Genomic DNA, 121,896 nt, shown 5'->3' on the forward strand with positions numbered 1-121,896 from the left:
TTGGAGTCGAATGGCATCACAGCTGAGGGAATGGAAACATTCTGATTTGTATCACTTATCTCAGTGGAGGCTGCTCCCTTCACACGTTCTGACTTCTGCAGAGTCTCTGCAATAAGGCAGCTACATTCACATAGGATGAGACATGAGGTATTTAATAACCCCCCCTTCCTCCCCCAAAAGCCTAATAAGCCTTTGCCCATTGATCTTTACAGGCACTCACCCCTCTGTTTTTTCCAGACTACTGTGCTTCCTTTCTACTTCAGCTCTTTTCTTCATTTCCATTTGCATATATTCAAGCCCCTAAAGAAAAACAGCTCTGCATTAAAAGGCTATTACAGAAAATATATGCTATTTAAGTAACAATAGACCATGTTTTCTGTTGGGAGGAAAAAAAAAACCCAACAGAATATTTTAGTTCCAAACAAGATTTAAAAGGGTACCACATGATTTTCAGCATACTTTGGCTCACAGAATTTGTCCTGCAGTTTGTTGAAGCTTCTGCTTTAGTCTGTTCATCATTTTTGCAGAAATAGGGCTGCAACAAGAGTGTGTGTGTGTGTGTGTGTGTGTGTGTGTGTGTGTGTTCAGACATGTCACCTCTCTCTTTACCTGAGGTTTTTGCAGGCACAGAACGCCTGATGCTTCACAGCACTGCATCCTCCACTGTAGTTTGCTGAGGGGCTGGAAAGCAGTGTCCCTTGCACTGGGCAGCATTTCACACTGCCTTCAGCTTGCTACAGGGAGCCCAGCTCAGCAGGACTCAGCCAGATGTGATTCCAAAAGCTTTTCATCCCTAGAAGTCCCAGCCATATCGGGTGGGATGTTTCTCCACTGCCTTTACAAGATAAAATCCCAAAGCGTATGCATTTCAAAAAGATACAGTAAAAAAACTTTCCATGACACAAGCAACCCCTCCCACCTTGTGGGTGTTTATGTGTTCCTGTCTTATCCCCCCTCAGATGGGTTTAATGGCCAGGACTGAGGCAGTCCTTGTCCCATCTTTGGCTGGCAGTCACCATCACTCAGAACTCAATGAGAGGTCTGGCTGTCCTCTTCAAAGCTTTCTCAACACACAGCCCTGCCAACTGGATGAAACCAAACTAAACCCACATTCCTTCCCAAAGGGATGGCCCTGTCTTCCTCCAGTCTAGCTGTGATTTCCCAGTGCCTCTCCACCTTTGCTGCAGTCCCTGCAACCCACAGAGAAGGGGAGCTGGAGGCAAAAGCAGAAAAAGATCTTTCACCAGGTCAGCAAGGCAGCCTGTCCCACCCTGTGGGTGTCAGGAGCTCGTGGCTGGGAGAAGGGAGCACTCTCATTAGTCCATCAGTCATTGGCCCAGCTGAGCTAAGAGCAAAGTCATATCTGAGTTTACAGCTCCAGCACTAATTTAAACTGCTGTTAATTTTTGGGTTGCCTTAGCACCCTGGGGCTGCCAGTGCCTGTGCTAAGGGAACAAGATGCTCCACCAGAGAGACAGAAGGGCTGAGGATGGCAGCAGTATCTGCACCTGCTCAAAACCATCACCTTGTTTTGTTTTTATGTGGGGGGCTATTTTTAATGGGATTGGCTCAGTGACACAAGATGTCAAAATGCAGTTTCACAAACAGTTGCATCAGTGCAAACAGTGTGGAAGAAAGCTATGAGGACCTGGGGACACTGGAGCCCCTTGGGGCAGCCTCAGAGAGGAGCCACAGCACCATGAGGGCCACCACCAACAACACAGGGGCTCTGAAGTTCAGGAGGGCAGAGGATTCCCTCTCTCATCTGTGTGTGCAAAAGTGATGTTACCCATTCCCTTCAAGATTTAATCTGGTTTTCAGGCAGGAGCCTTTCCTGTGCTTAGGCTCTGTGAAGAACTGAGCAGGATACCTGAAAAATCCTCACACTTTCCCCAGCATACACTTTTTTTGACAGTGAGTTAAGAGGTGTCTGTTTTATGGGTGTGAAAATGAGAGACCAAGGACAATATACTATTGCTTCCATCCCTGTATTTCAGAAGGAGTAGAGACAAATCAAACCATTTTCGAATGCAGGACAAAAGCTCCTCCTAAAGGAAGTGTGCAGGGTTGTGACTCTCTGGTGTTACTCTCATGAGGGAACAGAGAGGATCAAAAGAAGAAACTCTAAAACCCCAGTGACATATTTACTAGTTTCATGTATGAAATAGTAGAAACACCTAATTTCTTCTCCTTTATCCAAGGATTTCCATAGCCTATTTTTACTGTGTATCCAGGGCAGGCTCATGGATAACCACACTTCCTCATCCCACCAGAAAGCTCATTCAGCTGAAACTTGGACTATTGGTTTTTAATTTTAATGCAGTTTTTCATTTTGATAGCTCTTCCACCTGACATGGAATTGCCACGCTGCAAATTGAATACAATAAAATTGCTAATCAGCCCATTAGAATATGGTGATGGTATAACATCTATTAGTTGTTGAATAATGTCTTCCTCTAATGTATTTTGAATTAAGTCTGCATAATAGCAAAATTAATTTAGATAAGTGTGCCTACCCATAAACACAGCATGCATATGCACACACAGCCTCCTTTTGGAAATCTGTACAACTTTTTAACACAGTGACAATCCCATACAAATACCATGGAAAGAAAGTGTCTTCAAGGATTGAAACAAGGAACTAAATACAAAGAAATTATCCATGAAGTAAGACAGGCTACAGCAGTCTGCTCTGATCAGGTATCTTTCATGGCAACACAAAAACTATTACAGGCTCCAAACTCACATCATAGTGAATTTCTCTGACTTCAATTGCTTCTTATCCCAGAAATACCTCCCACATTTTACTTCCTCAACAGTTAAACCAAATTATTCTCCTACATTGTAATTTTCTTATCCTATTTTCTCCTGCTTTTTCCAAGCTCTTGCCTGACAGTTTCTTAGGTTCTTAATTCTGATGTGCATAGGCTACAGATTTTTTCAGCACCCAAAGAAGAGCCTTTAGCCTGTTTCTTTTAAGGACTTATAAAATTTCTTTACCCTAGTGCAAGTCTTCCCTTGCTCTACTTGCAAAGACCCAAAATGTAAACTTTTTTCCCTTGGCTTCCCCTCCCTGGGGACAGATAATTTCCTACACTGGCAATTTCTCTTGTCAGCATCCTCTAGTGCTACATCCTGAGTGGTTGAAAGCTGCCAAGCCTTTGTCTGAAGCTTAAAATAGAAAGTAGCAGTGAATCCAAAATGTCTCTTATTTGTCTAATAAAAGCTCCTAGTCATTATAAAATAAGAATTGTTGAAGTAATTTTGGGGATATTTCTCCCTACCCATAAACACATGTTTTTATATTCAACAGAATCAATCTTTATGGTAATCTAAAAGAAATATAGTGGTCATGCTGTAAAGTCCTGTAATTTGGATGAGTTGGTTTTCTTACAGGAATCTTAGGATTTAAGTAGGTCAAAGTCCAGACTTATCCAATAATATGCAATGAGAACATAATATTATAAAACTTCCTTTTAAAGTGGTACAGCCTGCTATGAGTGAAACTGTGGTGTGGCAATTTGATATTCTTACATGGGAAAGGATAGTCCAGGAGGATTTGTAACCTTAAGCATCTGAGAAAATTGTCTCTGGGCATATCTATGTCCTTCTGCATATAAATATTTCCAGGGATCAGGTTCTCAGTGCACCTACATCTCCTGCAAACCTGCATTGGTGTCACTTAGGGGATGGGTTTCAGAGTAAGCTACTTGCAAGAACCATTAGGACTCCACAATACACAGATAAGAAAAGGAACAATACAGTTGAAATGGGCAAAGATGATTCAGTTCAATCTGAGGAGAGTTGCTTTATATTCCCAGTCAGTTTAACAATCCTTTCATCTTTCAAGGAAATTATAACTATGATACATTGGGACAAAGTTAGCAACTTCTCTTTTTATCTAAGTTCTATTATTGGTGCTTGTCACAGCCATTCAAGGACCTCCTGGGAACCAAAATGGACAATTGCATCCTCCTCTCTCTGCCAGTGAGAGGCTGGGTATCATTAACAATGCCTAAATTAATAGAGAATTTTGGAGGGAGTAAATGTTCCCCTGCAGGAAACCACGGATGAAGAGACAGGATATACATTTCAGTTCAAAGCCCTGCCTATGAGAGCAGGACTGTGACATTTTCCTGTTCAAAATTAGACATTCATAAGTTCACTGCAGCAAGGTGCACATTATTGTTTTGGTCTATGGAATCAATAGCTACGAGGGAGGGGGTGGAAGGTGGCTCTTTGAAAAAGGGAGTGTTTTTCACAATGGAAAGAAATCGATAACGTGTAATAAGTGGCTGTAGGTGGTTCCCTGCCCTTGCTCCCTTTTTGTGCAATATAGGTCTCAGGGCTCTGAAAGGAACTGGAACACAGGGTGAGGTCTTTATCAAACTTTGTATTACTGTGGATAACAGCATCCAAATTTTGCCATATTATGTGAGCAGAGGAGATGTAGAAGCAAAATAGCTTGAGCTTAGTCTAGGTGAAGTCAAAGTGGGGCTGGTAAGCAGAGGGGAAGCCTGGCTTGTGGCCAGATGCAGCCCTCCAAACCTTTGTGTGCTGGCAGACAGAGGGATTTCATATCCATGGCTGAGAGCCAGCAGATCTTGGAGGCTGCAGGGATTCTGCTGGCAGTAGCAGACAAGGGGCTGGCACTCCAGGTATGTGTCCTGGCACTCCAGGTATGGAGCAATGCTCTGACTCCAGCTGAATGCAGCCTGGACCCCTGGAGCTACCAGAGCCCAGGGCATCCTGTAGCAGTGCATTCCTGCTCCTCACTGCTCCTCCCTGTTGTCCAGGGTACATTTAACCTGGCAGTAGAAATCACCTCATGGGTGCCACTCCACTGAGGCTTAAAGGACTCAGAGCAGGGGATGGAAAGAATGGGAGTCAAACAGCCTGCCACTCTTTTCTCTGGGAGCTGGGGGGTTCAATCATGCAGGGCTGGCTATCTTGTGGTCAGAGCTTTTCCTGCAAGATACAGCAGAGTTCAGACCAAGGCAGTGCTTACCCCAGGCTGAACTCTGATCTGGAGGAAACACAGAGAATTTTTGAATTTATTCTGTAGTCAGAAAGCCAGATAGACACAGAGGTACTTATTGCAAATTACTTTTGTCACTGCCAGGGTCCATCTACTAAAGAAACAAAAGTCTTTGTTTCCACTGGGACTACTAGTGTTGGGGCAAATGCCAGGGTTATCCCTGCACCTCTCAGAGAGGTTATATGACCAGTCTGGGGTAGCATGGTGGCCTGGGAAACAACCCACCACTCCTCTGAGACTGAAGGAAGCAGCAGCAGCATTTCATGTGTTATCTCTCTTAAAGCTGGTCAAAGCTGCTGTATTGTTCCATTCTAAACTGGGCCACACTGGTTTAGTGCACAGCTTTGTGATTTGGAGACTATGCAGCTCAGCCTGCCTGCTCTCCAGATCATCCCCTGGGATGAAGAAAGAATGAGAGAATCTACTCCACTGTCTGTCCACTGCAGCTTCCTTCCTTCTTATGTCACAGAATCACAGAATGGTTTGGTTTGGAAGGGGGCTTAAAGACCATCCAGTTCCAACCCCCTGCCAGGGGAAGGGACACCTTCCACTAGACCAGGCTGCTCAGAATCCCATCCAGCCTGGCCCTGAACACTTCCAAGGGCATCCATGACTTCTCTGGTAAACTTGTGCCAGTGCCTCATCGCCCTTACAGTCAAAAATTTCTTCCTAATGCCTCCTCTAAGCCTACCCTCCTTCAGTGCTACCAGTGCTACTGGTGAAACCCCGGCAAATTTTGTTTAAGTAACTCCCAATGAACATTTTGAGCATGTACCTGGATAAAAGTGCTTGTCAGAACATGGGATGGCAATGATCCATCCAGTCTGTGACCACCTGAGCAGCAACAAAACCCTCCCTACCCAGGCCCACTCATGTGCCCCCTGAGTGCTGCCAGCAGGAAGCAACTTCAGTAAACCAGTGCTTTTCTAGTTCCTCTTTGTCAACCTTCACCAACATCTTGTCCCACTCAAGATTCACCTCTTCCCAGTGGTATTTACATACTTTAAAATCATGCTATAGGTTATTTTGTCTCCCTCCTTGCTTTGTTGAAATTTACATTTTTCTCTTGTGTTCTAAGTCAGTTCCTCCACTTCCAGCTGAGCTGAGCTGAATTTGAGTGACCTTCAGCAGATACCATTGTAATTATAGCCTCCTTCTCCTGACCCTCTTTGCACACATTTTATCACAGATCAACAACTTTTACCATTCTTTAGCAGCTGGACAAGCTGATGAGCTCAGAGTATAAACATAGTGTGAAAGGTGGTCTTGGAAGGAATAAGAAGGATGAAGTATATGGGTTTGGCCCCTCTCTGAGGAAAAAGCTAATTGAAAACCAGTGATTTTCATGCTGTCAAAGAAACTCAATCAGTCACAGGCAAGAAATAATCCTCTTATATAACAGGTCAAATAATAATATGTCATCAGGGTGCTTTTAACTTCATTAGAATTTGTCCCTTGATAAGTGACATTTTAATTATGTGATCAGGTAATAAAATAATACATGCCTGAAAACTTATGGCCAACTCACGCATAATTAAAGGTCCTAAATTAACCCTGGATGATAGGATAGAACCTAGTCTTTGATAAAAATACTCTATTGGACATTTTTTACATGCCTGTTTTGGAGTCCTGAACTGATGGTCCAATTTGCCAAAATCACTGACAGGGTGACATCAATTTAACCTATAAGATAAACAATAGAGGGAACAAATGCTGGAGTAAGTTTTTCAAGCATTGCTATGAAATGGAGATGTAGTTTATGCAGGACTAGGCATGAGGAGCCTGATGGAAAGACAGTACTTGATTACTTTAACTTGTGAATTAAATATTTGAATATGCCTGTCTGACACTAAATTGACTCTAGATTATCTGAATTTTTACTTAGTGACCTATAGAAACAAATAAAAGGATTTAAGAAATGAGACAAATTTTTAACTAATTAACTCCTAAGACTACTTTCTTTTAGAACAATTTGTTGGAGAAAAATTCTGGCCTGACAAGAAAGAAGGGAAGGGAAGGGAAGGGAAGGGAAGGGAAGGGAAGGGAAGGGAAGGGAAGGGAAGGGAAGGGAAGGGAAGGGAAGGGAAGGGAAGGGAAGGGAAGGGAAGGGAAGGGAAGGGAAGGGAAGGGAAGGGAAGGGAAGGGAAGGGAAGGGAAGGGAAGGGAAGGAAGGGAAGGGAAGGGAAGGGAAGGGAAGGGAAGGGAAGGGAAGGGAAGGGAAGGGAAGGGAAGGGAAGGGAAGGGAAGGGGAGAGAGCTCTAGAATTCAACAACTCAACAACACAAGTCTCATCTAACTTATAAACATCTCCAAAGTATTTATTACTGCAGCATCTGGACCTGCACATAGATTCTGGGATATAGTGGGATGTATCCAGAAGAGTTGATCAATTTCCTGTTCATCTGCTGTGCTGCCCTTTGGCTTCACCATTACATCTAAAATAATGAAGTTACTCTGTGATCACAAGCATATAGGTCACAAATGTGGTTCCTAATGTGATTTTAATGCCATCATTCAGATAAGAGTTACTGAGGCTTAGATTTACTTTTTTTTTGCATCTCCTCAAACATTTCCCAGGAGAAAAACTTCTGGCTACACTGATCCCTTCACATCCTGCTGCTCCTAAATATCAAATTTGGGTACCAGCAACCCCAAGAGTAAACAAGAATTATGAAGAAAAAATGTTCTGTTTCAAGGATGTCCTTGTGAATATGTCACTGTTTTTATCCTGCAGAATGGGAAGCTATTGGGGATGTTCAATGGGGAGACACAGACCAGAGAAAGGTGGGACTGGTTTAGCCTGGCATGTATTTTTTTTCTATTTTTTGCCTGAAGGGAGTATAAATATCCCCAATCCACCCAGGAACCAGCAGATTCTGCACATTTCAGCTACCCCAAACCCTAGTATATCTTCCAGCAGCCTGTCTCTGACTGTAAGCAAATGCAGTGTCCAAATGTTGAAAGATATGGAAATTATCCCCAAAATGAACTGGTATCCTGCAGATACAAGGGTAAATTTGTGTAATAGCACTCTAGTGGTGGTGTATCTTCAAAAATGAAGCAAGCAGTGAGAATCAGAATGGTTCTGAAGTGAAAAGTATATAATAAAAATTGCAATTTATTAATAGCACTTGTGGGAACTCCCTGGGAACCATATCTGCCAGCAGCGATATCTGCATGTCAAACTAACTCTCCCTTTTAATTCTGTGGCAAAAAAAAAAAAAAAAAAAGGTGCATTATTGTTCTTGCTGCTATGATCCCCTCCCAGGCTTCTGTGATCCATCCCTCCTTTTGGGATAAATCCCTTCCCAGGCCATCTGCCCTTACACTCCTGCTCCTCCCCGGCCCCTCCCTTACCCAGAGGCTCCTTAGCACCCTTCCCAAGTCTGCTGTGATAAACTCTGTATGGAGGGAGATTTTGGAGGTCACTGACTCTTCTGGTGGCTCAGAGTACCCAAGTGATGTGGCTGAGGTTCTGAGAGACACTGATGGAGTGTCTCAGCATCATCTTGCTGGTGCCAGGCCAGCTTGGTGTCCAGCATCCCTTGTGCTTGAGGGTTTTGGCTGGACTGCTTCTTCCAGATTTTTTTTACTAGACAGCTCTGATCCAGATGCTGATTCTGGAGGTATTTTCCTGTTGAATCCCAGAAATCTGGGTTTTTGAGCTTTCTGTGCTTGCTGGCACTGATCCCCTGGAGAACACTGCTTTTGACCTGAGGCCTTGGAAAGGGCTTCCAAATTTGACTGATGGAGGTAAAGTCACAAGTGTGTAGTTAAACAGATGTGTGTGATTTCACATGGTGAAGGGTTTTTGATTTGAGTATGGGACAAGATGGAGGACTTTGGTGTTGTCTCCTTTTGGTGTTCTTCCTCTTCTTTGTGATTTTCAGGTAGTAGTTTCTGGTTAGACAGTGCTGCACTGTAGGTCACAGGTTATTGGGTCAGAAGTATAAATAATATAGGTGTTAATTCTCTATTGGACTGTTTAGTTTTAAGAAACCTTGTACCAGCTGGATTCTCCTCCATTTTGCTCAGTTTTATCTGGTAGCAAGGAGTGTTGCTGAACTTCATGTGCTTTAGATAAAATTTAATAAACAACCAAGCTCAAACACGGGAAAATTCATCCCCTTGTTTTTTAATCATGGCTTTGAGTGAAGACAGAAGAAACTTCAGACAAGCCACTAATTAAGTGGTGCAAAACACCACCCCATTGCATTTTCCCAAATAAAGTTTCACACTTGTCTCTCTGCAGATGTTAAGTGGCAATCTAGTGTGACACAGCCCACGGGCAGTGCAGGGGGAAAGGAGCTTCCATCAGAGCTGGGCAATGTGGAAAAGGAGTGGGATTCCTGGAAAGCAGGTTGAGGGCACCTCCAGGGCTGGCAGCTCCCAGCACAATGGATGCAAGTAAGGGATGGAAAGGAGTAGGAATCCTGAGTCTGGGCCAGTGGGACATGACACTGGAAAACAGAGGTAACAGCAAATACTGCCCAAAGTGGGGTAGCAGGATCCTGTGGGTGAAGGGCATAACACAAATGAAAATGTTCTGGTTTCCTGTCAGAGTACAGATTGTTGTAAATACAAAACGTATGCAAAGTTGCAGTCCCCACTGAAGGAAAGGCTGCAATAGGAAGTCACATCTCCTCCAAGCAGAATGAATCCACATGGGAGAGCACCCTCAAAGCAAAACTGTCCTGAGTGGTCAAATCAGCACAGCTTAAGAAGAATTTGATCCCTAAAAGAGAGGGGTTTTGCACCTCCACTGCTGTGATACAAACCTGTGGTGCATTCTCTCCTGGTACACTGCAAATCACATTTGCTTGAGATGTTTTTATGCTTTACATTGCATTTGCAATGGTCTAGAAGTATATGCACCACCATTTACCACCTATCTTATGGGAAAAAACTGCTCCAATGTGATTTCCAAGAGACCAAGTGAGTACAACAGCAGATGGGAAAAAACAGAACTGCCATTGGATTTCTTTAACCTTTGTCTGTCTATATCCTTCATTTGACCTCCCACTCTTCATTCTGTACCCCCTTGTGCTCTCCATTTTTTAATCCTAACAAGGTCACACTTCTGCTTGGTGGCTTCAGATCCAGCACTCTCCCTGCCAACCTCCAGCCAACTAATTGTTCCACTCCTTAATGTTCCCAAGGTCTCAGGATGTGTCACCTCCCCCCTGACCTCCAGGGCACTTTCAATCTCTTACAAGTTGAAGCTGGCAGCCATCTCTGTCTAAAACCTCCTCCTCAGCTGTACTGCAGTAGCATCAGAAGGACTCAGGGAGGATCAAGGCCCATTGTGCTCAGATCTGCATAAACACCCAGTGAGAGACAGCTCCTGCCCTCCTGAGGTTATGGGCTGAAAGGGAAAGCAGGAGAGGGAAACGAGTGGGGGACATGGAAGTGGAGTATTCACAGTGATGCAAGTCACATCACTTGTTAGTCTCTCTCTTTGCTGTTTTTTAATTTTTATTCCCCCTCCAAATGAAAATAAAATAAGCTGTTGGCTTGTTTTTGGGAGTGTTGGAGATTACTATTTGCAGAAGTGATCATCTGTTATTCGCCTTGGTGCGGTGCCAGCGCCGCTCTGGCTGCGCTTCCTGAGGAGGTCCTGAGCCTCTGCAGGAGCAACACAGCACCAGGATGGAGTGAAAACCCTTGGTTACCCTCTTTCCCCATCAGAGCTGGCTGCAGGCTGGCAGTCAGCCCACCCACAGCAAGCTGGATGCACTGGAGCACAATGTGCCCTGTCAGGCACCAGCCCAGGGCTGCAGAGCAGGAAGGGACCACAGCCCTCCCTTTGCTACAACCCAAAAGGGAGGGAGCATCCCTGACAGATCACAGCACACACACCTGCCAGGGGAGAAAGTTCTGAGAACTGGAAAAATTGCCCTGAAGTAGGGTATGACAATATTTCAGTCTAACTGTAAGGAGAATAATTTATTCTGCATTTTCTCAGGCAGTAGAAGTGTACAAGCATTACAGAACTGCAAGGACGAAGGACAGCCTGTCCTGTCCTGATGCAGAAAAGTCCTACCTTTAAAGTGAGGCTTCAGAATGGTGTGTGAGAGCTTGATTTGCATCCAGAGTGGGGACATGCTTGCCAGCCATCAGGCTGATGTGATTTGAAGCAGCTGAGATATTAAATGCACTAAACCAGAATGTATAATAGCCATGCTGGCAGACCTTTAATTATTGTCATGCTTGTGGGCACTGATATCATTCAAATTAAAAGCTTTCCCCACTACTTGCATTTTTTTAATATGTTGATGTACTCTGCACTGATGGATTGTCCTCTATTGTCCTTCTCTCACAAAATGCTTGGAACAATTTACTTCAGTGCAGAAATAAAATTATTGGCACTCACTCGCCATATTTTTGGAGCTGTTTTTGTTTTGTTTTAAAGCATAGAACCGCTAGCTATGAAAACATTTTTGGGAGTTTGGAGGGGTACTGTCGATTCCTCAGTCACCAATTCTCTGCCTCAGAAAGAGCAGGAATGCTCCATATTAATAACAAGAGTGAAGCACTGGTACAATCTTCCCTACAGCAGTACCTTTGACAATGCTGGCTGATGACACAGCAAAGTTTCCTTCCTGCACATATGTTCTAATTTTCCTCTCTCAGCTGGTCCAGAGACAGATCTTTTTTTGCCAGCCCCATGGTCAGAGACAGCACCAGAAAACTTGAGTAGCTCTGAAGTTGAATCAACTTCTCTGTTCACACCATTGTCACTGATTCCAGAGCTTGTCTAGTGCTAAGGCTGCTTCCTCACCCAGTGTAACACTGGAACAAGAGGAACTGTTTTAAGCAGAATGAGCACAGCCCCAGCTCAAAATGCTTATCAGGAAAGTTGCTCAAAGCCTTTCCTGAGATGGAATACCCATAAAAGATAGGCAGATGAATATTCTTGTTTATTCCCCCTGATGACAGGCATAGCAAATCATATCTCCATCACATGGAGGCTCGTTTGCTGGAGATGCAGCACTCATATCTTCCACACTGCATCCAAATTACACTGATTGCCACAGCTGACCTAAAACTCCTTTGAACTTTTGCAGCATTCTGCAGCTCCATTTGCTGTACGTGTTGTGCAGCTTGTTTTATCTTTGGGACAACGGTGGGGCACAGCTAGAAAAGAGTAGAGCTCAAACCACTCTTTCCCTCACCTCTCCCTAGTTGTAAGTTTCAGCCTCTGCAGACCCCAGAGAAACATCATTTCTTCAAGGGGAAGGTCATGCCTTGTAGCCCATTTTACCCACTGGAGACTTGGTCTAATTGTCTGCATGCAGGACCAGGAGCCAGAAACCCCCTGTGTTTATAAAACTGACTGCAGCACTAAATCTTTCACCAGCCTTGAGCAATTCACTTCACCTTTCTGCCTTAGTTTCCCAGTGTGTAAAAGTGAGATAATGTTTGCTTTCCTTCCAGGGATATTGTAAGGATTAATTAGTTAACTGAGTTTATTAGGAAGGTGAAAACCATTTTACACATGGTAAGTATTGTTTATTTGGGACCTAAAAAAACCCCTTCTTCTACTTTGCACAAGTTATTTTAGAAACTTAAAACCAAAGACAAAACCAAAGCTGAGGATATTGGCTAACTCAAAAGCAGCAGGATATGTGAATGCTGAGGAAGGGAGATCACCATAAGAGGGAAAGGTTTGCAAACACAAAATCTTTCAGCCCTTTGGCAGCCAGATGAGGTGAAAATGAGCAGTATGTGGTGGTCAGATAGGATCTCCTTCTTGGCTGCTGCTCAAGCTCTGTTGTCCTGACTGGTGGCCACTGAATCCACTCAACCTGGCAACATGTAAAACATGGACCTTAATGGTCCCAGTGGAAAATACACTATATCCCAGTTGGGCTTACAGAAGAATGAACAATTTCAGTGCTGCTTCAGGTGCTTGTGGGAGAGACCAACAAAAGCTATGGAAATTTGCTCTTTCCCTGCTCAGGCTACATCCAGTCTTTTGCACTAAAGGCAGGATCACACAGCTATTACCCCTGCTCTCCACCAGCATTGTTTTAAATTAAAATAATTCAAAAGTAAATACTGAGGACACAAAATTAGTTCCGGCTACAGAGAAGATGAGAATCTGCTCAGGAGATCAGGATGAGCAGCAGCACTAACTCCTGTCAGAAGAAAAAAGGAGAGGAGGAAGTAAATGAGAAGCAGCTGCTCTCCTAAATTGTCATTTAGAGAGGTAAACTTAGCAGGACAAAGCCAATCACACCAGTTACCCTTGGAAGTGCCATTCTGGAACTTCTCAAGATGCTGTAGCTGATTTGGTATAAAGGCAGCATTAACAGAGCATCTACATCAACAACCAGCCAGTCTATGTGTAGTAAATAAAGTCTGGGAGGCATCACTACCCTCAGGCATCACCCAGCTCCCCACTGCAGCAAGGTCTTTCCAGCTGTGCTGAAGGAGAAGCTCTTGTGTTCACTTTCTAACCCACAGCAGGAAAAGTCAGGCACACCTCAGTTGAGTTTCTTTGCCCAAAGTAAAAGAGGGAAAGTTTATGAAAGCTGTTTTCCTGTCAAGAAGGGGTTTAAAGTCTACCAGCAAGGTGCTAAAGAGAACTTGCTCACTGCCACTACTGGATCCAAAAGGTGGTGTCTGCTTATAGCTGAATGATGCAAGCACAAGCAAAGGTGAGACTGAATCATCAATAGCTGGAAATAAAGGTGATGCTTCTACTGTGCTCTAAGTGACTCAGCCCCTTGCACAGCTCCCACTCAGTTTGCAAACATCTGCCCCACTCCCCTTCTCTCCTCTCCTGTACTTGTACCCCCTATGCTGCAATGTACCTGCACCTAGACTGGCACACACATTTTGGCTCTAAATGCCAGGACTGCTTAGTGGTCCTGTATCTTCTTGTTCTTGTATCAGCATAAGTCAGGAGTAATCCTAAAGGAGACACACAATGGCAAAAACAGTGAAAAATGAGTGGAATCCAAAGGAGGTCCAGTTTATAGCAGCTGAAAGCTGATTTTCTTTTGAATGAAGACTACTCCAATCAAAAGTAAGAAGCTTTCAGATTTCAGGACTGCTAAGAAAGATTTTTTTTTTGTTTAGATATGAAGAACTGATTATTCCTGGCTGTCACAGAGAATGCAGATGATGAAAGCAATGGGTTTGTTGGCTCCAGCTGAGGGTCTGACCAAGTGGAATTAACATTGTTCTAAAGAACCCCACACTGAGTTTACAGGCTGAGAAAAATCCACATTACAGGTCTTGGTGTAATCTTCCAAGGGAAAGTGTGGGCCTGAGATATGGTCCATTTTCACAGCTTGGAAGGGCAGACTGGAACTGGCTGTGCAGCATGTGTAAGATGTTCTCTCCATTTCAGAGTAGCCTAACAACCATAAGTCTTTGTGGTCCCCTGATATTAGTAAACAGTTCTTATTATTGCTTGATATGACAGAAGAGGTAGAAGTTATGAAAAAAAAAAAGAATATATATAGTGTTAAGACACTGCTGGAGCCTGAAGTCAATATTGCTGTTTACTGAGTTGCTGCTTCTGTTTGAAGGACCCCGCACTTCTCCTTCTTTATCACATTTGCAATTAGTTTTCCATACACATGTGCTCCCGACCTTAAAATCATTTCCTCTTCACCCTCAAAGGAAAATGATTTTGAAAAGAAATTGCTTCCAGAATCACAGTTCTTCTCTCATCCTTCAGTGTCTTTTCCAGCAGCCTCATACATCTCAGCTTACTCCAGAAGAATTCATGCATTGCAGAACATCACATTTTGTGGCCAGGATTTTGGAGACAGCAAATGTGACCAAAACTTTAAGCACCAAGCCCTTATTTAGGCCTTTTCTCAGCACTCTTAGCATAGTAAGTCATAGCTCCAGCTGACTTCCATCCTGCTTCTATTTCCACACCAAATCCCAATGTAGCCACGGTGTTTTGATACAATGACAAGTTTATATGATGGCTATACACTGCCTGTACTGCTAGACTCAGTTCTGTATTTCTGCTGTGCTTCTCTGCAAAGGCTGAAGGGCAGAAAGTGAATATCCCCGGATCTCACGGACATTTAACACAAACAGAAAGCCAGAGCTTATTCCAAATATTTTCCTGGCATTGAATAATTTGCTTTGCTCCCTCCAGAGACATTTTCTCCAGTCTGTGTGCTAATTACATTCCACTGAAATTCTCAAAAATGGGCTGTAAAGGGACTCATGTCGTGCATAGGGCTCTTGCTGGTGCAGAGAATCATTTTGCCAAGGAACAGCCAGGTCCTGGTTAGTCCCAGTGTGGGTAGTTGACTTTCACTTGTGTTTACTGGACTTTTTTTAGCTGGTTTGTTCAGCACCTGCCCTGGTGTCTGGGTGCCCTCAGAGGCTGCAGGAAAACTCCTCCAGCCCCACCAGTGCCCCACTGAGCACACCAGAATTGCTGGAGGCAGCCAAGAGGAGCCCATCAGCACAGGCATGAAAAGAGAGGACTCAGGAAAAAAAGGGTGGGAAGATGGAAATTAGGGATTTCAGTGATCTAAAAGCACTGACAGCAGAAGACACGCTGGGCTACAGAAATTCATCCCTGGTGTAACTTTCATTCCAGTCAGTCACCCAAGAGCTGTATTTGGCCCTCCTGGCAGAAATTGTTTGGTTTAGCCAGTAACATTAATTTGAAAAAGTGAGCAGTATTGCTTTAATTGCACAAAAGAGAGGAAGGACAGATCCCATTTCAAATTCCAGAGTAAGGCTTCTTTTTTAAGGAGGGGGGGATAAATATTAATACCAAGGCTGTGTTGATGAGCTTTAGGGGGGTTGCTAAGCAACACAGCCCTTTGTCTATAGCCCAGACGATGCTCGGGAGGGGACTGTAGGAATAAAATTCATATGGCTTCTATAGAACCATCTTTTTGTAGCTTTTAAAAAATAAACAGAAACCAAAATCTGTATCCTTGCCTTTTTTTATTTTTTCATTTTTTTTCCTTTCACAATGAAAGACTTTCTGCTGAAAAAATGAGGATCTCAGAGCATATGTTTGGAGGGTGTTTTCAGCCTGACAGCAAAGTTGGGGCAATGAGCACACATTTCTAACCCAACAGCAATATCTCCTCAATGTGTCCCTAAATAGCAAGGAGGTTTTAAAACTCTCAAATTCTGTGTACTAATTTGCTGTTTATGGCACACAACCATAGCATTTTAGTCCATTGCATTTTCTTTTTTCGGTTCACCTTAAGGAATTTCATAAATGTATCCCAGTCTAGCACAGAAATAAAATAGCTAATAGCACACCATTATGTAACTGATAAAAGAAAACCACACATTTCCAGATATTAAAATCATGTATACGTTAGTCTAAGCCTTGTAGTAAAATTCAGCTCCACAATTCTTCAAATTCAATATGTTCATTTTTATTTTAAACTTCGAGCTCAGGAATACAGGGGGAAGGAACAGCTTTTGATTTGAGACTTGCAGAGGAAAAAATGATATTTTATTAAGGTATTCAAAATGCTGACTGCAGAGAAATCTTAAATAATTTATTTTTTTGAGTTTATCAGAACTCTTACATTCTGATATGAAAGCAAATCTAAAGCTTTGTGTTTATACAAGGAAGCAGAGGTGAAAAGCAGTAAACTCTGAGATCTGCTAACAGTCAGGGCCTTTCTTCTTTGATTTGTCCTGGAATTGCCTCCTCGAAACACATACATCACACATTTTTAACTACTGAAGCCATATTATTGCAGAAAAATTGCATGGAAGGTGGACTGGAAGAGACTGCTGTGCCTACAGAAATGCTGTGGAATTCATAGCTATTCCACAGAGCAAATGCCAGCAGAAGACCTTCATGGACAGGGGGTCTGGAGCAGGAAGATGCTCCTAGCCAGAACAACAGCCCTGGAAAAAGAACACAGCTCCACTTTCACCTGCACCTCAAGAAGAAATGATGGGATTGAAAGAAAGGGAGAATGCACCAGCACTTGCAATTGCCTGTCCAGGGAGCCAGGGAGGGAACCTTGCCAAATGCCCATTGGGACCCAGCTGCAGATCCCAGCTTCAGATCCTGCAGATCCTCCTGGATCCCCCAAATCACACACTTCTGTGCAGCCTTGCAAGAGACGGGGACAAGGAAAACTTTGTTTGCTGGCCCTTGAGTGTTCCAGCTCCTTCCCTATTAGAAGGTCAAGCCCTGGCCTGTATCACAGCTCTAAGGATTTGACCCCAAGGATTGTGTTAAATGCAGCACAAGCAGCTCATGTAGCTTTATTAGGGTGGCACACACAGAATGTTCTTCCTTTCCCAAACAACTGAGGTTTGTAGACTCTGGTGCATTTGTATGTGAGAAATGACAGCGAAAGAGTGAGAGTGAGAGGTTTAAACCTTGAAAGAAAAAGGTAAAGAGAAGTTGTTATTTCTTATACAATCACTAAAAATCGTAGTGAAATGTGGAAGAAGAAACCATTTCTCTCTTGATGTGGGTTTTGCTGTTTAATCTACATGAGATCCAAAGGCAAACATAAAGTTCTTCAGGTGATCACTGTTCATAATGCCAGCACAACAAGTTTCACAAAACACAAGGTGAAGCTAACATTGAGCATGAGGAAACTGCTGAGGATATTGGTGCTGGCTTTGTTTTTAAAATGACATTTTCCTTCATAACAACATAATTTCCTCTGTGTATGGGTTGACTGAGAAAAAGTGAAAAAAAGTGCTGCTGGACTCTCAGCAGTGTGATGAATAACATATCCTTGTGCTTGCAGAAAATTTTGACCACAGACCAGTACAGAATTTCCAGGTTTCTCAGACTCCACCAGACATTTCTTTGTATGAACACTGTGTAAAAACATGGTGACAGGGATGTGTCATGCATGGCCTCTTAAACAACAGTGTGTCTACCTCAGTTCAGGGGATAATGGACTTCTATCAAAGCTGCTGGTATTTGATAAAAAATCCTCTGAAGATAAGTCCAATATCTCTTTCGTGAGAACTCAACTTCCTTCCCACATATGTAACTTCTCTGGCTTCACCCTTCTTCCCCAGCTCCCTGATCTGCTGTAGGCTGTGGAAGTATCAGAGAAGTCATACGAAGTTTTTGAAACCCACAAGAGTGCTTAGGGTTGCTAGAGAAGGGAGATTGAGTCACAGTGCTGGTAATAATGTGCAGGCAGCTCCTGAAAAACAGCATTGCCACATTCCCTGATGGCCTGCAGCCCCTCTGCAGAAGCAGCACGTGGCACTGGACAGGGAACACTTTGGTTTAGGATCTGTCTGCAACACACAGCACCCAACAGTGAGCCAGACTCAGGTTGTCAGAGCCTGGCTTGGAACCTCTGCCAAAAAAGACAGAGAGCCATGCTGTTCTCCTAGATCAGCCCACAAACTGACTGAAAAAAAATAAAAAAATTGATCTGAGGCTTGTCTGTTCAGACAGGGGAGCAATTGGCCAAGAAAGAACAACACCAGGAAACCATTCCCAGTGTGCTGGAAACAAGAAAGAAGAAATATTTCAAATCCTTTTCAAAAGGAGGCAGACATGGTGTCTATGTTTTGCTCTTACTTTGTATCACTCAGTCTTCTACCCCAGCATGGGACTTTGGAGGTGGTTCAGAGCAGGTCTGTAAGCACTTTTTCCAGCACCCATCTGTGCATATCCAGCCTCCCCCAAACTCTTTGACATGCATTCAGACCAAACCAGTCAGTCTCTGGTCTGGGAGCAAGTCAGCTCTGCTGTTCTGCCCTTTTGTGGGGCTTGGCTCAGGGGTGAGGGGGATGCCTGCAGACACCATGCCTGAAACAAAATACTCAGTCCCTGAGAAAACTCACAGAATTTATTTGGATTCATCCATACAAAGATGGATACAGTTCCACCTAGAATATATCTCCTTATAAATATAAAGTATGGGGGAAAGAATTGATTTTTGCAATGTGCATGGCTAGTAGATAGAAATCAGAGTTCTTCCATAGCAACATTATGGAATTTCATGCTATGGTAAACTACATGTGGAATCTGTGCATGCCAAAATTAAAGTACTCACATATAAAGTTTTGAATTCAGCTTACCTCAGGCAAGGGGGACTGTGTTTTACAATGGAGCTCAAGGCATGTTGGTCTAACATCTGCAATGCACAGCTCAAATTTGTGTTAAATAAATAACAGGTGAGGAGCCAAAATACAGAGTGCTACCCCAAACCAAGCGATATTGTGTCCTTTTATCTATGTATGAGTTGCTCTACAAACAATTCAGAATCTTGATTATATATTCAGATTACATATATTCCTGCAGCAAAGAGTCTTGTTCAGAGGGGCTCATCACTCCTCATCTTCATTTTGTGTCAGAGGAGTTTTCTGCTCTCACTTTAAGACTCCTGTGCCTGTCCAACAGCAAAGCAGATGTTGAGAGTGGAACTCCTGCTCAGCAACCCCTGTCTAGAACACAACACTCAGCTACCTGCTAAATGACTTCCTTTTAGTTAAGGTGAAGCACTGACCATATTCCAAAATCCACTCAGGTGTAAAACAATCTGCAAATAGGCTGGTGGGGGTGGAAAAATTAAAGTGAAAAGAGTGAAGGGATGAGACATTTTGTCTGTACCCTCTGGCATCACTTTATGGATGAGGAATTCTTTTTCAGCACGTTTTATCAGTGTTAAGAGGGAGAACAAAAGGTTTCTGGATGAAAATACGGCAGATTTCCATAATGAAGTGAAATTTACTACCTTCCATTCTTGTCTTCACTACGTAGAGCAGATGTAGAATATTGTTGATTCACACTGCCTGAATGAGAACTGAGTCACAGGGCATTTCCTGGGGATTAACAAGGAGCTGGGAAGAGTTGATGGCCCAAAGCAAACTGGGAGACCATTAACCCAAGCCTGCCATTAATTCCCTGGGAAATGCCCTGTGCCTCAACTGTGATTTGCTGCTGTGACCTCTACCCCCTTCCTTCCATGTCACACAGAGGAAAAACCAGATCTTGAGCATGGATGATGCTCCTGGCAGAGATGGACATTTCTCAGCATGGGGAATTCCTGGCCAGGCCAGGAGATCAAAATCCCTCCTCCATCTGGAGAATGAGGTTTCCAGGTCATTTTCATGCAGTTTTCTGGTTTTTAGAGCACACAATTTGTGCCAATTCGCAACCTGCACAACTTGAATTAATGGGGCTATGCAGAACACAAGCCACTGGCTTTTCCACATTCCTTGGTAGTTGAAAAAATGAACAAAAAAATCCCAACAAAAACTAAATAACTTTACATTAAATAAAAACTTAAAACTTATTTAAATGAAATATGAAATAAAAATAATTCACATCAAAGTCTAAAATGATATAATTTCTTAACATATTGTTCTAGTCAGGTGTACTAGGTGGGTTTTAGTCAGGTGAACTAGGCAGGTTCCCTGGGACAAGAATTTGCTGAAGTAGAAAATTTGGAAGCTGATTTGGAAGCAGTAGCCTCCTTGCACATACAAAATATTTACTAATTTAATTTTACTCTATCAGTTCTATTTAACAAGTTCATTTCATGTTGTGATTCCATAGCGAATTAAAAAAAAAAAAAAAAAAAAAGACTTTTTTTTCCTTCTCCAATCTATGAATAAAAATGAGTACAATAAGTTCTGGAATTTCTTTGCTCTGACTTATTTCAGTGACTGATAACCTAATTATTCATAGTAACAAACCAGTTAGTTGCTTTTAAGCTAAGAAAAGAATGTGGGTTTTTATTTTCTTATATCACTTAATATATTTTATTTAGGTAACAAAGGGAATATTAAGCTATTTGGGGCATTTTCATCGAATTCTAGTTTTCATTCAATTATATATTCATATAAACAAGGAGAAAAATCTAGAAATAAATGAACCATGCTTCATTTTCCAATTAAAAATATGACAAAATTAAGAATATGATAAAGTGATCATTAATTTATCAACATAATAAATATTCATAGAGAAATACTTTTGGTTAACAAGAAAAAAGGCCTCACTGTGTATTATCTTTTGCTATAAATCATAGAATCTCAGGATGGTTTGGGTTGGAAGGGACAGAGCATCCAGTTCCAACATCCCCACCATGGACAGGAACAACTTCCACTAGAACAGGTCACTCCTTTGATCCAACATGACCTTGAACACTTTCAGGGATGGGGCATCCTCAACTTCATCCTGTTCCAGTGTCTCCCCACTCTCACAGTGAAAAATTTCTTCCAATTATCTGATCTAAATCTACCCTTTTTCAGTTTAAAGCCATTTCTCCTTGTCCTATCCCTACATGTCCTTGTAAAAAGGCACTCTCCAGCTTTCTTGAAGGCCCCCTTTAGGTGTTCTAATGGTTACCAACCCATGAAAGCTAACTTTTATTTCTAAAAATTATCTAGCATAACTTACTATTGCAGAAAGATATCAAATGTATTATTTAAACCAAGATTTCCTACTTGGTGATTTAAATCTTGATTTAAATTAGTTCTCTGTGGGTGTTGGAGTTGGCTTACAGCCTTCAAATAATTGTAGGGAAGAAAGGAAACTCTGCTGAGACAGATGCTATAAATATGTGCTGGTATTTGAGACTCCAGTGACGTCTTTACATTCAGAACCTCTGGGTTATCAGCATTAAAAGATTGGGTGTACCTCTGAACTGCACTAAAATAAGTGACTGAGGCTAAGCAAAGGCACAGCAATTGGTGCTGGACTATTTTAACATTGACCTAAAATGGTGTGTATAGCTTTTGAACACCATTTTACAACCAATCTGTTGGCCAGTTACCTTCCAAATTCATCTTTCAGTATAGTAGAGATCCTGTGATCCCAAAATTGCACGGGCAGCAGATGTAACGTCCAAGTCATGGGACAGCACATATTAGAATTGCTGCAGGACAGCAAAAAAAAAACAACATAAGAGAGGTAGAAAAATAGATCATAAAAGAAAAGTATGGCCATGGGCACAGGCAGCTAGAGAAATGTGCAAAGTGACAGTTCATAAAGCATTTCTATAATGACAGAAAACTGTCACTGGTGAAGTAAGGTGGTGTAATCTGTGCCTTTCCATTTTCTTTGGTTCGTAGTGAGCTGACACCAAAGAACAGTATTTTGTTCTGTCCCGGCTTTGTTACCAGCCTCCAAATCCAGCAGGCAGACAGCAGCACACCTACAGCTGGTGTAATGCTCAGAAATAACTTCTCATTTACCCAGGTGCTTTGGATGCTCAGCCTGAATGCTCTGAGTGGCTGGGGCTACATCCCACACCTGTATCTGCCTGGTTTTTTAAAGCACTGTGTCTTATGGTGGTTCCCAAACAAATCTTCATCAGTGGTCTAAGAAAGCCAATGTTGGCTTTTCTGTCCAGTACAGTCACTTTCAAATTCAATTCAAGAATGGCTGATATCCATTTAACTTAAGCCAGCAATTATTTAGATTGAAAAATGTATTACCACAAAGTCAAAAACTTTAAGGGTTGATCTGCACTTGCTTTCAGCTGGTATGAGACCAGTTGTAATTTCTCAGTGGCATGGATTTAAAAGGGATACAACACCAATACTACCCAGTGTAGTGTTTAATCCCAGTCTAGTGATGGTGAAAGTCTTCAGCACTGCACAATTTTTCTCCTTGCTTTCTAGTTCCTCCTGGTAATGTAAGAGACCTGCTTTTACACTGAAGCTTTGAGAACTATGGTAGAGAAGAGATAAGGGTTTTTTCATTTTCCATTTTCCCCCCAGTGCATAAAGAACTGGAATAATAGATAAACAGCTTAAAAAAAAAAAATTAAAAGAGCCATCTTTCATTTTAAAGATTTTGCAGACATTTTATCAGTCCTGCAAAACCATTACCCATTTTACAAATGGGCCTGCTGTAATAGAGGAAGAGACTCTGTCTCACAGTTGCTGGTGATAGATATCCTATAATACACTTCAGTTTTCACACATAGGTACTACTGTAACTGTTAGGCAAGGCTACTGTCTTAGGAATGCAGAGGTACATTCACAGAGGGTTTTGAAATTACAACACTCATCTGACATCACAACTGAAGTCAAAGGGATTTCTTTAAGGTCAATAAACCCCAGAGCAACTCAAAGGCTGCAACCCATATTTATTGCTCTGGAACTCCTCAGAAAGGCAGATGGACTGTGCATGAGGAATGGATCTTCTCACATTTCAGGTTTGCAGGAGGACTCAGTGGAACAGCCAAACATGTTCCTATTTGATTGGATCCATTTAGCTGGAAAAGATTTCTTTTTCCCAAAGGTTTCTCTCAATAGCAATCTGCCTTGGCTGCGAGGGTCTGGAGGAGGCTCCCCAGGGAGCTTATCTATGCTGCTTCTTGACTGCTGCACAGTGATGTAGGCTTTGCAAACCTCAGAGAAGCCTGCTGGGTGAAAGTCCTTTACAGACACTTGGAGCCCAGCTGGCTGTGCTAACCCTCTGGGCCAGCTCTACAGCTTATCCCTTATTAAATTCCTATCCTTCATCACTTGTGATAAAATAGAAGCCAGAGGGTGGATGCACAATGAGTGTTTTTGAGAGCCCTGCTTGTGTGATAGTTTACTTTGTGGTGGCTTAACCAGAATGAATGTTTAAATCAAAGCACCAACTCCTTTGGCCTCAGGGTAAGAAAAACATTTTCATATTTTAAACATCACTGGCCTATGGTACAAAAGCAAATATTTACTAAACTTCCAGACTTCAGAGTTGGTTTTTCTAAGGCAATTCCTTGTTGCTGCTTTCTCTTTCTATGCTTCCCACCCTTTGGGAAGAAAACAGCAAGGATTAGGAGCACAGCCTTTTTCTCCAGATCCCTCTGCTCCAATGATCATCTCATCTCCTTAGCTGTTGGCCAACACTGAGAAGCCAAAGGAAAGCAAGATGAGAGAAATTCCTCTCTGCCAATGGTTTCTGCTGTTCTCATGCATTTCGTTCACTACACTGACTTCAAGAAAACACTGATCTCTACTGTGGGATTGAGAAGCCCACTCACACTCTTCCTTGGTGACAGGGAATGTGTCCTGCAAAGTGTCAAGAATGTAAAAATGAGATCAAAGACCACCATCACATCCTCTCTCAGCTCTACAGTCCATTCAAGATAAGAGATGGGATTAAGTATGTGTCTTGGTTTGAAAGACAAGTGTCTGCTAAGAAAGGCAGAAGCCTCTCTTGAAATGGAAAATGTAAACCTCCTCCCTTCAAATTATTGAAATTTTGAAATAAAGGGGCTCTCAGGGAAATATATGGGAATAGGAATAACAGTTTTTTACTAGGAAAAAAATAAAATAGAAATACAGTATTACAAAAAAAAAAAAAAAAAAAGCCAAACCAAAAAACCAAACCCAAAACACTGACAGAGTCAGAATACAACCCTGTCAGTCAGTCAGGGTGTTGGTAGCAGTCCCATTAAATGGTGGCTGCACCCTCCTGCAGTGGCAGATGTAGTTCTGTTGATGCAGTGGTCCTGCAGAAGGGACATCCAAAGGTCCAGGAATAATGTAGAAAGGTCTGGTTATCCTCTGGAACAGGAAAAAGTCTGTTTTGATGTTCCAAATCTCAGATTTTATCTGCGTAGGAAATGTTCGGCTCCTCCCGCTGGGTGGAGCATCTCCCAGTGGGATGATGTAATTTTATCAGTCACACAGTGGGACTCAATGGCCCATTAACAGGAGATATCTTCCTGGAGAAAGGATGGGTTGTGGAAGAGATAAAAAATATTGCCCCATCTGGTTTTAACAGATGGCCCATTAGCAGGGGATATCTCCCACTAAGATGAGGATCACTGCCCCACCTGGTTTTAACAGATGGTGATAGAATACACACTTTTGGTCACATCCCGTGCTGCAACCCAAGACAACAGGGGACAGAAGTTGTCATTTACTTCTTTATTGTCAACTTTTAGCACTCCAGCCTTTGTTCAAATTCAAGTTCAAGTTACCCCCCTTTATCCCCCTACCCATTCTGGAAACAACCTGCTGGAAGAAAAGGAAACCACTGCCATAGTCTGATGACCATTTCCTCCAGCCTGGTGCCAGCACAGGCAACTCCCTCACTGTGCTGCTTTCTCTCCCGCAATAGATTGTGTCCTGACTGTGCCAGAACAGCTGCTCATGGGGTTATGCTGTGAACCAGACTGAGGAGCTGTTTTGGGTTAAAAATAACAAATGCAACAAAACAAAACAAAAATAGTAATTTTTAACCAAGAATGCTTCCGTGACGCAGTCAGGCCACCACACATCACACTGTCACAGGCTGGCCAGGCTACACCTTCCCCATGGTAATGTGAGATGTGATGCTGGTTTTTCACTGCATCAGAATCCAAGGCACTGCAAGGAGGTCCAGGCTGTCCTGCCCAGAGAGAAGGGGTGAACAGAGAATTTCAGCTTCTGATACTCAGCACATGTTCCATGGGGTCCCATAGCTTGCCACACAGACTGAGAGTAATGTCACAGAGAATTCCACAAGGTATTGCCCTTCCACAAGGGCAAACTAAACATTTCAGGCCAGGAATAGCCACTTTTTGAGAGGACTTTTTGAAATTAGAGTTTTCAAGTTGGAATTTTTTAGGGCATTCTGTCCCACTGAAAAATTAATTTTTGTTCAGTTTTAACCCTGAGTCCAAGTGGAAATAGATTTTAAACATGTGAATAAAATGGACCAAAAATTCTTATTTTCAGTGGAGTAAGGATCATAGTTATACCAAGCATAAGTGATGACAGGAACAAGATTCAAGGATCAATAGGTATTATCACCATTACACAAATTTTCTGTAAATATAATAAAACAACATAGCAAAATATAGTACATTTAATAATTGCTATACAATGTATCATTATGCTATATTGTCATTCAGTACCGTGCTACTCTGTACACATAACAATTTTTAAACTGCATATATGCATATAAAATAGTCACTGCTTGCTTCTTTGATATTTCAGTATAAATCTAGTATTATTTTAATCATAAATATTCTGAAGTAGTTATAGGTGAAGCTCTCAGAATACAAGAAATGTTGAAGCAATAAATTTCAAGGAAAATGTATGTAAAGGGTTCTGTCAGTAGAAGTTAAAAAGGGATCTTGCTAATTTGGTCTTTCTAACATGCTTTTTTTAAACAGACAAGTAGATTAGAATTTTATTGCTAGTGATGGAAAGTCTCAAATATTTTATAAAAAATCTAGAAATATCTCCACCAAATGACAGATTTTCTTCTTTCTGTAACATATCTCACTATTTTCTTGATCAATCAAAGATCTGCTACTCACAGATATAAAAGCCTTGTATTGCAAGTGTTAGTCTCATGCAAGGATTTATAATAAAAAGTCCTTATGACTATATAGATACAATCAATGCCACAAAAGATACACTGAACAGGCCACAAAGTATTGGGGGAAAATGCAATAAAAGAATTCACAGTGGGTGAGAAGAAGTTGAAAAGGATTTCTGGATGAATTACGGATTTACAGAAAACAGGGGTGAAGAGAAGACCATAAGAGATCTATGGACCAGGACTCAAAATTACAAACATTTCTGTCTTTCTTTTTCTTAATTATTATTCTTTTTTTTATAGACCTACCTCCCTAAGTAATCTACTCTAATTCTTTTTGTCCTGACCTCTTAGCATGAGACTGGGAGGAAGTTTTTGCTGCTAGTTTTAAACACTTCCATCCTGCCCACCACAACCCAGATTTGGTGAACAAAGTACTCCCTTTCCTCTCTGCAACAGACCTTTCCACAGGATTCAGGGAGCAATTTAAAGCATAAAAGAGGGAAGTTATAATGGAGAAAGAAAAGGTTAAATGCAACAGAGCTCTGTGAGCAGAATAACTGGATGTTATTTATCCAAAATAAGCAACATGGATAGGATGAAAAGCACTGGGAGTTACTGGGGGAAGGAGTGAGGGTAATAGTGAAGAATCAGAAAGAAATAAGATCCAGGATTTCATGAAACAACTTAGAAATGGGTTATGTGAGGGCAGGTGAAGCAAGTACTTCTGGGCAAGAGCAGAGACATGATGGCATGCAGAAGCCTTTGCTAGAGGTGATCTGTCCTTTTGAACAGTAATGATTTGCTTCTCTTTGGTGTACCTGGGATAAAAAGGCCTCAGATACATGCACAGCATCTGCTTCCCTCTATTGTGCTCACATGCCAGAGGAAAGTAAACATTAACCAATCTCAATGCAAACAAGAGGCAAATACCTACTTTAACAAAAATTTTCCAAGCCTGGGTTTGGAAATCACTGCACATACTGGATATGTTGGAGTGACTCATTTCTATCATAACTTCCCAATGATGTTCACTAGACAATTTCTTATCTAAAACCTATGGGCTCAGAAACATGGTTTTTAATCACAAAACTGGCTGTAGCAGAGTCTGAAATAGGGACTGCAATATATATTAATAGTGTATAGTCCCCCTAATAAATAAGGACTTATGAAGAAGATGCTCCCTCCTCATTTTATCTCTCAAGCTCTCTGAATCATGGATTTCTTCATAATGTCCAGCAAATTCCTAGAAACCCATCCTTGTATGGGAAGGACAATGTGAGGAACCCACACAGGCACAGCTTTGTCACTTACAGGCTTTTGCACTGTGAGAACAATCTTTAAAAATCATGAAGCTCAGAGCCTGCAATCAATGCCTTGCCACTGTTATTGGCGCCTTTTGTGATCTGCTCTGAGAAAAAAGTGGTTCCTGCAGCACAACTCCAGTGGTGCCCAAGCTGAACTCTATGTAGGATCAGTGCAGAGCCTGAGCCCTGTCCAGTGCACAGAACAGATATTTTGGGTTGTCCTACTCACAGCAGTGTTTGATTCTCACAGAAGCTACATAAACTCAACTTGAGGAAACTACACCTCCACATTTGCCTGGATTTCCTTCTTTCTTCCTCCTCGTGGGTGTCATGAAAAGCTCAAAATAGCCTGAGATTTGCAGCACTTTTCCTGAGCTATCTATTGCAGATAATTGCAAAGGGTAGGAGGAGGAAGATTAGTATCTGAGACAGTATTTTTAAGTCTACAGAAATCATTATAATGGTGCTAACCTAGCTCAGGACCAGCTGAACATCTTGGACCCAGAGGTTGGAGTTTTAATTCCACAGTCTCTCTGATTTTGCTGGTTCAGAAACGTACATCATGTTAAGAAATTAGGAAGCTGTGTCTCTTTTTATCTCAAAGGATTTAACTTTGCTCACCATTCTGCCAGTCCTCTGAGTCTTTTGAAGAAAGAAACACAACCCTTTACTACTTGCCGCTATTTTTTTGTGTATTTTTGAAGGAAGAACTCTGTCTACCTTGAACAGATCCCTCAAGACAATCACCAGTGCAGACACATAATGACATATGAAAATGAATAGAATGCTCTGAACATTGTGCCTTTGCTTCACAGGCCAATTCTGCCAATCTACCACAATTTGTATTTCATGAAAGTAGACCTTGTCCTTAGACAGAGAACTTTAATTCCCCTCTTTCCTCTGTCAACCTAACAAAACATTTATTCTTAAGGAACATAATATTGTGTATTTGCTGATGTAAAAGGCTCCTGGTATGAAAAAAGCAGCTTTTCCCCTACCACCCTGTGGTGAGAGGCAGACTTTGCACAGCAAGGTGATGTATTATTAGAAATAGCAAAATCCACACAATTCCTTCATAAGATTGAAACAAATTCTGTTTCATTTGTAATTGTGTTTGTTATTTTTGTTAAACTTCCCCCTCTCAAGTCCTATCCCAACAAGAAATCCTGTCAAGAAGGATTATTTTTGGCCAACTCTCTTTCAAAGAATCACAATCAATAATCTCTCTTACAGAAGTAAACCTTTGGGAACAGAGTAAAGAATGTTAATCGTAGTTCCTATGGACATCTCACTTTCTCTAAAGGCAGTAAATGAAATATTAAAAACTAAGTAGCATTTAAACAAGTCACTCACCATGAAGTCCATCTCAAAGCTCACACACTAATCAAAACCAGAGCAACACAAGGCACCCTGGCTTTATAAAAATAATCTTTTCTCCTATATCATCAATTTCATAAAAAGCCTTCAAAATCCACAAGAGTAAAACTGTTTCTCACTTAGAGAGCAAAGAAAAAAAAGTGTGTGATCATTTCAGGTTTTATAAAGGAAGTAATGTAGCAAATTGTAGGCTTCTGTAATTCCATTTAAGTAAGCCAAGTTAAATACATATGGCCTACAAGGTTGTGGGGTTGGAATTTGGTAGGCTCTAGAAATTCAGAAGTATTATAATCTCCTTACTATCACTTGTAAGTGGGATATCACTCCATATTTTTTCAGCACTAAATGTCTTATCAATATAGACTCTCAAAGAAGAGCTTCAGATTTTGTTGCCTACCCTGAAAACCTTTACTTGGAAACACGTGCTGTTTATCAGTCTGCAGCAGAACTACATCCACAAATACATGCTTTTTGTCATGATAGCATAAATTGAGACATTCCATAGTACTTTTCCTGCCAATATCTTCCTATAAAATTATTACAGACCCTGTGCATATTTGGGTAGGTCTGTGATCTGTCAGGTATTAGCAGTCACAGAAGGAGATGCTGCTGATGCTGCTACTCAGGCCATATGAGGCCACTCAGGCCACTGCAGCTGCTTTCTGTTCTCCTCATTCCCAGAGAGAAAATACTGAATTTCAGGGAATCAGGAGCAGTTTTCTTCATTGCAAGAGCAGAGGAAAGATCCTTCCTGTTACAGTTGGTGCAGCATTGGCAGCCACACAACCACCAACCAGAGCCAAATCTCATCTCTTGCTAGGCAGTGAGGTACCACAGATCCTCCCCTCTTTTACCTCAAACAGATGGTGGTGACTTTTCTTTCTCTCCTCTCCCCTTTGCTCCTGGCTGCCCTTTGCAGGTTTCTCTGCACATGACCTCTGTATTGTCCATATCATGCCAAATTCACTAAAACTGCAGGCAGAAAAGCAAAGAACTACTCAAACAACCAAAATGGATGGCAGGATCCAGAAAGAGCCCTTCCTGTACAGGAGATGCACATCAAACAAATCAAGGGCTGGGGTGCCAGCATTGCACTGCATTTGTCAGCCAGAACAGGACTTTAAATACTCCAGAAAGCTTAACTGATACAATTTCTGATACAAAGCCAGCTTCAATTTCACTAGAATGAGTGTTATATATATACATTCTGCAGTCCCATAGCTGTGAAAATCGTTCCTATGCAACTGTGTTCTGGCATCTCCATTTTGCTTTTAATTGTGCTTCTATCCTTTTCACTGGGAGGATAACCTAAAACCTGTAACAATGTCTGCAAACTGCAACAGCATCACTGCCAGGACCTGCAGAAAACCACCAGTCTGCAAAGGCCTGGTGTGTTCCACTCTCCTCCCTGGGAGGAGTCACCCTCCAAGGTGCCCTCAAGCTCAGCCAGGAGCATGGCAGGCTTTCCCATCTTTCCTGGCTTTGTAAAAAGCCTAATCCATTTTGCAATTTCTAATTTAAGTGAATTTGGACTAATTAAGTTGAATGTCCTAAGTCAATGAGCCTGAGGCCCTAATTCAGTATTGTGCCCCAGCATAGGTATAGAATTATTCCTATTTGGAATGTCATATCTTGAATATGCTTTGCCACAAAGATTAGGAGCAGCCAAAAGCACTGCATGGCAAACTCTCTTGCCTTGAGGTTAATTCAGCAGCTCTGCCACCTGAACAGCAGGGAAAATTAATTCCTGAAGATTACTGTGAGCTTCCCACTTTCCCAGCATATGTGAGGAACATGGGGACAACACTGGCAAGCCCAAACCTGAAAGTCAGGGAGATGCTCTTCTGAGAACAGGCACACATTCTTCCCTTCCAAGGCAAGGGGGTCTTCAGATGGGTGCAGAGGATGAGTCCTCATGCTCCCTACTGTTCCTTCAGGAGAAAAAGGGAAGAGAAGCTTCCCTCTGTTCTAGAAAAATATCAATTTACTGGACTCCTCTGTCACCTGCTGGAAAGAATTTTTTGCCCAGCACACCTGACCATAGAACTTATACCCTTTTTAAGCCTAAACATGAAAACCTGATGTTAATGTTCAAAGCAAAACTAACTAGCAACAAATTCTTTGGCATCAGCTCCTTGCTGATGAACTCTGGACCAAAAAATTATTCATGGGAATCCTTCTGTTGCGACATTTTTAACAGAAACATTTCGGATTTGACTTGAATGGAAGCAGACATCATCCTTTCCATCCAACACAGCAAACAGGCCAAGAATACATCAATCACATCAAGAACATGGTCAAAAGGTTGGCTGATTCTTTCTAAAATTACTTGAAGTCATCGCTAGTAAGGATGTGGAAATGCAATGTTCTGTTATCACAAACATCAGAGCATCAGAAGGCAACACAGAATTAACATGCAGCAAATACTCCAGTATAACTTTCCAGGTCCATTTACAGTGAGATTGGAGGTGATACCAAACAGGCTGTGAGCCAAGTATTTGTACATGTGTTTGAGCAGTTAAGAAACAAGTAATCTGACTGTATATTCTTTCCTGATTCCAGACAGGCCCTTTAGGCTTGTGTTGACCTTGCTGCATACCTAACATTATGCACATTCTTAACTTCTACTATTGCAATAATTCCTATAATATGAGATATTTCTGTGAGTATTTGCAGGACTGGATCCTAATTCTGAGCTGATATTCACAAAGACATTCAGGAAAATTAATCCAAATTAACTAAGGGCTTAATTTAAAGCAGATTAGTTAAAGTGCATTTAACCCTGTAAAGACTTTTCAAAATTAAAATAGTCTTAATTCTGCTTTGTATAGAGCTTAATCCATTTTTCAATTTCTAATTTAAGTGAATTTGCACTAATTAAGTTGAATGCCCTATGTAAATGAGCCTGGGGCCCTAATTCAGTACTGTGCCCATGCACAGGTATAAAACCATTCCTTGAAATCATATCCAGCACCTTTTCAGGTGCATACAGGTACTTAAATATATTCCTGAATCATACTCCTAACTGCTTTATATTCTTAAATCATTTGAGAATTATAATTTGGTGGTAAGGAAAAATCATAGCCTAAAGGGCCAAAAGGCAGATAGATATTTTTCATTTACTGTCCTCCAGATGATACCAATTTCTTCAGTGTGTGTAGAAGCAATCTTCAATCATTGTTTTCTGTGGGAAATCTCTGATTGACAGAGAATTAACGATGGGTTCTTCAGGCTGGAATAATTTTTTTTTTTTCCTTAAAAGGGGAAAGGAAGATTAATCCTTCATTTTCTGGAAAGATTTCATAATAGGTGTTGTTTTCTCAACCCAGACTGGTAAAATACCATCTCCATTCCCAATGGAAAAGATGAATTTAAGTAATTGTATTTATCTAGGATTTTACACCTCAGATTTTGCAACCCTTTTTTCAAAACTCTCTTCATTTGGAAGTGTTTGAATCGAAATGATTTTCTTGATGGATATACAGCAAGAAAGTGAAAAAAAAAACCAAAAACCCAATGCAACAATCTTAATAACAAGGTCTGAATAGGCACCAAAGTTAAATTTAAATATTCAATGTCAGATATATTTGTGCTTAACTACTTCGCAGAAGAGCAGTAAGATTGTGCAATAGTATTCCTGCTAGCAATGCAGCAACAAAAACATGCTAAGAAGCAACATGTCTCTTAAATAAAATTTGCCAACTAAATTGGGCACTGAGCCAGGAAGGCTATTCAAGGAGTCATGGAGCCTAGGCAGACATCCCACGTCTGCTTACTCAGAGTGGGCTGGAGAAATCAGATCACACATGATGCAGCTCAGCTCTTGATCCTTCCAACTTCCAAACATAAATTCCTTCAGCTTCCCCTGGCACTTGAAGAATCCAATTCAACAGAGCACAGAACAGCAAACTCCAGGGTGCTACAGAGGAATTATGATGTATGGATAACATGATGTAACAGAGACAACCAATGTGCTTGTATTTCCATGCAGCTGAGTCCCAGTAAATACTCTTCCCCTCTCAGCAAGGCAGTAACCATTTCTCAACACAAGCTGGCACAGATATTTACTCAGTTACCCAGACACCTTCATATCCCCTTACCTGAATAGATATGGGTGGTAGCAGGATGAATATGTGACCACAGCTCACTGAATGCCATGATGTTGTTATGAGTGATGCCCACAACAAAACTGAGATTTGACAGCTCTGTACATCACTTTCACCAAGTGTCTGTATTTTGGTTAGGCTTCCCCCAAGACAAGGAGTTCTTCCCCAGAGAGAGTTCATATTTTTTAAACTCATGCAGTGAAAGGGGGAGAATTTCACCTGTGTAGGTCCTTCAAGCATGTTTGCCAACATCTTAGGTGAGCACTGTAAAGAAAGAGGAAGAGGAGATATTGAAAAGACATTAAAGGGCAATTACTATCATCCTGCTCAATGACTATCTAATTCCTGCTGCCAGGAACAGTAACTTGTTTGTCCCTCCTTTCCATTAGTGCCTTTCCCTACATTATTTTTCTTCTACTATCACCTCTCCCACTTTAATAAAAAAGTGAAGAGAAAAGATATTCACAAGAATACACACATTGTGGCTGCCTTCCACAGTGCTTTGCAGGTTGGCCATGTTGAGAAAAGGGACGGCAGCAGCATAATGTGCAGGGGACACTGCTTGTAAATGGGGCTGCTTTGTAATTCCACTATCATCGTTTCCCGAATTTCCATGGCTCACTTTTAGTTGAAGAGACGTTTCTTCCACACTGAGACAAAAGGGCTTTTTAGATGTGTTTGAAGGCTGTTAGCCACCACCACATGCCAGCCTTTCTCTCCTTGTGCTCTGTAGCTGCTTCACATCAAGCACCCAGTGGTCTCTGCACTTCCTGCTGCCTTCTCTTGAACCAAAAGCTTTACTATTCAGTTTGCAGATGTGGTGCAGATGAGGAGCAGTGCCTAGGTGTGTTCAGTGACAGAATTGCTCCAGACACAGAAAAGCAGCTTCTCCCGTGCACATATTAAGCTGGCAGCATTTAACTGGCATCTAGATAACAAGGACATCCACTTGCCTGCAAAATATGCTCAGGACTCGCAGCCACGAAATAGACTTGATAGCCTTTAAATTTTGTTTTACTGTGCTGGCTTCCAGAGATGGCTTGGAGCCGATGTGGCAGCTCATTAACACCCAGTTAACACTTCTCTACATAGCACAGTGCTGACTTTTACATTCTCTTGTTTTCAGGAGAGCAATGCGTGGGCAACTAAAGGAGGGGTATTAGTTTAAGAGATACAAAATATTATGAACAAATCAGTTTCAAAAACATTGAAAACAGAAAGCCACAATGCAGTGAAAACACCATTCGTGATTATGGAATCAGGAGAAGCATTACCTCTCCAAGTTTCCAATGCATGTGATTTTTGAGAGTCCCAGCTTCAGGTACCAGAGACAGACATCTGCAAAGGAGCAGTTCATTATCTGAGGAATCAATTTTCTAAATCAGCTTCTGTTTTCAATGTTTCAGCAGCATCTGTTGCATTTAAAGAGCCTATAGCTCACTTCTAACTTCTAGGCTACAAAAACTGGGAGAGTGCAACTCAAACTTCCTCTAATGCTGTATCCTTCAGCTGTGAAAGCCAGAATGATCTCTTCTTGCTAATAAACCAGAAAAAGAGGAAGTGAAAATGTCAGACTGCATTCGATTGCCAGAAAAGAGAGCCTTTCCCACAGTAAAAGAGAGTAAACTCCATGTGGAATGGAGATCTTGTCTACTTGTTTTCTCAGATGTCAGACAGCACAAAGTGACAGCGTGCAGGACATTAATCCCATCCCACTGCAATACCTGTCTGTGCTAGCGAGTGGCCTTGTGCTGAAATCCCACTTGGGCTGCTCTCCATCCATGTGAAACCCAGTCTGGCAGCCTTCCAGACCCAGTAAGGGATTGGCAAACACCCACTTGCCAGCCAGGGAGGAGGAGGATGTGTTGAAGGTGGCCAGGAGATGGACTGACAACCTACATGGCTCCCCATGGACACCCAACTCTCCCTGCCTCAATGACTTCTATCCTATGGGCTCTCCTGGAATGATCAGCAGGAACAGAAAGTGCCCCTCTCTGCACAGGATTTTGGCAGGCAGCAATTTCACTCTCCCCCAGTAGGCCAAACCTGCCAGGAGAGAACCACATTTTTTGACAGGAAGAGGTACCCTCCACACTCCCCAGCTCTGAAGGATCTCATGAGTCTTTTAAAGCTCATTTTCTTGCTAATCCAGGCACCAGTGTCCTGGGGCAGAAGGGGCAAAGCTCCACCTGGCCCAACCAGCCCCACTGGAAACCACTGTGGGTGTCTCTCTGTGTCCCTGTGTTGTGCCAAGTAAACAAACCCATACAGCACATTTGCAAAGACAGTTTTTCAGCTCTGCCAGAAATGTCCAGGCACAGATTGAGTCATTAGGCAGATTTCAGCTGGATGGCCATCCATGAACTCTGGAGTGTTGTACATGGAAGATGCTGCAGCTGAAGAAGCAGCTCCTGGCCTCTGACAGGAGCTTCTCTCATGGTGAAGAAACAGTCCTACCTGTGGCAGCTAAAGACACTGGGCTTTATTTTGGAAATGTGATTGCCAACACATAGAAAGCAGTAGAAGAAGCAGTGAAAGAGCATATATTCAGAAATTAATCTCTTTTTGGCTACAGTGCCCAAGAGGAGTGCCACAAAATCCTCTTTAGTGTGGGGACAGATGGGACAAAGGCAAGCCTGATGAAACCTGGGGTTTTATTCATATTTGAAAATAAATCAACTAAAGTGTGAAGACTTTTAATGACCTCTGTTCTTCCCTTTTCCTTTCTCTCCAGTTAGCCCTTAAAACTCTCAGCTGCAGTCATCTTTCTAGTTGATCAGTCAGTGCTGGGTCTCCTGAACATTTTCTTCCCAGGTATTTGATAAACTGGAATTAATCATAATACTATCTTTGGGATTATTTTTTTGGATCTACCACTAATTTGGTTGGGTATATATTGAAACACCCATTTCAAGTATTGATCTTTATATAAGATAAAAATTTGGCAACTCCATATTCTAAATTCTCCTGTCATTCTTACCTTTTTTATCTTCTGGACACTGGAGGCCCAAGTTTCCAGAAAACTGTAAAAGCATTTTATTTACCCCAGTCATAAAAAAACAAAGCAATCTCACTGAATATTTTACATTAAAAATTCAACTTTGCATGTCCTTTTACACCCCAGAACACCTCAGATCCAAAATACAGAACATTTATATGCTCTTAAGTTGGCCAAAAGTGACTCTTTGTTACAGCAAAATAAAAAAGTCCAACTTGCCACAGGAAGCACCTTCTAATTTAATATCATGTTCCTGCTGAAGTTCTTATTTGACATAGAACAAAACAGGTTTTTTCCTCAAAAGCAGCCAGCCTGATTTTGCAAAATGGCTATCTTATCTGAAACTTCATCATCTCTATCTCTCTCTCTCTCAAAAAAAAAAAAAACAAACCCAGAAAACCCCCAAAAAACAAAACAAAACAAAACCCCAAAAAACATTAGAATCAAGTTATGTGGAATGGAAAATTACAACTCCAACAATTAAAGTTTTGTAAAAGGTCTAAAAAAAATAATTATAATGGGAAGTGTCAGGTGAGTTTAAGTGAAAAAATTACTACCTGCTTTGCCTATAATGTCTTCATTATTAGGACCTCAGATATTACGTTGATAGTTGCTCAGACTAATATTCCCACATTAATCTCTTTTGGTGATATTGGAAAAATGCCTGTGAGCTAATAAGAACTCAGCACATGGGAGGATCAGATTTGATATAAATGAAGTATTTTTTCTGGGTCTTTGGCACGTAGCTGCATGCAAAAGAAGCAGAAAATAGGACAAAACCGTCAAAGTAATATGAAAACACGTGATGGTGGTTTATTAAAAGACTTACAGCTGAAGAATGTGAATGCCCCCTTTCTTGCCTCTACATGTGATGTACCATCCTATGTCCCATAGCTCTTTGAAGGCAGAGGATCCAGAAGAAACAGCTGAATTCTCAAACCAAAAAGCCAATGAACTGGAATATTCCCCTCAAAAGATATGATATGGTTTTATTGAAACCACTCTCCAAGTGGCTGGCTCCCACACCACGCTCTGGGAGCCAGCCATCTCTTGGAACAGATTTGCCATAAAGGAGGAATAATCCAATGGATGCTTGGCAGCATCCAGCATCCATGCCAAGCCTCTCCATGGCACTGCTGGGATGTTTGGTCTCCAGACCCCGACTCCAGGAGCACAGGTTTCCCCTTGGCCAGCACCTTCACTCCAGCTCATTGAAAATAAGGAATCAAGAGTAGCACAACTGGGATTTTCAAGAAGGTGCCTGGTGGGGTGTAATGAAAGGGAGCCTGAGCTGCAGGGAGGAGATTACAAGGCAGCATTGCCAACTAATGCTGCTGGGAACAACACTTGTGATAGCATCTCCTCTGCTGGGAATGAGCAGGAATGCCAGCCAAGCTTGCATTCCAGTAGTCTGCAGGGTTATTTGAGCAAAAAAGACATCAGATACCCTGAATGGAAGATCTTGCTCTTGCCAGTCTGCCTGTTGTAGGTGAGCTGCTATATTTACAGATGCACAGTTTACAGAAACACAAAATAGCCAGAAGTAGCTGCAAAAGCACCAACACATTTACCCACTGTAAATAAACACATTGTGCTCACAAACTGTGTTCCTTTAGCATGCAGTACTGTGCCTCAAGATCTTACAGAATGAAAGAAAACAGAGTACATAAAGAACTGTGATATTTGTTTCACTACACAGTATATATAACATTAACTTTCCATCCAGATTTACAAATAAGTCTTTATTGCTTTCCCTGTGCAAATTGCCAAGCTGAACATCAACAATTGGTTTAGTTTCAGAGAAAGTCGCGCAGAAGAGACGGAATTATTTGCAAAATAAAATGAAGTGTTGATGATCCTGTGCTCATCATTTGATAAAAGGATATTTCACTGAGCTTCAGCATACAGAGTAACAGCATGGTCCCTCCTGTGATCTCGCTCAGAGAAAGGTCAGCTAGCTAGAGAAATCATATTTACTTTTGGAGCATTCAGCTACACAAGCTGCCAGCTGGGAAAAAACGTGTCAAGTGACTCAGAGGGAAATGCTTCTACACCCCCAACATGAATGGAAGCTATGAAGGGTTAACAATGGGAAATGGTGGAATATGGCTCAATCAATGGATCTGTGCCCACTGTTCCAAAAAGAAAGCCCTGACGTTCCCAAAGTAGGGAGGATTCTCCAAAGCATTTAAAGCCATTCTCTCTTTCACAGATGAAAAGTGCGTACACATCCACGTTACCATGGAGAAAACGACATCTTTCCTCTCCCCTACTTGTGGATTTCAGGCTTTTAACTTTAGATTAATACAGGTCATTTTTTACCTTTAGCTACCCTTCACCACAACACAGATGATCCTGAAACTGTAAAGATAAGCCATTTACTAATGGACCCATAGGGTTAGATTCAAACCCCAAACATTACACAAAAACTTTCAATCCTTTGGTACGTTTAAACCTTGCATTGCATTTTGCACAGAACCTATTTTGGATCAAATTTTGAAGTCTGACCACTTGGGTCAGACTGATAGCTTTCACAATAAGCAGTATTTTTTTTTTTTCCTCCAAGACCCACAAATTAATAGATTTTGTATGAAGTCAGGAATGGGACACTTTCTAGCATTTAAAATCTGGATTCAAATCCATATTCTACAGGTTGGATCTAGCCCACAGTCCAACTCATTTGGCAACACGCTCTCTTCTAATTGATGTCTAGTTCAACATGAATGAAATACTTCCACAGTTAAAGATGACACTAAAAATTTTTTTCCAACATTTACTTGAAATTAATTTTAAAGCAGTAGAAGTCTGATCACAGAATGATGTCACTTGCATGGACCAACTTCATTCTAACATTAGGCTAAGTCAAATGAACAAAGCTAATGAAGGTGAGAAGAGTAGCAGCATTTTAAGCTGAAATTAATACTTTCTGCACTTACGTTATAACAGGTAATAATCTCCTAATCTTTATTTTGATATGTGGTTTATTTCTATGTACACATTAGCAAAAGGACATCAATTAATTAACAAAACAAAAAGGGGGATCTCAAAGGCAAGAATTATTTTTAAAAATTCAAACATCATTGGTTCTTACACAGTTCTCTTTAATGTTAAGTTTTGCTTTTGGACACTGAACATAACTTCCCCACTGCATACATTGCTCATGCCGAGTGTTAATCTGACTCATGTTCTCTATGGGTTTCAAAAAAACTGACAACTGTTCAAGTGTAGAAGCAATACAGAACAGAGACTGTGCAAAAATGGTATTTTCTAATTCCTCATGCACCAAACCAGCACACTGTGATTCCAGGGCTGCTCCCAAGGGACCTGTTGGAGACCACCATGAATGAATCCCTGTCCCACTGCTCATGGAAGCCAGGGCTCATGCAGGGCCCAGGGAGGGAGGGGAGCTTCCATGTCTGCCCTCCACACACAGGCAAGGCATGCCAGGAAACTCAGATCCAGAATTCAGGACCTGCCCTTGGTTCCCATGGTTTAGGTGTATTTATCTTCTTTACAGCTGCTCACCACCACACCTCAAAACACCCGAAAAAACTCTGACCTGAGAAAATGAGGTAACTTCTATCCCAAGTCCTGCTGCATCAACATCATTTTCTGTTAACATCATTGGAGCAGAAAAGATCAATGGGTCACTGAATTTGAGATTCTTTATCAAAGAAACTACATCACAAAATCTCTTCCATAAATTACCAAGCACAGTTTAATAACAAGCAAATTTTTTTGCCACCACCATTCTTCCTGGAACACCTTTCCAGAAACTCCCAACTGGGATAACTGGAAGCTTACTTCTATTTTCTAGCTTTAATTAATATGCCCCTGAGGATTTTTACTATGAGCAATGATAAGCAAGCCAAAAAGAGCTTAGTGTAATTTTTGAAACATGAGCAAGGAAAGTCATTAGGAGAAGGTACCTCTTGGGAAGTAAGCAAGTTAGAAATCGAAGGTATAAGAGGAAACAAGCATCCATTGTTCTTATATTCAGTACTGACAGGTGTTAATTGAATTTTCTGGACCTGCATAAACTTTTATCTGGTTGTTTTTATCATGAGGAACATGGTGCTATTACTTAGAACCAGGGGAAGCTGTACCTTAACTCTCTTCTCACTGCCTAGACAAGAACATGCACTTCAGCTTTATGGATATCAAAGAATTGAACAATGATTGTGGAGACCATAACAGAAAATTTTAGGTATATTCAAGTCTATAAAATGTTCTGAATTAATTTATTTATAATAGAAAGTGGTATATGTTTTCATTGGCGAAAACTGCCAATTCTAGTTGCAAGAGGGAAAGGATAGAAAAAGATGAATTTAAGTTTAATTTCTGATTTTACAAGTGACTCAGCCTGTGTTCACACACCAGTCCCTTATCCTCTTACTGTCTCCATTTCCTCATCTTTAAAATATGGGTAATAATACTTCTGTATCCCTGGAGTATTTCTTAAGCTTAATTAATTCAATGCTTTACAAAGTGCTTTCTGATACAGAGATGGGAGTGCTACACATATCCACAGGATTCTATTTTAGACTATTTGTAAATAAATAAGTCTGTGCTTTCTAAGTCTTATTTTTAATTCAGAGTAAGACTGACCTGGCTAACAGTGATCTTCTCTCATAGATGAGACATTGAAAGCCAGGTCTGCGGCCAGTGTTTTCTCCCAGGCCAGTAGCCCTCCCTTGCCTGGGGAATGTGAGAATGTGGCTTCAGGCCAGGTCCCTGCTGCACAGAGGGAGAGAACTGGAGCATCAGGCCCCTGGCCAGCACTTGCCAACCAGAGCTGCACTTTTCTCACAGAAAGCTAACAGGAAAGTGCAGGCACATGCCTGCACAGGGGTCCTGCTCCACTGAGAGCTCTGCAGCTGTCCTGCTAGGAAAGGAATGGGACATGGGGGCAGAGAGCTCTGCAAGAGCTAAGGGGCCCCTTGGACCTTGAAAGAAGGGGAACTGGAGGTCAAAAATTCTGGCTGGTCCTGTGCTTCATTAGGTCTATAGCTCCCCAAGTCAGATTGCCTAAGGCAGAACACCATTTTTGGAGCTGACACTCCACTGCAAGGCTGAAGACGGGAGGCCCGAGATGGGATCAAGGATTTTCAACTGGAGTTAAAATGTTTATATGGATTCATCTGTAAATGTATGTGGAGTAGGGGAGGAATTATTTCCCTATTACTTCTTAGTCAAGAAAGGTCTATTATTCTCTACACTGGAATTAACCAGGGCAACTAGGATGCTTTTCCTGCAATACCTCTGTTAAAGCTGATTTTCTTCCTACAGATGAAAATCACTCGGAAGATGTTTGCTAGCTAGCCATAGTGTATGTTTAAAATGAAAGAATGCCTTGTCACAAAATAGTGTGGTCAAACAGTTAAGCAGCAAGCTCAGACTCAGGAAGGCCAGGGTCCATTCCTTACCCTGCCACAGGCATGAGAGCAGGACTTGTATTATCTGCAGAACTCCTCCTTGGGAATGCAAAGTGCCTTGCACTATTTCATGTCACCCCATCTTTTTGTCTCAATCCCCCATGTGCAAAATGGGAGACAATAGCAAAGAAGTCTCACAGGGACTGTGAGATGATGAGATGCTAAAGAAAGAGAGGCCATATGTGTTCCTAAAATAAGTAACAGCATGGATAGGGCTATTTTGGGACAATAGAGCTGTGCTAGCTTTGCATGCAACTGCCTCCACCACAGCAGATATGAAATCACAGACTCATAGAAGGGTTTGAGCTGGAAAGCACCTTTAAAGGTAACTAACCCCTCTTCAATGAGCAGGGGTTTAAATCTATAGGAGTTTAAACCCCTAGGTTTCATATATGTATATTATATTATATTTCTAAGGTAAATGATTTGGGGATTTAGACTGCTCAGGTGATAACATGCAGAAATTCTGGCAGGTACTGAACTCCACTTTTCAGTGGCACAGTTAATGCTGTGAGCTAGTGTCAGATAACTCAAGAGTTATGGCATGATCAAGTTGGTTCCTCTAAGGGTGATGTCCAGGCAAGGGAACAGTGGTTGGTGACTGCCTGGGGTTCCTGCTGCTCCCTGGCTGCCCACACAGTCAGGGGCAGAGAGGTGAACACCAGTGCCATGTGCAGGAGTGGTGCAGTGAAGAGCAGCAATAGTGGTAATGCTGTCTCATTTCAGTAAGTTTCTGCATGAGGCTCTAAATATCAAACATAATCACCTGAAGTGCCCTGTGGTGGCTTATGCCCTTCCACAGGTCTAACTTTTTACACCCACCTAGGAACAATAAAAGATAAAAGCTTTGAAATATACTGCTATAAAATAAAGAGCATGTGGGGCACACACATAGCTTATGACTTTTTGCCTTCATTAAGGTCTCACAAACTTGTTTTTCCTTGTCAGGTACAGCCATGCCCCAGACTGCACCATAATCCAAGTGGCTGGGAGAAAAGAGGATACCAGATAGAATCACTGGAACTTATAAACAGACTTTCAGCAACTGGAGATGAGAGCAGGTCACAAGGTTTGCTAAATGTAATGCCAAATGCATTCAGGTACCTCATCACCCAGAAATAGTTTAGGTATTCAGGTTTATATATGGACCTAGCAATTTGGCTTGTGTTCAACATAGAGATTCAAATCTGATTTGATCAAATTACCCAGAGTTCCACCTTATAAACTGGTCTTTCATATATGTATAATAACACATATACTCATATGACACATTTCTTATTGTTGTTTAAATTGCAAATGTCAGTGATGCTCACTGCCTTTGAATTTCCTGAACAGATGCAGAAGTTAGAGGATTGTGAAAAATTAATGTTGAAAATTAGCCATGCTTCCCCAAATCTCAAAAATACTCACATTTGTGTTAAACTGCTTTACATATTCTAATTTATTTGCTCTTATTTATGGATACTTTCCAGTTTTCTTTGCCAGAAAATAAAGTATGTAAGTATGTGTAGATGCAAGATAAATTATTAGACAGAATTGCTACAATCATTGTAATTTCCACTCAGGGCTCAACTCTGAAAGGTGCTGAGCACCACAGCCAGATGCACTTGAAGTCAGGAGAACTCATGTGCTTGCAGAGATCAGTGTAATATACATCAAATACAGATATAATTGGAATGATTTGCTGTGTTGGGCACATCTGCAAGGTTCTGGCAGGAGAAGAGGCTGCAGGGATGACCTGTGTGGGGGATGAGGAGTTGCCCTGTGCTGGTCACAGACATTTCCAGCTGGCTTTGTAACAGCCAACACGGAGCCACTGGTGCCCCAAGAGAAAACCAGTGAGAGGAGCATATGGTGCCTCTGCAAAAACATATTTAAGAAAGGTGGCAGCCACTAAACAAGAAGAGATGCCAGAGAAAGAGAGATGCCAGAGTTGGCATGGAACAAGCAGGGGCAAAAGAGACACCAGAGCAGGGGAGATGGTGGAGAAAAAGGAGAACCAAGAGATCAATCTACAGCAAAGCAGGGGCAAAGGAAAGGCTGGAGTAGGGGTGAGGAGCCTCAGGAGCAGGTACAGCTCTGTGGGGACTGTGGCCCATGGAGGAACCTCATCAGAGTATTTGAGTAAGGAATAAGGAGCAGTGAAAGAAAAGGAAAAACCACACAGTGATCACCTTCTTCTGTGATGCCTGTTGTCCCACCAAGGAGCTGAAGAGTGGTGTGCAGTGAGGGGACTGGCAGTGGAAGGGGAGCAGAGCTTTTACAGAAGGAAGTGGTATTTTCCCCCAGTTTAAATCTTTTTTATGTCTCAATACCGGAATAAAGACTTAAAAGTTTATATTAATTACAATAAAAAAAATTCCATTAAATTGCCCAATGCAACTCCTTTCCCCCCCCCCCCCCCCCCCCCCCCAATATTTGTAGAACAAAAGAATCAACTGAAACCCTTATTCTAAACCTGAAATAAGTATCTACAGTTTAGGAAAAATGAGAACCTTTCCCCTCAGTTGTCTTTCTTCACATTTTCACCATATTTACCCCAGATCCAAATAAGTCTACATTTTATGAATTGGACAATGCCCCAATAAGTATAGGAATTAAAAGATAATAATGTGTTTAAACACTGACTGCCAGATCTTGTCAGACACAAGGGACAAAGAGAAATGTTTTTTCCTGACTATCCAGCTGCTTTGAATTCAGCTGAAACAGTCTCTCTCTGGGAAACCCAGAGCAAATGGCTCACAGTGTGCAAAGCTGACCTGCCTGCTCACTCAGGAGGGACTCAGACAACCCAGGACATGGAAGAAGTGACATGAGCTGTGTGAGGAGGGGTCAGACTTCTCCCTGCTCCAAGATATGCTAGGCCAGGAGAAGGGATGGGTTGGGATGCTAGAAAGCCTGTGCTGATCCTGGATGATGCTGGCCCTCGCCCAGCCTCTCTCACCACGGAGTGCTTGAACTTGTGAGAACTGGACATGGTCCCTGCAGGGCTGGAGCCAGTTCAGTGCCAAGAGAGGGGAGTTTCTCCATATCCAACTTCATTTCCCTTGAGATACTGAGACTTCCCCACTGCCAGACTGACCAGCCCAAAAGCAATGAGGAGCTTGAGAACAAGCCCTGAGTGTTACTCAATGCTCACAACAGCCAGATAGACTTTGGAGTTTCCCCATTTTTCCATTCTAAATGCAGGACTACTGTGAATGCAGAAGTTAGAGCAAACTCAGATTTTAAGAGCAGTTCCCACAACTCTTCCCCATTTCTACCAAACAAGTTCAAACTTCAGTATTTTGTAGACAGAAATGGAAAGGGCCAGGAACTTTACAGAAAGCTCGTATGGATGATTTATGGGCAAACCATTGCTAATTCACCAAGGTTGTTCAATTTTTAAGTATGATTGCCTTTTCAGTCACTCCACAGAGCTTCAGCTAGAACAAGGGCTTGGATTGGAACTCTGGGGGATGTATAATCAATAGTCCACAAGGCTGAGGTATGCAGACAGTATTTATCTCAATGAAACTCTTTCCACATTATGATGACCTGAATTTAATTACATCAGCTTCATCCATCAGCTGACAGGCAGTTGCAGTCTCTCCAGTTAGATTGTCTTTCAGATCATTGAACTCACAGCATAACCAAGAAGACATCCACCCTTAAATCATCTTCCCTGAAGCATGAAAACATACAAGTTCTTTTAGGAAAGAAAATACATATTTTTTTTCTTTAGTAGAGCCTCTCTGTTAGGCATGTTGAGTCTGGTATAACCATGTCCTGTAAAACTTTACTGGCTTATTTGTTTTGTGCAAAGTAGCACAACACAGCTGCTCTTTATGGACTGAAACTGTTACCTGGCACTGAAATGATCCTTGGCTTCATTTTATAAAGCTGTGGAAAACCTCAACCTGTGATTATTATGTTAGCTTTAAAAATTACTTTTGTTTCCACTTGCCTTTAGTACTCTCTAATTGTGTTAGGGAGTTAGCTGCATAATTTCCCTGTGTTGATTTGGAAACTATTCTTTCTGCCATAAGATCCATGTGTGTGTTTGTAGCATGGAAAGTTTCAGTTTGTGATTCAAAAGCTGCCATTCAATTAGATATGGACATTTCAACTTCAGCTTGGCAAAAACACTGCAGTGATTTCCCAACATCACAGATGCTTTATCTGCACACAAACCCTCCAGATGCTCATGCTGTCACATACATGCTGTTGAAGGCTGTCCAACAATGCTCCAAGATCCTAAAAGCATTTACGAAATCAAGCTCAACTGCACTCAACAAATCACCAAAATATGAAGAGTGCAGGCACTGCAATGAAAGCATTGACCACAATGGGCAGGCACCAGCAGGAGCTGAGCACCTCTGGAAGATTAACTCAGGATGGAAAGGGATCTCCAGAAGTCCCAGGTGTTTTGTTCTTCATTTTGACAACTGATCCATCTTTTTTTTTACAGACAGGCCAGAGCAGGTTCAAACCTTCAGGGCCTGACTCAAAGCTCCCCGTGCAATCAGAAAAACAATGCTGTAGCTGTAGGGGTTGGTGGCATAGATCTCTGATGTGTCTTTGAGAAAACACCAATTAAAATACTAAACTACTAAAACAAATAAATAAATGCCCAAATTTAATGTGGGAAACTCTTTCCTAAAGCTCTATTTTTCATATTAGTTTTAATTTTGCTTTTAGCCCTCTCTGTTTGTTTGAAGTTTTGCTGCTTGCATCCGTAACCTTAGAGAATGGAGCACCATTCCACTCTGCTGCAAGGAGCATCCACCACAGACAAGCCCCCAGCCTTGCTCAAATCAGTCTCTGTGGTTCTCAGACCCCTCAGAGAAAGACTGCACCCTCATAACAGAAGAGGGAAAAAGTGCTTGGCATCATGACAGTTTAGAGAAAGATACCAGGAAGAAAAAACATTTATGGTCTGGACCCATCCATAGGAAACAGATAGTTTCTACTGAGACTCCTCTGAAAAGAAAATTACCACCACCACAGGGATTTCTACTGCAGCAAGAGAAATAACTCCAAACTCTCCCCATTGGTACTGGATTTCTGATAAAATAATCTCCCAGCAGAGGACAGGAGCAGCCCATTGCTCCACTCCATAGAGGGAGAGCAGGATTTTCACTCATTATTTTCCAAGTCCTGTTTCTGTCAGGGGAAAGGACTCTGGGAGCATTTTCTGGCCATCAGTAAAGGAGGGTGGGGTTTGCTGTGAAAAGGAGCAATCAAAATCAGTCAAATTATGTAAGAGCAGTGCTTGGAGGAGTTTTGAGAATTATGAGGGGTTTGTCTCAAAATTCCTTTCAATGTAATGAGTTGTGAGAGAAATATCTGATGGGAACATTAGTTCAGCAAAACATTAAACGGATACTTAATGTAAAGTTAAATATAAAATAAAAATTAAACCCAGGCAAGTATAATCCACAACATTCCCAAGAGTCTTTTCAGGTACTTCTTTGCATGAAGTTATTTCCTTCTTGATCCAAGAAACCACCATACCAAATCTACTCCCATTTTCTCTTCTAGGAATCGGCCAAAATACTTTTTTTTCCCCTCAGCAAATTACATTAGTAAAAAATAAAAAAAGAAATATTCCCCACGCTCTTGCTTCAGAAGAAGATGTTGTGGGGTTACACCATGGACTTTAACAGATGCTCATAATTATACAAGGGTTTTCCTTGATCAGAGTTTGGAAGAGAAAACAGTATATAGCAGACAAATCCTAAATATAACCTACTGAAATCACTGGAGAAGGCCTGGCACTGCCATGACTGAATTTGGTTAGGCTTCATATATGTGAAGGGTTTGTTTTAAAAGCACAAGAATGTCAAAAGGACAGAATTAGTATAGTGAGATATATTCTCAGCATCTGAGAACGCCGTGTGCAGGTTCTGCAGTAATGAGTCAGATAAAATCTCTCAGGTTCATCTGTGCCATCCTGTACTCTTTAGCAGCACAGGGAAAATTATCTTCCAGAGCAAGAGTAATAAATTTTGGATGTGAAAAATATTTAGCTCCCAGGACTGTAGCTATGCATGCAGATAGGAAGTAGAAATGAGAAGAATGTTAATCTGACCAGCCTCCTGTCAGCCCAGGGATGGGTTTTTTCTTGCTGAGGGTCAAAGAGATCTTCCAGCCCTATTACCACTTTCCTTACCTAAAAATGAAAAGAATCCCACAGCATAAAATCCAGTCACAGGTCACAACCCGCCAATAGCAAATATCCCCCATCCTTGCCCCAGACAAAACTGCAAAACCTAAAATTTCCATAGTGGAATACTCTAGGTTCCAAAATGCCTCCCACTTTAATAAGCACTGCTCTGTTCATAGCTTTCTTTATGGAATACAGAGTGTAAAGGCTTTCTGCAGACACAGAAAATAAAGGAAAATCAGCACTTAAAGATTTAAGCACCATATGGATTTCAGAAAGAGGCAATTTTTTTTGTGGTCTAGCTGGTGTAATTTCTTTATTTGCCTGATTTACAAAATAAAGCACTGCTCCCTCTTCCTTTCTGCTTCACTAGGATGTTATGAAGACCATACATACAGTGCACTGAATATGCAAAATAGTATTTAACTGATCTTGCATTCAGCAATCAGAAAAACATGTTTCTTTAAATTCCATTTAGTTTTATTGGAAAATTATTTGCTTCAGAAAATTTGTTTCTGGCACTTTAAAACACTGTATTGTGTGATAACTTGGGTTTATTCTCATCATTTATTGACTTGTTAAGCCATTTCATTTAGTGTTAATGATGCAAACCATCTTGTTTAGTGCTTTGATGCTGCCCAACATATTATTGCTTTGGTCTGCAGAACAAGCCACTTTTAATACCTCTCCTTTGAAAAACATTATCATTATTTAATTTTTATTACGTAAGTTTTACAAAAATGCCATCTCAGAACAAGTAATTTGTAGATTAACTAGCACCACGATAGCTTTTAAAAATCACTGTAGTGTTCCAGAGCATTAACCTAAGACATCACAGCAAGAATTTTATGAGCTCTTGTGTTTGGGACAAGTACTACGATTTATTCACACTACAATGTCCCTTTTCAAGAGCCAGATTCAGTGCAGTGCCATGCAGTGTCACCACAGCATCACTACACTGGAATGTTGTATTTATTGACACAAGAATGTTCTGGGCAGAAGCTTTCCAGAGAAAGAGACAGTGTAGTTTTGGGGGTAACCTTTAATTGAACAAAGTTCCTTGTTCAATGTGAAGAGAAAGTGATTTTTCTGATTCTTAGTCAAGGCTGACTGGCTGGGGCAAGCAGGAGTGAGAAGTTGAGCTGCTTCAGGGAAATACTGCAAGGGTCTCTTATGACTTAGCATTGCTGATGACATTTCTACCCTATTCCTACTGGAGGAAGCAGTTCTTTGGGTTTCATTTATACTTCAGATGGTTTACAAGGAGGTGAATACTTTTAATGTGCTCTAAGAAAGAACTGTATAGAGATTTAAAAAAAAAAAAAAAAGACACGGAATTCTGCAAATGTACAACAGAGTCACAGATCCAGAATAAGTATATATAAAAATAGGAGTAGGGTCCCTATTAAGTAAAAGCAACTTTCTATCAGCAAGATTCTTGTTTTCCTAGGTCTTACTGTAGTTTTTGATTTTGTTTGGGTTTGTTAAGAAATAGAAAAAGTAAAATTTAAGAGAGTATCTAAAAGTATCTTTTACCCACCTACAAAGTAGGTTGTATGGTTTTTCTGGTTGTTTTCTTTTCTAATCCCTTCCCTCAGTATTTCAGGTTACAACATTTTCTTTTCCATTCCAATAGTTTCAGAAACCAAATTGTTTACTTCAAGGCTCTCTTCCTTCCTGCATGATTCTCAACTTCTGTCGTGCCATTACATGAAAGACATTTTGTTTGACATATCATGGAGCTTATGAGAACAATACATTTCATGCATCACCTTTGTATTTCATTTTGAGCCACTGAAAGGTAAACTCCATTCTACCCCACTGAGGTTATCTGTCTTATTCCATGTTCATGCTGGCTTGGAGAGCCCTTTCACACAACTGCTCAGACAAAGCCCTGCATTTTCCATTGCCCAGGCTGCTTCCTCACCCACAGCTCAGAGCCCCTTTGAGCAGTTTCTCTTTTTCACTTTATGAACAGATAATTTTTCTTTTTTTTTTTTTTTTTTTTTTTTTTTTGACACAGGGGACCCTTACAATGGTTGTTTTAAATCTGACAACAGCTCTCCAATAACCCAATGACAGACCCCAAGCAAGCACCAAAAACATACTTAGAGAAATTGTTAAATGAGACAAAGAAAAAGCCTTTCTGTAGCTTACAGTTGAAATGCTGCATCCTTCTTAATCTTCTGAAGGTGTCTGCAGCTACAGTGTGGTTTCAAAGTCCATAAGGTAAGATGCAATGGGAAAAGGGTCATTTTCTCACATGGTATATTACCAAAAACATCCTCCTATCTCCTGAAGTTCTCTCATTGGCCTTTACAGATGTTAACTATTATAATGCCATCCCTTCAGCTCTCAAGCATGCGATGTCCTCCCACAGCAAGTATAAGAAACAAGTGAGACCCAGGAGACAGCACAACTGTGTTTGAGTGGAACTGGCACTGCCACTAAAGAAAGTGTGATTAGCAAGAGAATGGTCAGTATGCTTGTATTTGGCTGCCTCATTTGGAAGTCTAATTTTCAGCAAAGAAAATGGCCTAAAGCCATGGATAGATCATCACTGAATTCAGGTGTGAACCTGCACCGGTGCTGAGGCAGTTCCACCTCCAGCCAGCAGCTCTGCCTTGCTACTGAGAGCAACATCCAAGTTCCTACAGCCACAGCATGACCTGGCTCACAGAGCTGTCATCACTGAGCAGTGGCTCTCAACCCGAGCTGTTTTTCAGTAAGCTGAGAGGAGACCCACAGCCCATGAATTACAGATGTTTGGGGCATAAGCAAAGTTCTGGGAGAACAGGGACACCACCAGCCCTCTCAAAAGCAAGAAGCTTTCAGCTTAGCTCAGCAATCTTCACACTAATGGTTGCAATGATTACCTTCAGAATATAGAACATATCTAAAGCACCTGGACCCTTCAACAGGAGCTTCTATTGAGCTCAGGATGAAGATAACATAAAAGCTAAATGGCAACAAATTATATTTTAAGTCTTAACTACTCCATTGTTAACCGTTTTAGTAGAAACAGCAAGCTAAGGTGTTTATCTGCTGGCAGTGACTTCTCCCCTGGGTGAACTTCAATTAAATCTCTTCAACCATAGGGGGAAGAATGTAAAATTTAACTCTCTCTCTTTCTCACCACATCCTAAATCTTCTCAAACTGGAAGAAGAAGTGCATTTCCAGAAAGGCTGAGTAGTCACAACAGGATATTAGGTTTGTGGGGCTGCAAAACACAAAAGGTCACAGCAGAGAGGGCTCATTAACCAAAAGTGTAAAAGACCACCTTTGTCCTTCTCAGTTGGAGAATTGATGAAGGCAAATTTCAGAAGCCAACTCTTAAACCTAATAGCTATGGAGAAAGAGTAAATTAGCTCTACCCTTCACTGAAATGAAGCCAAAGCCCTGCCCTGCTGTCACAGCTGCGTTTGAGTACAGACACAGGTAGTTATTGCTGAGTTTCTGACCTGCTGGAGAGTCACTCCCTCACTTACTGTGTGACAAGTGGCTGACAGGCCTACACCTACAAGCTTAAGCTGGGTTTTGATGCTAATATTAAGCAGTTGTGCCAGAGAAGGGATAATGTTCTTGGTATTGCTCTTGCTTCCAGAGAGAAGGTAATGCTCTTGCTCTTCTTTTAACCTTTGGATGACTAAGGTACCAGCTTCAGTCTTTAACAAGAATTAGGAACAGAGATACCAAAAGTCTTGTCAGCTAAAGTATGCTGATCTCCTTACAGTGCAGCTTATGAGGTTTTGCAAATTGTCTGTAAGATTTAGCTTGGCACTACTGAAGGCAAGTTCCCTCATGATAAGCTAGTAAATTGTAGTGAATTGCCTTCTTACTTCTTATGAAAGCATGTAAGCTCGAACATGTTGACATGAAAGGAAACAGCAAATTCTAGTTTCATCCCAGTTTCCACCAAAACTTAGTGTTCCTTGTTATGATGCTCCTCCCTTAACAGGAAGGGAACACCCAAGATTTGTAGATGCTCGTGGTCAAATGGAATGATGTAAGTCAGAGGGTACCTGCAAAGGCTTACAATGTTTTTTTAGCAAACTACACACTTGGCAAGGAAATTGGTATGTTAGTCCCAGACCTTTTAATATAAGCAGGGGGTTTTGGATTAAGGAATAAGGTAAAAAGGAAGAGGGAAAGAGAGATGAATTGAAGAGGGAGAGTGGAAGAAAAGAGAGAACAAGAGATCACCAGCCCTGGCTCCAGCATTGATCCAGATGTGGTGTTCAGTGTCCTGGGGTGCAGGTGCAGAGCAAGTGCACTGGGCTTTGTGGGGAGACCTATTTATAGGCAAGTTTTCTCTGCTCTGGAGAGAAGTTTCTAGTTTTCCATGCATATTAATTGTCACTGCCTACTCCTCTAGACCTTTCTGGAAATGAATCAGAGGCTTTGGGGGTCTTCAGTGGTCTCAATCCCCTCTACAGTCCACACCCACTTCTCAACACCATTCCTGTGCTTGCACTGTGTTGGGTTTATCTCCAGGGCCAGAAAAAGGGCGTTTGTCCAGAAAAGTGCAGCCCTATCTCCATAGGGCCCCTTCTCCAGCCACATCCTATATCCTTTCTCACAAAGTTCTTGTCTGTTATTACCAACAACCCTTGGCTGGCTCCACAGCCATCTGGCTATCAGTGTTTGAGATATATTAGCCCTTTATCTTCTGGGCTTCCATACTTCTGACTCAATTTCTGTCACCCACTCCGTGCATGCTCTGAGCCGCTGGTTCCCAGAAAGGGTGGGTAGCGGGACGGGACAGGCATCTGCAGATGGGGACAGCAGATGAAGCGCTCCCAAAAGTTGGAGCTTCCTCGGTTTCGGTCCGAGGAGGCGACACAAACGCAGCGAGGCTGCAGCCGCAGCTTCGACCACGCGATGGTGCCAAAGCGCCCAGGTCTGGGGATGCGCCATCCCACCTGCCGGGACGGCCCGCCCTGCCAAAATCACCGGGAAAAGCCGAAGGAAAAGGAAATGCACCGATCAACCACCATTCATACGCATCACACACTGAGGATTTCCCTCCGCGGTTTCAGGAGTTCTTTCTCATAGCTTTTGTTCCTCTCAACATAGAGAAGCTTCATACCTTTATTTGTATCAATTACCCTTAAAACCGTACTCACCCCCTATCTTCAATAACATTAAAATACATTAAAATGCGTTTTGATTAAACAGACGTAACTAAAAAATAGTGTTTAACGTGACTTTGTACTGATACACAAAAAGAGACACATAATTTTCTTTATATGATGTGCATATAGAACCTAGGAAAAAGAACCCTAAAATGGGCTTCTGCATATTTGGAGGCTTTAATTGTAGCTCAGCCCTACAGAGAGAAAGCTGGCAATCTTCTTTAAGGCAGCTATTGACTGACAGAAGCAAAAGAGAAAGGCACTTCTCCTTCCTTTCAAAAAAAGAAAACAAAAAGGAAGACAAAAAGATAAATCTACCTTTTAGAGAGGGCAGAACTCACATTTTGTTTATTACTTGAGTCCTCAGGAAATCAGCTCTGACACAGACTAAGATCTGGCTCAGCAACAACAGGTTTGGTGTGGGTTTTTATTGGTTTTTGAGGGTTGTTTTTGAGTTCTTTGCACTTTAGAAATTATTTGAGCTGTCTTTGATTTATTTAGCCTTGGTATCCTCGTCTGCAAAACCAACTTTCTTCTTACATAGATGGGGTGTGCAAATGGGGATAGGAATGAGGAGATCACAAGCAATTCAGCAGCAAGGACCAACAACTTTTCACATGAGACCTGTATAAATTGCACCCAGTATAAATCACCAAGTTGGGCTCATCTCTCACCTCCTAGGACATCAGCAGTCCCCAGACTAACTGCCCAACACAATCCCCTTGTCCTATTCCCCCACCACACTAGGACAACTAACTGTACTGTTTACTCACATCCAATCAATGTGTCCCAGTCAGAAAACATAATAGAAAAAAGAGTTTTGTCTGCTCAATTTCATTTTAGAATCTTTTGCTTAACCTCTGTGCATAAATTTCATTTGAGACTGTAAATCCTAGTACCAAAAGGGGCATTGCTCATCCTGTCTACTTCTGGAGCTGGTAAGGCCAAGTGGCACCTGGCACTGGGATTTCATTCTTTCCAGTAGGACACAACTGGCCCCATCATCAGAAAAATATTTTCTAGTTAAAGCATCATTTTAGAAATGATGGTTGAGACAATTACTCTGCTAGCAAAGATTAGATTTAGTAACAACACAATGAAATCCAGTGATAACACAGCAGTCCAGTTTAGACCAATGCTGGGCTCTTTGACTCAGCCTTTTCCTCACATTCCCTGTTCTACCATCATTCCACCCATAACGCTGTTGGTACCGACAGGGCTGGAGGCAAAGGCAGCATCCAAGGACCACGTGAGCAATTCCTGCTGAAGACATTTCTGCACAGAACCCTCCTAAAAGAGCCAGGGAATGCTGGTATTTTGCCTACAGCTGGCACTTTGATTTTGTGACTGCTACTAGCAGTATATGGCTTTATAAAAATTATTTCTGACCTAATGTGCATGTTGTCTCAATTTTTCACTTGCCCTGAGCAGAAGCTCCAAATGAAATCAGTTTAATAGAATAATTTTACTGCATGTAGATTTTGTCACAAGTATTGCTTACAGGATTACAGAACTCACTCTCTTCAAAGCACAGCTGGGATCTAAATTAAGCCTAGAGAAAATAGCTAGAACTCTGCCAGCCTACAAAGTGATGGTATTATTCTCTTATATCAGGCTTCACTGACATACAGATATACCCACTGGGCACTAGAAACCAGTACAGAGTTTGTGAGACTTGACTGTTTCATAATAAAATTTATTGCTTCTATTTATTATTTTCCCAAAGAAGAAACCAAGATGAGAACAGGAAAACATATGATAGAGAATTCTTCAGAAACCATGTTTGTATTGTGATTTCAAAAAGAACAGCAATTTGAGAAGCAGAGAAGGAATATGACTCTTCAAACACAGAACTCTGATTTCTCTTCTATTTCTAGAATTACATTATTGTATTCCTAGCACCACAAGTTCAGAAAAACAAAATGAGAATGTGAATGCTAAAGTCTCAAAAATACAATTCCTTCTGCAAATGTGAAAAAAAAAGAACATGACACTCTTTTGTTGTGGTATGACTTTCAGAGTGAATGCTTTATGGAAAACAGTGTCAAGAGATTACTAAGAAAATTTGAAATGACTGCTAACATGCACAGACACAGATATAGTAACAGTTATAAGAGAAATAACTTTTTCAAAACAGTCTTACTTGCTTATTTGCTTCTTTTCCACATCACATATGTAAGAAATCCTTAATTTAGTTGAAGAAACTTTTTCCCTTATATAGTCCTTTCTCTGTTCTGTGCTTCCCACTACCTTGCCATCTAAGGCACAGTCACATACACCCAATGCACTCTAGTAGTTTCACAAACTTACTGCTAAGTCACTCTTCTTGCCTTATTTCAATGCACATTTTGGGTATAGACACAATCTGAAAGGAAGGGGGGGGAAGGGGAGGACATACCTGCAGTTCATGTCTACTTCAGAGTATGAGGTGCAGGAACAATGGTTTTTCTAGATAGGCAAAACTTTGTGAAATTATGCTAAAATATACACAGTAAATGGCACATTACACTCACAAAGTAAAGTGCCCAAGAGACAGCAAATGCCAAAAATAAGGTAACCCATATAACCTTAATCTAGGATCCATGGGCTTCCATGTTGTGGTAGCAGTTTACAATACACAATACTATCTTTTCAAGATCATCATGACTTGCTCACCACACAAACCAGCTGGGCTCTCTGAAAAGCAATCCTTCATTTTCTTTGTTGTTCATTGATCCAGGCCTTCTTTCCCCTGTGTTTGTCTAATCCTGTTCTGAAAGCAGAAAAGCCCAACAGGAAACAAGTATTTTGATCATATCTTTGCCACAGTATTCAGGTAATCTCACAAACATTTATTTGCATTTATTTCACAAAAGCTATTATGCAGTGCAGATTTTGTGATGTGCAATACAGACTAAGAAATGAGTGGGTATTAATTTGAAGTGCTCATAACTTGCTTGGCTGCTGAGTTTTAGAGTACCCTATGCATCTAGCATGATTTTTATATTCAAAGTGAAGTTTCCCCCTGGCAGCAGGAGGAGATCCTCCTAATTTATGCAAAACAATTGACAGACAAGGGAGGGACTGTTATTGGCACGTGTAAACAGCTGAGTTTAAGGGATTTGCCCATTGTCACATACTATCATGTGGCAGTGGCATGGATATAACTACTCTCTCAAATACTGTTTACTGTAAACACACTGTCATTTTACTACCTGCATTCCCCTGCCCACTCATTCTTCTAGACTTTTGTTTTCCAGTACAGATATGTATGTGCTCAGCCACATTTTCCAAGTGTTTCTATAGTTGGCTGGAATTTCTAAATACACAGTTGAACAACTCTGGCCAAATAGTTGTATGGGTAGTAATCCTTGGTGTGTTCTACATATAAATACAGTCTTAGCATGTGGATGTGACACAGGTGCTGTCTCCCAGAAAAGCAGATAAAACATTCCCTTGCACTGCTGCTGTGAACTCAACACACATTGCTTCCCAAGGAATCCAGGACATAAAAGCCCACCAGAAAACAACTATTTTGTATCAGATAATCTCAAGCATTTATTTGCATTTGTTTTACAAAAGCTCTTATCCAGTCCTGGTTTTGTGGTGCACAATACAGAGTAAGGAATGAGTGAGTATTAATTTGAAGTTCTCATAACACAGTTTTAGTTACAATGTACTGGGAGGTCTTAACCTCCCATGCTACATGATAATTCACCCTCGAAGCCTGGTTTTATCTGCCTTTATTCGAAGAGAGCTTCATAAAGGGCCTGGAGCCTGAAAATGTACAAAGATCCCAAGAAATATTCACAGCTTCACAGCATCTTGGAATGGGTCAGGCTGGAAGGGAGCACCGTGGGTCATCTGGTCCCACGTCCCTGCTCGAGCAGGGCAATCCCACAGCACATGGCACAGGATTGTGTCCAAATATGTCTGGAATATCTCCAGTGAGGGAGATTCCACGCTTTCTCTGGACAATCAGTTCCAGTGCTCAGTCACTGCACAGTGAATAAATTCTTCCTCATGTTCAGGTGGAACTTCCATCAGCTCCTGCCGGTTCCTCCTGTCCCGTTGCTGGCCCAGGGAGCAGAGCCTGGTCCGTGCTCTGCCCTCCTGCAGACACTGACACACAGGGATCAGCCCCTCTCAGCCCTCTCTGCTCGAGGCTGAGCAGCCCCAGCTCCCTCAGCCTTTCCTCACTGAGATGCTCCAGCCCCTCCATCATCTTTGTCACCTGCCCTGGACCCGCCCCAGCAGCTCCGTGTCTCTCCTGTCCTGAGGAGCCCCGAGCTGGCACAGCAGCCCAGGTGATGCTCACAGGGCTGAGCACAGGGGCAGGATCACCTCCCTTGATTCCATTTTACAGGAATATTAAACATACACTGACCAAAGTGAACCACCTGCCTGTTCCTAGCGCTGGCAGTGACAGCTGACGTGAGCATGGCTGGGGGAGTCACTGAATTTGTTACTGCGGATGCTCTCAACAAAATTTAAGGAAGAAGCCACTGAAGGCGGGGGCACAGACAAGGGGACAGAGCACAACGCCAGGGACAGGACAGGGACACAACGGAGCCCTCACGGCCCACATGCCAAACTCCCCTCGCCACACGGCTGCCGAGAGAGCGGACCGGCGTCTTGCTCTCTGAATGGTGAATTCCGCTGTCAATCACAGCGTTGCCCCGCCCCATGATGTCAGGCAAAGCCCGTACCCCTCGCGCTCCGATTGGCTGAATCTGCTGTCAATTGGCTCCGCCTCCTCGCTTCTCCCTCTGGTTTTTACAGAGCGGGGTGGAAAATGGTGCAGGACCCTCTCGCGATTTGATTGGCCACATGGGAACGCCACTCAAATGAAGACCCCGCCCCCGGTGGGACAGCTGACTGCTCAGCCCTGCGACAGGAACGGCGCTGATCCGGCGATTGGTCAACTCCGCCGAGGCCCGCCCACACATCCTGAATAACGCCCGTCTATTGGCTGCGGCCGCTGTCCGTCAGGCGGCGGGCGGGGCGCTTGCTGTGTGTGTCGGTGGCGCGGCCCGGCGGCAGCTGATGGCGGCCATGGGGCGGTGCGGCGGCGCCGGCCGGGCTCTGGGGCTGGCGACAGTGCTGGCAGCGGCCTGTGTCGCCGGTGAGTGAGCGGGGAGGGGATCGGAGAGCGGGGAGGGGATCAGAGAGCGGGGAGGGCCGCCTGGCGCTGCAGGGGGAGATTGCGGGAAAGGGGCTGGGCCGCAGTGCTGAGGAGGAGGAAGGTGGAAGGGGAAGGTGAGGGGACTGTTTGTGTCTGTGGGCGCCGGGCTCAGGAGCCAGGGGTGGGAGCGGGGCTGTCACTGTGCTGCAGTTCCCTGCCCCCTCTCCCTTATCCACCTCCAGAGACGGTGCTCGAACCTTTTATCCTGTCCTTTCAATCCGAGGGCTGCTTTATATTAAATTATAAGTTTCTATAATTTTGTGTCAATTCGTTGTATAAAATTATTTTATAATTATATCACAAAATTATGTATAAATGCATATATATAAATAAGCTTAGATAATATATTGTGTATTTTTACAGTGCATATATATGGATATATAATGTTACTTCATTGAATTAATTTATGCTGTACACAGATTATATTAAAATCCAGTTCTATAAGCTGAGAATAGGTTTTCCAGGGAAGTGATGGAGCCACCACCCCTAAGGTATTTCAGCGGGGTCTGGATCTGGCACTGGGTGATCTGGTTTAGTGGTTTTGGGATTACAGTGGCAGTGCTGGGTTGATGGTTGGACTTGATGGTCTTAGAGGTCTCTTCCAACTCTGATCATTCTGTTATTTTGTTCAAATTTTCATGTTTGCTGAGCTGTTTCTGTGGTCACTGTAGCCTCTCTGTTACCCTTACTTAAAGATGTTTGTCTGGAAGCATTTCTGCCCTTCAAAATGTGGGTTGATCCACCATTAAAATTGGTATCAGGCCACCCAAGGTGCACATCAATATAAATAAATTCTTGAATCTGCTGCATGAATATCACTTGGTTTGACCTCTTTCCTTCCTTTTGCTGCTCTCCCCAGCCTACATCTCAGAACTTTGTCCTTTGGTGTGTTTACCATAACATAACTCAGATTTACTGTCAACAGTTATATACATGATCATGAGCCAGGCTTTGGAACAGCATCTTCAAGGTCACATTAGTTAAATTAATATTAGGGAAGTTTTTAGCTGCACAACACATCAGTTTACTAATGCATTGTTTTTGTAAATAGCCTTTAGATTTGTAGAGGCCCTGGAAAACTACTGTATATCACTGCTTGGATTGGTAACCAATTTTCAGTGAGCATATGAATAAATACTTCCATTTTCTTTGGACAGTTACATTATTAATGTAATTTTGAGGTATGCAGTCAGATTAATTGTATGATTAGAACTTGAACATACAGGCCTGCAAATAGTTATTACTCTATTACTTGATTTTCTTGTATCAAATCACTTTTCTGGTGGCAACCTACTCAGATTGCTCATTGGGGAGCATTGCCTGAAGTTTTGCATTGTGCATGTTACTGCTTATATACACCAAAGAAGTTTTAAAATTTATTTAGGTAAATTTTGATGTACACAGTATTGCAGCTGTGACTTTAAGATAGGAAGCCAGGTTGAAACAGCCCTTCTCTTACTTCTATGGAGTCCCTTCTGACTTTATTATGCAATAAATTACTGTCATCATAAAACAGCTTAGAAATGTGTTTTTAGTTAACTTTGCTATTCAAGGTAATGGGGAAGAGGGTGAAGGGGGATCCCAGGTGAGTGAAAATCCAGTGTTGCAGATTGTGGCTCCACACAATCAGCTCAGGTCCCTGTGCTGTAAGTAAGACAAGCAAGACAAACATCTCCTGGTGTCCTGAGCTGGAAGAGGCAGAGCAGGGACACCAGAGCTGTTCTGCAGGAGCTGGGTGGTCCTGCCAGTGCCTGGTTTAAGCCAGCACTGACAAATTCCACTGGACTTCCTGGCCCTGGGCTCAGTGGCTCTGGCTGTTGTCTGCATGAACAGAGGTGTTATGCCAAGCAGTCCTGGAAGCAAACAGAGCTGTGTTGGTGCTTTCTGAGCTTAACAGGATCTTGGAGTCAGCCTGACTCCACTGATAGTTCTCTCTCAGAGGTCTGAATTATAAGACTGCTTGTAGCTTGTTACACAGAACTGTGCTGTTTGAATAATTGTCCTGCTTTTGTTAATATGGATCTGTTCATTCTTAGTCATTGCTGTATGGAAACTTTATTTTGTATTCCAGAGCATTAAAATGATCAGCTCTCATTCCTGGCTTTCCATAAACATGATAGGCATGGGAGGGAGGAAGAAGGAATGAAAGCTCAAATATGGTCTTTCCCCTGTTATGCAGAGATTGCATGAGCTCTGACAGCTTTGTGTGTCTGTTTTTAGGTGTGTGTGGTGGTGAATTCAGTGTCCTACGATCACCTCAGTCGGTTGTTTTCCGAGATGGAAATTGGCCCATTCCGGGCGAGCGGATCCCAGATGTTGCTGCACTGACCATGGGCTTTTCTGTTGAAGAAGTATGTTCCAGGTCTTGATTGTGAAAGGCCTCTCAAGCTACAGACCTGCTCCCTCAAATGCAGATCTTCCTGTCATGTGCTGGAATATATAAAATATTGCCCTGTTTGTCTTGAGGAATGCATGACTTGACAGAGGTGGTTTCCAAGATAGAGCTGTGTGGGTCATATGAGCAGCCAGAGGCTGTGCTAGCTGGCTAATCTGAGTCACCAGCTATGGAAGGAAGCCTGAAGAGGCTTTCCAGTGCTGTTCCTCAGTTCCTCTGAGACCCAGCTCTGTGCTGTATCCCCCCCATCCATGGACACAGACTGAGAATCTGTGGAACCATTGTCACTTCTTGCACACAAGCTCTCAGTAGGGCTCTGCTCCTGAGTAATGTGAATATTGAGAAATGGCTTGGCAAGGCAGGCATTTTGTCAGGTCAGCAAGCCTGTCTGCTGAGCAGAGTTAGAACAAGGATGGTGGTTACTTAGGAAATAATCCAAAACCTTGGAAACACAATTTGTGGTAATGTTTCTCCACATTAAATATTTGAATACAAGTTCAGCAATGTTTAAAGTGGGATGTGTGAGCAGGAGCCCTTGAGTTGATTCCACCTTGCCTACTGATTTTTTTTGCTGGGTTTCAGCAGGGATGAGTGGCTGTTGAAGCACTAGATCAAAGTGTAATAGCCAGATATCTGGCAGTGTCTGTGCAGCCAGATACTGAAATCTGCAGGCTGAGGCATTCACAGTGCTGGTGAGGGCAGACATCACCTAGAGAAGAGATCTGGTAAAGCTGGTTTCAATGCAAGGCTGCTTAGCCTGTATTTTGGAATATGAAAATACCTTGCTGTCAATTAATTCTGCTTTTTTTTTTTTTGTCATGAAACTAGTAACAAACTTGTATGAGTAGTATGACTAAGGAGTTAATATTGATTATTTTAGCAGGAAAAACCAATATATTGAATGGTATTGTGTGTGTTGCATAAAGACACCCAGAATGTGGAGTTTGGCCTATTCTGTCCATTTGGTCATCCAGAGATTTGTCATGGTTATGATGGAATAAAGTATTCCAGTACTCTGTGCCTTTGCCAGCTTGGGATTCATTTGTTGTGATGGGTCTGTAGCATCCTTTAGAAATAGTTCTCTGTTACTATTAATTCCAGTCCTAGAACCAGGCAGGGAAGGAGGTATTTGAATAATTATTCACTTTGGCCCTGGAGCTGAGAATTGCTGAAAGCTGTCCCTGGGGCACAGATCACTGTGTGGGCAGATTCCAGCCCTGGTAAGGAGAGTTCTGCAGGGCCCAGGCACTTCTTTTACAGCTCACATGACAGCTGAGGTCTAGGAACATAAAGTGACCAGTGCAGCAAGACCACTGTAGAGAATTTGGAATTCTTGGTGCATTACATTGGGAATTCTCAGAAAGAGTCATTCAATATTCTTCCTTTGTTGAAGGAAAACAAAATCAAACCCCATTTTTGTCCCTGATGATGCTTTAAAGGGTTTTTCCTTTTTCTGATACAAACCATAAATCTAAAATGCAAATGAATTTGCTTTCAGAAAAAGAAAAAGGGCAGTTGTGTCAATTTTCAGAAATTACCTATCTGTTTGCCTTTATTCCAGACAGATGAATTTGTGTTTTGAGCCTGAATAAACCAGTCAGGTGGCCTCCACTGTGCTCTTACTGATTTGTAATTGTAGCAAGCTACTAAGAAATATTTTTATATTTCTGTGCAAATTTGTACATTTAATTTTAGTTGCCTGTTGTTTTGATTGACACATTCCTCTCTTCCCCTTCCTTTCCACCCTGTTTCTTTCCTGTACTGAAAATATCAAGATGTTAGTGATTTTTTTAAGTTCAGCCTTTGCTTAGTGAATACAGACTAAAGTGTTTGTAATTTGATTATGGGAAATAATTCTTTATGTGTCAATTATATATAATGTTTTCTTAGTGTAGACTTTGCTATAAGTTACTGGCATCTTTTAAACTAACACTTCCTTCATGGTTGACTGGCATTACTGAGGATGAAAGCAGTGTAGTATTAACTTACTTGCCCATGAAATTTCCAGTAGGCTATCCTGCACAGAGGCATTAACAAGATAAGAAGTTGTTTTGCTTTAATAGTGAGAAGCACTCTTCTCTTTGCCTGTGAAATACAACTTTTTTTCCTCTTTTGTACTAGGACCTCCCCTGGCCTGGGCTGGGCGTGGGTGATCTGTTTCACAGGCCACAAGCCACTGTGCTGGTGACAGTGAAGGGTGTGGACAAGTTGCCTGTGAAAGGGTTTTCTTACCCCATTGAGAATGTGAGTATCCACATTTGGAACTGTCATGTGATTCCTGGGACTTCTGTGGTCTAATGACAAGTACATGATTCTCTGCTGTAGTCCCTGATGTTCACTTATTTCCTACTTCACTTGAAGCTTGCATGGCCCCTAAACTGATGGAGCAATAATCTAGTCGGGTAGGAGGCCCTTGAGATCACCCTGGGCTTCTTGTGCTGAGTTCAGTTCAACATGCTTTGTTTGACCAAAGAATGTTCTCCTTGAAAGACAGCTAATTTTAATGTTTGTACCAATCCACTTCTTTCAAAATCAGAATTGTTAAGTGTTTTGCTTCAGCTGAGTGTGTGATAACATTTTATATGGAGTTGATTTTTTCATGTACTGTATTGCCCTCTAAGTGGTCTTTTGAGTTTTCCTCAAGTACTTGACTGTGGAGTACAGCACTTAGAGACACCATTCCATTACATTTGCATCAAGAAGAAATCAACACATATTACATTTAACTATCATTGTCTGTCTTTGCTAAGGCTTCTCAGGCTTGTTACAGCAATAGAGAATCCTTTAGGTTAGAAGGGAACTCTGAAAATCATCTCTCCAATGCCCTGATCAAGCAGGATCAGCCAGAGCAGGCTGACCAGCACTGTGTTCAGTCAGGATATGAGGAGCTCCACAAATGGAGACTCCATGATCTCTGGGCAACCTCTGCCAGTATTTCACCACCCTTGGAGTAAAAAATTTTTTTTCTGAAGTTAAAATTTCCTGGGTTTAAATCTATGCCACTGCCTCTTGTCGTAGGACACTTTAAGCAGTCAATGGAAATGTGCCATTCTGCATCTTTTTTTAATAAAACCCTCAAGTAAGTGTTAAAAAAAACTAACAGTTCTATTAGCTTGCCAGTAATAGCACTACACTATGCTAGCATTTCTTCTATTTTTAGTAGTTTTTTTAATATGTGTCCTGTTTTGTTTCAGCAGTTGGTCTTTCTGCTGGTATATTTTCACTCATCAGTTTTTGTGGTTCGTAACTTTCCATTTGCAGTAAGATTTGTTCTGTTTTGCATTGCTTTTATGTTGGTCTTGTTTTACTGATAAACAAGGCTATACTCTAAGCCTAAATAATCCTCTTAATTCACAGTCATGATCCCTTGGAGTTCTTAAGAATATATTGTGTCTGCCACATAAATAAAATGTCTGTTCATAGATACACAGATGATGTTTTGCTTTGCACATAGGTTCCTATTACTTATTATCACTTTGGAAATGTGCATACCCTTTACTTTTCTTTTTCAGTTAAGAGCAGTACTGTTTAACCCAAAGATCTGACTAGACTTTGTCTTCCAGGCTGTTCCTTTCAGTCTGGACAATGTTGCAAATGCCATCCACACTCTGTTCTCTGAGGAGACGCCCGTGGTGTTGCAGCTGGCCCCCAGTGAGGAAGTGAGTATTGCTTCACTCCTGGTTCCACCTGTCCCAGATAGAGAAACCTCTTTCCACTTGTGTGGCTGGAGCAAACCCACCTGATCCCATGAAATTCTTGGAGGTTGCCATCATGACTGTAGTTAGTGGCTGGAGCAGCTGAGCTGTGCAGTCAGTAACCAGTGGCTGTCCTGCAGAGGGTGTACATGGTGGGCAAGGCCAACGCCGTGTTTGAGGATCTCTCTGTCACCCTGCGCCAGCTGCGGAGCCGCCTCTTCCAGGACAGCTCCATCCTCAGCTCCCTCCCTCTCACCTCCCTCAGCAGGAACAACGAGGTAAAGCACATTCACCAGTGGGAACTCCTATGCTTTTGTTTTGTTTTGTTTTGTTTTTTTCTAATATTCGTAGTTAGCTTCTGATTTTCTCCTTTTCCTCTTTTTCTTCCCTCTTTCTTTGCTTAAGAGCCCACTCCTGTTTCTTTTTCCTCACTAAATTAACCAAGTTCAAACATTTTTTTCCTAAATAACTTTATTGAAAGAGTTATTTCCTTCTAGTCTGTTCTGTTACAAAATGCTTGCAACAAAACAAGGTGTTTGGCTTTTGTCAAAGGAAATACCTGTCTCTGCCTCTTCCCCCAGGTTGACTTGCTTTTTCTGTCAGAACTTCAAGTCCTACATGATATTGCAAGCCTGGTAAGGTGTTTTGATACATTTCCCCCTGTCTTCTCACAAACTTCAGAGATCTTTAAAGGTAGAGAAGCCACAGCCAGGATACCAGTGATACCTGTTCTAGTGTGTCATCAGCTGGTTCCATCAGTTTAAATAATGCATTCTATTTGTATTAGCCCCATCACTGCAATTGTGAATGGGAACCTTAATCATCATTAGCTTGTGTTGTGTTTGCTCAGAACAGAGGGAATTCTGAAATACTCAGTACTTTTTTTTGGTGTCTAACTTGAGAAGTATAATGGTAGTTAAGAACATGTGCTTTGCCCTGTCCACCACTTTACTTCAAATTTACTTCACTTTATGTGAAAAGACTGGAGTGACTTTTCTGCCATGAATAGTGATGGTGGTAGAAATGCTCAAATAGAGGGGTGAGCTTTTAATCCTGAGGATGTTTTTACTGAGAAGCTGCTGTCTTGTTGCTGTAGTTTAGAGTTGTTTTAGTGAGTCAGTGATATGTAGTATTTATGTTTCATTTTGGGTTTTTTTCTGTGTGTCCTTTAAGCTGCTGTCCTTAACTACTGAAGTGAAAGAAAGAGTAGTGGAAAAACTCAAAAATTCACATTGGGTCAAGGGCTAGTGGAGAGAAATGGGGCTGCTGCAAAAACGAGGTAGAACAATTTGGTTTTGTTTTGCAGGCTCTAAATGCTGCAATTTAAGTTGTTGGGAAGATGGGATTAAATTCCTTATTTTCAGAGACTGTTGTCTTGTGCAGACAAATATCAGTGCTGCTACTTCTCACCTGCAGAAATGCAAGAATGTCATTTCTCTCCTTTGAGATAATTTGGATTGTATTGGTTGGATTTTCTGACTATTGGAAGGTATCAAACTACTTTTGTACATGGACAGCACAAGGTAGAAGTTGCAACCTACTGAGCTTTGCCAGGGCCAGCTTCAAACAAGAAAATGATAGTATCTAAATCTTGTAGTTATGTGGTTTTTGTTTTCTCTTAGTTTTATTTTCATGGCAGTTAAAGAACAAGGATTGTGATGTCAATAAACATTTTATTTCTTTTTAGTACAGCTCTCTATTACACGTATCTAACCTCATGTTAGGAACAGATGCTACATAATGATCATCTGCTTTCTTCTGTAGAATTAAAAAAAGAAACAATTATGGACATCTTCTAGTTAAGTTGGCAAGAATTCCATTTCCTGATTATGGCAAATGACTGTAAAAAGTGAGGCTGGATTAGTCCAAGTAAATTGATTTTTGTGCAATGTGTTTTTAAAGTAACCTGTGTGTGAATTAACTTCTTTCTGTCCTCAATGTTGTGCCAAAGCTGTCTCGACACAAGCACTTAGCCAAAGATCACTCTCCAGACCTTTATTCCCTGGAACTGTCTGGTTTGGATGAGGTTGGAAAACGATATGGGGAGGACTCTCAGCAATTCAAGGATGCTTCTCAGATTCTTGTAGACTCTTTGCAAAAGGTATGCTGTCTACTTAAAGAATAAAATTCATGGTAATATTAAGAAAATAATTTTTATTTTGACTACAAAGTGGTGAGATATAATTTCATTAGTGCTGGCTTGACTCATGCTTGTTTTTGTTGTTTGGTTTTTAAAATGCTGTTGTTTAATTATAAATTGAATGTTATAATTTGCCTCTCTGGAAATTGTTGGCATGATTCTACAATGTGTTTAGATATTTTGAATAAAGGAGTAGGGGTGTATTGAAACCTTGTATCAACATTACTTGATATGTTTGTTTTTCTTAAACAAACACCTTGCATTTGAAAGCACCAGAATGTCTCACAAAAAGAGGGTTTTGGAAATGTGGAAATATCTTTATCCCAAGGTACAGTGGTTAGTTTGCCCTTGCCCACAAAGATATGTAAATTTCTAAGAGTTTAAAATAACTGCTGTTTGTCCATCATTGTGCTGAAGAAAGTAATTCTTCAGCAGGTCTTACATAATCATTAGTTAAATTTTTAGTTAGATGAGTCACTTTTGAGAGTTTCCAAAGTGTGATGAAAAAAATTCAAAACCATCAGTTTTTTAAGCCAAATACTTGTTTTCCCTAAGCATTGCTCTTTGGCCTCTTTGACCTTAAGCAAATGTATTTAAATAATAGACATATTAGCATTTGGACTAGATTAAAATATTCAGGTTCATCATTTCCCAGTGGGAGTTAAGGAACCTAAATATTTTGTTGTAACTCACAGACACATAATTAGGAAATGAGTTGACCTTTTGCAAAAGGGATAGAAGAGTAAGTTTCAGCCCAGAAATTAAGACTAAGCCACAGTCTGCTGAGCAGTGATTGGGGGTTTGAAAAAGACCTTGTAAATCAGGGGAAAGTTGACACTTAGTGCAATTCTAAAATAGTGTTAACTTTTATTGCTTTCCATAATTATTCTTGAAGCTGACATCTTTTGTTTTACTACATCTTGCTAACAAAACTCTGTTTAATTCCTGGCTACATTCTAATTAAACCACTTTTTCTTTTCCAGTTTGCAGATGAGATGTTCAATCTGTATGGTGGGAATGCAGTAGTAGAAGTGGTGGCTGTGAAGGAGTTTAACTCTCCCCTCTCAAGGAAGACTCGCTCCATTCTCCAGGCTTCACAGGTAGTAGAGTCACATTTTTTTCATCTCATTTATTGAAAGTGATCCAAAGTGTATTGGTTCACCTGAGTTGAACTTTTTTTTAAGGACTAAAATACTGGCTGTGACTTAGGTGTGGGTGCAGCTTACTTGTTTGTCTTGATTCTTCACTTTGTCGTTCACTAACTTCACTTGAGGAGGACTCTGGAGGTCATACAGTCCAACCTACTGCTCAAACCAGAACTAATTTAGGAGCTGGATCAAGTTGCTCAGGTTCTTGTCCAGCCAAATTCTTGGAAAGCCCATCCCTGGAAGTCCCCCAGCCTCTCTTGCTCCAAAGCATTAGCCACTTCCATGATGAAAACTTCTTCCCTTGTTACTTGTTAGGATTTGCCTTTCTGTGTTGTCTCCCCAGTGCATGCAAGTGCTGCCTCCCAGCTGTGTAAAAACACATTTTCTTTGGCTGGACTCCAGACACAGTCCTGGATGCAGTTGTCTTGTGTCATTCCAGAGGCACTGCTGGCTCCTGTTCCCCTGTCTCCCAGGAGCTCCAGTCCCTCTCTGCTGCTTCCCAGCTGCTCAGTCCCCAGCCTGTGCTGTCACCTGGCTTGTTCTGCCCCAGGTTCAGGAGTTTGGATTTCATTTTCCTGTCTCCTTGTTTTGCATTCCATTGATGCCACTCACATAATCACTTTTTTGCATTCTGTGCCCTTGCATCAGATTTGTCTGAACAAAAGTTCATCTCTTATTTAGGTTGCACAGACTTTGGATGGAGTCAAGATGTTTGGTGTGCTCTTTAAAGTAATATATATTTTCTTTTTTGCAGAGTAAAGAAAATCCATATAACCTTGCCTATCCATATAACTACAACTACTCTGTAATCTTCAACATTGTTCTGTGGATGATGATAGGTCTTGCTTTAGCTGTGATAGTTATCTCCTACAACCTCTGGAACATGGATCCTGGCTATGACAGCATTATTTATAGGATGACAAATCAGAAGATAAGAATGGATTGAACTGCACCGTGTTTCAGTGCAGGAGGATGATGAAGAGCAAGGTCTCCTTTAGCCTAAGTGGAAAACAAATGTTCTGACATGGTTAATTGTGGAAGTTTTTAAAGGTGTATTTATTTCTAAGTACTTTTCCCCCTTTCAAGACTATTTTAAATGTTAGTAGTAGCACCAGATGGGCTTTAGAAGTTGAAATCTGCTTGTTTAAAAAAAACAAAACAACACTCCCTGGGGTAATTGTTATTAAAGTGACATCATTCCATTTTTTTTTATCTTGTAACATGATTTTTGAAATGCCCTGTACTGCCTGTGCCTGTGCAAACCAGATAAACTGAAATTATGGTACAACATGTTTGAAACTTTTACACTCGAAGATCAAAAATTATAGCTAAATTGTTGTGTTGTATATTATGAACCAGCTGTAAATGTTTGATGTAAATATTTATAATGGTTATATGTAACTTCAGAGAGGAAAGTAAATATTCTTCAGTAAAATACTAAATATAGACATATTTCTATCAGCCTAGGACTCCAGTAGCACAAATGGCATTTTGATCTCATGTTGATGGCTCAGAGGTGAGCTGTACAGAAGCATCACCCCAGAACTTTAATGGTTGGGAGGTGAATAACACTGGTCTGTGCAGTGCAGTCTGTAAATCCTGAAGTAGCACCAGTCTGGTCATGGTCTAATGTCATGGACAGTTAAAATTTCCTGTTATGATGCTTCATGTCCCTTCCATTTGTGTTGATGTTATTATTATTAAAAAAATCTTTATCTTTTGGTGGTAAGAGTGGACCAACATTTATTATAGGATAATAAGGATTATAGTCCTGCTTCAGCCATTTAATAAAACAAAGAACAGTTGTTCTGGAGTGCCTTTATTCCTTGTGGCTTTGTAGATGTGGCTACTTCTGTTTAGGATTTGTTCAGCTGACCACGGCAGCTTTTGATGTGTGACAGTGGCCCTAAGACAGCAGCAGTTTAGTTTTAACTGTCCTTCAAAAGAAAGATTCTCTTGTGTGGATTTTCCTAAACCAAAGAGTGAGTGTAGTTAAAACAAGTGGTTGATCTCTGGTTTAGGTCTTTTTTAGAACTACCTCCTTAGAAACTCATTTGCTCTTGTGGTACAAGGAGATCTTCCCAACTTACAGCAGTGTGAGTGGAAACTACCTTTTTTACCATCTTACCCTCTAAAGTGCAAAACTTTCCCTGCTGTTAGGAGATAATTGTTCTACTCCCAGAAAAGATGTTCTCACTGAATTAGTCTCATTTACTGGGAATGTTTGAATTGGGGGCGTTGAAGTTGTGCATGTCTTGGAGATCCTGGACAGTGATTTAGGTTGAAATGAGCAAATTGCAGGTTTGCATGAGTCCAAGAAATCCAGTTCAGTGTATGTTACAATCACTTGAAATTGCTTTTAATGGCATTTAAAGTTGATCTGGATGATTGATACCAGGAGCTGGAAAGGAAGAGTTGTACTGGCAGTTTCTCTGTCAGGAATGTAATTATTGAACATTCTGTAACACCATGACAGAGTAGTTGAGGGAGGGCTCTCAGCCAGCTGTGAGAAGTAGGACACAGTGATTATGTCAATGATTATAATTAGATTTATTGCTAATACAGTATTTAAATATTCCCACTGTAGTATCTAAATAACAATTCTACCATCTCAAATAGTGGATTCAGAGGTTTGATCAGATAAGCAGTCCACTTCAAATACTGTTACAGAGTTTTACAGGAGCTGGTTGTTTAAAGGGACTGTGTACTTAATGGTAAGTATTTAACAGTTGTATTTTAATCAGTGTGAAGTTGGCAGTGTAGAATTTGTTTAAGTGCAGGACCTGCCACTGGGATGGTTTTTCCCAGCTGCTGGTGGAGGCTCTAAATTTACTTTTTAAAGCTGGTCTTAGACTACTTGGAAGGGTGAATTGCAATTCCCAGTTCTCCTGTTAGTACCACATTTGTTCCTTTTCATGGCTGTAGGTCTCCAGCTGGTACTAAAGGTGCTTTTGAGCACTGTCATGTGTGCTGTGTCCTTAATAACAAATGCTTTGTGCAGCATAGGCTGCATTTTGAACCATTCTACATCCCCTGTACTTTAGTTTGAGTTAGGAAAGCCAGACACACTTTATTATACACCAATATTGGTCCATAACTGGTAATCACAGGCAATTACAATTCTGATCACTGAGCCAGGAATAGCCTTTTCATACTTGGAATTAAGTTAATTAGAATGGAAGTGCCATCAACACCACTAGACCTGCTCTTGACTCTTCTCTGTAAAATTTAAATCACCCCAAGAATATAAATGGTAAAAAGATGTATGTGATATGGCAGAAATCATAGGTTTTGTGCACAGAGCTAAGAGAAAAGCAACAAAGCTGTCAGGTGAAGTTCTGTGAAGGAAGACAACAGGGAGAAGCCAAGGCTGGAAGGGGATGCAAGGAAAGTAACAGCTGGTATTGGGATCCTGTGTGCCCAAAGTGAGAAGGGCAGGAGGGTTGGTTTGCAATATTTGGCAGCAAGCAGCTTTCACCAGGCTGGGACAGGCTCCACAGAGTGCTGTCAGTGGGATTTAGGATGTAACTGCTGCAGGAGGAGTGATCTGATCACCAAAGACAGGTTTTCTTTGGGCAGCTTGGCCTCTGGCACAAAGGGTGATGTGTATTTAATTGGGGCTTCTTCAGACCTTGGTCTTATGTTGACTTTTGGCTTGGGGTGGACCTGAGCTATTCTCAAGAAGTGCTGAAATCTCTGAAGAAGGAGAGAATCCTGAGTCAGAATTGAAGACTGAGTGCTTCTTTTGATACTTAGGTTAAAAAGAAAAAATAAGCCATAAAATAAAGGATTCTTTGAAGAGTGAGTATGCTGCTTTTTCTAGATAAGACCCCAGAGTCTAAACCTGGCAGAGGGAGGTACAATCAGCCTTTGTGCCTGCATCAACTTCTCTGTGGCAGGAATGGCAACTCAGAGTTCTTGCAGCTGTAGTCACACACAGGCAAGGGAAGCCTGAAGCAGATCTGAAATGTGTAAATGTTCCATCTAAAAAAAGGAAGTGGAAATGAAGAAACGACATTGAAATGCAAATGTTGAGCAACCTGGCAAGTGATTGCTGAGATTTATAGGTCACCCTTCTTGGATCTAAGAAGCACACTACCACAGTCTAGGTAAGGAGAAAAGCATCTCTCAAAACAAAACAAAAACTCTCCAAAACAATGACATTCTCAATCCTATACTGACACAATTTTTGGCTATGGTGAAATGGGTACTTTGAGCTAAAAGGCAACAAATGTTCTCTAAAACAAAAAAAAAAGTTGTTTTTTTTCTCAAGTGAGGGTTTGGTACTCTCCTGCATTTATTTTTCCCTCTGCAGGCCCTGAACCATGTTCTTAGAAATTTACATCTTTGTAGAAGCTGGGAGAACATTTCCATTTGAGTATTGCAGGACAGAAAAGGAGCCAGATCAAGGAAGACAGAAGTGGAACTATCAGATTTCAAACCTGTAAGAAAAAAATGGGGAACCCAGAAGTTTATTTCCTGTCCTGTCGTGCCAGTAGTGCAGAGAACTGTAAAAGGCTGCTACAGCCCATGGTGTGAAATCACCACCCTGGTGTTTCTGCCCAGGATGAGGGACAGGGGACAGAAAGCCCAGGTGGCCACATTCCTCTCAAATAAACAGAGCAGAAACTGATGGATGGCACAAAGCCAAACATCCAAACAGTGCTCCTGTGCCCTCTCCTACCTGAACTGCTGGAAAAGCAGCTGCTACAGATGGTGTCTGTGTGTGGCTGGCAGGAGATGGGGCTGTCTAAAACCAGGAATGCATGGAAACCAGTACTCTGGAAATGCAGAGATTCTCCTGGATCTCTGTAACAACTCTCAGGAATTATTTTCTAGAATAGGTCAAAAGGACATGTGCTGCATTTGTACTCTGCAAGGGTTGAGGACAGCACCTGGAAAACAAATCCCATCCCTAACAGGGACTTGTCTTGCCAGTGTGTCTTCAGAGCTTAAAGAAATTCCTCTGTTGCTGAAGGATGGATTCACACTAAAGGACTCTGGCAATCAAATTTAGTATTGCTGATGTCACCTAACATCAACAAAAATACATAGCTAGGTTCTTGGCATGAATGCACATCATAAAATGTTTAAAAATGTTTCATAAGGGGTACAAAATTGATGGTTGCACAAAATTCCAAAGGCAGTCAAATTCCACTTAATTATGCTCCAGTGCATGAATTTCTGATGACAAATTTGCATGTCCTCAATCCAGTGAGCATATGCTTTTCATTAGGCAATGGGTATAGAAGCAGTGGCTAAGATAAATAAATTCACAATATTTTAAGTGGTCAGTATTTTAGATGGCCAGCACTGTAGTCACAGACTTGAACCACTTCAGTGATGCCAAATCTACTCACCTGATCAACCCTTGTACTTTAAATACTTCTTTACAATGGCATGGCCCAAGTACTCAAGCAATTGATATTAAAAAAAAATCTGCTGCATTACCTGAGTGATTGGGCAGAGAATTGGGAGCTCCAACCACACCCTACAGCAGGTGATCAATCAAAATCTTGACTGTGGTACAACATCAGCTTGGAAAGAATAAAAACAGCTCTCAACTATTAATGTCACTTTTAGTCTCCGCTGTAGAAAAAAAAAAGGGAGGGAGAAAAAACCCATAAAAACAGCTGTACCAATTATTTTAAATGGGCCCATCCCAACTTTTCTACAGGCTGCAGAGCCAAGGGGCAGCCACCTTCTGTGGGATACAGTGCTGCCAAATCCAGAGCACCTCTGACTCCTTTGGAGACAGGTGAGTCTGAGCCACCCCTGCCCCACTGGTGGAGTGCAGTTCTCCCCTCTGGAATCTCCAGGGAGCTGTGTCCTGGGCTGGGATGGATGCCCCATGGCTGAACAGGTTCTGCTCCCCAGGGAAGCCCCAAATGGGAGCAGCTCTGGACAACCTGACAGGAAAACAGGCTAGAAATAGGAAGTGCAATCAGCTGTCAGTCATTCAGAGAAGCAGATGGGGTGAGGAGGCTTAACTGGAAAAAGCACAAACTAAGACAAGCTTTTTCTATATATGAAATGGTTTTGATCTCCTTCCTGCATGTTTGTGCACACACACAGTGTTATATTGGTATTTATAAATGAAATCTTGGGAGAAGCTTCCTTCCCCCATTAAAAGCAATACTTTTAATAAAAAGTGCAAGTATTTTTAAGCTCCTACCATATTTTAAAGGGGATTTGGGAAAAAAAAAATAAAAAGGTATGCTCAATATATTTTGTAAAAATCAGGATTTATAAACTCAGAAGATGAATAGGAATACATCCACCTAAAAAAAAAGATGTCCAGGAAAAACATCTGCAGGAAATCTGTGCCTGTACCACTATCATCCCCCAGGTGATGCTGACCAGATGCTGTCTTTGATGTGTGTTACTTCTGGAGAAAAACAAAATAATCCATCAAAAATAAGCACAAGGAAATAAGCAGGACACAAATGGTACTCTTGGAGTGTAACAGCCTCAGCACCAACCTGCAGCTCAAGGGTCACTTAAATGTCATCTTTGTCCCTTAACTACTGTGTTTTATCCAAAGGGAATGGAAGAGTCAGCACTGGAGTGGGACAGAGGGAGTCAGAGGGGCTGACTCCTCACACTGCCCAGGACTCAAACAGCAGTGAAAGCCTGAAACTTTAGAAAGTGATTTCAGGACAGAGCTCCCTCCAAGAGAGCCTCCCCAGCCATCCCAGGGCAGGGCTGGAGTGTCCAGAGTCACTGCCAGACCAACCACTCCATCCCATGAACATTGCTCTGGAAAGCCTCTGACATGTCACAACTGCACTCATGATCTTGTCATGAGAGCAGCTTCCTGTCAGGGACACACTGTCCAGACTGCAACAGCACAAACAACCAGTCTGCACTTCACTTCCTCCTCTGCTCCCTTTCCCCCCTCCCCCCACCTATTTTTTAAAATTTTTTTAATTTTTTTGGTGGGATTTTTTTTTTTTGGTCTGTTTGTTTTTTGTTTTGGTTTTGTTTCCCTGGTTTGATTTTTTTTTTTTCTGTTAACCCAGAGGTCCCCAGGAATTCATCAGCACAGGAATCACCTTTATTTCTTCTTTCCACCCTGTGTTTGGCCATTTTCACACCACAGACCAGATTCTTTAAAAATGCCATAGCTGCTGAAATATTCAGATTGTTGGGAGTGGTGAAACAAGTCCTACTTGCCATCTTTCCAGCACTGAGTAGGAGTAATTGGTTACTGTAGCCTGAATTAACTATTTGGCAGAGGGGAAAAAAATCTAAAAAGCAGAAGTCTTTAAATACTGACAAATTCCTTTACAAATTTCCCAGTAACACACAGCTTAATCTTAGCTGGGAAATAAACACATTGGCATTCTTAGCTCCATTTTTATTCTCCTCAAGCTCTTCCTCTCTGGTCTCTGTTAAAATTTGGTTTTAGTCATGTTTCTGTTTTTCAAAGCACTGTAGCCTCTGCACTCCAATCCTTCAGAAAGTCTTTTATAATCTGCATCTCTGGCAAGTGCTGGAGTAACACAAATGGATAAGACAATTCTGATGGAATTAAGTATTCCTTCACTGGACATTATTCCTCAGGACATCCCTCACTCAGGAAGACACATGAATGAATTCTCCAGGGCTGGCCTGTTCCTGCACAGCTCAGGTGACCTTCATTCCATCAGCTTTGAGCTGCTCTCTGCACTCCCTGAACCAGGCTGAGTCTGCATTGGCAGCATAGGACACCCTTGCAAAGATTTGGGATGGGATGGAGGAAGCTACTTTTACTCATTTATTTATTTGAATGCCTGTGCAATTCAGATGGGGAGGAAAATTTGGAAAAGCAAAGAGAATCAGAGTAAGACTTTGATCTCTTTCCTTAAAAAATGAAGCTATGGAAAGCAATGATGCAGGAAGGATGTTCTGGGTCCCTCTCAGATGCAGGGAGGATGTCCCAGCACCAGGCTGGAAGAGAGGCCGTGGGGAAGGAGGGAAGAAGCAGCCAGGGGCTGTCCCTCTCTCCATCCCTCTGCAGGACTCTGGGCCAGCCCCTGCTGCTCTCCTCCCTCTGCTCCCTCCACTCCTCATTAACTTCAGATCAGTTCTTGAAAGAGCTGTGGCTGTGTGGATTTTGTTGTTATTCTTTGTGCCAAAGAAAGAAGGAAGATGCTTCCCACAGATTAAGAGCAGCTGCCTGACTCTGGTCCTAACTCTGCCCAAAGGGGCTGAAATGAGATGGGAAAGGGGCAGGTTTTTTTCTTGGATTCTCACAAATATCAGCCCATGCTCACAGCTTTCTCTGGCTGACTTAATGTCTGTAGTGCACCACAAAGCCCAGAGGAGAGAGGATCTCCAGGAGCCTCCCTCCCTGGGGATACAGGGAGGACTTGGGAATTCAGGCAGAAGCCTGTAATTAAGACAGAACCTGCCAAGTTTATAAACAGCATTTTACAGCACATTTGCCTGTAATGGATCTGGGTTTGGAGACACAGGAGGGCACTGCTAGGCCTACATTTATTATGGAATGCAAAGCACAACCCCTTGTTTTATTTTATTTTCTCTTTTTACAGCTGTACAGCAGTGGCACCTTCTGCACTGCACACAGTGAATCTCATGTCTCCCTCCCAAACCCCTTTGGCCATCAGGAAGAGGAAACTTTAATTCTGAGGAGCACTGCAGCTCACTGAGGTCTCCAGTTCCCCAGGGAGAAGGAAGAGCTGCAGCAGTGCCCTGCAGGGCTGTGGCTGTGCTGAGCTCAGCTCTGGCCCTGCTGCCCACAAACACCCTGCACAGGGCTGCTCTTGTGAAAGCAAGGAGAGCTCTTGGGAAATACTCTGGTCAGGGTCACCTCTGTGACTTTCTGCTGATGCCTGTAGTCCTAAAAATTAAAAGGATGCAGGAGAGTTGCTGTGCTCCTCCAAACTGGCCCAAAAAATCTGCCCATGAGCCAAGCAAATCTGCACAAAACCCACACAGCTGATGGGTCACCTCAGCAAAGTCTGTCTGCAGTCCCTGCCTCACCATGAATGTCCCTGAGGTTTGAGATAAATGAAACAACCTGGGATAATCCTCTTCCAGAATGCCCAGGATGTGCTATTTGCATGCTGCAAACAACAGTGTGTTTGAATAAAAGGTTGATTCCTTCAACATTATCCCTGAAAATCTTCAGAAATCTTTCCCTGTTTGAGCAGCTGACTCTTGGGTAAGAGTTGCACATGGATGGTTCCATGCTGTGCCAAGCTGTGCAGCGAGCAAGAGGCAGGAGGTGTGTAGGCAAACTCTGGGTTTTTTTTAAGGCACCCATCTGCAACAAAACAAAGTAGAAAAACAAATGCAAAAGTGTGTCAAGGAAAGCAACTTACAAACCTGATTCCACACAGCTACCAAGTGTGTTTTCAAATATAAAATGAATTCAAGTTGACTGTGACCAATTGTGGATGGATCTGGGCACTTAGAGCACAGAAAAGAATTAGTTTATTTCTAAAGATTGCCCTGGTCACTGTCTGTAAGATACCATGAAAGGAAAGGCACTATCCAGCTCAACAGTAGCTTCCAAGGTCAATTCCAGCCCTCAGAAGCCATAAGGAATTTTTTGTTTACAAGCATCCAGAGCTACCCTGAATGTGCATATTACACCTGTATATTCATGGTGGGGCTTTGTGAGAGAGGGACTGTGCCTACACTGCAAAGTGAGAGGGACAGGACCCAGAGTGGGCCCTTGGGACAACATCCCTGACTGACCCACGCCCAAATGCTTCCACACCCACCCTGACCAGTTCAGCTTGCAGAGATCTCACTGGGACAGTCCCACATGGAGCCAGGACTCGCTGTCCTGCAGCTTCTGCACAGCAAACCTGAGTCCCCTGCCTGGCCCACTTTATCCAGCAGTGGAAAACACTCAAACAAAGACACCACCCCTTGGAGAGTCCTGCCAAGCAGAAAACTTAACAGGGGGACCAGTGGGTGTCAAGAGTCACCTGGCAATAGCCAAGGTCTGTTTGGGTTCCCAGCTGCTGCCTGGCTGCTGGAGTGATGGTGGAGAACACCAGGGGTGTTTGTAAACCCCTTCCACCCCCAGCCTGCTGGGATGGTGCCGCTGGGAGAGCCACTCAGCAGCTGACACCTCAACCAAGAGCTGAACTGGAAAATTGAACTCTTGAGTGCAGAGCAGGTGGAAAGGGTAGAGCTGGGTTCAAACATGGGTTAGGGCTCAGCCTGGAGCTGGCAGCTCTCCTCTGGGCACTGAGGTGACAGCCAAGCAGGACTGAGCTGGGCTCAGCCAGCTGCTTCAGTGTGGGGGGAGGATGTCTCAGTAGTATTTGGAGTTAAGTTCCAGTTCTCACACAGTACTGTTATCAAAATAGCTGTTTTCACATAGCTAAGTCCCTGGGTATCAGCTTTACAGGCTGTCCAAGTAGTTAAAGCATACATCCGTTTCCCTTTTTTTTTAATTTCAAGATCATTGATGGCACATGTACACAAACACCTCTTTTCTATGCCTTGTCCTTGTCCTTCTTTAGATGGGAGGACAGAGCACAGCTATAAATAAACAAGATGTATCTGTCCTGCTAGCTGATGTTTACACAGATCAGCAAGTCAGTGTTGGCTCTTACTCCACAGCACCAGAGTGTGATAATCCCAGTGTCAGGCTGTGGAGCAGCTTCTGTGGGGGCACATGCACAGTGAGCAGTGTGGTTTTCCTACAACATCTCAGCACTCCACAAGCAGAGGCTTTGTGAGTAGCAGGGTGGGAGTGGCTGGAGGAGCCCTGCAGACAGGGATCAGTGGGGAGCCAGGGATGCTCCAGCAGCCAGGAGTACAGAGCCCATCCCAGCACAGGGAGCTGCCAGCAGGGATTATCCCACTGTGCTCTATGCTGGGCCAGTCTGTTTAACAAGGATGTTGAAACCCTTGAATGTGTCCTGAGGAGGGCAACAAAGTTGGTGGAAAGGCTGGAAAGAATGAAGAGTGAAGTGTGAAGAGTGGTTGAGGACTCTGGGTGTCTCTTTTGGAGAAGAGGAGGCTGAAAGGCAACCCCATTGCTCCCTGCAGCTTCCTCAGGAGGGGAAATGGACAGGGAGAGGCTGAACTCTTCTCCCTGGGATCCAGGGACAGGATGTGTGGGAATGGCTCAGACCTGCACTGTCAGGAGACATTTAGGCTGGACACCAGGAAGCTTTTTCTTACTGAGAGGATGGTCAAACACTGGAACAGGCTGAGGAAGAGTTGGTCGATGCCTCAAGCCTTCCAGTGTTTGAGGCATTTGGATTATGCCCTTAACAAGGTGATTGAAGTTTTGGTCAGCCCTGAACTGGTCAGGCAGTTGGACTAAAATATCCTTGTAGGTCCTCTCATACTGATATAGTCCTCTCCTCTCCTCTCCTCTCCTCTCCTCTCCTCTCCTCTCCTCTCCTCTCCTCTCCTCTCCTCTCCTCTCCTCTCCTCCTCTCCTCTCCTCTCCTCTCCTCTCTCTCCTCTCCTCTCCTCTCCTCTCCTCTCCTCTCCTCTCCTCTCCTCTCCTCTCCTCTCCTCTCCTCTCCTCCTCCTTTTTGGGATCAACAAAAATCCAAAAGCACAGTGGGGCCCTGCAGCCCCTCCCTCCAGCTGCTCCCTCCCTCATTCTGCTGCAAAATCAGCTCCAAGGGACAGGAGTGCATTTCTCTGTCTCTTTGAAATGCTGCTTTCCCAGCTTGCCAGCTGCTTTCAACAGCAAACTCCTCACGGAGGAAGCCTCGAAAATAAAGCTGTGGGAAGGATGATTGAGCTGCAGGGCCTGGGCAGGCTGCTGGGGGCTGCTCCTGGCCCGGGGGGTCCCAGGTGAGGGATGGGGCTCCCACACACACACTGCAGGTGATGGCAATGTGGAGATCTGAGTGCATCACGGGCAGGTTTCCCGACGGTGGGAGGGCTCCTCGTCTGATTTTGAAGAGCTGCAGTGACCCTGGGAGGGGTTAGACAGGCACATCCCCAGGAGTGGCAGAGGAGAGGGAGGGGATCCCTTCTTACCTGAGCCCCTGAGCCCGGGGAGCTGCCTGCCCCAACACGAGGCAGGGGTATCAGTGATCCCCTCCCACCCTGGAGCCTTCACACCCTTATTTTGTAACTTCAAACAAGCTCCCCCTTCAGTGGCTGCTCTCCAAGAGTCCAGGCACAGGTGGAATTCCCGGGGCTCTGATGGAGCATCAGCGATGCTCCAAAGGCTGTGTGGAGAAGGAGTAAAGCCGGTCCTTGGCAAGGCTGAAAGCGATGCTCTCCCCGCTGTGGGAGCCCCATCCCGCATAGCAGGGACAGGTTTCCCGTGAGCAGAGCTCTCCAGCCAAGCGCAGGGACAGCCCTGCTCCAGGGGCTCTGCCCCCAGCCCTCCGAGCTCCCTGCGCAGGGCAGGGATGGGAGCTGCCGGAGCTCTCCGCATCCAGCCTCCACCCAGCCCTTCCCCGCTCAGCATCCCTTATCTCCCGGAGCAGCTTCCTGCCAGACCCTGCAGCGGGCTCATTTCCCAAAGAATTAATTAACTCATTCATTAATGACTGCTCTGGAGGGACGTGAGGAGCTGCGAGTACGCGGGCAGCTCAGCTTCCCGGGCGTGCGATGCTCCCGGAGCCAAAGTTCAGCCTTAAAAATATCCCCCAAAATAATGATCCACCCGCCGAGCAGCAAACCCCCGGCGGCTGCTGGAGCACCTCCGGAAAAGCGTCGCATATTTGAAGTCAGCGTGATTTAATCTAAATGGGAAAGTCTCAATTACATCGCTATTATGGGGTTACACGGAGTCACAGCTCGGTAATTACAACCTCGATGCTACATATGGTTAATACATTTCAATTACACGTTAATTTATTGAAATACATTCTTACCTTAAAAACCTCTGAAATTCTGTGGTAGATGGAAAATTTGGGCCAGGGGAACAACTACAACCACTTGAGCTGAAATGGCCAGTGTAGCACAACTTCTGAAGTGACACCTTTGACAGACTAATCATAGACCTGATTAAAATGACCCAAATATTCTCCTAGTAGTCTATTCTTCAAACAGAAGACTTTGTTTCAAAATGCCTGAGAACCAGAGTAACTTTCAAGTGACAGATGAAACTGAGCACATGCCTAAAGACAAACTGCAGCTCGTGAAGAAAAACAGCTTCTGGTTTTACGGAGCTTTGTTTTGTCTCAGCAGTTTATCATCAGAGCTTGTTTCCCTGCAGCCCTTGTAAACTCAGTCAAAAAACCATCTGCAGACTCAAAGGTGACCTGCAGAACACTCAAACATGGAAAGATGACAAAGAATTAAAACTTAGTTTCAACCCCAAACCCCCAGAACCTCACCTTGATTCTGGTCCTTGTCTGAGTACTTGCATGGCTCAAAAAAGCCTCTTCCCTGTTGTCTATCTTGAGGAAACCTTTAACAGGATCAGTGTTTGTTAGTTGGAAAGACACAAAATCTATGGCTGCCATTGGGAATGGCTTTTTGAACACCTAAAATGTGTTTCCATCTGATACTAACGTTTCTAAGCCAGAGCTGTGGATCAGCTCAGAACTAATTTTCCTCTCTGTAACTCAATGTTCTCATCCTTGTCCCACAGGTGGCTTGATCAGAAACTTAGAACCTCTAGAAATACTGAAGGATGTGGAGCAACTGCAACACTTCCAGTGAAATATATGGACAAAGAAATCTACCATAAGGAAGAAATTTACAAATAGTCCCAATGAAGCAGGTGGCCACATCATCTGGCTGCCAGAAAAAGGGACTAAACACACGGAAAATGAAACTTAAAACTGAAACTGTAAATACACATGAAAACCAAAACTTAAACCTGCAGTTGTAAATACACCATCACTGCTTTGAAAGGAACAAGTGTCTCTGGTAAGTGGGAAATGCTTCCTTTTACTGGTAGTGTTTTCCTTAAGCATTTAATTATTTAGGAGAAATGTTTAAAATGTGGCATATGTTATGAGTGCTGTGTATAACAAAATTCAACCTTTCCATCATCTGGGATCTGGAGTGTCAGTTCACAACCCTCTGTCAGTAGTTATTGTTTCCTCTGCCTGTGGGGAGGCCTCTCCCCTCCTTTTATTTCCAAATGCTGAACCTCATTCCCTGCCCCTTCCCACAATGGGCAGCAGGTAGTGGTCACATGTCAGAAGATAATTTTAGGCATGGAAATGCTCCCACCTCAAGACCAGACCAGTGACCAGCACAACAGCCTAAAACTCACCCTAAAACTTACTTCTGCTTAAAGGTCTACTTTGTGGAGTGATTTAATACACTTCAACCCATCCAAAGACTTCAATTCAATCCCTGCACTTTGATTTCTCTCTGAAAGACTCTGAGAATCCCCCAACTCACTCACTCCAACACTTTTTCAGACACCCTTGTTTCACCTCTCAATTTTAAAATATCAGTTTAGCTGTAAAAAGGCAGAAATATGGGCCCTTTCTAACTGAGCAGCAGCAGCATCATTCAAAAACTGCAGATTTTCACTCCAGGGGATGGGTTTTGTTTTTCAGAAGCAGAAGCTGTGTAACCATCTGTGAGATACACACGGGGGAGAGCAGCAGTGACACAGAACCCACTCTCAAACCACAGGTCCAAGGCTGAAATCTGAGGTGGGCACCAACCACAAGGTGATTTCTAGTGGCAGGAGGTTCAGAGAAAGAAGCACTGTGACAGTTGTAGGGGCAGTGGGAAGCCTTCAAGACAGCAAGGCAGGCTGGAATAAATCCACTAAAAAACACTTAAAATTAGTTTAAAGCATCCTTCAGCTGAGCAGGGAGCTGCCAGAGCTCTGCAAAGGCAGGGAGGCAGCACAGCTGAGTCACTGTTGAAGGAAGTCAGGAAACCAACTCCATAAAAACCTGAGAATACTGATCCAGGAGGAGAAATGGTTAAAGGACAGAGAAACTCCAAAGGACAGACATTTTATTCAATTATGAGAGCCTTCAGTCCTTACTGACAGTTTCTACAAACATCCAATTCAGGAAGTTAAGAGTGAGGCTGATTGTATTTTGGATCAGCCTCTTAAATTTTGTGGTATGCAGGTCCAGCTTCTACCTTACCTGCCTCTCCAATAAGACATGAGTCTGTTATTGCAGACTCCATGACAGATGACAAAAGGTTATTTCTTCCAGTAAGCTTTGCTTTTCAGACACAAAATATGTAGTTCCTGGTGTAAGTAATAAAGCAGCATTTTAAGTTACTGGTTATTTTTTATCAGTAAAATGAAACCAGAAAAATGAACAAACTTTTTTCTACTCTGATTTGGAACACACTGAACCCAGAGGATAAATAAAGGTTTGTTTGGGTTTTTAAGCTAGCAGCAGGTGTGCATGTATGTGTATAACCAAGATCACATCTATAGATAGTGCAGGAAGTGTGAATATAAGAGATCTGACCAGTGGCTACAGGGGAGAAGAAAAAAGTTTAAGATGATACAACATCCAGTTTAAGATTTTTTAATCCAGTTTATTAAATATTGCTTTCTGGGGACATGTTTACAACAAGCCCAAATAAATTGTTTAAGGATTCAAAGCAGTCATATTAAAATACAGCTTCAATATAAAGTTTGTCACAGTTTTACAGTATTCAAAAATGACAGACCTGCCTTAAAAAAAGACTATTACACCAAAACATAAGAAAAACAGAAAAACAAACAAATTTGGCATTTTCATAATCTTTATAGTATAAAACAGAATATTAAATCTATTACCAGCAAGCTGATACTTCAATCTATTACCTAGTCTGAAGTGTCTCCCATTAAAACACACTATACAACAGCACTATACAAAAGTCGTGGTGATACTCATGTGATGAAAGTGCATCCCTGAAAGTTTGCCAGTTTATAGTTAGCTCTTAGAAAAAAAGGTAAAATTAAAATGTCCTCTTTTAACTGAAGGCTTTATTTTAATTTTTTTAATTTTTTTTTTTTTTTGCTGTTTTGTCTCACTTTCAGCCTTCTTTTAAAAGTGTCTAGGGACGCCCCCCAGGGGGCAGCGTAAGATTAACCATCAAATCACGAACGGCTGCAAATATTGTGCATTCACCTGGAACAGGGAAAAGAGACAGGTTAGCACCGCGCCCCCGACAGCCCTTCCTCACTCTGGAGCAGGGAAAAGAGACAGGTTAGCCCACAGCCCACAGCCCTTCCTCACTGAGCCCCCAGGGCACAGCCAGGTGACTCCCAAACCCAGAGACCTGCAGGGACCTTGGCTTGTGGGAGTCACAGCTGAAGCAGCTCCAGCTTTCCCAGCAGGACTGCTCTTGCTGGTGATGCAACTGCAAGTAGCTCTTAACTTTTGATTGCTTCTGAATGTCAGACAGAATCTATGCCAGAATTGATTGCACATGGACTGTGGTCTGATTTTTTCTGTATGTTATTAATTAAGAGCACCACATCTTACAAAGAAAATAACCCAACTTTTTCAAGTTTTATTTCTATTGATTACGAGCAGAAACTAAACATTTTGAAAGACTCAAGTCTGGAACAGCTGGAAGATGTTTTTTCTCCTAAGCTCAGTCTTGAAAACATTTCTAATTCCAAGACTGGGAAACAGTCAGGAATCTGTTTCTTTCAACCTTGACTTTTAAACTGCAAAATAAAATACAGAGCAGGTGGACTTCTGTTTCCAACAGCTGAGATTCAATACTGGGAGGAAAAACCAGCCACAGCTACCTCGAAGTTTTAAATATCAGCACTATTTGACAAAAACACACACTTTCTGAGTAGCTTAAAGAAGTTAAAATCAACAGAAGCAAAAGGGTTAAATAAGAACAACAAAAGATGAAGCAACAGGCAGCTGTGATTTTCATCTACTGTTTCCTGCTAAGAGAACACAATTAATAGCCACTGTTGTACCCAGGTCACTGTGGGCTCAGTTTTTCCTGCATATTTCAAGAAATATCAATTAGAAGACATTGAATTTTGCTGCTGAAGGAGCAACAGTGTGAGCAAAGAGATAAGAGCAGAGCCTGTTGGGATGCATTAATCTTAACTGCCAGACTAGGGATTCCCAAGGTTATTTTGGGCAAGTCATTATCATATCAAAGCTACAAATCTGAGCTAAATACCATCCACTGCATCTCTGAAAATCAAACACTGAAAAGTGTTTAGTTGTGAAGTGCTTTAAGAATCATCACAAGTCCCTTGAGCTCCTCTCTAAGGGTCATCTCCAGCATCCATAGGGACTTTAATTTCCTCACCAGATGGATGTCTACTACATACTCTAGGTTTTGGACTTACAGTTTAAACTTATTATTTCAGGGCATCGATTTCCTCTCAGTTCATACAAGTATTTCCCCAAAGTAATTTTGTATTTTCTCCCATGGAGGCATAGGTAAAGTGGTCTCAGACAATGTGTACTCACAATGAGTCAACATTTTACTGTTAAACACAGCAGAATGTGTTTGCCCACAGATCTGAAAAGAAAACTCTTTCAAAAGAACTTACTTTTCAGGCACTACCATTTTATTAAGAGGAAAATTAAGCTGAATACAAAATACTTCCTCACAAAGAGAGAAAGGTAAAAAAGATACAGCCAGAACAAGGCAACACTGATTCCAGGTTACAATGACAGTGCCAGCAACATCATCTGTGAAGGATGGGAGGCCCTGGTCCTTCCTGACTCAAACAGTGAAAAATTCCCTTAATCAAGCAGATTGCAATTAGTGCAGCAGAGAGCTAACAGGCAGGAAAGTCAGGAAAATCCTGGGTACAGCACAGGAGCAGCAGAAGAGAAAGGAGCATCAGACAAGAAAGGACACACATCTGGGATCTCCCATGTACTGCTGTCTTAAGAGAGGTCTCCCAACTATCTACTTTCATCTCTTGGCTCTCCTATCACCTTTCAGTGGTGAAGAAAAGAAGGTATTCTTGTTCTCTTTGATCAGATACAATAATGTATGTTTTGACAATAAGAACAGAGGAAGTGTCCTCAGGAAGATCTTACTTTTGCTGGGTGACGGTGGAAATAAATAAAATCATACAGACTGAGTCTTTCATTTGGAAGTCAGAGGAAGGACTACTAGAAATTTCCTCTGCTCAGCCAGCTACATTTTCCTTTGCCTGGACAAGGTTCTGCTTGTGGCTCCAATGCTTTTCCTATGTGACTTTCCCCGTCTATATCAGCTCCCTGTACTGGATCCCAAAACTGCTTCAAAACTTGCATGACAAACAAAAATTGTCCATTCTGATCTACCTAGTGACCATCAGAACTCATCTCACCTTGCATCTCCAGAGCAGCTTTGACAGTTATTTGCTCTGCCTGTGGTATTTTGTGGAGGGTTTACTTTAAAACTCAACTCAGGGCAATAACAAACAGCAAAGCAAGAACCTACCCTTCCCCACACCATGGGAATTCTGTGGGGAAGCACCTTCCAAAAGCAACACCTGAAGTTTAGATAATGAATTTTGAAATAAAAGTGCTATACAAACAAGCTCTTTTCCACATACAGAACTCCTACAGGGAACTCCACATGCCCTCAAGGCTATTTTCTCTCCTATTTACCCACACTATTACTACATGTTAAACAGAAAGTGCATATTAATTTAAATCCCATCACAAGTTTCAGAAATGTATGCATATCCACACCCACTTAAGGTAAACATTGCTCATGTTCTACCAATTGAAATAATCCATCAAGCATAGTTAAAATTACTGCATAACAACTTATACAAAAGAAGTAAGAGTCAATCTCTGCATTCACAACTTCAATCTATTTACTGACTTATTAGAAAAATTTTCTTCTTCATCAGAACTGAAAGTTATTGTTCTCATGAGCCATCTGTGAATAAGGACCCAAAACCACTCTTACAGACAACATGCTGCCCAAAGAACCTGCTACTGTTCTTCCATGTTTCAGATACTAAAAAAGGCATGACAAACAAGAGGAAAGCAAAGCACAATGCTGCTCACAGTGCACTACCTACAGGCCAATGAACACTCAGAACAACCTAGCTCAAACACTGCACAGCACATCTGGTGGACAGAACTGTATGCACCTCTGCTAGTGGACACACTGACAAAGGAGTATACAACCACTGCAATTACTTTTAAATCATTCACAGCACGTGGACAAGCTCTATTTTAACATCCTTTATATTCTTTGTATTCTACTGTTAAGCTGAGCAAATTCAAAATTAACCATGAAAACTGACACTTGGCCATAGCATATTTTTGGTGACTCATTCTAGGCCCATTTGTCAAAAAGTGTGACTCTTACTGAGCAGCAAGAATTGGGCCAAGAGGTGGGTGCATTCTATCACTTGGGCAGAACAGCAAAACCCAGCCTGAATCATCAGTACAACCTGTTGTGTTGCCAGTACTTCCTATTAAGTTATGTACTGCCTGTCACATCAGGAGTTTGTAATCACTAAAAAAGTAAGATAGAAACCAAGAAGAATTCAGACTTAAGAGAGGTTTAGTTTGACACTGGAGATTTGTCACAGATGTCTGGGTGAAGAGAATATATCTACTGGACATGTACAGTACCTGGTCGTGGTGAATTCAGTTCAGCAAACCTCTTTAGAATATTGCTAACCATCATTGGAGCAGCAACAGAAGAGTTCTGCTGCCTGGGAATGTCAGCCTGTTGCGTTGTACCCGAAGCCATATCATAAATAATTGGGACAATAATACTAACAGCTTCTTGTGGGACTGTTGTTTTCTGTGTTAGCTGAAGCTGTGGGGAAACAATCCAAAAAGCATGTTAAATTGCATGACCATGTACTTCAGTGCAACTTCTGATATAGTTAAAACACTGCAGGCCTACATGTACTTCCACCCCCCTGTTTTCAGACATCAATGCTGTAACAGAGAAATCATCACTCAGGTGGAGACTATTGTCTTCTCAAAAGCACCCCACAGTGAGCACTGCCTCGGGCACAACACTATTGTACATTTGTTCTGAACATCTCATCCCTGCTCTCCTCTCCCAGCACCACTAATGTGCTTGTCACCCAATCTAGGTGGTTAGTGCCTCAAAGAAGAACTGAACACCCACAAGTTGAACATCTGAAGATGCAGCCCAGAGGGAGCTGAACTTTATACATTGTCAACATCTCTCCAAGAACACGAAACACGAGGTGTTGCTGTGCTTTAGGAGGAAGGAGAGTAGGAATATGAACTGAACTCATTACAATAGAGATCCAAGCAAATCCAGGATTCCAACAGCACAACACTTTCAGCTATTACAGCTGTCAGATACAGGGGGCTTATGCTTTGCTATGAACTCCTGATGATCTCAAGGGACATGCAGGGTTAGGATTTTAAAACAGATAGCTCTACTTACGAAAAACAACATTTTGGATTTCAGCACAACAGCAGGTGTTCCTGGAGGTGCAATTGGTGGAGCACTGGGAGGGATTGTTAAACAAAACTGCACGTTCCATTTCAGCTGACTTGCCTGGTCAGGGAACTGTTCAGAGACAGCAGCACAGAGAAAGAACAGCAGAGGTCTCATGTCAGTGACATTCACAGCTATGAAACAGGGAAGCACCACAGAGTGAATGTGCCTCTTTAGCCTAAACCTGCAGATGTTGCCAGGTTTGGAGAAATCAGAGTAACTCTGAAAGAACTGAGCACAGTAACACAGTCAGAAAGATTCAGGTCAGCCTATGCACATGCCTGCTATGCAGTAACATGTCTGCAGTTTAAATGAGAAATTTTGAGTGTTTCCAAGAAAACTATTAGTAAAATGAAAACTTCTCCAGTAACAGTAAGTAACTTATGTATAAATTTAGAGCAATTTGTGTGTTTGTAGATAAAGATACAACAACTTTTTTTCCAAAAATATAATAACCAAAGTTGGGTGAACTAAATAACTAGAAGAGTTGACTTACCAGCTCCAGTTTCATGATGTGTACACAGTCCCTGAGGATGTGCGTGGGAGCCCCTAGTAACTTGGTGAAGGCTATCAGGGTGTTTGCTTTAAAAGGTGGTCCTGCAACCTAAAGAAAGACACTATTTAGTAGTGCCTATTTAGATAATAATATATCATTTAATATGCAACCAGCATGCACAGCTGTCAATTTTATGTTTTGAAGCTCTTACACATGCCAGTGAAAGTCAGCAGGACCACTTAAAACAATACCAGAGATTAAAAGCAATGCACAAAAACATCAACATTTTTTATTTCAGTACATACCCTTGTTTCAAAGAACTTCTCCAAAACCTGTAACTCCTCTGATTTCCACTGCCCTGTATTTTCAGGTGTTACTTTCAGCTGCAAGGTCTGGTTGGTTTTGGGATTGAGAGCAACCCTGCATTTCAGTGCCTCCGTCTTAAACATAATTACACCTGGTTCATTGGAGTTTATTAACTGCAGCTGCATAAAAAGATCCACAGTCAATTAGTTATTCATTAAATGGCATGAACTCACACACATCACACACACACTCCCTCCTCAAAGTCTAGTGATCAACCCCTCTTCCCAGAAAGAAGCACATGCTATTTTAACACAGGTAAAATTGCTTTGAGAATTAAGTTTATGCCAGATTTGGCTTCTTTCTCTGTCACTGAATCCATGCCACAGAAGTGAAGAGGTACATTTGTCTGTTCCAAGCCCTAAAGTAACATTCCTGAGTAGTTAACATTAACTAGTAACTCACTTCTCTGGCAACCCTGCCAAGGAGTGGTATCCACAGTAATCCTTTGGCTGTTCTAGTAAACTCCCAATAGACATGCTAAACCCAAAGAACCCACAAGCATCTGAAAATCTGGTCATAGACTTGCTATCTGAACAGTTACCAAATTTCACCTGACTAAACAGGTTTTCTACATGTAATTTGTGTGGGAAAGAAGTGGAACTAAATGATTTCTACAAATTTTGACACTTTAGATAGCCAAAATCAGAAGTACAGCACAAGCCTAACAGCAAACAGTTATTTTACTTGAAGCATTTCAGTTTGTGCCCAATTTGAAAGACAGGGAGCAGTCACAGGTCCCTTCAAACTGAAACCGTACCGTTTCCTGCTGTATGATCCTCTGAAGATGCCTCCTCATAATCACTGACCCGAGGAATCGCTCAAGAGGGGAGCACAGATAGCTGCCAGCTAGTCCTGGCACAAGCCCAGGGGTAGGAGAGGGCAAGAGCAGAATATTCAAGGCACTGTGGGTGAGGATTGTAGGAATGGATGCAGCCCAAGAGCGCTGAGGTAGTTTCCGAGGTGGAGGCATGCTTGTGGGCATGACTTGGGAACCTGTGGGGACACAAGGACTTGCAGTGAGGGAGGATTTAAGCTGAATCATAAGACATGTGTTCACTTTATTTCACCATTCATCAATAAATCCTCTCAAGCTCAACCCTTCTTATTTAAGAATTTGCCTGCCTATAGGCATCAGACAAACAAGAAATTAGTTTTGATCCAGAACCCATGCAAACAGTCTCAGTAACATTAAAATCCTCCTCCCTTTTCCTCTTTCTGCAGCATGCCAGCAGACAGCAGGTTTGCACAACAAACTCAATGAATTGTAAAGATGGCTAAATCAGTCGTGCAAGAGCAGCATTACAAATCTACGATGTGAAAAGTTAGTATTTGGGTTGGCAAATGTGCCTATCATTGCTTTCACTCTGAAGATTTTTTCTTAGTCATGGAGTACAATAGTTTCAGACTGATTTCTGCACTGCAACATCAATCCTGCTGACATTAATGCTGTATGCTTTGCCTCACTTTTCCAATTTGTTATTGAAGATTTGAACGAGGACAGAAAAAAGACTTAATTTCCTCGGACATTTTACTGCACAAGGACAGTAAGGACTGTTAGACTGACACAAGAACTACCAAAATGAACACAACTAGAAATGTACACACGAGTGTTTCACAGTTATAACACTGATAAAGAAGCCTACTTGTTCCAGCTCGTGGGGAATGAGAGGCATCAGGGACAGGTGAATGAAGGGAAGGGTTGGCTGGTGACATTCCAGGCATCCGTGCTGCTGGTGATGGACCAGAGACCTGGGGAGATCCCGGCCAATTCCCTGCACGCTGACTGGGTGACATCATGGTGTATGGTGAGCTTGGGTCTATGGTACCTACAGATTTACAAGACCATTATTATTTCTTCAAAAAGTAAAAGGCTTTCTAATAAAGAAATCTAAAAGAGGCTTACCAAAACCTGTAAAGAGTGAAAGTACTTGCAAGCTTTTTATATACTTTTTATAGCTATACAAAATACATGAGTGGGGGCAGAGAATAAAAATCAAGATACAGATTTTAAGGGTTTCCAGGTTGTACTTTTAAAAAAGTAGAACTGAATGCTAAGGAAAATTGTCATGTTCAACAAGTAATAGGTTCTAAACCAAAAGGAGCTCTTGCTTACAGACTTGGACTTATGCTGCTCCTTAACAAATAGAAGCCTCAGCCAGACAGTTCCTAATTTATTCAGTATCTTACAATTATTGCTGCAAAGGTATCTCTACTATACAGACTGATCACAACCTTAAACCTTCTCTGTGGTACATCTCTCTCACTTTGTTCATCACAACAGCCAAACTGATGCATGAAAATTACCATCTGAACTGTTCATTTGTTGTGATCTATAGAACAGTTTCCAATGTACTGTGATTACACAAAGGATTGTTTTGGCAGCTTTCCAAAAAAACCAACTGAATTAATAAAGGAAACAACTAAAAGGCATGTTGCTCACATACAGATATGTCAAACCAGCCAGATTTTGAGAACATTTTTAAACTGCAAGTACTTGCATCTCTAAGCTGTTTCCTTTTATTTTTCCAGGAAATGTAAGCAGTGAAAATCCACTAACTAATCTAACCAAAGAAAATGCTCATTAAAAGCTGCAGCCACTGCTCTTCTACAAGACCACACTTAATTTCCCCACATTAGTAAGCAGAAAAGAGTGACTGAGAGCCAATTTTTAACATGTTAGGAATGCCTCAACATGCCATGCAGCTACTTTCAACTACTGTTAGGAGTTAACACTCACATATATGAAAACAGCTACTTGAGCCAATTACAAACCATGATTTTTTCTCAATTAATTTAGGTCTGCTCTGGAAGATTTAATTTCAAGAAGCAAATCTGCCCTCCTTGCCACTACTTAAAATCTGCCAGTAAAAAACTCACCATGTGGGCTGGCAAAGTTAGCTGTTTGTCCCATTGTGATTCCAAGAGAAGAAGGTGAAGGAGTTGGACCAAAGGATGCTGGTGATGGTGCTCTTAAAGCCCCACTAGGTGAGCTTGCAGCATGCAAATTTCCTGATCAAAGACAGCAGATTACTTGATATACACATTTCCCATCTTTATGTTCTAACTTTTTCTATCAACTGCTCCCTCCTTTTTAGGGAAACAGCAAACAAGATTCAAGAGAATTTGTTTTTGCACTCAATGGCTTTATTTTGTACATGCATGACTGTTACATTTTTCAGATTGATTTACCACAGAAAGGAAACTTCCCATGATATCTGGCTTGAAGAATGGCATTTTCCCCCTACCCAGCCCTTTCCCAGATTTAAGTATTTTCAGCTGTTGTTCTACAACAGCTGGGAGCAGAAAGCTGAGCTTTGGTGATGAAAAGCTTTTCTGAAGAAGCAGATATTGAAAATTAACAGGTTTTTGTCTTAGGAAGTTAAAAACTGTAATAATGAAACAGTCCCAAATATTACACAGCTAAAGATGACAGTTTTACTTAATGGGTTTTCTTAGCTTCCAAATGTACTTCCCAAAACATGCATGGCAGGACCCCACTTTTTTTCCCCACAGTGTAAGCTGCATTCTCTTGGGTAATCTGGGGCTAAACACAGCTCAAATAATAGAAAAAACATGCATACACAAACACCTATTTTTCTAGTACAGGATTAGCTCCCAGCCATCCTACCTGGTGACTGTGTGTGCATCATGGATGGGGAGGGTGTCACTGTGTTGTGGTAGGAGGTGGGTGGTGAGGTGAGAGGATATGCTCCCGAGGCTCCTGCCTGTTTTGCAAATGGCTGAAATTGTCAACACGGGACAATGAAAACTTTTAATCATTTTGTACCAAAACAAAAGTTAAATATGTGCAGGAGAATACTAATGAGGATTTGGTCTAACAGGTTCATCCACACAGTTGTTTGATTTTCTATACTATCTTGTTCAGTGCTCACTGTTTTTTTCAGTTTCTTCTAAAGACATAATACCTCTGTAACTCTCTCCTTTTATCTGCCACCCTGTAACAGCAAAACCTCCTGACTCTCCCTCCCATCTTTTATCTTAAACGGTTGTTTTCCCTCCCTCAGTCCTTTGCTTCTAGGCAGCAAGTCTCATGTGACCTTCCAAAGCTGCTGTTCATATGCTATGGGCTGTTTACACTGCAATGAGAAATGGCAAAATAAATTAATACATTTTGCCCGAAGGGGAATTCTGCAGCAGAGTGGGTTTATAGTCTCCCTTTCCATTTTGTTACTGCTAATCCCTTTAGAACATGAAGCTCTTAGAAATCCACAGTTGTGGAAGACAATAAACATTTATTTTGCCTGAAGGGTACCTGTTGTTGTGGTTGTTGTGGAGGCTGCTGGGGTTGGAGCTGTGATATCAAAGAATCCATCATGTCTCCCCCGATAGGAGAAGGTGGGTTATCATCTTCATTGACAGATCGCCTCCGTGCATCCTGATTGCTGTCAACAAACATGTTCAGGAATGTCTGTGGAAAAAGCAGTTTTGTTAGCAACTTGCCCATTTAAATTTTACTATACAAATGAAGGTAGTATTTGCTAAGCTTTACCTTTATCAGCTAAGCACATAGGAGACAGGCAAGTTTCTGAAACTAAATACTAGGGGACATTCATTAATTACAGGACAATTAGTCTGCAAAATATACCAATTAATAAACAGAAACACCTGTCTCTATAACAAGATATATCTCCAGGAAATTGAAATACCAACGTTTTTCTTCTCTCCTTAAAGGTAAGTCTACACCTGGAAATACCTGTTTCAGACCAACTCCTCAGTATGCAGAACCTACAGGGCTGCTGTCTCACATCTATAACTGCCCTGTTGGTTAAGAACATCTGTGTCACCTCCTCCACAGCATTCTCTTGTACCCAGAGGAACCTGCCAACTTTCTTGAATTAATTCCTCCTCTACCTTTCCATTTCTGTTCTCTTCTACCACTTTACACTGGTATCTACAATCTCCTTCTTTCCATTAGTCTTTCATTTGGTATTTATGAAACAGGCAGATGTTCATGATCAGCTGAATGCAATGCCAGAGAATCAATACTCAGTTGCAACTGTCAGGAAAAAAAATCAAACTAGCAAATTAACCTGTTCCTCAAACGGTGCCATTTTCCAGTATTTCAGTATAACTAGCCCTGGTACAAGCTGCCCTCAGATATTCTGTCAGTGTGCAGAGATTCATCTTTCAGGAAAAGTGAACCAGCACAGCATTTAGAAGCAAAGCCACAAGCTCCTGCACACACTGATGGGAACTGTTTTACAAGAAGTTTCTGTCTAGAATCATCTGACACAGAGTACTGTCCCACCTGCAACTTATGGGCACTGTACTGCCACACAACACAGTTTGTGAGGAGCAGTTGCTAATCCTGGAGCACACATCTAGCCTACACACAAAGCTTCAGCAAGTTCCAACAAAAGGATGACACAATACACAGATAAGGAAAAAAAAAAAAAGCCTAGCACTTGATGTTATTTTTTAAAGGATGTTGTAATTCAAACTAATTAATAGATCCACCAATAAATAAAAACTTCCTTCTACACTCAGAATTTTGGAAAGACCGCAGCTCTCCACAAAGAAAACCTTCACCAAGCTCTTCATCTCAGACTCACACTTGCAAGTTAGAAGCTCATTTATTTACAACCTGCCAGGCAGCAGAGGGGTGGTGAGAGGGGTGGTCACCTTTAAGCCGGGGGCGGGGTAGAAGCCCTCCACGATTTTGCTGTTGTCGAAGAGGCTGTAGGCGCCGTCGCGAATGGCCACCACGCCGCGGCTGCGGCAGTAGATGTCGATGCAGTACATGTTCCTGAAGGCCAGCCTGATGTGCGTGGGGGACTGGGGCAGGATGGAGAAGCACTGGTAGGCAGTGTTGGTGCGTTGGGTCAGCCCCAGCATGGGCACGGTCGGGAGCTTGTTGATGGCGTTTAATGGAGCCTGAGTGTCAAACAAAACCTGGGAGACAGCGCAGATTGAGAGGTCAGGTAGCTTATCCAAAAGGAAAGGTCAGGGAAAATTAGATGCTTTCTGGCAATAAGATCTATAAAGAATCATAATACCCTTGAAGAGAACAGTTTAATCAGAATTCAGCTCCCTAGTGTCTTGCAATTTTCTTGAGAAAAGTTTTTTACAACATTACCTGTAACAACTGCACCACGTTTGGCGTTTTATTAAACATCTCCTGGAGCTGGTGCAGAATTGTGTTGTGACAGTTACTGCAACCTGAGTTTGGGCCAACTGTTCCCAGTGAAATGTGGAACTTCTGGAGGATGGAGTTCCACTGAATGCTGATCTGCAATGTCACAAACATAAAATGTCTTGGAAGCTAGAACAAGTAGGTTGTAATAATTAGGTTATAATAACAGATTATGAAAAGGAAGTTGGTCAGATTTCATTTTTTCCCCCATTTTTCATCAAACCTCAAGATTCCTAATTCACCTTCCTCAAATGCTGCTGAGGCTGTGAAGGAAAAAAAAAGCACTCTCAGCTTTAATACCCAGTTAGCTGCCTGGATTGTTGGCAACCACAGAACTGGGCACTTATTTCAGCAACTCAACCAAAAAGCAAAAGAATTTTTTCTGCCAAAGATGAGAGAGAGAAAATTATACTCAAGAGATTCATGGTGTGGGAAACTGATTAATGAGTTGCTGGAGGTGGACTGGTTTTCTTAAGTTACATTACACAAAAATGAGTACTGGATAATATGTAGGGAAGTTAAATGCAAAGTCCATACTGCTGTTCTGGCTACTTACATATATATAATACGCATATGTATATATGTATACATATATATACACACACACTCTTCACAATAATGCACACATGAAAGTGCTCTTAAAAATTCAGCTTAGAAAATGAACACAAAAAAGTCTCAGGAAGCAAATTTCAAGTGTATGAAGCTACTTCGCATCAGTTGCACACAAAACTGTATTCTTAATCTGAAATAAACATGCACTTACTTCCTCCACCATGCATTTAATGCAAAGGTTTGAGCAAATAATAAATTATTTAAGTAATTAATAAGTTGTAAAATCTACAGAGGAAGTTGCAGCTCTGAATAAGAGAACAGCACTGCTATGAAATGATCAATGAACACCTCATTGAAAGCACAGCACTACATTTTAACTTTGTTAGGGTCCTCTCTTTTAAGGTAGAATTAGGCATTTAGCTTACACATACCCATCCATATATCCCAGTCAGTAACAACACTTACTCAAGGTTTTTCAGAAAAAGGCTGCCACACCAGCTTTCATCAGGAGCACACAACTGTCCTTCCCACAATATAAAGCATCTGACAGAAATTCTCAAAAATCCTGAACTTCTAGCAAACCAACAAATCAGCAATGCAGCATCCTCTGTCTTTTCTACATTCACCCATATCAGTTCCACTACAAAGAAAACTTGTGCAGCAAAATTCTGGCAAGTCTAAGCCTACCCATTCTGTTTACAATCATACATTTTAAGTCTATTTAGGAGTTACTCACTGAGCTCCCCTTGGTAGTTCCATAACAAAGGATAAGTTTTCGGTAGTTGTAGATCCGAACTTCTGAAAAAATGTTTAAGTGGTTGGGGATGTCTGTGAAGAGGGGAAGAGATTTAGAGGGAGAAAATCACAGTCACCTGTAATCCCTTCATTTTGATAAAAAGGAGGTGATTTCTGTACCTGGTAAGGACCGTGCAAACTCCAGGACACACTCGTACAGGCGAGCAATGCTGTTCCAGTCATTGAGGAACATCTCGACCACCTTGCGACCTCCAACTGGCTCAGACAACTGGTTTTCATATGTCAGGTAAACGTGACGGGTTGGTCCTGCAGTGTGAGGAGATGGAAAATACTCATCAACCCAGTGGTTCCTGAGCTGTGGTTTACAGACTGTGAGTGAACTGTGGCAAGTGACCAGGAAGCACAATAAAGTAACAAAATGGATCAACTCAGCAGTCAGAATTTTGATTAGGTACACTGTGGTTTATTAGGTATCTTAGGAGCTAACAGCTCTAAGTTACACCAAGACATTAAAACAACTGAAACAGACAATGTAAACTATAAACAAACACAATTTACCAGTGTTCCTCAATGAAACTTGCCTTGCTCCCTGGATGAAGTGCTGTTCAGAGGGCAGTTTGCAAACACCAGCTCGGCCACCCACGTGCGATTATTTCTACCTTGTAGTCGGAAAGTGCAATCAAGAAGAGACCGGTCCAGAGCCTTCTGAGTTTCCTCATTTACACCTTTACAGGGAGGAATTCTATACATGACAAAAACAAAATCTCCATCAGACACAGTACAGTCCCACAAGTAACAACACTACCTTCTACTATTTCCTGAAGGACTCCCAGGTCTGGCTATGAAAGAATGAACAAATCAACAGCAGAGGCAGTTGGATTGCACAGTGAGATAACCTGTTCCTCTTCAGGGACTGTAATAAGTGTGTCACAAAAGCACTCTGAGTTAAAACTAATTTTTATATGGATTCAACACCTGCAAATTAGAGACTGTTAAAGGATCTGCTGAATTGTCCTTATCTCCTGATGAACTAAGAGCTCACCAATATAAAGCTCTTATACAGAAAAATAAGCCAAAAAAGATGAAAATAAGTAAATTCTGTGGTAATCTGAATTCATTTGCCTTCTAGAACAAGCTTGCTCTACATGCAATGAACAACCTGGCAGTTCCCTTAGTACTCACTAATTTATTCGTATCCCAATGTGTGAATTGAGCTCAGGGGACAGACTAAATAAAGCTTAAGCAAAAAACTTGCCAAACTCATTTTCAAATTCCTTTAGGATCTAACCAGAAATTTCATGCTCCACCCTTAACTTCAGCTCACAAGTTCTCTGCTCATATGCAAAGTTAAAAAGGTAGGGCCTGATGCATTTAAAAACTGGTGCCTTTATGTCACTGTACATTTCTGTAGAAAAAAAAGGAGTTACAAAGGTTTTACTCTAGGAGATACCTTTGGGGTTTGTGTTTTTTTGCTTTTAACTTTATTTGTTGCAGGTACAGTTAGTGGCTGGTGGTGACTGGCATTTCTCAGGGTTAACACAGAAGCAGATGCTATTGGCTTCCTATAAACAATTTCAATATAACTATTTCAATAGCCTATATGATACAGAAGAATAGCAAATCTGCAGATGATGACACTGAAGGGAGCACTTAACATGCTGGAGGTCAGGGCTGCCCTTCAGAGAGATTTGCACATGGCTGGAGGAACAAACTAACAGGAACTTTATGAAGTTCCATGAAAACAAATGCAAGGTCCTGCACTTGGGCTTAAATAACCTATTAAATTACTCAATGATTCTCAGGTATTTCCACTACAACCTCTTTACCATGCAATTGTCTTTTCTGGGATTCCTGGCATTTTCCTCTGCAGTTTCACATAATTGTCAAATAACAAATGGACTATGTAGGTCTCTGATCTGATCTAAAATTGCATATTCATGAATCATCACCACATCTTCCTTAGTACTGCCTGGATTTAAGGATTGAGGACTGTCAAACTGTTTTCAGAGCCCCTCAGTTTAGGCTAATGAGGGAAAAAAACTGTAGTAGTTGGCTCTAAGTGTACTCTAATTTTCTCCTCTCTCTAGCACTGTTTCACTTACATGTGCAAGACACACAGTATTAACATTCCTCCAAAAAAGAAAGGAAAAATAACCCCTAAACAAAAATCCTGCCCCTGCCCTGACATTCTTATTTTTACCCACCAAACAAGCCTTTTTCTTTCAAGTATATGTACAGTAATCAAATGAAACACAGAAAATATCCTCTTACTTTAACAAACGTATTGCATGGCTGAAGCCATCTCCTTCTACTTGTACTCCCTGGTGAGGAATGTCCATATTGGATAACTAGGAGTGAACAGGAAAAAATGTTATTCCAAGCAAGAAGTCAAGCAAAAAACTTGTAACATTTTCAAGGATTTTTTTATTTCCCCGAGGGTGACAGATGTTTCACATCCTCAAGCACTGAAAAGCCAAAAAACGGTCTGTGCAAATCTGCTGTAAAGTTGTCTCCCAACCCTTCCCCAAAAGTGCATCTTTCAACCTCATTGCCCTTTTCTCTCAATTTTTCAAGGTTTTTGCAGTGCTTTGTACTAAGAGAAACAGCTCTAACAAGACTAGAGCAACACAGTGCAGAAGACTGAGTCACCCAGGCTCAGCTGGTAGGGGAACTCCAGAATGAGCACATGACCACAAATTTGGCAAATAGTCAAAACCAGACACCAGAATCAGGAGCAGGGGAGGGGAAGAAGGAAACAAAGTCTTTTTTAATACCCACCTCTATCCGAAGCCCTATAAAGGGCATATTTGTATCACACATGGCTACAATATGAGCTAGCACTTTATTGAAGGCACACATTTCTCCCGACCGTTTTGGTTTCTTGGGTTCTATGGAACATGGATCTCCAGATAACTAGAATTAAAATAAACACAAATGTACTTGCATATTTGGAGTTAACACTTTGAAGAGATGTCAGAGAATAACTTAATTCATCTAAGTTTTTAATGAATCACAGCCTGAGCACAAACTCCTGAACAGATCCACTTCAGGACTGAAGCAATTCAAAGTCTGTCCTTAAAACAGTACTTGTAGATCACTAAGCAATGTCAGCCTGGGTCCAAGAAGTAACTCTTATCAGCTCCTGCAAGTCCTTCAAAATCTACACATGGCCCAAAGTGTACCACACAGATACCAACACCCATACACACCCCTCTGCACAGAGCTCTGCCTTGGCTCAGAGAGCAACAGAGAAGACCTGGCAAGAACTGAAGGACAACTGTTACAAAAGAGTTTCCCAGCACCTCCCTAGGGAAGCAGTCCAGAGAACCACTACAACTAAGATGCCAGCCACACAAACACTGGAAACAAGGCTACTGAAGCTGGAACTGATGCTCAGAACCTGTGTTGAGCTTTCCTGCACTGTAACCACCCCAATGGCTGTTGGAACACGTACCTTGCGCTTGACACCACTTTTCATTTGTTTGCCACTTTTTGTGTCCAGTACCAACTCTTCAATGTTTGGTTTGAACTGCTGTAGTAAAAGTGCAGTGGCAGGGCTGTCATCTCCTTCAGCATAGCTCACAGATAGAAAATGGTACTTGTACTCTAATTCTGTGGGGTTGCCAGGAACATCAAACATTTCTACAACCTATATTTAAACAAAACAAATTGAGGAGAAGATTCTCAAGCTAGGAGTAAATCTAATTCAGTTCCCATCCTTTCCTTTACAAAGAACAGACATTAGGTTTTTTTTCAATATATTAATACTGTGGCTAGGAAAGGTACTCAAGAAGAGAAGAAAGACCAAACCTTTCAGGAAACACAGAAAATGAGGAAGGTTGCTGAATAATAAATCTGTATGTGCCTTCTTCTGTATGAGCCTGAGTGCCTAACAATCCCACAGGAGAAGGGAGGGAGAGGAGAGAATCAAGCATTACATCAATCACTTGGTTGCTAATGTTAAGAGTTAACAGTACAACAAACTGCTTGACAGAGAGCAAAAGACAAAAGCATTTTTCAGTTACTTACAATGTAGTACTGGGGAAGGCGAGTGAGTTTGATGAATAGTTTGTGTTTGGAAAGGTTTCCCACTGGATGACTGGCAAAATTAGCTAGTTGAAGAGTTTCACTGCTCACTGTAGGCAGATGTTTTATAGACTGTTTGCAGCGCTGCTGTCCAAGCCAGAACCTTGCATGGAAATAAAGGTATTAGTACCCTGAGACTGGTTTCATGACTCTAATATACTGCTGTGTAGAGCATTAATGTCAAATTAAGAGTCAATCATATTCTAAGCCAACATCTATCACTGTAGCAGAGGTTAAATAAAGGAAAATCATGTAGAAAATTTCATTACTTTATATATCTGTATCTATATATATATATACACACATCACTATCTTTACATCTTGTCTTCAGCTTAACAAGCTGAAGTTGTTAGTTCAAGAAGAAAAGCCGTGAAATTATTTGCTGAATATATTTTTATATACTACAATATGAAATTATGATATAAAACATAGAAGGAAAACATCAAAAAAACCATGCAGATTGCTGTTTGACAATCTGAAATCTTAAATTACATTTTTTGATTGAAAGGAAAATCTTTGCTCCCATATGCTGCTAAGCAATACAATAAAAAAAGTCACTGAGGCTGGATGTTACTCTGAGTTATGCTATAAACAAACTCATTCACCTGAATAAGTTTGGGGATGGAGAGCTGCATGCAAGACACCAAATTTATACTCATGTTTGGAATTAAACTTTGTCCTACTCCAATGGATTTTGGCTAGAGTGGCAAGGCCAGGGAGACTAGCTAGGTTGAAAGTGGCTCAGAAATGCATGGCTTGGGTATTCCAACTTCCATCAACAACAGCAGTGGAAAGTGTGGGCATTCAGCACCTTTCCATCACAACACACCACATTTATTCTCACAGATATGTGTCAGATACAGCTGTCCTAAAAGACATTCTGTGGACTGCTGAGCTTCCTCAGAAACTGCAGCACTACCCAAGCCATTATCTCAAGTACATTATTTATAACAAAGGGAGGTTGATTAGTTTCTCCAGGGTGCCAATGCTTCATGCATCATCAAACTTCTTTTTTAGAAGCAGAATTCCTCAAATAGAGATTTCACCCTGCAATTAATTCAGAGCACTGGGAATTTCCAAAATGATGGAGCAGGTGGAACTCAGTTCTCATGAAGATGCAAACTGTGTTTGTATTATTTGCTACAACCTCTTATGGGAGCCAAATGTATCTTGTGCTTAAATCTCAGGGCTTTATGGAAAGAAGATTAGAGGCTTAAACCAGCAAGGGCTGAAGTGCTAGAAGATAAACAGGTATTATTTAAATCATCCCAGGCCACTTCCTGGTTTTTCCTCTGTATTGTGAGAAGTGAGATCATTCTTGTTGAGAAACAAGTAGAGTTCAGCTGTAGAAACAGAGTGGAATAAAGGACACAGAGGATGAACATGAAAAGAAAAAGAGATTCTCAGGAAGCAAGTGATTTGCTACTTGAAAGTGAAAAGACTTCATGCAAAGTGTGCATATAGCAATGCATGAAGCTACACATAAAGGGAAAAATTAAAGCAGGACTGTGGAATCAATTCCAAATAAAACCAGACTTTCATGCACTGCTTAGAGGAGATGGCAAATACTCAAGGTGGCTTACAACCTTGAAAGTATAACCCCTATTGTGGTAAAACACAAAGCCATGCAAGTGTCCTCATCCAGAATACAGATATATGTGGTGATTCATTCCATGCAAACTAAGTGAATTGATCAAGTCACTTACTTGAGCTGCTGAAGCCAAGGAATGATTCGTTTCATATCATCATTAACAGACTTCTCTATGTCATCAAGTGTCTGTTGATCTGCAAGAACATCAGGTGGGTGAATGGTCTTAGCACCTTCAAACTAGACTTCAAACTTCCCTTGAAAGTGTCTCATCTAATTAATCTCATAATCATATAACAGCCCAGGTTCAGGCTTCAAAGGGGACCTTGAAAGATCACCTGGTGAATCCTTTTGTGCAAAAGGGAACACAGATGAGATTATCTAACTGCATCTTGAACATCTCCCAGCAATGCAGACTTCACCAAAACCATCAGGGGGTTGTTCTAAAGATTGTTTCATTTCTCTGCAAAGAATTGCTTTCTCATACTGAGATGAAACTTCTGCTGCAACTTGTATTTGTTGTCCCTTGTAGCAACAGATGATCCATAATGCTTGTGAGACTACAGCAGGATCTTATTAACCAAATAAAAGAACTTCCTTTCTTTTCTTAAGAAAACTCCTCAAAATGCATAAGGTCACATAATACAATTCTCACTCAGGTCCAAGTGAAATGACACAGCACAAGCCAAGAATCATGAGTCATAAAGAACATGCATTGCATTGACCCCCAACAATAATTACTCTGCTGTCCTCTTAAAATAATCTTAACTGAACTGTGACACTTAAACACTAAGATCCTCTTTTCTATTCCTCAAACTCCAATACCTAGATGACAACCCAAGTGCTGGGTTCATTTGCTCACAAACTTTGTGAGCAAAACAGATCTGACAGAATTGTTCCCACACAATTATCTCACAGTGCAGGATTCTTGCAAGATATGAAATATCTCCTGGTTTTGTGCCTACTTACCAACACCATACAGCATCAGCTGGAACATTCCAGAATGGAGATCAACAAATACATGCAGGCACTCTGATCGACCACATGGTTCCAAAATTGGAATTACAAGAGTTGGGAGAGCTGTCTCAATGAAGGCTAAACAAAACATGGTGTTAAGAATTTCACTCAAAATTCAAGCTTGTATTAAAACTTAGCTAATTATAATAAAACAAACTGTATGCTTTTAAAGAAACAAACCTCACTTGCATATTATTATAATGCTGACATAGAGAGGAAGCTGAGTATTAAATTTTTCCTGTGACAACAGTGACAAACCAATGAGAAAAGGCAGACCAAATCTGAAGATTATTAATCCTCAATTATCTTTTAACTTACTGCTTCACAATTACCAATCTAAATACCAAAACTTTCAACAGCAATTTAAGGAAAGTCTCATGCAAAACTAGTTCAAAACAGTGAAAGATTTGCTTTCAATTCTGAATACAAACAAGTTTTACAGTAGGCAAATTTTAACCCTTCAAGCCAGACTGCAATGTTCTACCAGCTTCATTTATTACACTGCATTTAGATGTATGGGTATTTTAGAATTATCAATTACTATTATAATTCAAAGCTAAGTTTTGTTAATTTGAACAAGTTTCTCTTAACTTTTTAAAATTTGAATTACTGAAAACAAGAAACATCACGAGAAAACGAAACCATCCCTAAACACAAATGGAAATAAACTTGAAAAACATCAGCAGAAAACACATACAATTGTCATTAACATTGTAGGTCTTAAGAATGGCTTTCAGCTCCTGGAGTTTTTGATGAGATCTTGCATGGACACTGTCTATTAAGAGTTTTTCTATTGATAGGTGGTCAATCTGTAAAAAAGAAAAATACTTGAGTAAGCTCATATTTGATGTGTAGACTTTCTGCATTAGCACAGTGGAGCAAAGGTACTTAATGAAACAATCACTTCAGAAATAATTTGCTTAGAACTGTGGTGAGCCACATGGACTATTAACTTGAGTATCTGGAGCACTATAAAATATAAGCTACCATGAGATTCTGTCTGTGCAGCAGGAAGTGAGAGAAGTTTTGAGCTAAGATTAGAAGATGATGTAAAATACATTTCACAAACTATGCTGTTACCACTCCCTGTGCAGACCTACTTGTTCTGGATCAAGGTTAGTCCATTTTCAGCTTAGCTTTTTTTCCTCAGCCATTGGTAACTAGCTTAAGCTAAAGAAAAAAGACCCCAACCACAAAACACCCCAAAGCAACACTTTATTAGGATATGGTTGCCTCTACACAAACACACATGCAGCTGTAATGTGAAATCCAACAAGTTTATGTCCTGTTAACAGGGCAACAATGCAGTAACAGACACTGAATATGGCCAATCCTATTGAACCCAGAAGCATCTAGGGGCTTGGATTCTGTTGCACTGGCAGTACTGAAGCTCATACAACCACTTATATTCCCTATAACTTACCTGTACAATCTTAATTAAAGCACTTGCATTCACATTCATCCACATCACAGTCACATTGTTTACATATTTTACATAAGCAAAGTTCCAGATTACCACAAAACTTTTTTTCTAGGTAACCTCACATTGCTTTGAAAACTGTTCAAGCTGAATTAAACTCAAATTTTACTCTAGCATAAGATAAATGCAGAAGAGGTTCATACACCATATATAATTATACCATATTCAGTGCAAGCTTTTGCATACCAGAATGACCTTCCTCTAAAGACAAGGCCTTAAAAATCAAGTCTTTATCCATCCACTACATCATTTCACCTCAGCAGCTGCAATGGGTTAAATCTTCCTCACTAAGTGACTACATGTTCTATAGCTCCATCCAATTTCCAGTAGGTTAATGCAGAACTTGCTCAGACAAACATGTTTGTTTGTGCCACTGTTTTATACAGTATCTTAAACAAACAGAAACCCAGTGTGCCATCTACGTCATTACAGCTGAGATCATTATTCAAACACTACAACAGCACTGTATTTACCACAGCTGATAATTTTTCAAGCTCAGAGCAAGTCCTCATAAAGTGGGACAGCATTAACTTTGATACATCTCAAATTTACAGTAGCCTCATATCTTAATCTACAGGCTGCAGACTTGATTCAGCAAGCTTAGACTGTGTCAGCTCCAGAAGATTTTCAGCAGATGCTGTACATAAAGAGCATTTCCCTGGATTTACACATAAATACAGCACCTTCACTAAATCAACTCTATATTTAGTAGCCTAAATATGCTAATTTAGGCTATTAAAGAAGTAAGTGTAGTATATATTTATTACACTAACAGTAGAATTCCTACTCCAGAAGTGGAGTAGAAGGCTACCATATGCTTTACTATGTTTGCCACATCCCTCTGTAGCTGAAACCATGGTAGCCCTTGACATTCACTATACAGATTTGTCTGTCAGCACTGAAAACATGATGGGTGAAGAGGCTGAAATACAAAGTATGTACAGGAGGTGGAGGTTACCATCAGCAGAAAGTTCTGTGAGAAAGCAAAAGATCTGAGCTGGGGAGCTTTTCCCTCCAGAAAAACTGCAATGAAAGTGTGAAGACTACACCATTCACTCCAATTTACTAACTCTCCTAAACCCAAACACTGAAAGAAATAATGACATACAGACATTCTGATATATCACAGCTACATTTGCTAAGGTACTTACAGAGGGTTTATTATAATATCCAGAATGAAGTTTTTCTTAAATATCTTTTACCAAGATCTAGAATTATCCCTAGTGAAGCACGATTCAAGTAGGTAGTTGACTGCAGTTACTGATTTTGGATCATTGCAACAATCCCACATTGAAAATAGAGGAATTTGAACATTCAAATAGACTACATGATACAATCTGGTTAGTGATAATGTAAAACTAAGATTCACCTAACACTTGTAACAAACAAACCACATGAGCTCTTCGGCAAAAGATTTCCATAAAACACAGAAATAATATATTATTATTATTATATTATATTATTATTATTTGATAATTATATCCATAATTCCCAAATCATAATGCAATATTTTCTAAACTGGATAGCACTGCTAGGTAGCCAACTCCAGTGACAAGGGGAAGCTGATTTTCAGAGAATCTCCAAGACAGGAAAGGGAAGAACTGTCTCTCTATAAAGTATTTCAAGCCAAACTCTAACAATAACTGGTATGGTGCTGCTGTTTCCTCCCAGCCTCAGCATTCCATCTCACAAGTGGTATAATGCACTGTGAAGTAGGTGTAATTTTTAAGATTAAGTCAAGGCCAATAATTTGTAACAACAATTTGAGGTCCTCACATAAACACTACAGAACCTACAGCAACTACTTACCAGAAATCTTAGAAACAGCTCTTTAAATAGAATCAAAGTGGAACAAACTGACAGTGTAAAGCACTTGAGTTTTTGATTCACAAAATTAGATGCTTCCAGCATCTTTAAAACCTTTACCTTCATGGCTCTTTCCATCAGCTTGGAATCACAGACTGGCAGTGGAGGCTCATGAGATATTTGTAAGGGTTTGGAAACATCAGTTTCATCAATTTTTATAGTGACCTTATGGACAGACGCAGTCCCTGTTTTCCTGCCAAGTACCTGTTGACTAAAAATAAATAGAATAATTAAACCATGCAACTGGAAGAACAGAAAATATATTTTTCAGTAGATAAACCTTGATTCTGTGTGTTCTGGCTGAAAACAACATTGTGTCAGCTGAACTGAGAAAGGCATTTGTTTTCAACAACATTTTACAGCAGAACTGTTGGTAAAGTGTAACTACACAAAGAATTTTAGATGACTGCAAATTTAACACAATCAGAAGTGTACTTGGATTGCTTTTTAAAATTTTATCTAGTGCAAGTCAAGCAATAAATATAGTAGAACTCTGACAGAGATCTAATCAATTTTTAGATATCTGTACATTAATGTGCAACCCTTACTTCTTTGCAAATCACACAACACGTGTAGGTACTTAATTACAAGAATTCAGGAGTCTCACATCAAAAAGAAAGCACAATTCTGAAAATCCTGGCTCAAGCATGGTAAATATAATCCCTCCTGTTATTTCATTTATTGTTTGTTAACAGGCCTTTTGAAATGAACTTACTTCCAAACAGAGAGTGAGAGACACTTCCCAGCATGGTACCGCTCCACTTGCACAAGGTCACCCCAGCGCTCTCGGATCAGCATTAGTGTTTGTGAGTGCAAGACTTCCAGCTGAAGAGCCAGGCAGAAGGAATCTAATGCATGGAGCTAAGAAAATATAAGATGCCCAGGAAATCTGTACACTACATGAACCTGTTTCTGTATGCTACATCAATTCTTTTGTCATCTAAGTCACACAAGATGATGTCTGAAAACACACTGATGTACTAATCCAGAGATAAAGACATATAAACAACAACAAATATTTCTCAAAGGGATTTTTTTTTTGTGGTTTTCTAAACTCTAACCTAGGACAAGCTGTTAGACAAGAAAGTCACAGCCATGTTTTACAGATTTCTAGTTGTCATCATCTTGTACTGAAAAGATGATTACTAACAAAGAAATTTCAGTCACCCTATAGTTACCACTAACCCCATCTGCCACGGTCACCCTAAAAAAATCATGACTCTTTCTGCAGAAAGTGCTTCACTGACATCCATTTAACATTATCAAGCAATCTGCCCTTTTCAAGTGGAAAATCACTGCACATCCTGTGATGTCCTGATGATTTTCTCTCCTTATTCACACAGATACAATGGAGTTAAAACACTCTCATGAACTGTACTTTGCTGCAGTTCTTGGTAGCAAGAACTGCCAGCTCCCAGAACTTCCAAATCAGCTCTGTATTTCATCTCCAAAATTAGCTGCTGAATGGACTCACCACACAACCTGCTGCCTTGAATACCTCACCTTTACCTTTGCTAATTTAGTGTGTACAATTAAATTTGACATGCAAACACCTGAGAATTATCACTTTCAAGGCCAACATTTTACTTCAGGGCCACTATAACTTTATGTCCAGACATTTCCCCCAAGCTTAGCAGGGAAACCATCTTTCCTGACTTCCAGCTACTGAGAGGAGGGCTACATTGAACACCTAATTCAGAAGCCCCTTCCAGAAGGATACGCAAGCAGTTGTACATGTCCTGAAGGGGCTTTTCATCAGCAAACAGCCGGGACTGGACCAGCTGATGGATGAAGTTGATCTGCATGCTGTGAACCAAGGCTCGACCATCTTCAGCAAATGAAAAACAAATCACGTTAGCCATCAGGAAAGTAGGTATTTAAAATAATTCAGTGAATTGATAAATTAAAAATAAAAAAAGATGCAACTGTACCAAACAATTTCCATACCAGGTTTTATAACAAAACAACATTCTTGGTTTACCGTGGAAATGTCAGTCATTTTACAACACTGTCACTGTATAGCTTTTTTAAGCTATTAAAAGCCTATAAAGGAAGGTCAAAACAGGACAAGTACACATGACTTCATTCTCTTAAGTGGTGATATGCAGAAACCCCATCACAAATAAGACTTATACAGTGTCAGAGATGAAAGTGTAAAGGTTTGATTTTTTTTTAAAGGTTTGATTTTTTCTTTACCACCAGTTTCCTTGTCTTCAACCAAAATTTCCAGCTTGAGAAGGCGCCAGGGGATGTCAGGGTCATCACCCATCACTGTCAAGGTGGCCTCAAACTCACCCTCAACTCGGAACTTCACACGGCCATTGGCTAAGGAAGAAAAGAATGCTTTATTTCACTCTGCCTCCTAAAATGCCTAAAAAATCACAGTGTGGTAGCTCCTGGCACTGATAATGGATTACTTCCCTATCATTTCTGCTCTGTTGCTTATGTTTCCATGCAACTGTGAACATTTTACAGTCTGCAATAGACCCAATGTCAATAAGCAGCACAGAAAGATGTACAAACTGTCCTGAAGTTAACTTTTTAAATCTGGTAACTTGTTAACACTTGTGCTTCTGTAACACTGACTACCAGCCTGACAAACAAAACATCTGGCTGAAATATTCCTATTCTTTGCTACTATCAACAATGAAAGCTTTCAGCAATATTCAAATGACATTCAGAACATGGATCTCAGCCCAGGCTGAAATCCAGCCCTGAAAACACATCTCAGTGCAAAGCATTTATTTAATATTAGAATATCATAAATCCATTGTCATGTGAGGAACATAATCTTTGGCAGAATTTATATATACACAACAAGCAAAGCTTATGCACATTATTTATCTAATCTAATTGACATGTACATCCTCACACCTGTGAACACTGCTATGTGTTTCACAAATTGGGAGCAAGGACTTTAAAACTATGCAAGCAAGGTCATAAAAAGAATGAGAGGCAGAGCAAACAAGTAAGTACAAGTCCTTACTCTGACATGCAGGTCAACCTTCTCAATCATTTAACAAACTATGTTATATACCTTTACAACTAAAGACATTTAGAAATATTCCTGCCAAAATTTAACTCTGGAAGTTTCATTTTCAAGAGTACCCCAGACATGCTGTTATAACAAACCAAACTCCAAAACAGAAAATATTAGTCACTGAAAACTCTCAAGAACTCAGACATATTATCCATATATCATTCATATATACTTCCATTAGACAAAAATATCTCTAATGCTAATACTGCAAGCACTCATACAGGGACTAGAGAAAACTAGCACTAAGATTCTTCAGAAACATCTTTGATCTAGGTCTGTGGGGAGTGGTTTACAAATGGCTAACCCTGACTTGGTTAAAAGAATGAACTAGGTCCATTCCCCCCTATTCTCTGTGAATCTGCAATAACCCAGTCCAGTTTATAGCCATCCTTCCTGTATTAGAGGTTGTCTTAGTGTTTACCACTGCTTGGGCTAAATAAAAACAGAGATCTCAAAACAGTTCAAGAGCTCTGGTACTGTGGTGAGCCACTGAACAACAGGCATGCATAAATATCAACAAATTCTGTGCCTGAACATGAATATCAAAATAGCTTAAAAAAAGCAACATAGAGTGATTTGTTTATACTGAAGTTCAAAGAGTTTCTGCAGAAGGACTTAACAGTTTAACTGATTTTAAAACTAAATTAAATAGCCCAAAGACTGTTTTACAAAACATTTGCTGAAAGAGCAAGACAATGTCTAAAACCTTTTGGCATGACCTGCACAGGATTTCTTCTTGAAAATAAATAATATTTCAGCAATTTTATCAGTGCTCTCATTTTTCAAACAGGGAAAAACCCCACATATTTTGATGTCAGAGACAGGATTCCATTCTTAATAGGTGAAGCTTTCTTAATGGTTTCAATTAAGTTATCATTTAGCTTTACTTTAGCATTGAAACAACATTTTTATATCAGCCTGCAATGATGTATCCTTCAAAAGGTAATTCCAGTTCTTACCAACTGTAAGATTTGCCAGCTGTGGAGGGAGGTCTGTAGTCACGAGTCGATGGCGAAGGATCTGGTTTAGCTGATGAAGTGTGGTTTGCTTCTCACTCTTTGTTATTGGGTCAGGAGGGATTATTTTATCCTGTTACAATAAACACAAACAAGTCTATGTATCTCAAACAGATATAAGAGATTGATAGCAGCAATTGTGAAAACCAACCAGACCAGAAGTCTGAAAATATAAATAGTACAGGCCATTGCCCAGTGAAGTTTTATATCTTGTACTCAGATTTGCTTTCTAGCTGATTACATTTTACCCAAGACTGACCACTGAATAAAATCACCAAATTTGGCGGAACTAAATATATGGAGGGAGTGCTTTACTGGGAAAATGTAACTTATTCAGGAAGTGTTCTGCATGAGAAACTGACACTGCAGAGACTTGGCACTAGGCCTGTATTGAGCTACAGTTCCATCTGCACACAGACAATTAGTTTGATTGCCGTGCAATTGATGCCATACAGGGGATTCCCACACCCCCCAGGGGTATTTACCCTAATGCAGGTGGGCAGCCGAGGGTAGGATCCAGTTGTCAGAACATCAATTGCATATGGGATGGCAAAGCTGGGCAGCCGAGCATGAACCAAAGCATCTCGAGCCAGCGATGCCAGACGATCAGCAGTGTCCACAAACAGGATGGCTTGCTGATCTAAGAAACTTGATATCATCTGCAGAGGACAAGGAGTTGAAAAAAAAAAGGGAAGTCAAAAAAATGCACAAATCAATGGTTCTTTATATTCAGTTTATCCTTCACTTCCAGTTCAAGTAACTGCATTTACAAAACAAAGAAAGAATGAATATTCTGGCCACTTCCCACATTCACATGCAAGGACACTTAAAATCCACATGCCATTCCTGCTGCTGTGGGGGATCTGCACAGCCTCACAGCTCTTTATCTGCTGTTTGCTACTGGAATGCAACCATACTTGTTTGTAATCAGTAGGGACTTGTTTTTCTACAACATTCTGGACTTTATTCTTATTTATCCAAGATCAGGATGAAAGTGATAATAAGAACTAACACACTCAGATGACCACCTTCCCTGCCCTGTCATCTTAACCCAAATCATTCCTGAAACTATGTGCAGACAAGCCTTTCATTTTATGCCACTGATGAGCACACAAACTGTTAAAAAACAAGATTATATAATTCTAAACATGATTTTTTAAAAAAATTCTGTAGTAAAAAGAAATCAGGGTGCAGCAAAATCCCATATCCCTCAGAGACTGTTTCTTGCCAGACTCTGTCTCTAACTTACCGCACACTTTTCCACCTTCCCAGCATTATTAGCCCACTTGACCAAGGCTAACAAACGAACAAAGAGCTGGCGAGTGCGACTGGCAAACTGCACTATCTCTATTTTCCTGGAGAAAAAAACCAAAACAAAGTACATTAAGCCATTGCTCAGATATATAATAAAGCTGCAATCTAACTGTGTGCCAATTAAAAGAAAAAAAAAGAGCTGTAGTGATAACTTCTAATTGTGGTAATGCAGGCATCAGTACTGTGTGGCTTGTTTGATTAAGAGCATGAGGGGAAAAAAGTCACTGTTGCAAATACCTAACAACATACATAGATTCTAAGAAATCATGACTGTCTGGGGAAAAAAAAAAAGCATATTCACAGGAATTAATCACTGACTGTAAGAAAAACAATTCCATGGTGAGCTCAACTAAATTATCTTTACACGTTTTATAGGATTTCCCCAAGGCTTAAGATTAAGATTAAAGTAGGCAACATATCCAAGGATTACAGGACCTGACAGTAACAATACACTTATATTCACTATAAATAAATGAATAAATAAGATACTAAACAAAATACCATTCTATCACTTTTACAGTATCTTCAGACACTATGTTACAATATAGGATGGTGGTGGGGAAGACCACAAAATCCCCCACTTTTAACTTTGCTTTCCATTCCTGCCTTGAAAAAAAATTGAGGTAAGAACTTACTCTCAATATTCTTCCCACCATTTTTGTACAAGATAGTCAAAATGACTGCATGTCTGCATGTCTTCAGAGCTATTTTTTATAAAAGAGAATGCAATGGGGAACAGCAGATTTTTATGGTTTATTAGATATCTACATTGCAGATGCATCAGATGAGACACAAAGATCTACAAAGTGTAGATCTGTAATACCACACACTGAAATATCACTTCATCAACAGTTTATAGAGGTTTTCCTCCCTTTCTATGACTTCAATTTACTAATTTCACTATGGTTTTCTACTTAGTTTGGAGCTGTTTTACTGATATGGTTTTCTAAAGCAGCAGAAGCATTTGGACAAAACGAACATTAATTATTGCCTAAGATATTGCCCTCTACCAAACAGAAGCTGCATCTCCTAATCCCAACCTGTAAAGCACAAACTCATGACACAAAAAGAGCCTGATTCTGCTGAGAGTGCTGGTGTAATGAGGTTAACTCTTTTGTGCAAGTAAAGCATAATCTGCTTGTAGCAGATGAACATGTAAGGCCAGAAGCACAGCTAATACCATCTGGTCCTGTTTCTTCCATTACATACTGTGAACCTCATCCAAGAACTTGGGCACTAAGCCAGTAACTTCTCTGTGTTCTAGAGCACATGTTTTGGAATGGCATTCAGCCTGGTATTAAGATTTCAAGTGGTGGACAAGCTGCTATACACACTGCTCTAACAGTAACCACACTATGAAAACAGGATGTTGAGAATTTTGAAAGATTCAGGAAAATTTTATGAGATTTGAAAGATGACTACAGGGAGACTTTAGAAGGCCAGCAGTCTCTCAGACAGACTCCACATAGAAGTTGCTAAAATCCAGTAGTTATGTCAAGGATCTATGGTGAAAGCAGCATGATAGCAGGAGAAAATTCAAACTGATGTTCTGTGATTGAAAATAAATTTAAAAAAACAGCCCCCAAAAAAGTCCAACAATTTAATAATGAAAATAATTGATAAATCTAGATGGAGTATTCCAGTAAGTGTTCCATTAATATCACTTAAATGAAGTTAGAGAAGACTGTTACTTTGATTTGACAGAACCCTGCTTCCAGAACCACCACTATCATCTCTGAATGACAACTGCATTGGGAATCTACTTCTCTAATAAAACATAAAGACCTTCAAATTTGCTGCATTGTCTTTCATTATAGGTATATGACCTCATGCTGGGCTACACAAAAACAAATATTCAAGGAAGATGAAACTTCAGGAAAGAGTTTATTTACAAAACAAGAAACAAAAAAGTTGCTCTCTATCAATAATTTCCAAAACCAACAGTGATCAAAGTTCTTGATCAAAAAGGCAAAAAGGCAAACACCATGTCCTTCTTGAAGCAGGTAAATGAGGATCTTGGGACCTATAGCTTACTTGGCCTAAGATCAGTTAAGAAAAAATTTCATAGAACAAATCTTTCTCTAAGCTATGTCCTGATAAATACCAGGCATGAAATGAGCCTGGAAACAACCATTAGAAATTTGCCAAGGGCAAACCACCCCTGATCAACAAATTGCTTTCTACTGGATGAATTGCTCTGTGATCAAGAGGAGATCAGAAGATGGATTTACATTTGTAGGAAACATGTGAAATACAAGGATGGGCTGAGGAAGCTGAATTTGCTCCTGCTTAAGAAGAAAAGGCTGTGGCAAGATCCTGCTGACATTGTCAAGAATCTAAAGGGGAATTTTAGAGAGGATGGAACCAGACACTTTTCAGAAATGCAGTGAAAAACTAGTTAGATGTGAGGAAAACAAGGAAACACAGTGATATGGTCAAAGACTGAAGTTACCCAGAATAAGATAATGATACTAAGCAAAATCCAGTCTCCATTACCAAGAAGAAAGCCCCTGGATTTCCTCCACAACTCAGCACTATTAATTTTCTCACCACTAACGTTTTTTAACAACCACTTCCTTATAAGATTATTTATTCCTACAATTGATAATTAAAAAATTACCCCCCCAAAAGCATTATGTTATACTATGATGTATAATTTCTCATAATTTTTCTTATCCCAGCATCTTTCAAACAGGCATTGCAGTACAGAACTTATATTTTATGTGAACTTTATTAGAGGATAACACCATCACATCTTCACCAAAGTATATATGCCATGTCACCAGGCTCTAGATCCAAGAAACAGATTGAAGCCCAACTACTGAGTCCATTACAGACTCAAAGCTGGAGAAAATATGGATAATTAAGCCACATTCCTACAGATAAGCTCCTCTAAGAGCTGGAAATCCAATCCACCAAGAGGAGCTGTAAGTCAAAGCTAACAAGTATGTGAATACTTAATTTCAAGACAATTTCAATTGTAGGACATTCTTCATACATTGAAGGCTGCCTTATTTTCTTTTCTCCAATCCACCAGGGTTTAAGTAGTTGCCCCATACCCATGTGCCAAACAGAGTAGAATCCAATTTTACCTAGAAGTGCTAAATATCTAGATGGGGAAAGCCTGCCCATGAGTACAAGGTAGCTCATGACCCAAGTGGGAAGTAATTTCTTCATAAATACTGTGATAATTAAAAATCCAAACTCAACCAAATCAAAACCCACACTGTTTCTCTTAATAAAATACTATGCAGAAGGAAAAGGGATACAAGTAATCATTTCAGGTCATGATTCCTTAAAAATGGAATTAATTCCACATGTTATGTGGAGAGTTTTGGAAGGTTTGAGATAATTAATGATCACCCTGGTGCACAGAATTCTTTATTAAGATTCTTAGGAATATCATAGTTCTTATATATTTCTAAAGAAATATAGATCAATTAATATGTCAACACAAATGAAGGGAACAATATTCTGACAAGTTTCATTTATTAAGAGAAACAGAAAAGTAAATAGATCTTTTTCATCTCAGCAGGATAGTGGTCTGGTCTCTTACATTTGCTCTCTAATAATTTTGACACTTCAAAACATAGAACAGAAGCAGAAAACTGTCTTCATGATAAAAAAGAGCAGGTAACATGAAAAAATTCAGAATAGAGGTTTTTACCTTGTTGTCATTGTTGAACAGTTTCTCCTGAACAAAACATTTTTTTATCACACTAACTAGAATCTATTTAAATTCTCCGGTTACCTTTCACGTCAGCTTTACTGTCAATTCACTGCTTCAAGATTCATGAAGAGAAAAACATCCTTAACAGAGTTCACCTACTACAACAATAATAAAAAAAAAAGCCCAAAAAACTATAAACCCAAACACCAATAAAAATTGCTAATGCTAAGAAAAATCTTGAAACTCTGCAGGGACAGCAAGATAGACAAAGCTTATTTTCACACATAAAATCTAAAATTATGTGAAAAAGACTTTATTTCAACAACAGTATTAATATTGACAACCTAAACAAGTTCTATATTTTAACATGCATTACAGATTCTCTTATCATAACTCACCTTTCCATATCAGTCTTTCTTGGTAATCTATAAGAAAGAAGGAGGGGGGGGGAAAGATACATTATATATCATTCTATTACATTCCAGACAAATAGAAATGTTGTTAGCCACCTTCAGTTACAGGAACTTCTACACAAGTACAAAGTATATAAAAAATAACACCACGGGTCACCTGTCACTACTCTGTACCAGGGAAACTGGAAATGGCCAAATTAACTGAAAAGCTTGATAAAGGCTGCTGATCAATCATTCTACATAAACCATAAACATACAGAAAGGACTTCTTGACTGGTATTTTTGAAGTTTTTTCAAAGCAAACTAAAACTCTAAAATTCCTTGTCCTTTCCAGAGTCTGAACATTTTTTAACTTATGTCAGGCAAACTTCTGTTTGCACCCTTACCAGACATGGTACAATTGATGTATCTATCTTTTCCCATTTGTTCTGTATGTCATTTCTTGAAACACACAGCTTCCTCACAAGAGCCTCTACAGTTAAAAAAAGTAAGGGGGATACAGGTCTATTCCAAGTCCAAATGCTTTCAGGAAAGTTTTCCTTGGCCCAAAAACATCCCTTTGTTTTGCCACTTCAAACACAACAACATCAGCACAGTAGATCATTAAGTAAATATAAATAACTTATTTCCCAAAAATAATCAAATGGTATTTTAAATACTACAGAGGTAAGTCAAGAAGTTTCAGCATTTGAAAATATCTCCGTTTCGGACATTCCAATTTCACATATTTTAATACCAGTGCTACAGATGGGGGTTTTTGGCAGTAACTTGGCATTTAAGCAGCCAATCTGCAGCTGCTCTCAGCACTCACAGTCATTTTCTCTGTTTAGGACAGATCACTCAGCAGCTTTAGCTGTGCCCCGGACAGAGCCTGATGCAGAGATCAACCTGCCTGCAGAGGCACCTCCCCAGGCGGGGAATGGACAAGGGTATTTACAAGAGCAGGACAACGGAGAATGGGTTCAAATGGAAAAAGAGTAAGTTTAGGTTAGATATCAGGATTTTTTTTTCCCCTGTGCGGCTGGTCTCACTGGCATAGGTTTCCCAGAGAAGCTGTGGATGCCCAATCCCTGGAAGTGTTTAAGGCCAGGTTGGATGGGACTCTGAGCAACCTGGCCGAGGGGAAGGAGTCCCTGCCCACGGCAGGGTGTTGGAACTGGCTGATCTCTATGGTCCTTTCCAACCCAAACCATTTTATGAACGGGAAAGCGCGACCACCTCCCCCTACTCCAGCCCCTTATGAGCTCCGGGTCAGATCCCCGGCGAGGCCTCCGCATCCTCCTGGGATGCGGCCAGGCGGCACCGCCAGCCGGGCACGGAGGATCCGCGGCACTCACAGGTCGGCCAGCACGGTGAGCTCGGCGTAGGTGCGGTGCAGGAGGAACTCGATGAGGGTGCTGAGGCGGTAGCCGGGGCTGGCGGCGGCTGTCACGGCGCCGGGGGCCGGCGGGGCCGGGGCTGACGCGGGGCCGGCCGGCACCAGCTGGGCGCTCTCCAGCTGCACCGGCGCCATGGCGGCGGCGGCGCCTCGGCCCCGGGCAGGAGCCGCGCGGCAGCCCGGGAACGGCTCCCGGCGGCGCCGGCACCGCGCCCGGCTCGCCCCGCACGGACGGAGCGGGGAAGGGGCGGCGGGAGCGGGGCGGCTCCGCAGCGCTCAGAGCCCGCCGGGCGCAGGGGCCGCCGCCATGATGGGGCACGGAACCGGAAGCGAACGGGGAACCTTTCCGGGCAGCGCGGGCGGGGCGGGACAGCGGGACCGGGACGCGGGCGGGCACGGGGACGGGACCGAGAGGGGAGCTGGGGACACAGAGGGAACGCGGGACACGGGGACACAGGCAGGGACACACTCGAGACACGGCGATGGCGCTGCCATTGCGCCGCGGGACCGCTGGATCCCGGCATGGGTCAGGCTGGAAGAGCCCACAGTGCGCCATCTGGTCCCACCTCCCTGCTCGAGCAGGGCCATCCCACAGCACATGGCACAGGATTGTGTCCGGCTGTTCTGGGATATCTCCAGTGAGGGAGACTCCACACCCTCTCTCGACAATCAGTTCCAGTGCTTGATCTCTGCACAATGAAGAAATTCTTCCTCATGTTCAGGTGGAACTTCCATCAGCTCCTGCCGGTTCCTCCTGTCCCGTTGCTGGCCCAGGGAGCAGAGCCTGGTCCGTGCTCTGCCCTCCTGCAGACACTGACACACAGGGATCAGCCCCTCTCAGCCCTCTCTGCTCGAGGCTGAGCAGCCCCAGCTCCCTCAGCCTTTCCTCACTGAGATGCTCCAGCCCCTCCATCATCTTTGTCACCTGCCCTGGACCCGCCCCAGCAGCTCCGTGTCTCTCCTGTCCTGAGGAGCCCCGAGCTGGCACAGCAGCCCAGGTGATGCTCACAGGGCTGAGCACAGGGGCAGGATCACCTCCCTGCCCCTGTATCTGCTCATGTTACTGAAATCCGGGGGGAAGGAGAACCACGTTATAGACTTGGCACCTGGAAGTGCCTCTGATGCAGCTCTTGGGAGGTCAAGGAACAGCAGGGTCTGGCCAATCCCTTCCTAATGACTCAGGAAACGCAGGACTTTGGTGAGGGGGATCCAGACCAGAAGCACTAGTGGAACATTGTCCTTTGAGGTCATTGTTAAAGAGGGAAAAGGGAGCCGTGAGCAGCACAGCATCCAGTGGGATTTGGGGATAAATACAAAGCATTAGAAACTTTTTCATATTTCTGTTTTACAGATCAGCTGACACCTCTGAAGGGAGGGAGAGGGAAGGTCTGTAAACAGCTGAAGATTGATGCATTGTTACTGGTTACCAAAGGAGACTGTGTAAGGAAACTAAATCCTGGGTGTTTTGTGTCATGATGCAGTCAAGTGTTAAATCATAAATTCTTGCCTTATGATTACAAAGAAATCCTTGAAATAAACACAATAAGTACCCAAACTCCTCCAAGTTTACTAAATAGAAGGAGAGGTCCTATTTGTTTTGTATGAAGTGCAGACTTTAAAAAAACCTCTCCTCTGACACATCTCTTTCCAGGAAAGTTAAATACTAAAGGAAACATTTTTCAACCTGAGAAGTGTGTAATCAGTTAAATAATAACAATAGCAATAGCCCATACAGGTAGGAAGGGCAGTATTGCAGCTGTGAGCCATGCCAGGTTTGTGGGCTGCTTCAGTCACAGTAAGATGAACCTTTGAGCTGGGGGTGGATGATGATTGTCAGCTGAGAATTTTTTACTCTTAAAATCACTAAAATGTGTTCATACATAACTTTTGATTTTTTTTTTTTAGATTAGTTGAGAGGGTTTTGTTTATTTGTTGAGGTTTTTTTTCAATACAGATGGAATAAATATTTGTTCTGTTTATATAAATTAATCTATAAAGAATTTAGAAAGGATAGAATGATAAGTACCCTCTGGATCATATTGGGATATAAGTTATTGGCTTAATGTATTTTAAGATCTTGTCTGTTCATTTCAAAGATTTTTTTTTTTCCAAATGTATGCAATTTTTTTTTTTTCATTCTAGATGCATGAATAAATGCAATGTACTTATGGCCAACTAGCTGCACTAATGAAGAAAATACTGACTTACATGCACAGAAATCTGATTAGGCTCTTTATAAGAACTTTCACTTAGGAATACAGGATTTAAAATTGTTTTTCCTCCTTCCCATCTCTTCCCTTCCTATTTAGTTTGTAATAAAGTTCCCATTGATTTCAGTGGCACAAGCTCAGACTTTGTTGATGAAAAAGCAGATGGCAAATCCTGATGCAGTTTAACTTTGCCTCTGTTGGAATTCTTCCTCAGAAAAGCTGAGGTTTTGGTGAGTTTTTCAGCATTGTTTGGGGGGTGGATATCCTCAGTGTATCTGCCTTGCTCCACTCCTCTTGGAGAGAAGTTAATCAGTATTGTAGCACAGATTGTGCTGAGTTCTCTGACATGGCTGCATGGGAAAGAAGCTCTTGATAATGTTTTCAGGGAAAGGAGGAGCAGCTACAGAGAAATTTCAGAAGCTCAAGGCTTATGGTTTTGCACCCACAGCAATTGTGCTGTTGGGAGACTTGGCAGGATCAGTTATTTTAACTGATGGAGATGGGCATGAGGTGTTAAAAACCAACTGACTGGCCTACATAATAGTAGTGAAAAACAAATATTTAAGTTTCCTGCTACTTGTTGCCTTTCTGGAATTGGCAGTGCTATCATTTTTGACACAAGTACTTCTAGGAAGTATGAGCATTGTGCCTAAATTCAAAACCTTGAAGCTTGAAGGAACTGGAAGTAGGTTCCAGAAATCTGTTAGGGTAGCAAAACCAAAACTATGGGAGGGAGAAAGCTGGGCCAGGGGGGTTGTTGGGAAGAGTAACAAGATGTCTGGGATAGAGAGGGCTCCTACTGTAGCAAAAGCTACAGTATTTTCATATGTGTTTATTCTCTTCATTCAGCAGGTTTCAACTTCTGCCATTTAAACCTGGTGACAAATTTCCTCATAGCAAAGGGAAGAGAACAGGCTTGGTAAGTCTCACCCAAGCATGGTCTCTGACCTCAGGCTTTCCTGCAGACAGGCAATCCCTCACACAGACACTCAGGGTGGCACTGGGGCCCTGATGTGCAGGATTGGCTGGCCCATGCACAGTCACAGCATGGCTTGGGATGGAAAGCACCTTAAAGATCAACTTATTCCAATCCCCCTACCATGGGCAGGGACACCTTTCACCAGAGCAGGCTGCTAAGAGCTCTATCCAGCCTGGTTTTGAATGTTTCCAGGGGTGAGGAACCCACAGCTGCTCTGGCACCCTGTGCCAGGGTCTCACAGCAATGCATCCATCTTGATGACCAGCTCTGCCTCACTCATCCTGGCATGGAGCACGGACAGGGCCTTAGAGACACAGGGGAAGCAAGGGATTTCCTGGCAGGAGGATGTGGTAGGGACACAGGGGATGGGGGGTGATGGCCCAGCACTGCAGCCATTCTCTGGATCAGCCTGGCCACTCCTGCTGGGTGCAGTGTGTGCCCCACTGTGTGACAGGAGGATGGAGAAGGGCCCTGAGGGGAAGCCATGTGAGGAGGGGCTGAGGGCACTGGGTCTGTTCAGCCTGGAGGAGATTGAGGGGAGACCTCACTCAGTCACAGCTTCCTTGTGAGGGTCAGAGGAGGGACAGGCACTGCTCTCTGCTCTGTGGTGACAGTGACAGGACCAAGGGAATGGCCTGAAGTTGTGTCAGGGAAAGTTTAGGTTGAATATTAACAAAAGGTTCTTGCCCCAGAGTGTGTCTGGGCACTGAACAGGCTCCCCAGGGCAGTGGTCACAGCACCAGCCTGACAGAGCTCAAGCAGTGTTTGGACAATGCTGTCAGGCTGGTGCTGTGACTCTTGGGGTGTCCTGTGCCATCCCAGGAGTGGGACTTGATGATCCTGATGGGTCTCTTCCAACTCAGCATATTCTAGGATTCCATGGTTCTATACACTGCACCCCTCTGTATGTTAAAAGCCATACTGGCAGGCCAGAAGCTCCCAGGGATTTGTTGGTTGATCAAAACCTGTTGCTATTAATTGTGAGCTGACAGGGTTATAGAAGTAATGGAAGGACAGCAGGTGACTTTCTGCTTCCAGGGAAGTTAAACATTTACTGTTCTTGGAACCCTGGGGCAAATGTTCAGTGAGAGGGAGCCCAGACCATTGTGCTCTGCAAGGCAGGCTCTGAGCTGTCCTTGTGTGGATCAGAGCTTGGTCATTCCCATTTCTCTGTCAGGCTTTTAAATCAGAGAAATGTTCACACAGGCACCTCCTGGACTTGACATTCAAGTATTTTTTTAATGATAAAAAGTAATAGCATGCAAATATAGTGCAAAGGTTTCTCATTTATCATTTAATTCATACAGTGTTGCAATGTTTAGCAAACTTATATCTGTGAATGCTTATATCAATCATGAGTAATAAGAGTTTGATATCTTTCATTCTTTTCAGAAGACATGAGAGAATCTGATACAGTGTGGCAGAGCTCCCACATATAGTATCAGTAATTGCAGTGCTACATATTATAAACTTACAGAGCTTGCAATTCAATAAAAGCTAAGATATGTATTTAAATTCTAATGAGATTTCATGTGTCACTTAGATCAAACACATACTGATACTGAAAAAAGATTAGACTTTTCCATTGTAACACTTGCCTGAATGCAAGACTTTCTATAACATTTTGCTGAAAGTCCAGTGGAAACATATCAATGACCTTTTAATCACGAATGATTTTGTCTTGTATCTTTATTAGCTATTATTTTTTAAATTAAAAGTACTTTTTGAATTAATTAATTTGTTGACAGTCCAGTACCTCAAGCCACAAGTCACTGGCTGTGAATTGTACAGGGCTTACTGCACCTAAAATAAAGCATTCTTTGCAAAATTGTGTGTGTGTGTTAGAGGGTTTGTAGTTGGTTACTGCATGTGCTCTGCTTTTTTCTGTTTATTGAAAGGGTCACAAAGGGAACCTATTAAAA

General features: G+C 41.6%; 2 protein-coding genes and 1 long non-coding RNA gene across 4 annotated transcripts; 2 read left to right on the top strand and 1 right to left on the bottom strand.

The window, feature by feature from the left end:
- Positions 1 to 57,699: 57,699 nt before the first annotated feature.
- Positions 57,700 to 69,108, top strand: ATP6AP2 (ATPase H+ transporting accessory protein 2). Its single transcript, XM_079327132.1, has 9 exons — positions 57,700 to 57,857; positions 60,138 to 60,268; positions 62,434 to 62,556; positions 63,876 to 63,971; positions 64,148 to 64,285; positions 64,589 to 64,642; positions 65,959 to 66,108; positions 67,131 to 67,250; positions 68,050 to 69,108. Exons 1-9 carry the CDS (start codon positions 57,779 to 57,781, stop codon positions 68,239 to 68,241), a joined length of 1,083 nt encoding a protein of 360 aa, XP_079183258.1. The 5' UTR covers positions 57,700 to 57,778; the 3' UTR covers positions 68,242 to 69,108.
- Positions 69,109 to 82,692: 13,584 nt separating this feature from the next.
- MED14 (mediator complex subunit 14) lies at positions 82,693 to 117,118 on the bottom strand. Of its 2 annotated transcripts, XM_079301986.1 has the most exons (31): positions 116,745 to 117,118; positions 115,393 to 115,419; positions 111,260 to 111,365; positions 110,496 to 110,669; positions 109,954 to 110,083; positions 108,151 to 108,279; positions 107,675 to 107,782; positions 106,670 to 106,802; positions 106,015 to 106,165; positions 103,306 to 103,417; positions 102,561 to 102,686; positions 101,710 to 101,788; positions 99,947 to 100,106; positions 99,372 to 99,566; positions 98,696 to 98,830; positions 98,189 to 98,265; positions 96,499 to 96,659; positions 96,077 to 96,223; positions 95,898 to 95,989; positions 94,553 to 94,705; positions 94,099 to 94,368; positions 92,729 to 92,884; positions 92,084 to 92,195; positions 91,333 to 91,464; positions 90,099 to 90,281; positions 89,213 to 89,448; positions 88,395 to 88,574; positions 88,090 to 88,197; positions 87,540 to 87,665; positions 86,741 to 86,930; positions 82,693 to 83,296 (listed from the first exon to the last, which is right to left on the bottom strand). In XM_079301986.1, exons 1-31 carry the CDS (start codon positions 116,918 to 116,920, stop codon positions 83,223 to 83,225), a joined length of 4,338 nt encoding a protein of 1,445 aa, XP_079158112.1. In that variant the 5' UTR covers positions 116,921 to 117,118; the 3' UTR covers positions 82,693 to 83,222. The 2 variants fall into 2 exon arrangements, with proteins under 2 accessions (XP_079158112.1, XP_079158113.1); XM_079301987.1 differs by lacking the exon at positions 90,099 to 90,281.
- An 847-nt stretch (positions 117,119 to 117,965) lies between these two features.
- On the top strand, positions 117,966 to 121,623 carry LOC306800204. Its single transcript, XR_013773772.1, has 3 exons — positions 117,966 to 118,225; positions 119,845 to 119,914; positions 121,367 to 121,623. It is a non-coding gene; the product is annotated as an uncharacterized lncRNA (long non-coding RNA).
- Positions 121,624 to 121,896: the final 273 nt, after the last annotated feature.

Source organism: Erithacus rubecula (assembly GCF_903797595.1).
Source record: "Erithacus rubecula genome assembly, chromosome: 1".
Classification (NCBI taxonomy): Eukaryota; Metazoa; Chordata; class Aves; order Passeriformes; family Muscicapidae; genus Erithacus; species Erithacus rubecula.

Coding starts and splice junctions, on each gene's coding strand:
- MED14 (XM_079301986.1), bottom strand. CDS start 116,920: ATGGCGCCGGTGCAGCTGGAGAGCGCCCAGCTGGTGCCGGCCGGCCCC. Junction 110,670..111,259: donor GGAAGGTGGAAAAGTGTGCG/GTAAGTTAGAGA, acceptor TGTCCTCTGCAG/ATGATATCAAGTTTCTTAGA. Junction 88,198..88,394: donor AGAAGTTCTTTGAAACAAGG/GTATGTACTGAA, acceptor GTCTTTCTTTAG/GTTGCAGGACCACCTTTTAA.
- ATP6AP2 (XM_079327132.1), top strand. CDS start 57,779: ATGGCGGCCATGGGGCGGTGCGGCGGCGCCGGCCGGGCTCTGGGGCTG. Junction 60,269..62,433: donor TGGGCTTTTCTGTTGAAGAA/GTATGTTCCAGG, acceptor CTTTTGTACTAG/GACCTCCCCTGGCCTGGGCT. Junction 66,109..67,130: donor TTGTAGACTCTTTGCAAAAG/GTATGCTGTCTA, acceptor TTTCTTTTCCAG/TTTGCAGATGAGATGTTCAA.